This window comes from Neoarius graeffei, chromosome 9 (genome assembly GCF_027579695.1).
Source record: "Neoarius graeffei isolate fNeoGra1 chromosome 9, fNeoGra1.pri, whole genome shotgun sequence".
NCBI classification, from domain to species: Eukaryota; Metazoa; Chordata; class Actinopteri; order Siluriformes; family Ariidae; genus Neoarius; species Neoarius graeffei.
Window position 1 is genome coordinate 20,667,126 of NC_083577.1, and position 144,179 is coordinate 20,811,304.

The 144,179-nt window shown below is 44.1% G+C and overlaps 2 protein-coding genes across 2 annotated transcripts; both read right to left on the bottom strand.

The window, feature by feature from the left end:
- Positions 1–13,145: 13,145 nt before the first annotated feature.
- LOC132892113 (high-affinity choline transporter 1-like) lies at positions 13,146–72,850 on the bottom strand. Its single transcript, XM_060930511.1, has 9 exons — positions 72,833–72,850; positions 63,110–63,293; positions 58,534–58,647; positions 57,873–58,028; positions 43,474–43,622; positions 20,575–20,718; positions 19,844–19,997; positions 14,184–14,401; positions 13,146–13,793 (listed from the first exon to the last, which is right to left on the bottom strand). The coding sequence occupies exons 2-9, from the start codon at positions 63,291–63,293 to the stop codon at positions 13,146–13,148; spliced, it is 1,767 nt and encodes a 588-aa protein (XP_060786494.1). The 5' UTR covers positions 72,833–72,850.
- Positions 72,851–94,853: 22,003 nt separating this feature from the next.
- LOC132892114 (claudin-14-like) lies at positions 94,854–95,597 on the bottom strand. Its single transcript, XM_060930512.1, has one exon. It carries the CDS (start codon positions 95,595–95,597, stop codon positions 94,854–94,856), a length of 744 nt encoding a protein of 247 aa, XP_060786495.1.
- Positions 95,598–144,179: the final 48,582 nt, after the last annotated feature.

Consider the following 144,179-nt stretch of genomic DNA (forward strand, 5'->3'; position numbering starts at 1 on the left):
TAAGGCTAAAAGCATCTTTAACTGCTTCTTAAGATCCATCGTTAAGCTAATGTGGTTTTCTCGAACAATGTTGTAACCAAAGTGGTACTTTAGGCCCTGTCCACACGGCAATGGATTCAGGTGAATCTGATAAAATTGTTTATCGTTTCGGCCTGGCGTCCACACGGCACCGGCGTTTTGGGTGCCCCAAAACGAAATCTTTTGAGAACGGGTTCCAGAGTAGAAAGATCTGGCAACGGCGCTGTTGCGAAGTCGTCTGGATGAGTAGAACGGATTTGTTTACGATGACGTCACAACCACATGACTGTGAGTGCTTCACGCCGGGCATAGACATATAAACATAGACGCCGCCTTCCGTGTAGAATCATACGTCATCCTCACCGCCATATTGGATGGGGCAAAGCGGAGACTAAAGATGCCTCATTCATGTGCTGCGTTTAACTGTACCAACAGGTTTACCATCCAAACGAGATCACATGGGATTACCTTTCACAGGTGAGACTGGAAAAATACTTTTCATTGTATTTGGTCATTATAACGTAATTTTACGAACAGATTTTTCTGACTTTGTGGCTAATATGAAGTCTCGCGCATAATAGCTGCTCGGTGAAACCTGTCTCCAAACAATTTATAATTTATAAATAAATTTATAATTTATTTCATAGCCCACCCAACCAATTTCACCACCAGCTGTCAGATGGTGATGGCACACTCAAAAATAGAAGAGATTGGAAGCATGTCAGACTGTGAAGCAATCACATGGAGCAATCCCATTGTAATATGGTTTAATTTTTTTCCATATAGCACTGTATATTGCAAAAATTGTTTTTGGAGACGTTATAGCCTATCTGCACGGCATTTAATGAAAGTGATGAGGAGACGGCACGGCTTCAGCAGCGTAAGCACAGCACATTATTCTACACGATCCCCGCTGAACTCCAAAACATGCCTTGATGTGTAGATATCGTTAGTAGCCTACGATAGTAGCAGCGGAATATAAAAAAAAAAAAAAACAAGTTTCCGATAGCTTGATTCCGGTATAGGCCTGCATGTTGAGGAAATTTAGTTATATGTGTTGTTTTGATGCCTGTTTGTTTCCCAAATATATACGTGTGTGTCTTAATGGGTGAATAAAAGGCATCGAGTTAAATATTATTGTAGAAAGGGGCTTTATGAAGTTCAGTCCATTTACTTGCATTGGTTTATGGGGAAGATTTGCCACATCCAATATGGCGGACACTCTGACGTATCCCAGCAACGGGCCACCAGGCGTCGTACTTCTTCTATTGTTCTGGTGTCTCCGATGGGACCGTCTTACAGTGCACGTAGAGGTGTGGCATGTGTATTGCATCGTTTTCAGCAAGCGTTGCGTTGCCATATGTACCTGATATTTTACTGATCCGTTGCCCATGTGGACGCGATATTTAAAAAAAAAATCTCGTTGCCGTTGTCGTGTGGATGTCGCCTTAGTTCACTCTGAACTGACGATGGATCTGGATCACTCTTTCACAGCAAAGAGCGTCTCCTCATAGTCGAATACACAGAATGCACATGTGCCACTGAAGGACTCTCACAATCAATGGGGGAAACTGGTGCTGAATCTGCTGCTGGTGTTCAATTACTTTTCTTGTACAACCCCGATTCCAAAAAAGTTGGGACAAAGAACAAATTGTAAATAAAAATGGAATGCAATGATGTGGAAGTTTCAAAATTCCATATTTTATTCAGAATAGAACATAGATGACATATCAAATGTTTAAACTGAGAAAATGTATCATTTAAAGAGAAAAATTAGGTGATTTTAAATTTCATGACAACAACACATCTCAAAAAAGTTGGGACAAGGCCATGTTTACCACTGTGAGACATCCCCTTTTCTCTTTACAACAGTCTGTAAACGTCTGGGGACTGAGGAGACAAGTTGCTCAAGTTTAGAGATAGGAATGTTAACCCATTCTTGTCTAATGTAGGATTCTAGTTGCTCAACTGTCTTAGGTCTTTTTTGTCGTATCTTCCATTTTATGATGTGCCAAATGTTTTCTATGGGTGAAAGATCTGGACTGCAGGCTGGCCAGTTCAGTACCCGGACCCTTCTTCTACGCAGCCATGATGCTGTAATTGATGCAGTATGTGGTTTGGCATTGTCATGCTGGAAAATGTAAGGTCTTCCCTGAAAGAGACATCGTCTGGATGGGAGCATATGTTGCTCGAGAATCTGGATATACCTTTCAGCATTGATGGTGTCTTTCCAAATGTGTAAGCTGCCCATGCCACACGCACTAATGCAACCCCATACCATCAGAGATGCAGGCTTCTGAACTGAGCGCTGATAACAACTTGGGTTGTCCTTCTCCTCTTTAATCCGAATGACACGGCGTCCCTGATTTCCATAAAGAACTTCAAATTTTGATTCGTCTGACCACAGAACAGTTTTCCACTTTGCCACAGTCCATTTTAAATGAGCCTTGGCCCAGAGAAGACGTCTGAGCTTCTGGATCATGTTTAGATACGGCTTCTTCTTTGAACTAGAGTTTTAGCTGGCAACGGCGGATGGCACGGTGAATTGTGTTCACAGATAATGTTCTCTGGAAATATTCCTGAGCCCATTTTGTGATTTCCAATACAGAAGCATGCCTGTATGTGATGCAGTGCCGTCTAAGGGCCCGAAGATCACGGGCACCCAGTATGGTTTTCCGGCCTTGATCCGTACGCACAGAGATTCTTCCAGATTCTCTGAATCTTTTGATGATATTATGCACTGTAGATGATGATATGTTCAAACTCTTTGCAATTTTACACTGTCAAACTCCTTTCTGATATTGCTCCACTATTTGTCGGCGCAGAATTAGGGGGATTGGTGATCCTCTTCCCATCTTTACTTCTGAGAGCCGCTGCCACTCCAAGATGCTCTTTTTATACCCAGTCATGTTAATGACCTATTGCCAATTGACCTAATGAGTTGCAATTTGGTCCTCCAGCTGTTCCTTTTTTGTACCTTTAACTTTTCCAGCCTCTTATTGCCCCTGTCCCAACTTTTTTGAGATGTGTTGCTGTCATGAAATTTCAAATGAGCCAATATTTGGCATGAAATATCAAAATGTCTCACTTAAGACATTTGATATGTTGTCTATGTTCTACTGTGAATACAGTATCAGTTTTTGAGATTTGTAAATTATTGCATTCCATTTTTATTTACAATTTGTACTTTGTCCCAACTTTTTTGGAATTGGGGCTGTACATTGCAAGTACATCAAGTTAATTATTGAATAAATGTACGTATGGATATCGTAATGTCACATTGATATTGCCACATTTTAATAAAATTTAACTCCATTAGGCAAGTTATTATCTCAGTGTCATAAATTAGACAAATTTCTACACATCTAACATTGTGTAATATATGTATATTATATATCAATCACACAATGTAAAGCCTCACTCACAACCCGCCGTAAGTGTTTTGGACACGCACAGGTCACAGGGTTTAGTAGCTTGCAGCCATGCCGCAGGGTCGCAGTGAACCCAGGGGAAAGTTTGGGGGAGGAGTACGGGCAAAGTACTTGTCAAGTACAGGTTGCACGCCTGACTTCCTCGAGGCATGGCAAAAATTGCACCCTTAGACCATGGAAAGCGTATGTCTGACGCACGTGATCAGTGCATGTTCAGTGAGTGTGGGGTGCGTGTGACTTGTATTTTACCAGTTTCATGCGCTACGAGTACAGGCCGCTCTTGTGAAGCATGTGTGACGCATGTGATTAGCACGTTACAATCACTCATAACTTGTGTGTGACGCAAGCCAGGAGTGGGTATAAAACCAGCGTGTCTGCAGCATTCTGCATCTGTCTTTCGACTGAAGAACATTGGATATTTTGTGGGAAAAAATTAAACATTTTCAGTTTATAGTTTAGAAAATGGGACCCAAGAAGAAGCAAGCAAAAGTGAAGTAACCCAGCCTGAAACAGCAGAGGGGGAGGAGGAGGAAGAATTTGATGATGATGGTAGCAGCACCGGCGAGCCCTGCACGGACAGGGAGAAGTATGCCTTCAAGCCGGCAGAAGACACAGCACCCCGCCAGGGGTATTTTCACAGGTAAATACACATGCTTTAAACATTCATTTTGGTATCTATATGCTTATGTAATTAATATTATATATGCTGATTTTCTTGCATGTTTCAGCTAACCACACCCAGAAGTGAGAACACTGCAATCCCATCATCGCTGTCAGGCCAGTGTGCCATGCTCAGTGATGAGGACAAAGACATCCCGACACCTCGTCCCACCACTCAGCAGGAGTAGGAGCAGGACAGTCGCTCGGAGTCAAAGTGTGTTTTAGTGCTCAAACTGTTGAGCTATTTAGTTGGGAATTTTTACAATGTAATAAAATGCGTTATTCCCTTATACTCATGTTTTATTATTTGACGTTTGCATGGTAAATTAACATATACTCAAATAAAAACAGCAAATGAGGTGGTCTTCTTCCTTTCTAAAATGCTACACGCTAAATGATCGGTTCCTTGGTTCCTCCCCAATATATATATACCTAGAGTCTTGCCCCTCGTGTCGCATGTGGGTCGCGTGCAGGTCATGTGCGGGTCGCGTGCAGGTCACGTGCGCTGCGTGCAGGTCACGTGCACTGCGTACACACCACACATGGGGCAGAAAGTCAGATGTACTTCTGTCTTGGGGGCTGCACAAATAGCAAGTGTGGAATACTTGTGTAGTACTTCTGAGGCACGTCACTCATACAATGACCATGCGTCACTCATGCGTCTTACTGTCATCGCAAAAAGCCCCACTAGCTGTACTGCTGACTTGGTTTAGGCATACAAAAGGAGTACGGGTCTCGTACATAGTGTATGCGTTCTTGATTTGTTGCAAGACCCATAGAATTTGCATGTGCAGGACCAAAAGTCTCCACGGCCAGTCTGCGACCTTCTACGGCACTGAACACACGCAAGTCTCAAGCACGGTTTTGCCAAATTTTTTTACCATGGACCGCCCGTAGCAGCACATACGGCGGGTTGTGAGGCTTAATATAATAACTAATATCAATCACACAATGTAATATAATAACTGTAATATACACTTAGGTTCATATATATTTGGACACTGACACAAATGTTGTTTTTTTACCTGTTTACTGAAACATAATAGTTATATAATAGACATGGACATAAAGTCCAGACTTTCAGCTTTCATTTAAGGGTATCCACATTAAAATTGGATCAAGGGTTTAGGAGTTTCAGCTCCTTAGCATGTGCCACCCTGTTTTTAAAGGGACCAAAAGTAATTGGACAGTTGACTCAAAGGCTATTTCATGGGCAGGTGTGGGCAATTCCTTCGTTATGTCATTCTCAATTAAGCAGATAAAAGGCCTGGAGTTGATTTGAGGTGTGGTGCTTGCATTTGGAAGATTTTGCTGTGAAGAAAACATGTGGTCAAAGGAGCTCTCCATGCAGGTGAAACAAGCCATCCTTAAGCTGCGAAAACAGAAAAAAAACATCCAAGAAATTGCTACAATATTAAGAGTGGCAAAATCTACAGTTTGGTACATCCTGAGAAAGAAAGAAAGAAAGAAAGAAAGAAAGAAAGAAAGAAAGAAAGAAAGCACTGGTGAACTCATCAATGCAAAAAGACTTGGATGCCCACAGAAGACAACAGTGGTGGATGATCGCAGAATAATTTCCATGGTGAAGAGAAACTCCTTCACAACAGCCAACCAAGTGAACAACACTCTCCAGGAGGTAGGCGTATCAATATCCAAATCTACCATAAAGAGAAGACTGTATGAAAGTAAATACAGAGGGTTCACTGCATGGTGCAAGCCACTCATAAGCCTCAAGAATAAAAAGGCTAGATTGGACTTTGCTAAAAAACATCTAAAAAAGCCAGCACAGTTCTGGAAGAACATTCTTTGGACAGATGAAACCAAGATCAACCTCGACCAGGATGATGTAAAGAAAAAAGTATGGCAAAGGTGTGGTACAGCTCATGATCCAAAGCATACCACATCATCTGTAAAACACAGCGGAGGCAGTGTGATGGCTTGGGCATGCATGGCTGCCAGTGGCACTGGGTCACTAGTGTTTATTGATAATGTGACACAGGACAGAAGCAGCCGGATGAATTCTGAGGTATTCAGAGACATACTGTGTGCTCAAATCCAGGCAAATGCAGCCAAACTGATTGGTCGGCGTTTCATAATACAGATGGACAATGACCCAAAACATAAAGCCAAAGCAACCCAGGAGTTTATTAAAGCAAAGAAGTGGAATATTCTTGAATGGCCAAGTCAGTCACCTGATCTCAACCCAATTGAGCATGCATTTCACTTGTTAAAGACTAAACTTCAGACAGAAAGGCCCACAAACAAACAGCAACTGAAAACCGCTGCAGTAAAGGCCTGGCAGAGCATTAAGAAGGAGGAAACACAGCGTCTGGTGATGTCCATGAGTTCAAGACTTCAGGCAGTCATTGCCAACAAAGGGTTTTCAACCAAGTATTAGAAATGAACATTTTATTTACAATTATTTAATTTGTCCAATTACTTTTGAGCCCCTGAAATGAAGGGATTGTGTTTTAAAAATGCTTTAGTTCCTCATATTTTTTTATGCAATTATTTTGTTCAACCCACTGAATTAAAGCTGAAAGTCTGAACTTCAACTGCATCTGAATTGTTTTGTTCAAAATTCATTGTGGTAATGTACAGAACCAAAATTAGAAAAATGTTGTCTCTGTCCAAATATTTATGGACCTAACTGTATATTAGTGTGTGTATAAATAATAGTTGTGGTCAGAAGTTTACATACAGTAACATGTTATCTTGGATATGAATGTCATGCCAATATTTGGGCTTTCAGTAATTTCTTTGAACTGTTCTTTTTCTGTGGCAGAATGATTGTACAGCATACATCTTTAATAAAAAAAAACACTAGAATCTGGTGCACAAGTTTTAATTTTCTTTGGGTTTTCTGAAATCAACATAGGGTCAAAATTATACACACAGGGTCAGAAATTTACATACACTCACTTAGATTATTAATTCAGAGGTGCTGAAACTTCAAAATGTCTCTTATCTTGCCAAGGCCGAGGTCTCTTAACTTCTTGTTAATGATCATGATTAGTCAATCATGATTACTAACAAGAAGTTAAGAGACAGCTAGTAGCTTCTCTGTTTGTTTACAGCACTCATTGGATTGACCAACACACAGTAAAATGGGAAAGTCCAAGGAGCTCAATGCAGATCTGAGGAGGATCACAGATATACACAACTCCGGAATGTCTTTTGGAGCTATTTCTAAATAACTGCAAATTCCAAGATCAGTTCAAACAATTGCATCCAAATTATTGTGAAGTGTAGTCACTTTGCCAAGCCACTTTGCTTCAAGAAAACCCAAACTGTCACCCTCAGCTGAAAGGAAATTAGTTTAGATGGTCAGGAACAACCAGGGAACCACCATGGCACAGCCCTGCCATGAACTGGAAGCCGATGGATCACTGTCTACAGTTCAGATCACCATGGACTAAGAGGCTGCTATCCAAGAAATAACCCCCTGCTCCAAAATTGACACCTTAAAGCTTAACTAAAGTTTGAAGCTGACTACATGGACAAAGAAAAAAGCCCTCTAGAGGAAAGCTATATGGTCAGATGAGACAAAGATTGAGTTGCTTGGCCACAATGACCACCATGTACAGAGGGACATTGTACCCGCTGGTGGTGGTGGTAGGATCATCATGCTCTGGGGCTGTTTTGCTGCTAGTGGAACTGGTTCACTGCACAAAGTGGATGGAATAATGAAGAAGGAGGGCTCCCTCAGAATTCTTCAGCATAAACCATCAGAAACTTGGACATGACTTGGGACTTACAACAGGACAATGAACCCAAACACGCATCAGAGCTGGTTATGGAGGATAAAACAGACTAACATTAAGCTTAAAACAAGCCCTGACTTCAACTCTATTGAAAATATATGGACCATGCTTATAAATCGAGTTCATGCCAAGAAAAAAAAAATTAATTGAACTCTACCAATTCTACCATGAAGAGTCATGAAATATCCAACCAGAATTCTGCCAGAAACTTGTTCATGGTAAACAAAAAATGTTTGGTCAAGGTGAATCTTGCGAAGAGATATTTTAGCAAAATATTAGGTGTGCTGTATGTATATTTTTGACCCTGTATGTATAATTTTGACCCTGTGTTGATTTCAGAAAACACAAAGAAAATTAAAACTTGTGCACCAAATTCTAGTGTTTTTTTTTTTTTTAAAGATGTATGCTGTACATTCTGCCACAGAAAAAGAACAGTTCAAAGAAATTACTGAAAGCCCAAATATTGGCATGACATTCATATCCAAGATGACATTCACGTCACTGTATGTAAACTTCTTACCACAATTTTATATTACATATAAAATATAAAAACAGTTATTCCATGAAACTGAGTCGTACATGAGCTGATAGCCGATGAGGCGGTTAGCACTGAGTTGGCTATAAGCCATGTACGACAAAATTGAGTGGAATAACTGTTTTATTCTGTCCACATTCACTGGATTTTGAGAAACAGAGCATTTTTATTTTTTGCAAATTCAATAAATAAAACCTTTATACATAATGTCTGACAAAATAATTTTGGCTTAGAATGTAAACAAACCGGTGAAATGACAGGAGCAATTTGTCGTGTAGCAAAAATGCTATAGCCAAAATGCTATACTACTACTACTGCTACTACTACTACTACTACTACTACTACTAATAATAATAATAATAATAATAATAATAATAATTCTTGAAAAATAAAAAGATACAGTTTTACCATGAAATACTTTCATTCCATATTTTATTGCTTTGTTTTTTTTGGAGTTTTGTTTTTGAGTAGAGTTTTTATTTCATCTTCAGTTGGTTCAGCAACACTGTCTGCCATTTTCTTCTTCTACTTTAGTTTTTTTTTTTTGTCAGCTGGCAAACCAACTTAAGACTGTATTACTGCCACTGACTGGGCTGGAGTGTGGAACAGGAGATCTCACCTCATCTCATTATCTCTAGCCGCTTTATCCGGTTCTACAGGGTCACAGGCAAGCTGGAGCCTATCCCAGCTGACTACGGCCGAAGGCGGGGTACACCCTGGACAAGTCGCCAGGTCATCACAGGGCTGACACATAGACACAGACACCATTCACACTCCCATTCACACCTACGGTCAATTTAGAGTCACCAGTTAACCTAACCTGCATGTCTTTGGACTGTGGGGGAAACTGGAGCACCCGGAGGAAGCCCACGCGGACATGGGGAGAACATGCAAACTCCACACAGAAAGGCCCTTGCCGGCCATGGGGCTCGAACCCGGACCTTCTTGCTGTGAGGCAACAGCGCCAACCATTACACCACTGTGCCACCTGGGGGAAAATATATATATATTATTTTACCTATTTCTATTTCTTTTAAATACTTGATAAAGTGATATATCTGACTTGATGCACTCCACCATTTTGTTTTTCTCTACTCATGGTATATGAGCTGATAGCCTAGTTGTCAGGATGCAGCCACTTACAGATGTAATTGCAGAGGACAGCGGGGAACAAACAGTAACAAAGCCAAATCATGAAACAAGAATCATGGTCATGGACAGCGGTCATACTGGACACTAGTAGTAGAGTAGCCAATCAGGGCACACAATTGCTCATGATAACAGTTGAAATAATCATGACTGCATGATTGGGTAACAATGAAGTGAGCAGGCACAGGGAAAACATTTACTTCATTATTTAGCTTATTATTTGCTCATTCTTTTGTGTGAATGTTTGTTCGTTTAATTAAAAAACCCACTTGGAATAAAAAAAAAGTTATTGTCCAAAAATGTAAAAATAGTTTCAATTATTAATTACCACATTATGCAATGCTTAACAACAATATATGTAATGCTTAACAATGACACAATATATTAATATATTTTAACACTTTATATTTCATTGTTTTTTGGTTAAAAACAAATGCCATGTGTCCTTATCAACTGGATTTAGTGACTGCTAATGTCTTTAGCAATTACTAATGCCTATATTGAGGATGCACGCTTCAAAGACGCTTTTAGAAAAGTTGCTTTTAAGACTCTTTCTTATGAGTGAGGTCAGGAAAACCACATACAGAGACAACATTCACTGCTTAAGAACGTCTTTAAACTCGCTCTTTAGCCCTAAAGTGCAACGTGATCAGGAAACCTACCCCTGATATTTATAATAGTCCGAGTCTAGTCATCCATATTTGCTTATGTGAAACAAATACTAAATAATATGCAATCATTAACATTTGTGGGGACTTATTGATATAATGTATTCCCTAGCCCCTTACCCTAAACTTACTCACAACTAAATGCTTAATCTTTACCATAAACCTAACTCTAACCTGAACCCTAAACCTAAGTCTTAACCCTCAAACAGCCCTTTGAAGAAGTGAGGACCAGCCAAAATATCTTGACATCCCAAAAAAATGTCCTCATTCTGTTGGTAAATAATGTATATACTTATTTACCAACAGAGTGAGGACATTTTTTTGGGATGTGAAGACCATGGTCTTCAGTATGTAGCAAGTACACACACACACACACATACACACACACACTAGTGCCAAACAATACAATTTATTCCTCATACTTCATATATTTATTACTATTTTGTAAGACTATATTAGTAAACAAAAGATATTTTCTCACAGAGATGACCTTCGAGCTGAATAAAGCATTTCTACCTTATATTTTGAAGTATTTAACTTGCTATGTGCTGGATATATAAACATCTCACATAAAAATAGACCGTTACTTGTACAATAAAATAATAAAACATACATTCACAAACCATAGGTGCTAAAGAAGGCAACTGGACTTCCTTGAAATTCTTGAAGACATTTCACCTCTCATCCGAAAGGCTTCTTCAGTTCTGTCTGACTAGTGGGGAGTTCCAGGTATTTATCCTCTAGTGGACCAAAAGCAACCCTAAGGAGAGTCGTTGAGGTCACATGGGTCATTGAGTCATCCTGCAGGTGTTAGGGTCACTGGAGGCCAGGTGTGAATGGTATTAGCAGCCTCAAGGGTCGTTAGGGTGATCTGTGGGTCATTGGCTTTCTCTGCCATCATGCAAGTCATTGAAGTCAGCTGAATCTTGGTGTGGATGTGTATTCAGTTTTCTTGGAAGTTTGCCAAGGACTGCATGGTAGATGGCTGATAAATGGTGTCTGAGAGGACTAGACTAGACTAGAGGATAAATACCTGGAACTCACTGAGAAGTGAAACGTCTTCAAGAATTTCCAGCAAGTCCAGTTACCTTCTTTAGCACCTACGGTTTACAATGACCTGGATGACTGATAACCTCCACAGACATATATTCACAAATACCTGCCTGTCAAACAAGCAAAATATATAATTTCTAACTACAGCTTTGTTCAGAAAACAGTACATACTGAATCCCATTTTAGATGAAAAACCAGAAGGAAAATGTCCTTTCTCATTAAAGTGTGGACATTTGGCCTGATGCCATGACAAACACATTGCATGATTTTAAGGCAGGTATACAAGCAAAGAAAATTCAAGGCAAATTCTATAATCAACAGCAACACTGCAGGATACCATAAAACATACAATTTTTTTTAAACTTATCCCATCACCAAAACAATGAGTTTTTATTAGATATTAATTGATCACAGTGAATATTAGAAGAAAACTTGCTCTCATCACAGAAATACTGTACTGTCTTGACAATATTGCGCACAAGTACTAGATTGCAGAGAAAACCTACAGTATACACCACTAAATCAGCTTCTCTGGTAAAATCAATTTAATTCATCACCAGTTCTTTTTTTAGTGTTGAACCCTTAAAGACACAAAACTTACTGAAAAAAGCCTTATGGAATGATGCAGAACCCTATGGATGTAAATTGTAACAAGCCATTGGCTGGGGTTTGATTGATCTAGGAGAGAGGAGGAAGATCTACTGCTTTCACGGACACCAACAATGTAAATACTGTATATTAAGATTACATTTTTGCATTTGTAATCATGGACCAGTAATAAAAATGAGTTTCACTAAATCTGTTTCTTCTTTAAAGTCCATAAGAAGTGGCTTGTGAACCATGATTTGCCACACTCTTTCCAAATCTAAACAAACTTGACAGAAATTTAGAAAACTAGCGAAATATGGCAAACACTGAACACTGACCTTTTCAGCCTTTGTGGAGGATTGATGTCTGTATACATTAATAAGAAGGGTATCCTAAACTATGATGCACTTCATAAAATAAAAACTATGCTCAGTTTATAATGGTATCAAAAATATTATAGTGCTGATTGGTATGAGAAAAAAAAAGAATATGAATTCATCCTTAATTACTCTCACTGCACAGAGACTCATCGGTTCTATCAAGTGTTGCAAGGCTGCTCTATTAGACATGTACAATACCAGTCAAAAGTTCAGACACAGCTTCTAATTCAATGTTTTTTTCTTTATTTTTATTAATTAAAAGTCACTTCATGTCTTAAAGTAATGATGAATGTTGTTTCTCTTTACTTAGTTGAGCAGTTCTTGACATAATATGCATAGATTACTACAGTTGGACTACAATAGGGCTACTTACTGTATTTATTATTTAATATTTATTGTTTGATCTCAAATGCATTAAGAAGGCAAGAAATTAATCCACTAATTAACTTCTGATGAGTTACACCTATTAATTGAAAAGCATTCCAGGTGACTACTTCATGAAGCTGGTTAAGATAATAGTAATCATGTGCAAAGCGTCATCAACGCAAACACTGGCTACTTTGAAGAAACTAAAATATGAAACATTTTCTTTTTTTTTAAACACTTTGTTTACCACATAATTCCATACATGTTCCACATGTAATTTCATACTTTTGATGTCTTCAGTATTGTTCTACAATGTAGAAAATACAGAATCAAAATACAAAAAAAAGCATATGAATGAGTAGGGGTGTGCAAAATTTTGACCGGTACTGTATATTCAACGGGTCAGATTTTCATTTTAACAATTACTTTCTGGAGTAACAATTTAACATAAACAATTCATTTAAACAGCATGAAGTTTTAGTAATCTTAAGATATGTTCCACTGAATCACACATCAGTGACACAAAATCCTGATTAACCTTCATTATTCAGTTCTGTACTGATTTCACTTTCGTCGAAAAGCACCACCGTGTTCATGAATGTTCCTGCCAAGGAGGATGCAGTCCTTGGTTTATATGGAGCCATTTCTGACAGGATGATATTGTCATTGTTTACAAGAATGGTCTTGTCCATGATTTCCTTGCTATGTTTGGCAACCACAGCATTCAAAAAGTCATACTTAGGAGAGAGTGTGCCACTTTCAAAGAGATACTTGGCTGTGTATGAGAAGACGGCATTGCCCAAAAGTGAAGCTAGCATGGCTACAGTTTTGAAAGGGAACTTCTGCACCACAACATACTCCACGTCTTTGGTCAGATGGTGCACTGTCTGTTCTTCATACCAACCTGGGTAATAAATGAAAGGTGGAAGCTTGAGGTAGGGTTCTCCGCCACCAATTCTCAGAAGCAAGCCAAAGATGTAGCCAGCTACTGAACCATAAGTATTAGTTCCCTTAATGAAGAGCACACTAATTAGCTGAGGAAAGATAATAACATAGACAAGATCTGAGCTCAGGTACCACAGGCCATAAACTGTTCCAGTCAGGAGAGCCATGGCCGTGGCCAAAGCACCAAACACAAAGATCGTGACTCGCATCACCCAGACAATTTCTCGATCAGATGCCTACACAGAAATAAAAGATAGCTGTGTTAGTAAATTCTGTACTTTATTAACTCTCATGATCTGCTGAGTACTTGGCAACTTTTCTTTATATCTTTTGACAAAATCTGCTTCTCAAAATATTATTGATACTAGACACATATCCCATGTACATGTTTAAGCCAAATCATTTAAGATGAAAAATGTCTAATGAGTAAAAAAAGCAAACAATTTTATTTCTGACTCAAATCAGTGACAAAGGGTTGGATAAGTTGTATAGACAATTGATGGAAAATAAAATAAATGTTTTGCTGAAAATTATTAAAGATGGCCTTGGTCAAAGAGACAACAAATACTAGGCACTGAACACAAGACATTGAGAGCACATGCCCTTGTCTCTAAACAGTTTCTTACCGACTGACGGAAAGCAAGCTGGTAGATGTTGTGTGCAAACATTGAACTTGCTGAAAGAATGGATGAATCTGCTGATGACATCACAGCAGCTGAAACGGCCCCCAAGCCAAAGAATGAGACAAAAGATGGGCAAAGATGTTGAAGCACAATAGGCAGAATCATGTCCGATTCATCTTTCTCCATGGGTGGCACAGAACCATATGATGTTTGGTTCCAGTCTGAAAAATGTCCATTATTGATCATGCTGATTAAAATGTGTATTCACTAATGTTTTAATAATAAAATAAAAACAGTACAGATTTCCATGATTATATAAGGCTGTTGAAATAAAGCAATAAGTAGTTATGGTTAGTCTTTGGAACAAAAGCTTATGGTCAGCAAATTTAATGAAATTAATGGCCACTTCTTATGTAATACTTAATTTGTTTTTATTTATTCACTCATTTTGCAATTACTGTTCTTCACTCAGGAGCAATCTAGAGACATGCATGTCTGTTTTGCTCTACTGAATCCCCCAAACCTCTAAAGTGAGCTTAAATTAAAACACTTTCACAAATCTACAGCTAAAAAACCTCAACACAAAATGTTTCATTTCAAAAACTGTTTTATTAAATTTCAAAGAGAACTCAGATTCCCAAAGTGCAATGATTTTTTTTAATTCACCCTCCTACTCTGTTTACTGCCTAATGTGCATGTCATACTGATTCAGGTAATTTATGTACAATTTTTATTATAAATTTATAATTGTTTTTATATATTTTATAGAAGTATATTATGTAACTTTCCACACACACACACACACACACACACACACACACACACACACACACACACGTGTGTATGTATTATATATATATATATATATATATATATATATATATATATATATATATATATATATATGCACACACACCACACACATTATATATATATATATATATATATATATATATATATATATATATATATATATATATATGTGTGTGTGTGTGTGTGTATACTGTATATATAAGAGAGAGAGAGAGAGAGAGATGGGTTTCAGTCACATGACTTTTCTTAGTGGTTTTACAGGAACTGAAATAGCTGGTGGTCTAAACGGCTGCCGTAGTGCAAACATCTAGAGATAACTTATCAGAGTATGCTCGTAATCTAGAAGCCACTGCTTGCTTTAGATATATTCAGAAGATTACTATGTGCAATGGAATCGACCCCGACAGTCTGGGAAAGAAGGATTTGTCATACGATCTCAAAAATTACACTTCAGTTGAGTTCCCCAACATCTCGAACTATCTGGTGTTCCCCATTAGTCAGACAGAACTGAAGAAGCCTTTCGGATGAGAGGTGAAATGTCTTCAAGAATCTTCAAGCAAGTCCAGTTGCTCTCTTTTACCACCCACAGTTCACTATGACCTGGATGACTGAGAATCTTCACAGACATGTTCACCACTATACTTCCAGGTTTTAATAATGTATTGGACAGCTCTTAACCCAATTCCAGTCATTTCAGCAATCTGCTTAGTTGTTTTCTTTGCTTGATCCAGGCCAATAATTTGACCTTCTGAAACACAGTAACATCTTTTCGATGAGCACAGGATACGTCTTCTGACATGTTTGTTTAAGAAATGAGAAGCTACTCACTGTGTCAGTTAGGGTTAAAAGAATTGTTGCAGCTAAAACACAATCACTGCAGTAATTATCCAGTCAAAGGTTCTCATGTATTTGCTTATTCAACATACTTGCCAACTTTTCAAAATTCTCATGGGGGAGAAAATTGCGTGAACGACATTTTCAATTGGACGAGGGTATGATGCGCGGTTGAAATGATAAAAACAGTGGATCCCAATTAACTGCAAACCATTTGAAATTTATACAATTAAAGAGTTTTTGAATTGTTGATATTGTTCTATCAATTACTATAGGTTATAGGATTCATGTATCAGGCATGAGATAGCGCAGAGTGAAAAATCTGAAATACCGTATTTTTCGGACTATAAGTCGCACTTTTTTTCATGGTTCGGCTGGCAATGCGACTTATACTCCGGTGCGACGTATATATGTTTTTTTTTTTTTCCACCGCGGAATAACTGGAGCTGATGCTGAGTCTGACGACAGCCACGCAGAAGAAGAGGAAACGGCGCTTCATCTGCCGCTGGAGGCAGAGTTGTTCAGAAGCGACACCGAGGATGAGGAATTCAATGGATTTGCTGATTTGGAGTGAAATCATCAGCTTGATAAACTTGATTGACCTGTGTTTTATTATTAATGATAGGCCTATAGTTATTTAAATAAGTTATGTAGTGATTTTAGGCAGTGCTTAATTTGTGAAGTGGGAGGTCCCGGAACGCAGGAGGTGGGTGGGTCCGGCGACTCAAAAAAAAAAAAAGGCGGGGGATGGTTTACTATAACTTTACGCACATGCGCTTATTGTGTGTGTAAAATAATAATAATAATAATAATAATAATAATAATAATAATAATATCAGACATTATGATCTTAGAAAACGCTTTAGTGACAAACAGTTACAGACAGTAATATGTCGTGATATTATATTATAAAATATTAATTTTTATTAGTCTATATATTAAATTATATATTACATTTATCTTCTAAAATAACAGACTGTACTCATCACAACCGGTTTATTTCACCATTGGAGATCAGATCACACAAGACATGAGTTAAATGACTCATTTTAAGGATTTAAGTAGGGGATTTAAAAGCGGTTGTTGTTGTTTTTTTCACTAGACGGTTGTTTTTACTACCGTACCTGTCTTTGGAGATGATATACCTATAGCCTACTTGACCTCTGATTTGATGAAATAAAATTCGACAAAAATGAAGAATGACACTCCTCGATGATGACTACAGCTTTAATAACACAGATGAAAGAGCCATGGGGCGATAATAAGCCCTACCGGTAAAAATATTCTAAAAGCAAACTGATTAATGCATCAGTAATAGGCTACTAATATTAGTTATAATAATAATATAGGCTATTAGTAATAACGATAGTGATAGTATTAAAGATAGTAGTAGATATTTAAAATAATCAGACTAGGCTACTTACAGGGCAAAGGGCGCGTTATCACTGCTCAGCTGTTCGTTTATTAAATAAGCAATGCAGTCGCGCAGTAACCACGCGCCGCTTATCAGATACAATCACAGATTCTATGGATAGAATAACCCTTCAAAAAAGTGCGACTTATAGTCCGGTGCGACGTATATATGTTTTTTTCGTCTTCATAATGCATTTTTTGGCTGATGCGACTTAAACTCCGGAGCGACGTATAGTCCGGAAAATACGGTAATACTCGAATTTTAATATAATAACAATGAAAGGGAAGTCTGCTTAAATCAGATTTTTAGCTGAAAAATCTCATGCCTGAATATTGTATACATACAGAGACCCACAGAAAAAAACACAAGTGACGCTTTAGAAGAATGTTTATAATTTCTTAAAATAAAAGAAAAAAGAAAGAAAGAAAGCACAACTTTATTCATCACACACTTGTGAAATTTCCTCTCTGCATTTAACCCATCTGAAGCAGTGAACACACACATGCGCACACACACGTGAGCAATGAGCACACACACATACCCAGAGCAGTGGGCAGCCATGCTAACAGCGCCTGGGGAGCAGTTGGGAGTTAGGTGCCTCGCTCAAGGGCACCTCAGCCCAAGGCCGTCCCATATTAACCTAACCTCATGTCTTTAAACTGTGGGGGAAACCGGAGCACCTGGAGGAAACCCACACAAACACGGGGAGAACATGGAAACTCCACATAGAAAGGCCCTCGCCAGCTGCTGGGTTCGAACCCAGAACCTTCTTGCTGTGAGGTGACTGTGCTAACCACTACACCACCGTGCCGCCCAAAATAGTCACAGTGAATGAAAGTATTATTGGATTGCATCAAATGTGTTTTCCTTCTGTAAGCTCATGTAAAAATAGAGAGAACTATAATATCATATATAAATAAAATGTTAAGATTCAACCAAAATAGTAACAACTCAATTAAATAAATACTGCACTGTCTTAGTACTACTAAAATGCATCTCTCTCACGAAACACTTTCCAACAGAATTTTTAAAAAGCACTAGAAATACTATCAAAATCCTATCGGAATGCATCAAAGGAATTTGCTCATTTGCAAACTTTGAAAGTTCTCATCTCATCTCATTATCTCTAGCCGCTTTATCCTTCTACAGGGTCGCAGGCAAGCTGGAGCCTATCCCAGCTGACTTTGAAAGTTTTCAAACAAAATTTAAAAATGGCACTATAAATACTACCATACTATCAAAATATACTCCACAAAGAAATTCACTCGAATGCAAAATTTTAGTACTACCAAAATACACTCACTAGTAATAATTTTTCACTTAAAACCTCAAAACTCTATCAAAATCAATCACTTTCCAGATAATTCACTTGTAAACTTTCACTTAAAACTTTCAAACATAAATTCAAAATAGCACCAAGACACTACCACACTATTCAAATACGCTCATCAAACAAATTCTCTGTCATGCAAAATTTCACTAAACACTTTAGAAGTTGTACAGTTTGTTTCTGAAATGGTATAGAAGACTAGTTTAATTTCACACTCAAATGTCCATTATATTCTGATTTAAGGTATCTTTACCTTAAAATGTGCAACTGGCTGGTCAAACATTTGCTTATCCATGGAAATTCATTCTCCCATGCAACCTGGTATTTGCATTCACATTTTTGCCGTTTGGTATTGGGTTTAGTGGCCATGATGAATGACTGCCTGTAAAAAATGTCGGACAGCCTGGGTGAATCCTGCATTACGGAAGTGACTGTCGTTCTGTTCGTTGATTGGTTAAAAATCAGTTGACGTCAGCAGTGTTTCTCATATGATTCTGATTGGACATAATCGGGAGTATTTTTAACTTGGCAGTAGGGATTTCCCAAAACCGGGAGATTATCCAGTTTTTAACAAATACGATTGGGAGGCGGGAGACGGAGGCTAAAATTGGGAGCCTCCCGCCGAAATCGGGAGGGTTGGCAAGTATGATTTAAATCCAAGCAGCATCTTATTTTTTTTGGACAGGCAGTGTATACACACACACACACACACACACACACACACACACACACACACGTCCAAATATCTGAGACCATTGCTTTTATTTTGCATTTATTTTTAGTTTGAGTTTCATTACAAATTATATTATTGACAACAACTTGGGTGAAAAGTAGAATCTTTGAAAGTTTTATATGTCTAATAAATTGTTTAAAAAATAAATTCATAATTTTTTTGCATAATAAATGTAATGAAGAAGTTTGTGTAGGAGGTTGACATTTTAGTGTCCATATGAACGCCTCTGACTCAGAAGTAAAACATGGAATTGAAACTGAATATGGCCAAAAGTATCTGGACACCTGACTCTCACAGCCATATGCAGGCCTTCTCCAAGCTGTTGCCACAAAGTTGGAAGCATATAATTGTCTAGAATAACTCTGTATGTTGTAGCATTAAGACTTGCTTACTACTACTGTAATTAGAAGGCTCAAAAGTGTTCCAGCATGACAATGATCACAGGATATTTGCACAAAGCAAGCTACATAAAGACATTGTTGGCCAAGGTATGGCCATATAGTGTATAAATATTTATATCATCAGGTTAAATGCCATACCTGTAGATGCCCCTATGGCTCCGATTAAAATGGAAGGGAGCGCCATAATGAGGCAGCCGAAGGCAGCCAGGAACGAGAGGACTTGGGCATAAGTAGCTGAAGAAGCAGAAAGAACGCGTTGAAAATAGACCTGCCAGGGAATCCCCCCTAACATCTATAAAACACAAAACCACCACAGTAAATACCTAAATTGAGACAGACTTATAAAGAACAGGACAGAAATATTCAGACTGTAGAGATACCACACAGAAGCATCTTCTTTATGAGTATTTCAACTATTTTTCACATGTTAGATGAAGCTATGAAGAAAAATATTTATGAATCAACATTTGAAATTATGCAGGTCACCAAACAATATTAAAACCCAATTTAAATTTAATTCAAAATATTACAACTTGACTGAAAAAGAGCTTCTAGCAGAATAAATACCCTGCTGATCTCATGCTGTTTTGTCTGGTAAAGCTATGGCCTCTTTAAAAAAAAAAAAGTACTAAAATTTTGTCTTAATTTAAAAGAGAGAAAGCATGAACTAACTTGTTTTGTGAAAGTTAACTTTAACTGCAGAATAATTCTATGGTATAAGAGGAACAAAAAAACCCACATTGGGATATGTTATTATTAGAAAACAATCAACTTTAGGGTGGTAACAGTAACTTCACTTCATCACACCTCCCTGCCATTGAATATTTTCCTATAATACCATACCCTGTTTTATTTTATTCCACACTTACCAGAAGGCAAAAGTTATCTGCCCACATCCAACCATCTGAAGAATGAATTTTGCCCAGCCATGGGGTCTGAAATACTTTTTTCACTGCTGTCACACTTATGTCTGACACTGCAGGATTGGCTAAAGCAAAAGGTACACTGATCCACTGCAAAACAAGAAATAAACCCTGAAATGTGATACTTAATCAATTCAATTCAGTGCTGGTGATGCCACTGTAAATCACAGAATAAAATCCAATAATATAGTTTAAATGTACATAAAGATTTATTCTTGATTCAGTGTACACAAAAACGACATCTTAAAACCTGGAAACAATGTTCAATCACACACTTAAATAGTTGAGCATTAATTTAATTTATAATTAATCTTCAACAAACAAACAGGTCAATAGTTCTTAATTTTTAAGATGTTGGTTGCTTTCGGTATAGTTTTTATAGTTTTGGTATGGTTGCTGATGCCAGACAGGCTGGTTTGAGTATTTCAGAAACTGCTGATCTCCTAGAATGCAGTCACTTTGGGATGGAGTAGAAACTAAAAACAAAACAATAAAAACCAAATAAAAGTATAATAAATAAAAAGCAAGAACCTGTCAACTTGTGAATGTGGGAAACTGTCTTTTTTATATAAATATAGTTTTATTAGTTCATTAAATGAATAACCTTGCTTTTGTTTCTGATTACAAACATTTTTAAAAAAGAAAATTGCTCCTTGTGTATGAATATCTTAAGTAACCTTAGGTGGCAACTCTCATTCGCTTAGTTAAACAAGTTCTTTTCATTCAGTTTGTTCAAAAGATTAATTTGCTTGTTCAGTAAGCTAGCACATACAGAAAAAACAATTTGTTGTCGTTCCTTTGACTGTACTGCCTTCCTCCAAATCTTTCAGTGTCAGTAACAGCACTGAAAACCTGAGTTTGGAGTAGCCTCCAAACATGGCTACTTCTGACTACAGCTCCCAAGCACCACAGCGCCCCTTATCTCCGGAATACTAATAAGTGCACCTGTCTCCTATTTGCCAGTAATCACTTCCCTATATAAGCTCAGCAGTCACAAACACCCATTGGAAAGTATTGTTCTGTGTCTCTGTACCTGATCATACCAAGCCTTCTGACTTTCTTCCTGACTACTTGAGTTTTGACTCGCTTTACATTTATTTTCCGACTCCGTTTCCTCGCCTGCCCTTTGACATCCTGTTAGTTGATCAACTGACCTGTGCCCATCCCTAACTACATCTTCAGCCTACTGATTTGGATTTGTTGACAGTTTGTGATGCACCCGCTCTCCCCTGCACTTGCATCTGTAGGTGCCTGCTCCCTGACATTCAGCTCTTATGGGCATTCATTTCCTTGTTGTTAAACTTAAAATTACAAAATAGTAGCCACATTGCATTACTGTAACATTTGTCCTATCCTAAAATAAATTATTGGCCAATGTTATCAAGATAACACTATCTGAAAACAGTCTACAAGTAGCCTGGATGTTCAATAACTACAAAAGACATTGTGTATGCTGTTCTGTGAAACCATCTGAAATCACTTATTACATGGCTGTTTCAAATAATACAGAAAATTATTATAGACAAGATTTATGGAAATCACATACCATGTTTCCACTGTGATTGGTGTTCCATTTAGTAGGCTATATCTTTAAAAAGCTGGTTTATTCACTGAAATACCCAACAGCTGAAAATAAGAGAAGGCAAGTCACCGGTTTGTTCGTTGTCTAATAGCACTTCTGGATAAGACTGATCAGATATATTGCTGTAGCCAATGCCATGTAGAGAGAGAGTGTCACATCAACTTCATTCACTCCAATGGACCATATTTTTAACATCAAAGGCGGACCGTGAAGTCTCTCAACAGTTCCCAGAATTTAGCAGCAAATAGTAGCAGCACAGTAGAGCTGCAGCAGAATAGACCATTTGTGATGCATTTTTAAATGAACATTTAAGGAATTGTATTATGTATATAATCAGTATATTATCAAAAATCGATGTAAAAATATTTAATCTTTCAATCATGTGTCTACAATGAGTGCACTTAAACGCTTTTCTCCTTTTTTTGTTAAACCAAATGTTCTTTTAATCCTAAAGAAAGAGGAATGTCATATCTAAAGGTGACTTTAATATCATTCAACTTTACATCCACATAAATATTAATACATCCATGATCTATACCAGCCTCTCAACCTGGGTGCCGTCTGGCTTTGTTAGGGGTGCTGTCAAAAAATTTTATATTCTAACATTGTAATAAATAAAATGAATTAAAATTCCAAAAAAACGATAGTTACACTAATGCAAATCATGGCCGCCTCATGCATCATCAAAATTTGTCTCACGGCCCCCTTTCCCATGTCACAACGTCACTGCTGGGGTCAGCGCATGGTCAGCATGTGTAGGAGCCATATTTAGGTTGCTATATGACTTAGTATTTGCTGTTTCTATATGATTTAGTTTGGTAACCTGTAAAAGGAATTATGTTAGAATTACGTTAGATACTTACCTGATTGCCTTACCTGTCATGTGGTATGTAGCCACTCCCCTTGACGTGCCGGTGTGGCACGTCACTGCAAGCTTTAATTAGTCCTTTGAATCAGGGGTAAGAGAGATGACGAGGCGGAATAGTTTTCTGACCGCAATAAGCCGAATGCATTGGAATAACCTACTAAACTAACAGAGCTTTAGTTTCCCTTTTTGGATCCTTTGTTCACAACAATAAAGTAAACCGGAATTGTCTTAATGGAATAAACCACCATCTCATTTCATTGGACTTTCTGCGAGTGCTTAACTGGATTGTGTGTCGGGAACCTCATCAATCTTACATGGCAATGTTTGTTGCAAGGAATTGCTACTTCAGCGTGACTGCGTATATTTTATATGGGGGTGCCTTGAGAATTTGTATACTTCTGAAGGGTGCTGTGACTGAAAAAAGGTTGAGAAATGCTGATCTATACTGTTTGTCCATCAGCATCGCAGGGGAAGGGAAGCCAGATCCAATCCCAGCTGACTTCAGGTGAGAGGCAGGATTCACCCTGGGTTACCAGAGAGATGGACACCCATTCACACCTATGGGCAATTCACATCATCATCATCATCATCCTTGTCGCTAGCGACAATAGGAGGCCATATTCAGGACTGTTTATTCCTGCGGCGGGCGCGTCGTGCTGACGCTCGTTCTTTAAGTCTCACATCGATCACAGTTTTGCCATGATGCACCCACTGCCGCCAGATGTCACTGTCAGCAGAGAGATTGTACCAATCCTCTGGGAAGCTACAAATGTCGAGGTCTTCATTCACACAATCTTTCCATCGCTTTTTGGGTCTGCCCCGAGAATGCTTTCCATGGGCTAGCTCCCCAAACAAGAGCTGCTTTGGAATTCTGATACTGTCCATCCTGCAGACATGGCCCAGCCATCGCAGATGGTTTGATCTTATGGTTGCCTCGATGGAGTTGCAACAGGCTTTCTTTAGCACTTCTGCATTTGTGATACGTTGCCACCATCGGATCCTGAGGATTCGGCGCAGTGAGCGTTGGTGGAAGCACTCCAACAAGTGTATATGCCGGGCTAGTGTAGTCCAGGTCTCGCTGCCATAAAGAAGTGTTGTTAAGATTATGGCCTTATAGACTACTAGTTTGGTGGTAATTGATAGTCCTTTCCTATCGCAGCAACGTGCTGAGAGGGAGCGAAAGGAGCCGGCTGCTCTGTTGATTCTCTTTTTAATCTCTGGCTCCAGATTACCAGTGTCTGTTAGATCGCTGCCAAGGTAGGTAAATTTCTGTGCTATCTTCAGAGTGGAATCATCGATCGTAGTTGTAGGTGGGTCTTCACAGTTCACATGCATGACTTCGGTTTTTGGCTTGCTAATTGTGAGCCCGAAGTCTTTGCAAGTCTCGTTGAGTACATTTACACCCTCTTGCAGAGATCTGTGGTTGCTGGTAACGAGTGCAGCATCGTCGGCATATAGGAAATCACTTAGATGCGATACTGTGGCAGACTTGGTCTTTAGTCTACGCAGGTTGAACAGCTTGCCATCTTGTTTATGGTGGATGTTGATGCCAAAGTCGAACATTGACTGGTGGGCCTTCCTCAGCATGTACAAGAAGAAAAGGATGAATAGGGCAGGTGCCAAAACACAACCTTGACGGAGACCGAATGAGACTCCAAATTCCCTGGTAAGCTCTCCTGACACAGACACCTTAGCTTGCATACTGTGGCAGCGGGGGCATGGTCAAGCACCGGTCTGTGACAGGAGGGCGGAGTCAGGGAAGGTAAGTGGCAGAATCACTACACCTGAGAGCAATTAACCTGTTTGTGTGTCTTCCCAGTGACCGCGCCCTACTTACAGAGGGAGAGTGAGAGCAGAGGAAGCTCTCCCGAACCAGACGGCTGATGTGTGTGCATGTGTGTGAGAGTGTTTGCAACTGAAAAGTGCAAATAAAGAGTTTTGTGAACTCAGTTCTGGCCTGATGTCTTTTGTGCTCCGCCCATACATAGGAACTGTCACAGTGGTGCCAAAACCCGGGATCTGGAGCACAGAACACTGAACCGCCCCATGGAGTCTTCCCCGTTCGCCGACCTGGTCCACGCCCTCGCCACGGCCCAGCAAAGCCATCACCAGGTGCTCGTCACGCTCCGTAAAGAGCAGGAGCAGCGCTTCGAGGCCCTGGTGTTGGCCCAGCAAGAGGACCGACAGGCGTTCCGGCACCTCCTCGCGTCGGTGGGGACAATCGACGCTTCCACCGCAGGCCCGTCCCCCCTCACCCTGACAAAGATGGGCCCACAGGATGACCCCGAGGCTTTCATCACGCTCTTTGAGCAAGTCGCGGAGACCTCGGGGTGGCCGATGGATCAGCGTGCGGCGCGCCTCCTTCCCCTGCTAACGGGGGAGACACAGCTGGTTGCGCTACAGCTCCCCGCCGACCGCCGGCTGGCCTACGCGGACCTTCGCCGGGCCATCCTCCAGCATGAGGGGCGCACCGCCGAACAGCAGCGCCAGCGCTTCTGCGCTCTGCGCTTGGAGGAAGTCGGCCGCCCATTTGCGTTTGGCCAGCAACTCCGGGACGCCTGCTGGCGGTGGCTGAGGGCCAACAACCGCGACGCCGAGGAGACCGTCGATCAGGTGGTGCTGGAGTAGTTCATCGCGCGCTTGCCCACAGGAACCGCAGAGTGGGTCCAGTGCCACCACCCGGCGTCGCTGGATCAGGCCATCGAGCTGTCAGAGGAGCATTTGGCGGCTGTTCCGGCGGCAGGACAGCAGACAGTCTCTTCTTTTCTCTCCTCTCCTCTCTCTCTCTCTCTCGCCCCCTCCTTCTGTGTCCCGTCCTCACCCCATTCCCCCACCGTGGAGGCGGGGGCCGGCACCACCCCAACCGGCCCGCCACACCTGCAGTGCCCTCCCGTTTCGCCCTTCTGTGTCTGTCTCTCCCCCCCCTCAGGTGAGTGAGCCCCAGAACACCGGTTCAGAGAGGAAGCCCGGGTCGGTTTGCTGGTGCTGCGGGGAACCGGGCCACCTCCAAAAGCAGTGCACGGCAAGGGAGGTGGGCGCGGTGGTTCGGATCCCCGACATTCCAGAAGCCGCCCTCGATTGGGCCGGAGCGTATCGCATACCGGTGAGTATCCAAGGGGACACATATCAGGCGGTGGTGGATTCTGGTTGTAATCAGACCTCAATTCACCAAAGCCTGGTGCAACACGAGGCATTGGGGGGTGCACAGGGGGTGAAGGTGTTGTGTGTGCACGGGGACGTTCACAGCTACCCATTGGTGTCAGTCCACATTTTTTTCCGAGGGTAAAAATTTATAGTGAAGGCGGCGGTTAATCCTCGCCTTACCCACTCTTTAATTTTGGGGACTGATTGGCCGGGATTTCGGGGTTTAATGACACGCTTAGTAGAGAGTGGGTCCTGCCATTTAACAGGGGGAGGTCCCGGTGTCACTTTGGCGGGAGCAGCTGTCACAGAGCCGTCTACGTCATCTCCGCATCAGAGTGAGGAGCCGCCGGCCCCTCCTCTCTCTATTGGGGAATCCCTCGCAGATTTCCCATTAGAGCAGTCGCGAGATGAGACTCTGCGACATGCATTTGACCAAGTGAGAGTAATCGATGGTCAAACGCTCCAGCCGAATGCCACCCCATCCTTCCCCTACTTCGCGATTATGAAGGATAGGTTATACCGAGTGACGCAGGACACTCAAACTAAAGAGCGAGTCACACAGCTTTTAATTCCAAAGAGCCGCCGGGAATTGGTATTCCAGGTGGCTCACTTTAATCCCATGGCTGGACACCTAGGGCAGGATAAGACACTAGCCCAAATAATGGCCCGATTCTATTGGCCGGGGATTCGCGGGGATGTCCGTAGGTGGTGTACAGCATGCCGCGAATGCCAGTTAGTGAATCCAGCGGCCATTCCAAAAGCGCCTTTGCGCCCTCTTCCATTAATCGAGACCCCATTTGAAAGAGTTGGGATGGATCTCGTCGGGCCATTAGATCGGTCAGCATGAGGGTACCGCTTTATATTAGTTCTGGTGGACTATGCAACGCGATACCCGGAAGCAGTGCCTCTGCGCAATATCTCAGCACATAGTATTGCGGAGGCGCTCTTCCGCGTTATCTCCCGAGTTGGAATCCCGAAAGAGATTCTAACTGATCAAGGCACCACGTTTATGTCACGGACACTGCGCGAACTGTATGGGTTATTGGGGATTAAGTCGATCCGCACCAGCGTGTATCACCCACAAACGGACGGTTTAGTGGAATGGTTCAATCGCACCCTTAAGAATATAATTAAAAAATTTGTAAGTGAGGACGCACGTAATTGGGATAAGTGGCTCAAGCCCTTGCTGTTTTCAGTGCGAGAGGTCCCCCAAGCCTTCACGGGGTTCTCCCCATTCGAATTATTATATGGGCGTAAGCTGCGCGGCATTCTAGATGTGCTGCGGGAAAATTGAGAGGAGGGACCTTCACAAAGCAAAAATGAAATTCAATACGTTATGGACCTGCGCACAAAACTTCACACCCTCACCCACCTAACCCAGGAGAATTTGTGGCAGGCCCAAGAACGGCAAGCCCACCTGTACAACAAGGGTATGCGCCTTAGGGAGTTCACACCGGGAGATAAGGTACTCGTACTGTTGCCCACATCGAGCTCCAAATTGATCACCAAGTGGCAAGGACCCTTTGAGGTCACACGGTGAGTCGGGGACGCCGACTATGAGGTGAGGCGAACGGACAGGGGTGGGGCGCTACAGATTTACCACCTCAATCTGCTTAAACTCTGGAATGAGGAGGTCCCCGTGGCGTTGGTGTTGGTGGTTCTGGAGAAGGCGGAGCTGGGGCCGGAGGTTCAAAAAGGGGCATTGGCATCACGTACCTCTCCGGTCCCCTGTGGAGACCACCTCTCCCCGACCCAACTCATGGAGGTCGCCCAGTTGCAGACCGAGTTTTCGGATACGTTCTTGCCCCTGCCCGGTCACACTAACCTCATAGAACACCACATAGAGACGCCCCCGGGGGTGGTAGTGCGTAGCCGCCCTTACAGGCTACCCGAACACACACAAAAAAAAAAGGTGGTTCGGGAAGAACTTGAGACCATGCTCGAAATGGGCATCGTCGAGGAGTCCCACAGCGACTGGAGCAGCCCAGTGGTCTTGGTACCCAAGGCCAACAGGTCGGTCCGGTTCTGTGTGGACTATAGGAAAGTCAATGCGGTGTCTAAATTCGACGCGTACCCAATGCCTCGTATTGATGAGTTGCTCGATCGACTCGGCACGGCTCGCTTTTATTAGACACTGGATTTGATGAAGGGATATTGGCAGATCCCCTTGACTCCACTATCCCGAGAAAAAAACGGCCTTTTCCACACCATTTGGTTTACACCAATTCGTCACACTTCCGTTTGGGCTGTTTGGGGCACCCGCTACGTTTCAGCGGCTGATGGACAGGGTCCTCCGCCCCCACGCCACCTATGTGGCCACCTACCTCGATGACATCATCGTATATAGTAATGACTGGCCGAGGCACCTTGAACACCTAAGGGCTGTCCTTAGGTCGCTGAGGCGAGCGGGTCTCACAGCCAACCCGAAGAAGTGTGCGATTGGGCGGGTGGAAGTACGGTATCTGGGCTTCCATTTGGGCAACGGGCAGGTGCGTCCCCAAATTAACAAGACCGCAGCAATTGCAGCCTGCCCAAGGCCCAAGACCAAAAAGGGGGTGAGACAGTTCCTGGGGCTGGCTGGCTATTATCGTAGGTTTATACCTAATTATTCGGACATCACCAGCCCGCTAACTGATCTCACTAAAAAGGGGGCACCAGATCCGGTCCAGTGGACGGAGCAATGCCAGCGGGCTTTTTCTGAGGTAAAGGCTGCACTGTGTGGGGGGCCACTTTTACACTCCCCTGACTTTTCTCTCCCCTTTATGTTGCAGACCGATGCGTCGGACAGAGGGCTGGGGGTGGTTTTGTCCCAGGAGGTGGAGGGGGAGGGCTGCCCTGTCCTGTACATCAGCAGGAAGCTGTCGGTGCGTGAGGGGTGCTACAACACCATAGAGAAAGAGCGTCTGGCCATCAAGTGGGTGGTCCTTGCCCTCCGGTACTACCTGCTGGGGCGCCCTTTCACCCTCTGTTCAGACCACGCGCCCCTCCAGTGGCTCCACTGCATGAAGGATGCCAACGCGCGGATCACCTGTTGGTATCTGGCACTCCAACCCTTTAATTTCAAGGTGGTCCACAGGCCGGGGGCACAGATGGTCGTGGCGGATTTCCTCTCCCGTCAAGGGGGGGGGGGGAGTCGGCTGCAGGCCGGACGGCTGCCCAGCCTGAGTCGGGCGGTGGGGGTATGTGGCAGCGGGGGCGTGGTCAAGCGCCGGTCTGTGACAGGAGGGCGGAGTCAGGGAAGGTAAGTGGCAGAATCACTACACCTGAGAACAATTAACCTGTTTGTGTGTCTTCCCAGTGACCGCGCCCTACTTAAGGAGGGAGAGCGAGAGCAGAGGGAGCTCTCCCGAACCAGATGGCTGATGTGTGTGCGTGTGTGTGAGAGTGTTTGCGACTGAAAAGTGCAAATAAAGAGTTTTGTGAACTCAGTTCTGGCCTGCCGTCTTCTGTGCTCCACCCATACATAGGACCTGTCACATATACCCTCGTGGAAGCTCGCGATGATGTTAACGATTTTTGATGGAATCCCAATCTTGAGCAGGAGTTTCCACATGAGCGATCTATTGACAGAATCAAAGGCCTTAACAAGGTCTAAAAATAGGACATGAAGTTCCTGATGTTGCTTGCGGCATTTTTCGATGAATTGTCTCATAGCGAACATCATGTCATTGGTGGATCTTCCAGCTCTGAAACTGCATTGTGCCTCTGGGTAGTACTGTTTGGCATGGGGCCATATCCGGTTAAGGATGAGTTTGGCGTAGAGTTTTCCTACGATGGAAAGTAGCATGATCCCTCTGTAATTACCACAAATGAAGCAACAGTTCTTCTTAAACAGAGTGATGATGGTACCGTCTTTGAACTCCTGTGGCACCCTTTCTTCTTGCCAATTACGCAGAAGTAGCTCGTGCAGTTGAGATAGTAGAGGACGCCCAACGGTCTTGAGGACTTCACAGGGAATGCCGTCTGGACCAGGGGCTTTGTCATTTGATAGTTGTTTTAAAGCCTTCTCCATTTCTGCCATAGTAGGTGGCTCAGCAAGCTCGGTTTGCACCTCCTCCTGCGGAATGTCATCTAGGACTGACAGATTTGCTGTGTCCTGATGGTTAAGGAGAGTGGAGAAATATTCTTGCCAGCGTACCAGTATGGCATCCTTTTCAGTAAGTCTATTGCCCTCAGAGTCGTTGATAGGGGTAAGACCAGATGAGCGTCTTTGGGAGATCAGTTTCACTGCCTTAAAGAAACCTTTAGAATCTCTGGGTTACCAGAGAGATGGACACCCATTCACACCTATGGGCGATTCACATAAGCTGTTAATTGCATGTACATCTGTAACATACAGCTTCACTTCCTGGTTCAAGAGCTGCAAGGCCTACGACAAGAAAAAGCTGAACAGGATAGTGAAGACAGCCAACAGGATCATTGGTGCTCCTCTCCCTTCCCTGATTGAGATCTCCCAGAAGTGCTGCACCTGCAGGGTTATCTTCATCATTAAGGACTCTTACCACCCCTCCCACCACATCATCTCCCTCCTACCATCAGGGAAGAGGTACAAAAGCATCGGCTGCAGAATGAGCAGGATGCTAAACAGCTTCTTCCCACAAGCTGTAAGAATAATAAATGGATTGTCGTCCCCCCACAAAACAGCTTGACAGCTAGTTTTGCTATACAACAGCTATACAACCTCATTAAGACTGAAACACATTGTTGTGAGCTTGGCTACTAAGGGATATCTGAATATCTGATTGTTTTTAGTTCTATTTTAGAGATTGATTGATTGATTGATTGAACAAATAGTGATTTTAGATCTATTAAGAGATTGATAATTTGTAACTGATAATTTAACTTTTTAATTGCACTGCGTTATGCCGACGAGAAACATTTTCATTTCTTTCTGTGTATGCAAATACTCAGGGAAATGACAACGTGAATCTGTATTAAGCATAGCCCGTCCTCGTGCCTTTGGAGTGTAGGAGGAAACCCATACAGTCATGAGGAGAACATGCAAACTCCACACAGAAAGGCCCCAGTCGACCACGAGGTTCGAACCCAAAACCTTCTTGCTGTGAGGTGACAGTGCTAACCACTGCACCACCATACCATGAAGGGATGCTGGGACTATTTTTAGGAGGAAGTGCTGTAACTTGCTGGGGAGTTTCGGGGGATGTATGGGGCATGGTCTGCTTTCCATTGTTATCACTTTTTTTAGTGTTGCCCCCACACTGGACAACGTGGTCCAACACAGTAGTGTTGATTAGACTGAGTGATTAATGAGTCCAACTCAAGGTTTTGAGAAACATACAGCTACAAAGAAAACTAGAAAATAAGATTTAGATGCTTACAAAGCATCTCTAGTATTATAACAATATAAATAGGTTCATATCAAAGAGACCTAAAGATTTTTATACCATACAAAACATACCTTTTTATACCTTTTTTAATGAAAAAAAACCTCACAAACTACACAAGCATCTCAGGAAATAATATAAAATACTTAAAAAGTCCATGGCATGGGAGCTGTCAGGGTGCAAACACTTACGGATGCAAATGCAGGGGAGAGCAGGTGCATAGCAAACTGGAAACCAAATCCAAAACAGCAATCTCAAGTGATAGTCAGGGATGGGCAAGGGTCGGTCGATTTGCAAACAGAATGTCAAAGGGCAGGTGCGTAAATGAAGTCGGAAATTAACATGAACAAAGTCAAAAACACTGGTAGTCAAGCAGAACGTCAGAAGGCTCGGTATGATCAGGCATGGGGACACAGAACAATACTTCACAGTGAGTGTTTGTGAATGCTGGGCTTATATAGGGAAGTAATTGTGGGGAATTGGGAAACAGGTGCACTTCCCAGTTTTCTGGAGATGAGGGGCATTGTGGTGCTTGGGAGTTGTAGTCTGGAGTGGCCATGTTTGGAGGCTACTCCAAACTCAGGTTTTCAGTGCTATTACTGACCGGAGCTTTAAAAGTTAAGCTGGGGCAGCTCTGGCCTAAATTCACATCCGATGTGCAGAATGTATCTGTGCAGGTTTTGTTTGCAAGATTTGTTACAGATCTTAGTTTGAACCAAATCAGGGCTGGACGTGTTTTGCTATTAGGGTAGTGACAGTTCTGCTGGTAGAAATGCCTTCCTGAGAGAGATCAGAGGAAAATGGCCATGATGATCTCAACCGCATTACAAAGGCAAGAAATTTCACCAGTTAACTTTTATTGAGGCACACCTGTTAATTGAAAAGCATTCCAGGTAACTACCTCATGAAACTCTCTCTCTCATTATCTGTAGCCACTTTATCCTGTTCTACAGGGTCGCAGGCAAGCTGGAGCCTATCCCAGCTGACTACGGGAGAAAGGCGGGGTACACCCTGGACAAGTCGCCAGGTCATCACAGGGCTGACACATAGACACAGATAACCATTCACACTCACATTCACACCTACGGTCAATTTATGGCCCTTTTCCACTACCCTTTTTCAGCTCACTTCAGCTCGCTTCAGCTCACTTCAGCCCGACACGGCTCGCGTTTCGACTACCAAAAACCAGCACGACTCAGCTCGTTTCAGCCCTGCTTAGCCCCTAAAACTCGCACCGTTTTGGGGTAGGGCTGAAGCGAGCCAAACCGTGCTGACTGAGGCTGGGGGCGTGAGCAGACACTCCCCTGTGCACTGATTGGTGAGGAGGAGTGTCCTCACATGCCCACACACGCCCCGCGAGCGCGCTGGGATCTGTAAACACCGCAAACCCGGAAGAAGAAGAATTACGAATTACGAGAATTTCTGAAGCCTTATGCGCCTCGCCTCATCTATACGCTCTTGCCAGTATCTGTTGGCGTTGTCAAGCCACAGCACCAAGACCAGCAACACTAACGACTCCATGTCCTCCATGTTTATTGTTTACTATTCGGGTCGTGAGACTACCGCTTAAAAGCTCACTGAATCAGTGACATACAGAGCATCGTGGACGAGTTCGCGGAGCGCAAGGCTCGTTGTATGCCCTTCAAATAATGCGCGCAGTAGGCTATTGATGTTTTATTATGAGCCATGTACAGTATGTCGCCGAATTGTTTTTTTGTTTCTGAGTTACATGTTCGTTTGAAGGACTTAATGTACAAAATAACATAGTTGCACCCCGTAGTGTTGAAATTGGTAAACACAGTGCATTCAGTGAGGTTTGCACCGCCCTCCTTTTATTTCTGACTCTTCCTGTCACCACTCTGAGCGCTCATTCGTATGCCCTTCAAATAATGTGCGCAGTATAGGCTATTGATGTTTTATTATGAGCCATGTACAGTATCCTAATGTTTTTTGTTTCTGAGTTACATGTTCGTTTGAAGGACTTGATGTACTAAATAACATAGTTGCACCCGGTAGTGTTGAAATTGGTAAACACCGCAGTTGCGGACATTTTGTAGCCTAAAATGATGTTATGATAAGCTTTAATAAAGGGCCCGGTCATTTGCCCCGCCCCCGGCCCGGCTCTGACTTGTTCCGCCACTGTCACTGATGTCACTGTTTGCGCTGCTTAACGACATCACATGACGTCCACCCACTTTCGCTAACTCCACCCAATGTGTCCACCCACTTCCAACCAGCACGGTTCAGCGCGGTTGTAGTCGAAATGCAACTCCAACAGCCCCGCTCAGCCCGACTCAGCTCGACTCGGCACGGCACGGCTCAGCCGCGTTTGTAGTGGAAAAGCGGCATTAGAGTCACCAGTTAACCTAACCTGCGTGTCTTTGGACTGTGGGGTAAACCGGAGCACCCGGAGGAAACCCACGCAGACACGGGGAGAACATGCAAACTCCCCTCATGAAACTGGTAAAGATAATACCAATAGTGTGCAAAGCATCATCAAGGTAAAGGGTGGCTACTTTGAAGAATCTGCAATACTTCAAAAAATTGTATTATAAGAATAATATATGTGTAAAGCGTCAATTTATGCACTGCCCCTCCTACCACAACTCCTGAGAAGTCAGTCCATCTCCTTGTGGCAGCCACTAGACTCTCTTTAGCTAAACAAAACAACAAAGGAGAAAGGGACGAGCCCTGCCTCAAACGCCTCCCAAGTGTAAAGTATGCAGTAATGAATCCAGTGGCTTGCACTGCAGCCTCCAGGTGCTTATATAGTAATTGAATCAATTTTATAAAGGCATTGCCAAACTCATAAACTCTCAGGATTTTGAATAAATATCCCCATTCAACCATCTGAAATGCCTTTTCAACAGCCAAAGAAATAGCAGCTACTGGGGACTGTATCTCCATTACTGACCATGTAATATTAATAAAACATCTTATATCATCTGAATAAACCCCACTTGGTCAGGATGGGTTATTGAGGTATTTCACCTGATGTCACAGGGTCATGTGACACCCCGGTGTCCGCCATTTTGAACGTCAAGCTACATACTAACGCTGCAGACAGAGAGGGAGAACCAGCTTGAAAAAAAACGTGTTACAGACACCTAGAATAGATTAATTTGTCAGTAAGCACTCTATAAATAACCATGGTGTTTGCTTGTTGTGCTGTGGGCTGCCACAACAGACAGGGACAGCATGCAGGACGCTCCTTTTACCGGTTTCTAGTGATGGGAATTTCGGCTCTTTTTCGGGAGCCAGCTCTTTTGGCTCTTCTTACTATAAGGAGCCGGCTCTTTCGGCTCCCAAACGGCTCCTGAGATTTTATTTTTGATTTAATTGCTGCAATTAACTAGTTAATTAATTACATTATTATTTATATTTTATCAATAGGATGTTTTCCATTTTATTTTTTAGTTTTTGTAGCCATTGTAAAGCTTTGTAAAGTATAGCAGTGTAACAATGTTCTAGCTATAGAAATAAAACTTACTTACCAATTTATAAATTATTTTCTCACAAACATAATGCAAAACTGTGTTATATTACCAATATAAAATACACAGCTGATTTTCCCCTCCTCAGGTGCCTCACAGACTCCTCTCCCCTGCGCTCCACAGCTTTAAGCATTACACCAATTTTCGTATTTTCTCAGCTGTGAATGACATCAACCCCCCCAACCAAAAAAAGTAGGCATACACCATGCTACTTTTTTTCCTTTGAATGGTAATAGACAACACAAAGACGCAATCGGACAGCAACTTTTTTTGTGAAAGTCTCTCTCTCTCTGAGGCACCTAAGGACAAAAAACTAATTCGGCTCCCCAACTCGGCTCCCACCGAAGAGCCGGCTCTTTGAACCGGATCGTTCGCGGCCGACACATCACTACCGGTTTCCTACTGACCCAGACAAGAGGGCCAAATGGATTGCAGCTGTGAAGAGACAGGATTGGGAGCCAACAGAGTACTCCAGACTTTGCAGTGATCATTTCATTTCAGGTTAGTTTATCAGTTAACGCAATTTTAATAAAATATATAGCAAAAAGTAAATGGGTCAGTGTTTGTTAACCCATCTGAGCAGTGAAACAAGGCAGTGTTAATTTGTCTAGGGTTGCATGTAGCAGACATTAGACATAAAACGCAATAACAGAGGCTAGAAAGAAACGGGACAGAGAAATAAATAAACAGGGCTCCATACCAAGGCTGGGTACAGTGTTTGTGATAAAAGACAGATCCAATTTAACACGAATCACAGCTTACTTTCTTGTTAAAATGTGCAAAGGTCTCCACCATCTCATACCGCCTTGCACTGAAGGACTTAAGTGTGCCGTCCAAAATGGCTGCGTCACGTGACTTGGTCACGTGGGTGAAATACCTCAATAGATGTAATTACCTTGTTCACCTGGTTTGCTAAAATTTTAGAAATTATTTGAACATCTAACTGGATCAAAGGAATTGGGCGGTAATACTTATACTCATAAAGGTCTTTACCTTTTTTAGGAACAAGACTAACTGTTGGTGGCAGTGCACCCCTCTCTAATGACAATGTCACCCCTACAGTAAGTGTGACAGTTGAAAGTCACACTTGGAGGACACTCTGGACACTTGCAGTAATGCTTTTATGGCTGAGGACGACAGTTGACTTGCTAACTTTAGGACTGCAGTTGTCATGAACAGTTTTGCACTCAAGTTTCCATCAATGACGAGTTTATAACATCAACTAAACTGACTTCATGTTAAAACTGTTAATGTTATAGTCATGTTGTCTGTTGTTGCCGAAATGAGGATGGGTTCCCTTTGAGTTTGGTTCCTCTTGAGGTTTCTTCCTCATGTCATATGAGGGGGTTTTTCCTTGCCACCGTCGCCACAGGCTTGCTCATTGGAGACAGATTAGGGATAAAATTAGCTCATGTTTTAAGTCGTTCAAATTCTGTAAAGCTGCTTTGCGACGATGTTTACTGTTAAAAGTGCTATACAAATAAACTTGAAACTTGAAACCCATCACTAATGCCTCTGAAAATACCTCTAACAGAGATGGAGCCAACTCTGATGCATAGTTCTTAAAAAAAAAAGCAAAAAAAAAAAAACAACAACTCTGCACTGAGCCTTAATTATCTCAAAAAGTTCCTCCCTCGTTCTGTCTCAAGGAAATCTTTTTGCTCCTCTGTCAATTTCGGTAGCCCTAATGGCTCTAAAAAAGTATCCATTTCCTCATCAGTAGAGGTAGACTTTGAGCTATATAAATCAATGTAGAATTCTATAAAAGTCTTTATTGATAACTACGGTTGCAGTGAGTACCACCCCAGTCAGGGATCTAACCACAGGAATGGTGAAGGCCAACTCTCTCCGTTTCATGTCTCTGGCAAGCAGCTTCCCTGCTTTGTCCCCTGACTCAAAATACATTTGTCTTTCCCTAAGTAGATTAAATTCAACCCTATTATCATACATTGTTGTATTTATATTTTAATTGTGTCAGTTTTCTCAGACCATTACATGACATTTGTCACTTCAGCTCTGTTTCGGCATCTTTAATTTTACTCTCCAGCTCTAGCAATTCTTGTGCTTTAAGCCTTTTACAAAATGAAGTATGTTGAATAATGTGTCCCCTGATAACAGCCTTAAGGTCTCCCATGCCACACCTGAAGACAATTAGTCTTCAGGTGTGGCATGGGAGGCCCTTAAGGCTGTTATCAGGGGACACAAAGACAAGACCAATTAGTCTCTAAATAATGTTTTAGCTCAGTTCTCAACCACTCTACACATGCTGGTTCCTGTAAAAGAGATTAATTAAGACACCATCTACCAGCACGCTGTCTATCACTTGAAGGCAACAGGTCTAAGCACACCCAGGCCTGGTCATAAATTATGATATTCCCCATTATACCAGATCTACAAAGTATGCCTGATCATCCCCCTTGGGTGCATAGACCTGGCAAGCAGCCAGAATAAGTTTTTGCCCCTGTATTTTGGCAAATACAATGATAACTCTTCCTAAGCTATCTTTAATTGGTTTAAGACATTTAATTGTAGATGTTTACTAATTAAATTAATAATGTCCTTGCTCTTACTAGAACTATACTAGATCATTACTTTTGAAGCAAGATGGCGGTGTGCATAGACACAGCAGCTCAGCGCTCTCCTTTTCGGTGCTTTGTTTGGTTTGTTTGTGTGTTAATTGTTACTCATCCAGACAACATTCTGTAGGGCAAATACAATTTATAGCTGGCATGGTCTTATTGAAATGGGATTACACAGCGAGCAGACTGTTACAGCTGAGTTTCTCTGCTCCCACGACATCCTGCTGGATATCGCTAGCCCCCCCCCCGGTGCTCCGTGGATTACCATCCCCGCGGAAGGGCAACGAAGGCAGTGCAGGGAGAGGAGGCAAAAGCAAGGCTGCAGAGCTGGTGTGCTGGTGAGGCTATGGAGGCGGCCACATAAACCACCACTTCCTATTGTTTTTCTCACCAACGCCAGATCTCTTGCTAACAAGATGGATGAACTGGAACTACTGGTTGCAATGAACAAACATTGTGAAGAACAGCTGTATCCTGCTCATCACAGAGACCTGGCTTCACTCATCCATTCCAGACACAGCTGTCGAGCTAGCAGGCCGTACATCACATTGGCACGACAGGACCAGGGACTCCGGTAAGAACAGAGAAGGGGAGTTATGTATTTATGTGAACAACAGCTGGTGTACCAATACTAAGACTATTAGTAGTCACTGCTCTCCAGATCTGGAGTATGTGACTGTTAAATGCAGGCCCATATAGCTTCCTTGGGAGTTTACTGTTGTCATGGTAACTGCTGTGTATATTCCACTGGATGCTAATGCTAGCTTGGCCCTTGGATGTTTACATGAGATCATTAGCAGTCAACAGAGTATGTATCCTGAGGCTGTTCACATCACGGCAGGGGACTTTAATCATGCTGATTTAAATATAGTGCTCCCTAAATTCCATCAGCACGTCTAGTGTGCTATGAGGGGAGCAAATACACTGGACAAGGTCTATTCTAATATCAAGATGGGCTTCAGGGCAAAGCCACTACCACACCTGGGTCAGTCAGACCACATGTCCCTGTTCTTGATCCCGGTATATATCCCCCTCATGGATAGTGCTTGGACCATACCCAGAACTGTTAAAATGTGGCCCGAATGTGCCTCAACAGTGGCAGGACTGCTTTGAGTCAACAAACTGGGATGTTTTTGAGCATCAGAACTTAGAGCAGTACACAACAGCTGTTCTGGGATACATCAAGTTCTGCACAGGCACCGTCACTGTGGATAAGTGTATCTGGGATTATCCCAACAAAATGCTCTGGATGACAAAAAAAGTGCAGAGCCTGCTCAGGGAGGGAAACTTCGCCTTCAGGTCTGGTGATGGACCATTATATGGTGCTACCAGAGCCAATCTGAAGAGCGGCATCAGAGAGGCCAAAGCTGCTTACAGGAGGAGGATAGAGGACTGCTTTCAGAGCAACAACTCCAGGCAGGCATGTCAGGGGGTCCAGCATATCATCAACTACAGACCCAGCAACCTCATAGAAGGATGGTGATTTCTCATTGGCAGAGGAGCTGAACCACTTCTTCACCCAATTTAAGGTGGAGTCACAAGAGGCAGCCATACTACACTCACAAGCCCACAACACCCACACTCTCATGGTGGAGGAGCATGAGGTGAGGTGCATGCTGAGCGCAGTAAACCTGGGGAAAGCTACAGGGCCTGATGGTGTCTCAGGACGGGTGCTGCGGGTCTGCGCGGATCAGTTGGCTGGGGTCTTTACCAAGATCTTCAATCGGTCCCTGTCTCAGGCTGCCGCCCCATCCTGCTTAAAGTCCTCCATAATCATCCCACTCCCAAAGAAGAACACCATTAGCAGCTTTAACGATTGCTGGCCAGTAATACTTACACCTATCATTATGAAGTGTTTCGAGAAACTGGTCTGAACTCAAATTATTTCACATCTCTCACCCAGGTTTGACCCTCACCAGTTTGCCTACAGAGCTAATAGGGACACAGAGGATGCAGTAGCCACAGCTCTCCACCTTGCTTTGTCCCATTTGGAGCAGCAGGGGAGCTATGTACAGCTGCTCTTTGTGGACTTCAGCTCCGCCTTTAACACCATCCTCCCGAACAGACTGGTGACCAAACTTACAAACCTGGGAATATCCCACGCCATCTGTCATTGGATTAAGGACTTCCTCACTGATCGCTCCCAGAGTGTGAGAGTAGGCTCCTATATTTCCTCTGCCCTCAGCATCAGCACTGGCACCCCTCAGGGCTGTGTGCTGAGACCCCTACTCTACACCCTCTACTGCATCCCTGCCCACTCCAGTAACAGCATCATCAAGTTTGCTGATGCTGGGGGCGTTGTGACTCAGTTGGATAAGGCTCCATACCATAAATCCGGGGACCCGGGTTCGATTCCAACCAGAGGTCATTTCCCGATGCCGCCCCGTCTCTCTCTCCCGCTCATTTCCTGTCTCTACACTGTCCTATCCAATAAAGGTGAAAAAAGCCCAAAAAAATCTAAAAAAAAAAAAAAAAGAAGAAGTTTGCTGATGCTGATGGCACTGTGGTGGGGCTCATCTCTGGGGGAGAGGACACCGCATACCGAGATGAGGTGGAGCAGCTGTCAGATTGGTGTACAAATAACAACCTGGATGACCTGACCTGGACCATCAACACTACAACTGTTATCAAGAAGGCACAGCAAAGACTATTTCCTGAGAGTGCTCAGGAACTACCATCTTTCACAAAAACTACAGGTGTCCTTCTACTATTGCTCTATTGAGAGCATATTGACTTACTGTTTCTACAGTATGTGTGGTTTTCTAGTTGCACAGTAGGAGACAGGAAAGCACTCTAGAGGGTTGTCACTACAGCCCAAAAGATCGTCGGCTACCCTTTCCCCTCTCCGGAGGATCTGTACAGTTCCCGCAGTATAAAGAAAGCACAAAACATTCTCAGGGACCCATCTCACCCCGGACACACTGTGTTTGAACTGCTGCCTTCAGGCAAACATTACAGGTCATTAACAGCTAGGACAAACAGGATTATGAACAGTTTCTATGTTTCTAAATAAAGCAAACCTGTACATTCAAATCATACAATATGGGATCGTACAATGCCCTCCACACCATAGGATGTGAATGTTTGCAAGTGATGACTGCTGTTTTAAATAACTTTATTTATATATTTAATAGTTTATTTTGTTGTATTATTTTCATAGGTTTTTAGATACACTTTTTTGCACCAAGGATTGCATTTTAATTTTGTTGTATTTATTTACAATGACAAAGATATTCTATTCTAACACTGTCAAACACATATCCAACCCATCCACATCATAGCTTTTCAAACTCCTCGAAAGAAAATACATTTCCTGCAGAAACACCACATCATATTTGCTACTCTTAAGACTAGTCACATCCTTTTTCCTCCTTAATGAGATTTCCCAAACCATTGACATTCTAAGTCAAGATGCATGGAGCTTAATTTAGACAACATAGCTCCCTACATAGTAATAAAACACAACCATTCACTATATCCATATCAATTACACAGTAGTGATGACTAAACATAATAGCCCCCCCCCCCCCCCCAAAAAAAAATAAGAATGGGCATTAGAACCTGAACTTTGCACATTTCAACCCCCAATATACCATCCTGACCATGAGTTGGCCTAGTGGTTAGGGAGCCCCCCTCTTGAGTGGGAGATCATGAATTCTACTCGCGGTTGGGTCATACCAAAGACCATCAAAAAATGGTTCCTACTGCCATGTGGTGAGGCATGTTGCAATACAGATGCAAGTAGGGAGTCAAACTCTTGGAGTTACCAGATGACTGGTTCGTCATTGTAACCCTAGTGGCCTACGTAATAGGCCATGGGCTATAGAAACAGAGATTAGTACTGCAATGTCCTTTAAGGGCCTGGTTAGTACTAGGATGGGAGACTGCCTAGGAAGACCTGGCATGGGAGGGACTTTGATATACCATCCCATGGAAAACTGACAGTCCATGACTCACCCACGAGAGTGCGCTCATCCTCGCCAGCTCCGCTACTACTCTATATTAAGTACTCCAAACCTGGGATATTATATTGAGACTCATAGCATAGCAGGGAAAACATCTCATCTCATCTCATTATCTCTAGCCGCTTTATCCTGTTCTACAGGGTCGCAGGCAAGCTGGAGCCTATCCCAGCTGACTACGGGCGAAAGGCGGGGTACACCCTGGACAAGTCGCCAGGTCATCACAGGGCTTACACATAGACACAGACAACCATTCACACTCACATTCACACCTACGGTCAATTTAGAGTCACCAGTTAACCTAACCTGCATGTCTTTGGACTGTGGGGGAAACCGGAGCACCCGGAGGAAACCCACGCGGACACGGGGAGAACATGCAAACTCCACACAGAAAGGCCCTCGCCGGCCCCAGGGCTCGAACCCGGACCTTCTTGCTGTGAGGCGACAGCGCTAACCACTACACCACCGTGCCGCCCAGGGAAAACATAAAGGGGAAAAAGGAAGTATTCATAAAGTGAAGTGAGGGCTAAGCCCCACAAATCACATATCGCCACCCAGCTCACACCATAGTGTCTAAGAAGGCCATAGCTTTCTGAGGGCATTTGAAAGTCTTTTCTTTCAATGTTGAATTTAACAGGAGTATAAAGCTCATCTTCAGTTCATGTTTTTTTTTTCTTGGACTCCTTGAATTTGTCGTGCTTCATCTGCATGGCCTTGGAGTAGTCTGGAAAGAGTATGTTATTATTTCCCCAGCTCAGTTTGCCTTTGCTCCTCGCCACATGTAGCACCAAATCCCTGTCTGATGAGCTCAAGAACTTTGTCAAAATAGGTCTAGGCCTGTCTGTCTTGACTGCCCACTCTGTGTGCATGCTCTATCTTGCACTTTACCTCTATATCCAGCAATTCCAGAATCAGTTCATCCAATAACTTTAACATATCTTCTACTTCTTTGCCTTTGGGAATTCCAATAAAATGAACATTGTTGTGTGTCACGCAATTCTCCATGTCCTCTAACTTTTTACCCACAGCAGATCGATGTCTGTCTTGCTAGCCGGTGGATTAGGCTGCCAGTCCTACACTCAAATGTTTCATGGTACTCGACTCATTGTTCAACCTTGTCTATTCTTGTGATTAAGGTGGAGAGTTTCATCTCTTCCAACGTGGTGGTGCGACATATTTCTGCCAGGACCTCCATATTGCTGGAAAGCTTCATTAAAGCTGCATAAATATCAGCAAAGTCCTATCTTATATTGTGAATCTGCCTCTTGTCAGTGGCTTTGGGCAAGCCACCTTGGTGTTGCATAGCTTCAGGTCCATATGAGCATAGGTGAATTTTTATATTTCCACAAGCTCATGCCTTCAAAATTTGACATATTTTAGTCTCCGTACTATTTAGCAACCAAACTGAACCCTAGTTTCCCTGCTTATATATATATTTAAAGGGTTAAAAATAAAGGGATGCTGACCTAACTACTCAGCAGCCTTCTCTCGCATTTTGTCATGTGACTGTCCACCTCCACCTTTTTAACCTTTAGAGATCTAATCGTCACATTATGACCGATGCACCTTCAAAATTAATTTATTTTTATAAAGATCTTGTTGGTGCTGTTCTGTAAGGAAGCTACATTTCCATAATAGTAATGCACAACAGATTACATTACATTGTCAAAACGATGTATTCATTTGCATAATGTTAACTGTGAACAAATAGCATCTTCTAAAATACTATAAATATTTATACATTATTAAACTTACACTATCAGGACCAGACTCCACATTTTCATAACTACATAAAAGTCAAATTATTTTCACTTTAGTTACTGAATAATTATCTGAGACCTTATGTGCATGCAGCTGGGATTCTGACTTACCAAGCCTCCAAAAATGCAGAAAAGTTGAACCACATCTGTGTAAGCCACTGAGTATAAGCCACCCACCAGTGTGTAGAAGATGGCAATCAGTGCTGATATTATAACAGATATGTTGATGTTGATGTCCACTATGACACTTAAGGTGGCACCTGTTGAGGAATAATAACTTTTGAATTATGATGCTTACAAATAAGTGTTAAATTCATATAATATTCATATCATCCTGTTATTCTCAGTGCTTCTGGATATGTTTTTTTGTTTACTTGAATAATCTGTTCCAGTTTTCAGGAAGCCCAGTCTATGTGGATGTCACTCCCGTCCATTTGGCCCTTGTTTTCTGTTCTGTTCATCATTTGGAGATCTGATTTTAGATGATGGTAAAGTGAATGAAATGGCTTTTTCCTGCTCACATGGTTTTGTGCCTCCATTTTGCTTATGTGACTTTTTGAACTGAGATTGTCTGGGGTTGCCACATTTGAATATTGTTAGCCTAATTTTCTTGTTTATATACACTCACTGGCCACTTTATTAGGAACACCCCTACACCTGCTGTTTTATGCAGTTATCTAATCAGCCAATCACTTGACAGCAGCACAATGCATCAAATCATGCAGGTTGTATAAGCCAACATCAGATGTGGCAAACATCAGAATGGGAAAAATTGTGATCGTTGTGACCTTCACTGTGGTGTAGGTGTTGGTGCCAGATGGATTGGATTGAGTATTTCAGAAACTGCTGATCTCCTGGGGTTTTCACACACAACAATCTCTAGAGTTTACACAGAATGGTGCAAAAAACAAACAAAAAGACATTGAGTGAGCGACAGTTCTGTGGGTGGAAATGCCTTGTTGATAAGAGAGATCAGAGGAAAATGGCCAGATTGGTTCAAGCTGCCAGGAAGGATGTAATAACTCATATAATCACTCTTAACAACCATGGTGAGCAGAAAAGCATCTCAGCATTAAACAGCAAAAGACTACATTGGGTTCCACTCCTGCAGCCAAGAACATGAATCTTAGAATCAAGAACAAGTTCCTATTAAAGTGGCCAGTGAGTGTATTTCGTATATAGTACTTGTAGGTTTTCCTTCTGTTTAGTAGGAATTAGGATTACCCCATTAGTAGGTTATTACAGTCATTTGTGTTCATGTCACTTCACCATCAGAGTCCTTTCTGGACACCGGTTCCCAGAGTGCAACACAGCCTACAAGCATCACTGATTTGGACTATGACTCCCAACCACAACATTCCACCTTATCTGATTACACACATCTGGACTCAATCACCACATAGACTATAGAAGCACTCACTCATACACAGAGACTTTGCAAAGTAATGCTTAGTGTGCATTACCTGAACTTACCAAGCTTTTACATGCATTATTACTATTCTGCTTTATTTTTGTCTCTTGGATTTTGCTATTTTGGATACTGCCCTCTGTAACAGCGGGGACATGATCGAGTGTCAGCTGTGGGTGGCGAGGAGTCAGGTACTACTGGCGGGTAATGTGTGATGAGTTTCACATGTGTCTGATTACTGGCATTTTATTTACAGTGTCTTGCAAAAGTATTCATCCCCCTTGGTGTTTGTCCTGTTTTGTTGCATCACAAGCTGGAATTAAAATGGATTTTTGGGGGGTTATCGCCATTTGATTTACACAACATGCCGACAACTTTAAAGGTGAAAATGTTTTTTTTTTTATCGTGACATAAGCAATAATTAAGATGAAAAAACATAAATCTGGAGTGTGCATAGGTATTCACCCCCCCCAAGTCAATACTTTGTAGAGCCACCTTTTGCTGCAATTACAGCTGCAAGTCTTTTGGGATATGTCTCTATTAGCTTAGCACATCTAGCCACTGGGATTTTTGCCCATTCCTCATGGTGAAACTGCTCCAACTCCTTCAAGTTAGATGGGTTGTGTTGGTGTATAGCAATCTTCAAGTTATGCCACAGATTCCCAGTTGGATTGAGGTCTGGGCTTTGATTAGGCCCTTCCAAGACATTTAAATGTTTCCCCTTTAAACCACTCCAGTGTAGCTTTAGCAGTATGTTTAGGGTCATTATCCTGCTGGAATGTGAACCTTCGTCCCAGTTTCAAACCTCTGGCCGATTCAAACAGGTTCTCCTCCAGAATTGCCCTGTATTTAGTACCATCCATCTTTCCTTCAGCCCTGACCAGCTTTCCTGTCCCTGCAGATCAAAAACATCCCCACAGCATGATGCTGCCACCACCATGCTTCACTGTAGGAATGGTGTTCTGAGGGTGATGGGTTTGCGCCACACATGGCATTTACCATGATGGCCCAAAACTTCAATTTTAGTCTCATCTGATCAGAAAATCTTCTTCCATGTGTTTGGGGAGTCTGCCATATGCCGTTGGGCAAACTCCAAACGGGTTTGCTTATTTTTTTTCTTGAAGCAATGGCTTTTTTCTGGCCACTCTTCCATAAAGCCCCACTTTATGGAGTGTACGGCTTAAAGCGGTCCAATGGACAGATACTCCCATCTCTGCTGTGGATCTTTGGTGTCTTTGTTGCATCTCTGATTAATTCCCTCCTTGCCCGGCCTGTGAGTTTTGGTGGGCGCCCTTCTCTTGTCAGGTTTGTAGTGGTGCCATATTCTTTCCATTTTGCTATAATGGATTTAATGGTGCTCTGTGGGATATTCAAAGTTTGGGATTTTTTTTTTTTTTATAACTCAACCCTGATCTATATGTCTCCATAACTTTGTCTCTGACCTGTTTGGAGGCTCCTTGGTTTTCATGTTGTTTGCTTTGTAGTGATGCAGAGTCAGGGTCCTTCCAAAATAGGTTGATTTATACAGACATCATGTGGCAGATCATGTGACACTTTGCACACAGGTGGATCTTAATCAACTAATTATGTGACTTATGAAGTGAATTGGTTGGACCAGCTCTTATTTAGGGGTTTCACAGAAAAGGGGGTGAATACCTATGCACACTCCAGATTTCTGTTTTTGCATCTTAATTATTGCTTCTGTCACAATAAAACAACAATTTGCACCTTTAAAGTGGTAGGCATGCTGTGTTAATCAAATGGTGCTAACCCCCCAAAATCCATTTTAATTCTAGCTTGTAATGTGACAAAACAGGGCAAACACCCATTTGCAAGACACTGGATGTCTGTCTCTTGTGTTCTTGTGGAGAGAAGCCAGTAACTAGAAAGAGAGGGCTGAGCAATCCAGCACCGTGTGTGTGTGTGTGTGTGTGTGTGTGTGTGTGAGAGAGAGAGAGACAGAGAGAGAGAGAGAGAGAGAGAGAGAGAAGCAAAATAGTCACTGAAAAGTTAAATTTAATGGAAAAATAAAATGCACCTTAAAGTGCCATTCCACCATTGGATGTATTCTTTGGCATAAAATACAATATATTTTGACAACATATATAAATGGTATCACTAGATAGAGAAATCTTTTAGCTTCAAAATGATATATCAAACATAATTTTTTGACAACGACAAGTATATTAATTTTGCGACCAAAGTCACCTACCCTTTTAATTTCCGCGCGTGATGTCATCGGCAGGTTCCTCTTCTTGTGTACCACATGACGTGTGACGTGGCACATATTATCAGCAATGGCGGCTAGAACGCGATAAAAATAATACTAATAAATCTAGCTAATACCAATAAATCTAGCTAACTGAAAGATTAACTCAAAATTTTTCGCAATTTTTTTGGCCCCCATATACGAGGAGAAATGACTCTCACTTTGGGGGTTTCCTGGTCTAAAAATAGACCGACACGTGGTACACAAGAAGGGGAACCTGCCGATGACATCACGTTTCACTACCGCGCGGAAATTAAAAGGGTAGGTGACTTTGGTCGCAAAATTAATATACTTGTCGTTGTCAAAAAATTATGTTTGATATATCATTTTGAAGCTAAAAGATTTCTCTGTCTAGTCATGTTGTCATAAAATATATTGTATTTTATGCCAAAGAATACATCCAATGGTGGAATGGCACTTTAAGTTGCTAAGCCTGCCTCCCATTTCTGCATTTCCAAAGAGCCTTATGAGTGTTAAACTGGAGCCAAAACCTGGAAGTGAGGAAAAAGTGCCGTCATGGAGCCCACACCAGTCGCCAAGATCCTCTGGACCCTTGTCAGCAACCACCAAACAAAACCTCAGGCCCTTGTCATGTGTGCAGACCAAGAGCAGCGCTTCTGGATTCTTTTCCAGGCCCAGGCTGAAATGCCTGCTGATGGTAGCTGCTGACAGAAGAGTGTGAAGCAGATAACATCATTGACCGAGTGGTACTGGAGCAGTTTGTCATTCGGCTGCTCGAAGGAACATCATCTTAGGTTCAATGAAACCATGCAGTGTCACTGGAGGAGGCGGTCCAGCTGGTGGATGACCATCTAGCAGCATTTCAGGGAGCAGGCACCCCACCTGTTCTCGCTTTCTCTCTCTTCCTTCTCCTGTGACTTCTTGATCCTCCCCATGCCTGCACCGCAGAAACGGGGGCCAATTCCCCTGAAGCCCGTTCCTCAAACTCGTGTCCCTCCCCATTTTCCCTCATTCCTTTGTGCCTCCATGCTAATGCTGCCATTAAATTCCTTTCTCTCTCTCCACAGGTGGAAGTTCTGGGATCAGAGTCCCCTTATAGCCAAACAAAACCCCAAAATAAACACTGTTTGCCAATCACAGCAAGTGGCCTGATGTGCTCCCCCCCATCACACACATTTAAATTAAAAATAAAACTAACAACAATTTATCCATTTAACACAAAGCCATCAAATAAAGGCTCTAATTCTAAACATTTTTTTTAAAAAGTCCCTAGGCACCACTGCTGTCTGTCCACATTGCTCTCCACATTGAGACTACTCCAGGGGTGGTGGTACACAGTCACCTGTATACGGTAGGTTCCCCCAAGCACACACACACACAAAAAAAGGTTCGGGATGAACTCAAGACAATGCTCAACATGGAGGTGACTGAGGAGTTACACAGTGATCGGAGCAACCTGGTGATGACCAATCAGTCCGGTTCTGTGTAGACTTTAAAAAAGTCAATGCAGTGTCTAAATTTGATGTACATCCAATGCCTTGCATTGATGAACTGCTCAGTTATGTGCAGCTTACTTTTATTCGATACTGGATTTGACTAAGGGATATTGGCAGATACCCTTGACTCCAATATCCCTAGAAAAAATGGCCTTTTCCACTCTGTTTGGGTTACACCAGATTGTCACAGTTCCCTTTGGGTTGTTTGGAGTCCCAGCAATATTTCAACGACTCATGGACAGAATCCTCCACCCACACAGTGCATATGCTGCTGCTTATTTGGAATATTTACAAATAATCATTATTTACAATAATGATTGGCAGCGGCATTTATTATTGTGGAGATAAGCTGGTAGCTAGAGAGAAAGAGCTGAGCAATCCAGGGCTCTGTGTGTGTGTGTGTGTGTGTGTGTGTGTGTGTGTGTGTGTGTGTGTGTGTGTGCGTGCGCGCTCATGCATGCATGAAACAAAAAAGTCACTGAAAAGTGAAGTTAAATTAAAAAAAACAAAAACAACAACAAAAAAAACGCACCTTGAGTTATCAAGCCTGTCTCCCATTACGCATTTCCAAGGAGCTTTGAGTGTTATACCTTCATTGTGTTGTTTGCTGATTGCCTGACATTTTGAATTTCCATATTTTTCTTTCTTAGGGAAACATTTTGCTCATGTGTGCAATTAATGCTAAATGTTGAACAAATATGTTCATTAGCATTATTTATATTTCTCAGACTCCTGTCTTTGTGTTTTAGGTGGTCTGTTATTTGCCAAGCCACCTCGAGTTGGAACTGTTTGCCAGTGTACTTTAAATAAACTGCTCAAATGTCCCCAACTTCATCTGTGACAGTTAGGGTTTTGGGGTTTGTCTGTTGTATCTGGGTTTGCAGTGACAGTTAGGGTTTTGTCTGTTGTACCTGGGTTTGCAAAATCTTTTTTCTTTTTGTTCATTAATTATTTTGGGGTTTTTTTTGCCATTCATCTTCAGTAACTACTTTATCCTGGTCAAAAATGGGATGCAGTCAATCTGTCTGTCTGTCTGTCTGTCTGTCTGTCTGTCTGTCTATCTATCACAGAGCACCATGCACACACACAATCACACACTCATTTATACCTAGGGGCAATTATACAGAAGCTAATCCACTGACTGGTATGTGTTTAGGAAGTGCAAAGAAACCTGGGGAAACGCACACAGCCATAGGGAGATCATGTGAAACTTCACACAGTAGCCTGAGCTTAGCCAAAGGGTGTGTGAGGCAGCAATACTACATGCTGTGAAATTATGCTGCCCTTTTTTGTGGTTTTGTTTATTACTTTGGCCTTGGTCACACCTGATGTTTTACCTGGTTCTTTTAGCACAGATCTTGTTTATAAGATACACATCAGTTTATCAGAATCAAGTATGTTCTCACATACAAGGAATCTGCTTTTGTGATTGGTGCTTGAACAGTTAAGATAAAATATATTTTTTTAAAAAAGATAAAAAGTAGTTACAGAAATATAAGAAATAAGAAGACTCTAAAAAAATACAAGTTTGAAAGGTGGATGTATTTAAGGAGTATGTGCATGGGTTGTTTTGAAGTCCAAGGTGTACAGTATGTCCCGGAATGTGCAAAAATAGGTCACAAGATGAAGATGAGTCATGACATGAATCTGTGAGAAGAGGAGAATAATGTGTAGTGGGTTAAATAAATAGCCAAGTTGTACAGTGTATGCCAGAATGTGCAATAAACGTTCACAGAATGAAGATGCATTACAGGACTATGAGATGTGCAAAATCACAGTTCAGAGACAAAGTGCATTTATGTCACAGATTGAAAGTGTGATTTTCGAGTCAGTGGGGTCTCTGATCTTATTGGTGAGGCCAGCTGCAGTGGGGAAAAAAGCTGGACTTATGGCTTAAGGTTTTGGTTCTAATGGACTGCAACCTCCTATCAGAGGGGAGTGATTCAAAAAGTTTGTGTCCAGGGTGAGAGCAGTCGGCCACAATCCTTTCTGCTCTCCTCAGGGTTCTGGACTTGTACAAGTCTTGAAGAGATGGAAGGTTGCAGCCAATCATCCTCTCAGCAGAGTGAATGATATGCTGCAGTCTGCCCTTGTCCCTGGCAGTGGCAGCAGCGTACCAGACAGTGATGGAGGAGGTGACGATGGACTCGATAATGGCAGTCTAAAAGTGCACCAATATTGTTTTTGGCAGACCAAACTTCAACTGCCACAGGAAGTACATTCTCTGCTGTGCTTTTTTGGTGAGAGAGCAGATATTCATCTCCCACTTAAAGTCTTGAGTGATTATAGTGCACAGGAAGTGGAAATAGTCCCCAGAGGTTACTGGGGAGTCAAACAGGGTGATGGGGGAGGGTGTGGCAGAGCTGAAGAGATGAGTCCAATGAGGGTGGTGTCATCTGCAAACTTTAGGAGCTTGACAGACTGATGACTGGCAGTGCAGCTGTTGATGTACAGTGTTGTGGTCGAGTCACTAAACCTCAAGTCCAAATCCAGTTTTGAGTCCCCAGTGTTCAAGTCTAAGTCAAGTCCAAGTCATGAAACAAAACGTTGAGTTTGAGTACAAGACTCCAACTGCACCTTTTGACAGTGGCTGTTGCTGCCTTTATGTGAAACCGTCTCTGCTACTGTGTTGGACTAACATTACTACTTGACTGCCCCATTTTAGTTAATAGGCTACAGATAAAAATCTTGTTCATCGCTCAGCAAGCCCCACTGTCAACAGGGCAAATAACATGAGAGATGGTTAACACTAGTGAGTTCATCGGTCAGCAAGCAAGCCCTGCTATCAACAGAGCAATCAACATAGCGTGTCACTCACTTCTCTAGGTGTAGTCTTGCGAAATGATGATTGAAGTTGGAGGTTGTCCCTGTTGTCTCCTTGATAGTTCTTCCACATATGGAACACAGAGCAGTGCATTTTTTTCCCACTGCACAAGAAGTCTGTATTGAGGTATTTCACCTGACGTCACAGGGTCATGTGACGCCCCGGTGTCCACCATTTTGAACGTCAAGCTAGCTAATGTCAACAACAGTAGCTAGTATGTTACTGTAGCAATGTTTACGTTCAGTCATTTGGATGACTGTTAAAACCTTTCAGTCTCAAGTTTTTCCTTTACTGGATTTACTAGTTTACTGAGCTAGCGCGCGCCGGCCGCCGGGGAGCTAGCGCGTGCCGGCTGCCGGGGAGCTAGCGCGCGCCGGCCGCCGGGGAGCTAGCGTGCGCCGGCCGCCGGGGAGCTAGTGCGTGCCGGCCGCCGGCAGGCTAGCGCGCGCTAGCTCCCAGCTTGCCCGAGCGCGCTAGCTCAGTAAACTAGTAAATCCAGTAAAGGATAAACTTGAGACTGAAAGGTTTTAACAGTCATCCAAATGACTGAACGTAAACATTGCTACAGTAACATACCAGCTACTGTTGTTGACATTAGCTAGTGCTAACAGCTAGCTGCTAGTGCACTGCTACAACTACACCGACCCTAATAATACAGTTCTTGGTCATTGCCTGGTAACAGCAAATTTATAACGGGCCATGTCTCAACAGACTAAGAAGTTATTTCAATGACATTTAATAACATTTTGTTTATCCTGAGGACCGAAAGTAAATGAAAATGTGAACAAACCTTAGCTGTAATAAGATGGCGACCACCGGCTCCAGGGACGACCCGCTGATGTAGGCATGTTACCCAGCCTGACACAAAATATTTTTAGGCATCCAAACTCTTATACGCTTTCAGATCAATACCTGTGTATGGCGATGGGTTTTTAATGACATAGGTATACAGATCATGTGGGCCGAAGTCAGGTAAAGACGAGGGCTTCGTGTACTTCCGTACGTCAGTGAACAATCTTGGTGGAAGCAGGTAAACGTCGTTCTCTAAGCCTGCTAACCTCAATTTTTGCAAATACCTCTCCCTCTGCTCGCCCTGTAAATGCCCTACGTCGCTGGATAGTGAAGGTGTTTTCTGCATCTCGCTCCTTTTTCTTTTATGTTTTTCATTTGTCGCCTTCCTCGCATTCAAACTGATTCGAGCCGTGCCGTCCAAAATGGCAGCATCACATGACTTGGTCACGTGAGTGAAATACCTCAATACAGATCATGTGGGCCGAAGTCAGGTAAAGACGAGGGCTTCGTGTACTTCCGTACGTCAGTGAGCAATCCTGGTGGAAGCAGGTAAACGTCATTCTCTAAGCCTGCTAACCTCAATTTTTGCAAATACCTCTCCCTCTGCTCGCCCTGTAAATGCTCTACGTCGCTGGATAGTGAAGGTGTTTTCTGCATCTCGCTCCTTTTTCTTTTATGTTTTTCATTTGTCGCCTTCCTCGCATTCAAACTGATTCGAGCCGTGCCGTCCAAAATGGCAGCATCACATGACTTGGTCACGTGAGTGAAATACCTCAATAAGCAAAGTGGATAATCCTAGGGGCATTCTCTCCAGGCATTTTAGTGCCATTAACATTAGTTTGTTCCTGAACATGACATATGAACAGGTGAATGTGCATCCTCTTGCACGAAATTAGTATAAAAATTAATGTACATAATTATAAATCTCTTATGCCAAATTATTATGGCATGTTGCAAAAAAAAAAAAATCTGAGTCCTCATCTCCAATTTACAAGTCCAAATACAGTTCATGCATGAGTCTGAGTCCAAGTCATCAGTGCTCAAGTCCAAGTCAAGTCACAAGTCCTTAAAATTAGGGTACGAGTCGGACTCAAGTCTAGGTCCTACACTCGAGTACTACAAGCCTGGGAAGAAGAGTAGAGGAGAAAGGACGCAGCCCTGGGGGGGGGGGGGGGGGGGGGGGATCTGGTGCTAATGGTTCGGGAGTCAGAGACATGTTTCCCCAAGTTCATATGCTGCTTCCTGTCAGACAGGAAGTCAGTAATCCAACTGCAGGTGGAGTCAGGCATGCTCAACTGGGAGAGCTTGTCCTGCAGAAGAGCCGTGACGACAGTGTTGAAGGCAAAACAAACAGGATCCTAGCATAGGTTCCTGGGGAGTCCAGATGTTGCAGGATGAAATGAAGAACCATGTTGACCGCATCGTCTGCAGACCTGCTGGGTCTGTAGGTGAACTGCATAGGGTCCAGGAGTGGGTCAGTGATGGCTTTAAGGTGGTAAAGCACAATGCGCTTAAAATATTTTATAACCACAGGAGTCAGAATGATGGGTCTGTAGTCATTTAATCCTGTGATCTTTGGCTTTTTGGGGATGGGGATAATGGTGGAGGCCTTGAAGCAGGCTGGCACATGGCATGTCTCCAGTGAGGTGTTGAAGATGTCAGTGAACACCAGAGACAACTGATTAGCACAATGCTTCAGGGTAAATGGTGAGACAGAGTCAAGACCTGCTGCTTTGTGGGGGTTCAGCTTCATAAAGAGCTTGTTCACATCCCTCTCCAGAATGGAGAGAGTTGAGGCTGTGGTGGTGGGTAGATGGGCCTCTAGGGTGAGAGGTTGTAGAGAGATCCTGGCAGCAGTTGAGGTGGGGGTGGTGGGCAGGAGCTGGAGTGTGGAGTCATGGGGGATGATATCAGGACAGTCCCATTGTCTTTCAAAGCGACAGTAGAACTCATTCAGTTGGTTGGACAGGCACAAGTTGTTACAGTGGGGGGCTGAAGGTTTTTAGTTAGTGATCTGTCTGAGCCCTTTCCAGACAGACGTAGAGTTGTTGGCTGAGAACTGTTGTTGGAGTTTCTCAGGAGTACAGTCATTTAGGCTACGTTTACATTACGTCGAATCAGCGGATCATCATATTAACGTTCTTAAAACGATTCGCGTTTACACTAAAACCGTTAGCCGTGCACACAGCAACACCAATACGCGGATACGCTCGGCTCCGCAGGCATCCTGTGCTCCAAATCACTCCGCCCTGAACAGCGAGTGCCCTCTGGAGGGTGTGCACTCCGGCCCTGCGCAGCTCACAGAGCGCGCGAGTGAAGTGAACAAGCCACGATTCGGGACTGAGCCGCTGTGTGTGAGATCCCAGCGCATATCACTTATTACTTGCAAGTGGAAGGATGGCAAGCCTAAAGACAATCATAACTACACAATGGGCAGTATTTGCATCAGTATTTGCAGTATTTTCATACTTTTATACTCTTTAATGAAAGGTGATACAAGGCGGAAGTCTGCGCCGTTTTTCAGCAGTCGCGTCACATGACCAACGCCAGCGAATCAGGAAGGTGGATGTCACAGTGACGTTGTCCAATGAGACGCCAGCTAGAGCTCAGCACAGCGTATTCGCGTATTCTCAATGTTTACACTGCACCGGAGCTGATACGATCTAGATTGAATACGTGGACGCTGGCGGATTCCCGTTTCCCCGCTTTTTCAGGGGGGTTAATGTAAACGGACAGTGCATCCGCGAAGAAAACGAGACAGATACGGTCTAGTGTAAACGTAGCCTTAGTTTCTCTCACCACCTTGCTAAACCTGTTCCTTGACTCTTTGAACCTGTTCCTGTCCCCACTTTTTAATGCTTCTTCCTTTTGCAACCTCTGCTTTCTGAGTTTATCTGTGAACCAGGGTTTGTCATTGTTGTAACTCACCCTGGTGCATGATGCAGCAGTCCTCACAGAAGCTGATGTAGGACATCACAGCCTCTGTGTACTCATCCAGACTATTGGTAGTAGTCCTGAACACATCCCTGTTTGTACAGTCCAAGCACACCTGAAGGTTCTCTGCAGCCTCATTGCTCCACATCTTTGATGTCCTCACTACAGGTTTCCTCAGCTTTAATTTCTGCCTGTATTCAGGAATCAGGTGGACCATGATGTGGTCAGAGTGGCCCAATGCAGTGCGGGGGATGGCATGATAGGCATTGTTGACTGTAGTGTAGCGGTGATCTAAAATATTCTCCTTTCTGGTTGGGTATTTAATAAACTGTTTGTATTTGGGTAGTTCGTGGCTGAAGTTACTTTTGTTAAAGTCGCCGACGACAATAACTACAGAGTCTGGGTTAGTCTGCTCCATGCACAGTATCTGATGGGCCAGCATGCACTGTGCATTCTGCATGTTGACCAGAATGAATGAAGCAAACTCACGGGGGAGTAGAAGGATTTACAACTGATGAAAAATGATTCCAGGTTAGGAGAACAGTATCGCAGGATCACTGACATATCACTGCACCAGCCACTGTTTACATAAAAACAGATTCCACCACCCTTTTTGTTTTGCCGGAGAGCTCTGTGTTATGGTCCACTCTGAAAAGTTGGAAGACGGCCAGCTACAGCACAGAGTCCGATACGAGTCCGCATAGCCATGTCTCTGTGAAGCATAAAACAGCAGATGTAGGAAAGGCCTTGTTTCTACCTATCAGCAACTGGAGTTCATTCAGTTTGTTGCACAATGAGTACATGTTGGAGAGAAATATCGCAGGTAGCGGAGTGCAAAGTCCATGCCGATGGAGGTGCACAAGCGCACCAGCATGTTTCCTTCTCCTCCGGCATCTCAATGAGTAAGCAAGGGTGAGAGAACCTTTGACCAGAATGTCCAATACTTCTATGGATGACACCAGAAAAGTTGGTAATAAGTCCGCTGGAGTTGTTCCCCTGATGTTCAAGAGCTCTTCTCTGGTGAAAGAGGTTCGAGTATCGCAGCAGTGAACTGAGTTTACAAACAGAATAAGACAAAACAATGCTCACCAACACACTGAGGCAGCCATCCGCAGTGTTGGGCAAATTACTTCAAAACTGTTTTGCGTTATTTATTGTTACTGTCATTTTAAAGTAATTCGTAACATTACAATATTACTGTATTTAAAATGTAAGGCATTACACTACTATTGCATTACTTTTAAGTTACTCTCACCAAAATAACTGGAAGTACGGATTTGGCAATCTAAATGTAGCTCAAGACGCTCAATTAGCTCATCACACAACCAGTGGAAGGTGATGTGGTATCTGACTGAGCTAGGCTTATGGTTAAAAACAGTAGAATATAATAGCCACAGTGATGGCTCATGGCACAATACAAGGAACAATCATCGCAAGAACAGACAAAAGGTCAAAGTCTGGCAAATTGTGATAGAAATACTGTAACTTTAGGCCTATTCATATTAACATTAATTGAACTGTATTGTGTCTAAAGATATGACAGGATACAAAATTAGCATTTCTATGCCTTTACTGTTTTCAAGTATACAGCATTAAGCATAGTTTATGCTTCATAAAAAAAAAAAAAGATTAGCCCTAAGGGATATGACTCCATCATTTCAGAAATTTGACAAAAATGAACATATTATGGCAAATCGTAGCCTACAATAAAACTGGCCTGAAAACCCCCCACAAGTCTTTTAAATCACGGCTAGACAATGACTATTAGCTATATGAGGCTACCCAGTCACATTTCGAAAAACAGAATTAGAAATAACAAAATCAAAGTGCTTTTAATGATATTGAAGTGCTTAGCCCTCGAAGGAAAGGCAGCTCAATCACTTTAGTCTGACTTCCGACCAGAAAAAAAAAAACTCAGTTATACAGGACAAAAATGTAAACCAACTGTCAGCATATCTTCAACAACATACTCCACCACAAGTCTCCTAACCTCTTGAGGCTGAAGTAGCATCTCAGAGCGGGAGAACGTTAATTTTGGCTGCTTTGTGATTTTATCGCCACTCTCATCCTCCGCTTGCTTCCTTGCTAACTTCATGCTACTATGGCACCTCTGGAAATGTTTAGTTAAATTACTGGTGCTATTTCGGGAAGTGGACAATTCTTTAGGTTTAGCACACAAAGTGCATTTGACTACGATGTTCTTCACATCCTTATTTTTCACAAACTTAAAGTAATGGGCGTATGCCCATCTGGAGAATGTGCTATCCGACGTTAGATCAGCTGCAGGTTCACTCATCTCTCTCTTCTGTCTGACTAGCTTAAAGGAAAAGGAAGTGAAACATTTTGCGCGGATGTTTTACCTCTGCTGATCTCGCGTGATTTTGGCGAATTTGTATGAAGGAAAAAAAGCCCATCACTTCATTCCAGGTTAAAAATGCATTGTAACGCGCATTACTGACATTTGTACTGAGTAAAATATTACCAATTTTTTTCTGTAATGCCTTTCATTACCGCGTTACCGCAAAAAGCAATGCATTACAGTAATTCGTTACTTTTGTAACGCGTTACTCCCAACACTGGCCATCCATGGTGCCATCTTCCATGAGGAATTTGGATTTGTTTGTCTGTGTAAAGTTGACATAACCCGAGTATGAACTGCCAAATCTACAGTGCCAGGTTATGCATAAAATGTATTTTTGCTACTCTTTTCAGGCAAATTAGAATGTTTGTTTTTGTCTCCTGCTTGACTTAATCTTGTGTGAGGTCAAACGTATTAAGCATTCACAGCTATAATGTGGTGCAATTAACAGTGGAACATGTACATACCTAATGCTGACAAAATAGCTGCTGACCAGAAGATTTCCCCCATCAAGGCTGGTATAAAGAGAAGGCCACCCATTCTCTTCCCGTAAAGCTGCTGAAAGGGATCCAGCATGGTCACATATCCCCTGGACCGCATCGGCTTGGCAAAGAACAGACCACCTATAAAGCACAAACATAGGAGTGTGAGAAACATGAACAATGTTAATGAGCATGTGTGTTCAACATTTAGCATGAATTGTTAACACGTTTAAAAAAAAAAGTTTCCCTAAGAATGGAAAATATGGAAATTTAATATTAAAACAAAACATATGCTGATTGGTGCTGCCTAAAGTTCTTCTGGGATTCATCCCTTTACTTTTTTGCAGTAATAGGGCTATTAACAGAATGTTTGGCTTAGCAATGAAAACATGGCTCTGTGACAGTGTATTGGCTATATGTCCTGAGAAAATCAATATTAGACAGGTGAGTTATTTCTAGGAAGTATCAAATGAAGTGAGGAACCCAGGCAGCAGCAATCTCACTTGAATTAGAGTAGTTCCAGAGGAGAAGCTGACAACCCTGAGAAAACAAGGTTTATAAGTGGCAAACTTTGACAACAAATGGAGGAGTTGTGCATTTATTTAAAAAAATAAAAATCAGGGATGTATGTTTGTGTGAGTCCTACCTACTACCAAGCTAAGTGCATAACCAAAGGGTGCCTGTGCCCATGCCAGTCCATAGCCAGGCAAATACACATATTCTGCTGTTCCATTGATATATCCACCACCAACCCATGTGGCTAGAAGTTTTCAGAAAAATAAAACATACATCAAATCAGTACACTTGCTTACATTGCAATTACAAAGAGTGCATACGTGCATGCATGCATGCATGCGTGCGCGCACGAGAGAGACTCTTCACTATATTCTGGCAAATAAATGTATTTAAGATACACAGACAATAAATATGTTATAAAATGTTCCTATTAAAAAATCCGTTTTCACTGAAACATTTAGTGGTGCCTGAATGATGTTTTAGTTGAATGTATTTTTTTCTGGAAATCAATAATTCAAGGATTTCTCAAAGATGCAGGTAGGGGAAAGTGAGGAGACTTGGGCCAAGTTTTCAGCTTTTGTAGATTGTGTAAAATTCTTTGCAGGTAGTGTCACATTCATATTGCATTAGAGTGTATTTACTATACCCTCTTGCCACAACATTAGTTTCTCAGTTTGTCACATATACTGGCCTTCAGGCTTCACTTTTTCTGTCATTATTTTTTGCAGTGAGACACGACACACTAAGGGGAGATATGGGACATTATGTTGGGAGACTTGGGACACCGTGGGGAGACATGGAACAAAAATAAAATACCTAACTTTATCCTATATGTTTAATTTTTATTTATGATGAAAACGTGTAACCAGGGGCACCGCTAGAAATTTTGGGTCCTATGAAAGAATATTGTTCTCAAATCCCCCCCCCCCCCCCCAATAAATAAATAAATAAATAATTAATATTTTCTAACAAAAAACACACATGAATTCAAACGTCTGAATTTGTCAAACACCAGTAATGACCCACTGGATCTGAACACCTCTCATGAATTTATCACAGAAGACACAGACCTTGTTTATACCCTGATATTACTTTTAACCACTAGGTGTCAGTATTTAGCTAGCAACCTACCCAGGCTGTAGCTAGTAGATAAGTACAAACTTAGTGTAGACTGGCTTTACTGTCGCAAACAGACTTCCAAATTCATCCTTATGTTTCCTTCATGTACTGACTCATTATATGCAGTTAAATTTCTAAGTTGATGAATAACTATTTAATTGATTGAAGCAGATTACATGGTGCACTGCAAGAAATCCACTGATTTTTTTTTTTTCCTTTTTTTGGCTGTGCCAGTTTAATAGAAAACACAGTCAGTACAGTAATCAGCAATGCAGTGTGAAAAACTCAACATTCATCAACTTATTAAATAAAGACCTGAACAATAACAATAAATATAAATGTGAACAATGGCAAAATATCTAAACATACAAAGAGGTCAAATGGCAGAGAATAAATCTCTCAACCTCAAATATTTAGTATCTCAATGTTCAACAGCCCCAAATGAGCTAGTTAACCACTGTACATACACTACATACAGTTTTAAAGTGACTTATGGGCTTTGTTGTGCAACAGAGAGGAATATTTTTTAACACAATAATGAATTTTACATCAACAAATTGGTCATGCCATGCTTCCTGCAAATGGCTGCATCAAAAACAGAAAAGGGTATTCTCCCTGGCTGCATCATGGCTTGAAGAGGGCCCTGGCTCTAAAGTACCCAGAACCTTAAGGTACATATTTCAGAGTCTATCATATAATTGTACTAACACAGTGTGTTGTGAGAACTATGTGTATGTATTACTAACATTTGAATGGAATGAGCTGCATGCTTGGTTAGTAACATTAGTTGATCATAAAGGGAAACAAATATCTTAAAAGGATGATCTTAAAAGTGGCAATGGCATTATCTCCTTTACATTCTAAGCCAAGCTATCTAGCAATCTTTTTAGCCAGTTTTTGTCCATTTCATTATTGGAATATCTATATGAACATTATCAGCTAAAATTGTACTTGCTTGCTCTAGCTAGCTGCTCACGTGGTTAATGCAGCATAAAAACTAAAACTCTGTCTGTATGTGGCTTAACCCCAAGCCTTTTATTCACAGATTGCTCTGTAAATACATTATCAACAAAATACTGCTCACCTCCTGCTTCAACTGGGAGGGGGGCTTGAGGTAGGGTTTCCTAATCCTGAGGCTGCATATGTGCATGTTGAGGGCAGACCTCATTAGTGAGCAAGCTAGTTATTAGTGTGCATCTTAACCTAGCTGGTGCACTAGCTGTATAGTGGACCTACAAATTCACTGAGCTCTTTGCAGACCAAAGTTACATTCATTACTTATCTCATTTTCAGTGGCAATAAAGGTAACCTATGAAATATTTAAGTAAAACGACACTGCATTGTAAATTAAGTTGTTAGCTTGATCATCCAAGCAGTGGTTAAGGCACAATAATAATCTTCTGTAGCATGTTACAGTAGGTTAATAGCCACCGAAGGAAGGTCAGTGAATAAATGTATAGACTACCTTTCTTCGGGGAAAAAAACCCCCCAAAACTGGTGACTAACTGTCGGCCCTTTTTCCCTCTCTCAGCTTTCTGCTGCATGTCTTTATGTTTCTGGTAACCCAACTTCTTCATGATGGTGTCAATCTACTGATGGGTTCACTATCAATTCTGTTTCTACCGTGCACAGCTAATGTTACTGCTGGATTGAAAAGCAATGAACCTAATGCGGTGTCACACTCTGGCTCTGCCTACGCAAGACTGTACCATGTGATGAATAGGGAGAGGGGTGAAATATAAAGACTATCTAATAAGTTTGCAGAAAATGGAAAACCAAACCAAAAGGTCATTGTATTTGTTCAATATAAGAGACAATTATTAAAAATATTGTTATTAAATTAACTTACACATGGTCCCTGAGGGACCCCTGTCAATGCTGGGCCCTTATAAATGTCCTAACTCCCCCCCCCCCCCCCATGGCACCCCTGTGTGTAACATATGAACTGTATGAACACATTGCTGGTACAGACATAATGTCAGTTTACCCAAAACCTGACTCGTCAAAACAGTTCCATTCTCAAGAAGAAATTAAATACATTTAATCCTCATGCAGGTACATACCCACATTTTTAACAAAACATTTTAAAACAATTTTATATTTGTCAACCACAAAAAAAAATTACCGGTAACATGATGAACTGTCCCAACTCTCCCTTATGGACATTTAAAAAAAAATCCTTAAATGTTTTTCCCACAATTTAAGTTATATATGGTAAGGCTCTGCTACATACTTTAATTCCTAACAAATCCCCAATTCTCCAGCATAGATTACACCAGGGCTTTTCAAAGTGTGGGGCACGCATCCCCTAGGGGGTGCCAGAGTTCTTCGGGGGGGGCGCAACGTGAGGAAAAATAAACCAGAATAAGTTACTATTGCGGACATTTAGCGAACTTCAGCTAGCCTTTGCCAGAGACAAAATGGATCGATTTTTAGTACCTAAAGCTACAGTGAGTGTGGAGACAGAGTCTGGGCCAAGCAAAAAAAGAAGGAAGTATGACCACGATTATTTAAAGTTTGGATTTTCATGGACTGGATCTGAAGATGCTCCACTGCCACAGTGTCTGCCAAGAGGTGCTAGCTAACGATGCTATGAAAGGTTTAAAATGTGTAAAACAAGATGTTTGAAAAAAAGCACAGATGTTTAAAATGTGTAAAAAAGAAAATGTTTTTAAAAAGCACAGATGTTTAAAATGTGTAAAGATGTTTTAAAAAAGCACAGATGTTTAAAATGTGTAAAATAAAAAAGTAAAAATGTGTATAACAACCATTTTTTAAAAATACGAATGGAACATTAAGTATAGCAACAACAAAAATTGTAAGGGGGGGACTGACTCTCCCACGCTTTGAAAACCCCTGCATTACACCATAGAGTGGAGGTGAAGGCGAAATACAAGTTTTGGTACTGAGCTGCACAAACCTTACTGCAGTGTCCAGCTTTGTGGCTCCAAAGAAAGTCAGTTACTTTAAGCCTAGTTCACAACCGGACGTATGATTTTTTTGGCTGTGCGATTTTTGGCGTTTCCCAAATCGCTGCGTGTTTTTCGTTCATGAAGAAAGATGCACGTTGGCCGTAAGTTTGTCTTGCAACCTGAAAAAAAACGTAAGCACCCGTAGAGTTTGTTTGACATGACAAAGAACCTCTGCGGCCAGTCTACGGCTCGAAAATCAGCACGTCACACGTGCGCCCTCCGTGTGTTTCTTGCGTTTTTTGCACGTAGACTGGCCGTAGGAGCACGTACGGCCGGTTGTGACAGAGGCTTTAAGGGGCAACATCGAACTTCTGATGTCATCTAAACTCTGATTGGTTGAAATTAATTGATGGGAATACAAACTGTCCCAAGTCTCCCCTACGCCAAGTCTCCCCGCTCTCCCCATTAAGTACTACCTCATGATTAATCACTTTCATTTTGAGGAAGTCATCAATAACAATCTGTTTAAAACTGTATAGGCTACAAATACATCAGCATCAAACCTGATTTAAACAAAGGAATGAGACAGATTTTAAAGTCAGAGGAAACTTCAGTTGCATATCTAAATTAGATTTTTTTTTTTCAGCCTCATTTCCAAAGTCATATTAAACTTACCGGTCATAGTAAAAACCCCGACAAAGAGCCCAATGTCCCGTCCTCCCACTATTATAGATTCACTCTGATCTGTACTGTCTCCAAGCCCGGAGTTTTTGTTTTTCCAAGCCGCCCATATTCCAACAAATAAAATGAGCAGATAAAAGAGTGCAATCGCCACCAGTCCTTCCACATGGATGGCCATCTTCAGCTTTTCAGACGCACTTCATGCAGGAAAAATGCGCACAATCAAGTGCAGGGAGGAAAAAAAGGGAAAAGAACAGAGAGCATTCACATCCGACAATCCGGCTAGAAGAGCTGACAGTGGCTTTCAATAGCTCATCTTCTCCAATTCTCAGAATCAGGAAATGAAATGCTTTCGATAAAAGGCTTCTAATTATCACACCGTTTCCACAATATATATATTTTAATAATATTAAAAAATCATAAGTAAAATCAATATACCCTATAAGTAGGAATGTTAGAAATCTTGATAAGCAACTAATAAAAAAATGTAAAAGGAATTTTAGCCATATATAAATTATAAATACAAGTCAAGCAATAATTCTTACAATTTCAATCGTCTATGTGCCAATAATTCCTGAATGTATCCTGAAATTAAAGATGACAGCAGAGATACGATTACACACATCTGGCAGCAAACTCCTGGATATCTCAGCCAAGTGTTTCCTCCAGGAACTGGGTTTGGTCACAAGCCTGTGGACGTCACTGAGTCTGGATGAGAGAATATTACATTTTAAGTACACATGTAATCATATAATAACACAAGGGATCCTGGACAGTGCTGCTTAACGTATTCTTAACTCAGGTGAAATATATGTACATAGAAATCACTTCATTTTGCTTTTACTTAAAGTTATTTAAATTTATTTTATTTTAATTCTTTTTTCAGACAATTTTATCTTCTATTTTTAGACGTTTACTTCTTCTCTGATTCAGGAGCTTTGTAGCAAATTTGAATTTCCCTCCGGGATTAATAAAGTAATTCTGATTTTCAAAGTTAATTTCTGTCCTCATGAATGAACACATCTTATAGTGCAGTCACACTAGAGCCGGAATGAAAATTCTTCGTATATTCCGGAATATTCGAAGTATTCAAGCTGCATTCTATTTGAATTCTTAGACGTTCGAAACATAATTCGGTGGCTATAAGGAGGGAAAGTGAAACACAGCGATCCTAGTGGTAGCGTTCCTAAACCGAGAGCCATCTCATTATCTCTAGCCGCTTTATCCTGCTCTACAGGGTCGCAGGCAAGCTCCTGGAGCCTATCCCAGCTGATTACGGGCGAAAGGCGGGGTACACCCTGGACAAGTCGCCAGGTCATCACAGGGCTGACACATAGACACAGACAACCATTCACACTCACGTTCACACCTACGGCCAATTTAGAGTCACCAGTTAGCCTAACCTGCATGTCTTTGGACTGTGGGGGAAACCGGAGCACCCGGAGGAAACCCACGCGGACACGGGGAGAACATGCAAACTCCGCACAGAAGGGCCCTTGCCGGCCACGGGGCTCGAACCCGGACCTTCTTGCTGTGAGGCGACAGCACTAACCACTACACCACCGTGCCGCCCACCGAGAGCCATACTACTGAAAATCCCATAGACCCGATTTTAAAAAAAAAATCCCACAAAGTTATGACGTGGAACTTGTACACCCCCAAAAAACATGTTGTATATGTTGGGATTATCTACTAACTGTGAAAGTAGGGGAGACCGGGTATGGTTGTAACACATTTTTTTCAGCACTGAAAACTATCATTTTTTTCAAAGCTACAGTTCTGGAACTGGGCGGCACGGTGGTGTAGTGGTTAGCGCTGTCGCCTCACAGCAAGAAGGTCCGGGTTCGAGCCCTGTGGCCGGCAAGGGCCTTTCTGTGCGGAGTTTGCATGTTCTCCCCGTGTCCGCGTGGGTTTCCTCCGGGTGCTCCGGTTTCCCCCACAGTCCAAAGACATGCAGGTTAGGTTAACTGGTGACTCTAAATTGACCGTAGGTGTGAATGTGAGTGTGAATGGTTGTCTGTGTCTATGCACGTTGCGTAGGGCCCCGCAAACTCATAGAGGCCCCGTGGGGAAAAAAAAAACAAAAAACGTGATGACGTGACCGTCCGTCGTGCTGCTTGCGCACGTCAGATTCCCAGTGCATGTGTATCAACCTAGCAAGATGAAGCGGCGTTATCCCTCGGGGAGTGAAAAAAGGAAAAAGAAACTGCATGAAAATGAACAGCCGGAACAGAAGTCAAGTAACTCTCCTCTCCGGGTGGGAGAGTGGGAGGGACGGGGCTAGTCGGTGTTTGACCTATATAACAGGACGGTGAGCCCCGGGTGAACCCCCGACAGTCTCCGTGTGTGTCTTGCTGGCTTCTGCAATTTAAGTGTTATATCAATCGTTCTGGGGTGGCACGGTGGTGTAGTGGTTAGCGCTGTTGCCTCACAGCAAGAAGGTCCGGGTTCGAGCCCCGTGGCCAGCGAGGGCCTTTCTGTGTGGAGTTTGCATGTTCTCCCCGTGTCCGCGTGGGTTTCCTCCGGGTGCTCCGGTTTCCCCCACAGTCCAAAGACATGCAGGTTAGGTTAACTGGTGACTCTAAATTGACCGTAGGTGTGAATGTGAGTGTGAATGGTTGTCTGTGTCTATGTGTCAGCCCTGTGATGACCTGGTGACTTGTCCAGGGTGTACCCCGCCTTTCGCCCGTAGTCAGCTGGGATAGGCTCCAGCTTGCCTGCGACCCTGTAGAACACGATAAAGTGGCTAGAGATAATGAGATAAGATCAATCGTTCTGAATGTAGTTACAACTGCACTTATACAAAATGGAAAGTAATAGATAAATATTTTTACTAAGGTTGGATTTTGTTTGCTTGGATAGCCCACAGGCAAACATAGATGCAGATATATTTGTGAATAAATAAAACTCGTGAAATATTATGACAATGGTGCTAAATAGGCTAAATAATAATCTAAATCACCTACATTTTAAGTACAGTATCTGAAGGTAAAACAAGTGCAGCCAATTTGATGGAGCTGAATTAATAGTAGCCTTATCTATATTTTACAGGTGCTATGCTTAAGTTTCTAACATGCAGCACAGAGTCCAGCCAGTCAGCCAGTTAGACCAACAGGTGGCGACACTAGTGCAATATGTTTAAAGGGGGGATGAATGGAAGCACTGGGTGTCAGGTGCGACTGTTGAACATTTTGGGGTTCAGTTAAGAGGGCCCCTTAGCAGAATTTTGCCTAGGGCCCCATGGAGGTCTGAACCGGCTCTGAGTGGCAACCATTTAAATCTCCTCAACTATATCACAAAATTTGTGAGATTATGACAAATACAGTATGTACCTTTGTTACAACCTACCCCACTACTGGGGTTGGTTGTAACAGATAGACAAAATGCAGAAAAACAATGGAACTTCATTCGATATGCCGATTTATTGCATAAACAGGGTTTGAAAATAGATTCAACAACATATATTGTAGGCCTATAACATACAATCTATTCACATAAAGACTTAAGATCATATTGTTTTAAACAAAATATAAAAAGCATAACATTTATACTTTGTGTGTGTGTGTGTATTTGTGTCTTGTGAGGAGAGAGAGAGAGAGAGCTGAACAGTCACATACACAAAGATAAAATGAATGAACATGGACATGCCCACTAGCCCCATTCCACAGAACATTTTTTTTTAGAGAACATGACTAATTTTGGCAACACCGAACAAATTAAATGCATCCTTGAGAGGTCTAATACAAATTGCGAGGTCTTGACTTTTGCCTATTCTACCCTGTTGTCAGCTATCATGCTTACCTCACGTGGAGTTAGCCCAAAGTATATATCAGCTGCCTGGCTAATGTAATCTGCCAATATCTCCTCCTGCTCCCTGTTGAAGACTCTGTTTGGACTGACGTTTCCTACCCGAGGAAGGTTCAGCGATCCCTGGTCTTTCAGTAGTTTGAACTTCTGCCAATACCTATGAAGGGTAACATGGCAGATGCCATGCTTTCTTGCCACTGCCCTGACAAATGTTCCTTTTTTAACCTCCTCTGCTGCTCTTTTTAATACCTTGGCATCCACTCCACGATTAGTTTTCCTCACCCATGTTCTAGGCATTCTGTAGAATCATTAAAATCACAAAAAATATCTTCTTTGCATGTAAGGGGATGGTTGTAACACTTTCAAAAAACGTGTTACAACCTACCCCACCACTGTCATCCATTGTTTAGCAAGCTGTATTAGCATGGTGCTTTGACATTAGCAAGGGAGAGCTACACCATTCTTTTCTAGAGAAACTATAGTTTGACCTGATATAACTCTTACAACTTTGTCTACAATGGTAAAAGCACTAGAAAAAAAAAAGTTACTTTCTTACCTCAGACTTTGAATTTTCCTCCTTGCTCCGCGAGAAATTGCGCCAACAACTTGAAAATGTCCATGTGTGATCGTAAAGGAAGTCTGAGGAAACTGAAACTGTCACATGGCTCATATCTTATCCCTGATTGGTGGAATTGGTGGTGTTACAACTCACCCCGTGTTACGACCATACCCGGTCTCCCCTATCAGGTGAAATTTCGCTGTCTTTTAAAAGATCGAAATTGCGCCTAACCGGTCAGAAACGGACTACAACCAAACTGTCTAGTCAGAGTCGCTCATATGACGTCAGCAGTAGGACTGATAAGTTTTGTTCTTCATACTAGCCCTTACGAGTGCTGACAGCTCTCCCTGTGAATAGCGGCAGTTGACTACATGCCCTGATCTGTAATGGTTATCCGCACGAGGGATGCATTTCTTATTGGTACAGAAATACTCCACCAACCACGTTATAGGGAGGGAAAGTAATCTCATCGCCCCCTACTGGATGTGTTCCAACCTCTATGGCAAAATGAATGGGAATATCTTTTCAAAAAATTACATTTCGGGTTACACTTCAAAGTTAAGACAATGGCTTCCATATGTTGTGCATGCCAGACAGCTCTATTGATCCTGGTGATCATACTTTATTTTTTCCACCAATTTGAATTGTTTTGAATGTTTTTTAATAAGCTGATCAAAGACTACACGGACCCGACGTCGCGTATGTGACGTCACCGCAAGTCTAGCGCCTTTCCAAATCTGTAGCAGGTGGGGGTGTCATGGCTCAGATGGCTAAGGCACCATACCATAAATCCAGGGACCCGGGTTCGATTCTGACCCGAGGTCATTTCCCGATCCCTCCCTGTCTCTCTCTCTCTCTCCCGCTCATTTCCTGTCTCCCTACACTGTCCTATCTATAAAAAATAAAAAAAAAAATCTGTAGCAGGTAGTGGCCGGCGAGTAGCCTACATCAACATGCCGATTTGTATAGCGTGGTTGGCTGAGTATTTCTGTACCAATAAGAAATGCATCCCTCGTGGGGATAACCATTACAGATCAGGGCATGTAGTCAACTGCTGCTATTCACAGGGAGAGCTGTCAGCACTTGTAAGGGCTAGTATGAAGAACAAAACTTATCAAACCTACTGCTGACGTCATATGAGCGACTCTGACTAGACAGTTTGGTTGTAGTCCGTTTCTGACCGGTTAGGCGCAATTTCGATCTTTTAAAAGACAGCGAAATTTCACCTGATACTTTCACAGTTAGTAGATAATCCCAACATATTTTTGGGGGGTGTACAAGTTCCACGTTATAACTTTGTGGGATTTTTTAAAAAATCGGGTCTATGGGATTTTCAATAGTATGGCTCTCGGCTTAGGAACGCTACCACTAGGATCGCTGTGTTTCACTTTCCCTCCCTATACAAATCAGCATGTTGATGTAGGCTACTCGCCGGCCACTACCTGCTACAGATTTGGAAAGGCGCCAGACTTGCGGTGACGTCACATACGCGATGTCGGGTCCATGTAGTCTTTGATCAGCTTATTAAAAAACATTCAAAACAATTCAAATCGGTGGAAAAAATAAAGTATGATCACCAGGATCGATAGAGCTGCCCGACATGCACAACATATGGAAGCCATTGTCTTAACTTTGAAGTGTAACCCGAAATGTAATTTTTTGAAAAGATATTCCCATTCATTTTGCCATAGAGGTTGGAATGCATCCAGTAGGGGGCGATGAGAGTACTTTCCCTTCCTATTCCAGGAGCGTTCTGACTACATTTGAGGTGAATTCGTACAGCATTCTCCTGGCTCAGGTCTTATTTAACAGTATGTTGATGTAAATAGTGATATTTCAACAAACTTTATGTTAGGACTGTTAATGTTATAGTCATGTTGTCTGTTGTTGCCCAAATGAGGATGGGTTCCCTTTTGAGTCTAGTTCCTCTCGAGGTTTCTTCCTCATGTCGTCTGAGGGAGTTTTTCCTTGCCACTGTCGCCACAGGCTTGCTCATTGGGGATAGATTAGGGATAAAATTAGCTCATATTTTAAGTCGTTCAAATTCTGTAAAGCTGCTTTGCGACAATGTTTATTGTTAAAAGTGCTATACAAATAAACTTAGCTTGACTTGACTTGACATTCGAGGCACCTTTCGACCAGACTTCGGGTGGTATTTGGGCAGCAAGTGAACCGCACTCGTACGGCATTCGAAGTGCATTCTTAATATTCTTACTGCATTCTAACAGCATTCTAGGTATTCCTACTGTGTTCCAACTACATTTGAACTGCATTCGAAAGCTAATACACCCGGAATGTGCAAGAACCATTTGAGGCAGGTTCGAAGCACATCCTAAGTATTCAAACGGCATTCTTACAAAGCTGTAAGAATGGTGGTCAGTTTGAAATTCTGGCATGAATTTTGAAAAAAATTTAATTCCGGGTGGTTCTGCTTGATTCCTGCTAATTCCAAATAAGTGTGATGGGGGCCTTACATGAATATAAGACTTATTGTTCCAACATGTAAGTTATATTATAGACTTAAAAACAAAATAATAGCACAATCTCATCTCATCTCATTATCTCAAGCCGCTTTATCCTTCTACAGGGTCGCAGGCAAGCTGGAGCCTATCCCAGCTGACTACAGGCGAAAGGCGGGGTACACCCTGGACAAGTCGCCAGGTCATCACAGGGCTGACACATAGACACAGACAACCATTCACACCTACGGTCAATTTAGAGTCACCAGTTAACCTAACCTGCATGTCTTTGGACTGTGGGGGAAACCGGAGCACCCGGAGGAAACCCACGCGGACACGGGGAGAACATGCAAACTCCACACAGAAAGGCCCTCGCTGGCCCTGGGGCTCGAACCCAGGACCTTCTTGCTGTGAGGCGACAGTGCTAACCACTACACCACCGTGCCGCCCATAGCACAATCTATTTATTTAAAATGTAACAAGATGTCAGGTAAAATCTGGACCTCCTTTTCCTCCTTAGGAGAAAAACAACTGCAAAGTATTGTATGCAAAAATAAAAATCTTGACACTAAATCAATCAGGAAAGAGGCACAAAAATAACTTCCAGGGATGAACAAACAACAAAGGTCTTGGTGAAGGAGTTTAAGGCATGAGGTACCAAAGTAAGCACATCTACCATTAAGAGGGTCCTATATCGCCTTGACCTGAAAGGCTGTCACGCAAGCAAGGAAGAAGCCCTGACTCCAAAAGTAGTGTAAATGAAAAAAAAATAGTCAGACTGAAGTTTGCAGGTTGAACTTTTGACCATAACAATCAGCTCTGTGCATGAAGAAAAAAGGCTTTTAATCTGAAAAACATCATTCTAACTGTGAAGCATGGAGGTGGCAGCATCATGTTGTGTAGTGTTTTGCTGGAAAAGGGATTGGTGAACTTCAAAAAATAGCTGGTGTCATGAGGAATAACAAAACTTTAAGACATCAGCCAGAAAGACAAAATTTGGAACTACAGAATTTGTGGACTGAGCTGACAAAGCATGTCTGAATGAGGAGGCCCACCAACCTGACTGAGTTACACCAGTTCTTTCAGGAAGAGTTTGATTCAACTTCAAGCAAATTAAAAGGAAATGATATAATAGATGGGAGGCTTGGTGGTGCAGTGGTTAGCACTGTTGCCTTACAGCAAAAACATTCTGGGTTCAAACCTTGCAGCTGACTCAGTCCTTTCTGTGGGGAGTTTGCATTTTCTGAGTATGAACAGTTAAGATTGTAAGCCCTGTGATTGAGTGGTGACCTGCCAAGGTGAACCCCACCTCTTGCTGAGAGGTCAGCTGAGATTGGCTCCAGCTTCCCCATGACCCTGGTGGATAAGTGGTACAGAAAATTGATCCATCCATCCATCCATTATCTGTAGCCACTTATCCTGTACAGGGTCACAGGCAATCTGGAGCCCATTCCAGCTGACTATGGGTGAGAGGCAGGGTACACCCTGAACAAGTTGCCGGGTCATTGCAGGGCTACACTGAAATTACCTTTTATTGAAATGCAGTAGATGCCAAAGTTGTTTTAACAACCCCGCCTCTCGCCTAGTGTCAGTTGGGTTTGACTCCAGCTCTCCCATGACATGCAATGGATAAGGGGTAGTCAATGAATGAATGAATGAATGAAGGAAGGAAGGAAGGAAGGAAGGAGTTCATGATGAAAAAAGACTATGGTAAAATATCTGATGCTCATGGATTCTGAGTCTATTACATTGTGTATTGATTGATTGCTTTATTCCGAACAGTAAAGAAGAAAAATAAAAAAATAAAAAATACAATAATGAAAACATCATCATAAACAAACAGAATAGCATAGCCACAAGGCAGTAACATAATAATGTTCGGAAAGGATTAGGAAGAAGTAAATAACTTATCAAATCCTAACCCTCTATGCCACCGCTAATCAAACGTCACTTTCTGCCATAATAAACTATATATACAAAAGAAAACAAAAGCAACAAACAAAAAAGAAAACATACCAACATACGGTACCAAGACATACCAACATGGTATAATATCAACCAAATCAAATCATATATACATATATATATATACACATACAATACATATATACAGTACATACATATACACATACCTATAACTATACACATATCCATACATACACAGACACCCATAATATCATAATTATGCATATATATTATATAGAATTATGCATAGTGCTCAGTGTAAATGAGTACACCCCCTTTGAAAAGTAACATTTTAAACAATATCTCAATGAACACAAACAATTTCCAAAATGTTGACAAGACAAAGTTTAATATGACATCTGTTTAACTTATAACAGAAAAAAACAAGGTTAATAATATAACTTAGATTACGCATTTTTCAGTTTTACTCAAATTAGGGTGGTGCAAAAATGAGTACACCCCACAACAAAACTACTACATCTAGTACTTTGTATGGTCTCCATGATTTTTAATGACAGCACCAAGTCTTCTAGGCATGGAATGAACACGTTGGCAACATTTTGCAACATCAATCTTTTTCCATTCTTCAACAATGACCTCTTTTAGTGACTGGATGCTGGATGGAAAGTGATTCATTCCATGCCTAGAAGACTTGGTGCTGTCATTAAAATCATGGAGGCCATACAAAGTACTAGATGTAGAAGTTTTTGTTGTGGTGTGTACTCATTTTTGCACCACCTTAATTTGAGTAAAACTGAAAAATGTGTAATCCAAGTTATATTATTAACCTTACTTTTTCCCGTTATAAGTTAAACAGATGTTATATTAAACTTTGTCTTGTCAACATTTTGGAAATTGTTTGTGTTCATCGAGATATTGTTTAAAATGTTACTTTTCAAAGGGGGTGTACTCATTTACGCTGAGCACTGTACATACACACACACACACACACACACACACACACACATATATATATATATATATATATACACACACACACACACACACACACATATATATATATATATATATATATATATACACTGCTCATTATGATATATATATATATATATATATATATATATATATATATATATACCGGTATATATCCGTATGTACCCATACGCACATATCTACACTTATATTATCAATAGAATGTTATTGTAATTCCTCCTCCCTATACCTCATAAAGATCTGTTCCTTATACCTTTTTTTGAACTGGTTTATAGTTGTACATTTCATGAGCTCCACATTCAAACTGTTCCATAGCTTTACTCCACAAATAGAGATACTGAACATTTTTAACATTGTCCTAGCATTGCGAATTTTAAATTTCAATTTCCCCCTAAAATTATAGCCCCCCTCTCTATCCGAGAACATTGTTTGGATATTCCTTGGTACTTTATAATTCCTTACTTTGTATCACAAATGAGTGCCAGACTCTTGAGATGACAACCCATAGAAAAATCTGGAGCAAATATGTACAATTTCTTTCATGCCATTATTAAAAAAACCCAGAGTAAAATATCTTCTTACTTATGGTATCAAGTCCACCTGTTCTGGAGAGATTGGAGTAAACTGGAGAGCATAGAAGAAACATGCACAGAAATTCTGCCCAAAACAGTAGTCTGAGTTCAGGACTGAATCTGAAGCTTGGAGATGTGAGGTGGACACGCTACCTATGCTGCCACCATGCTGCCCTCTATCTTATATGTAATTGTTGCATTCTTTTTTTTTTTGAAACTTTAAATGAGGAGATGGCATACAAAATAAGCAAATTTCCCACCTTTTATTCACTGTTTACATGTCTTCGGTCAGTTCAGAATGCTGCTGCAAGATTAGTCACTAGGTCAAACAGATGGTCTCACATCACAGGCCTAGAAATTCATATATTTTTTCACCAGCCAGCCAGACTAGTTACCTTCCAAAGTAACTAGCCAAACAGAAAATCAACTAGCCAAAATTTGTTCATGTATGAATTTTACTTCTGTCAAAAATAACACAAAAGAGAGTAGTTACCATTGTTCATGACTAATGTGCATTTATTTCAAGACCCGAGTATTTTGATACTGTTGTTAAATACATAAATGAGAACAACACAGAGCACCATAATATAATATCAACAAATAATAATATATTGGAAAACTTGGCAACTTGGTGTGTGAGTATTGAAAACAAATATACTTACTATCATGACTACAGCACCCAAAATATGTCCAACATGCTTTCTGTATTTAACCATTTATGAGAGAGAAAGCATTAGGAGCTTCATATTGACTAGGAACTTTTTTTTTTCAACTTGAAAAAAATTAATTATTCCATAAAAATCGTATCGCAGCCAAGGCCTACCCTGCTCCCACGTTTGCTTATAAGTCCTTTGTCATTTCTCCTTCACGTACGCTTTATTGGCGGCCTTTTTCTCCTCTTCAGACCGAGGTCGCTTTGTCCCCGTCTCTGGTGGTTACTGTACACCTTTCAGAAAATTCCACATCGCAAAGTAGCTTTTGCAGATGTAGATGTAAACAACAACAAAAACACGTGTTTAAATGGGCGATAATGTGGTCACATCTATTGAATTTGATAACATGATTACCGCAATATTCAACGAGATGTGTTATATGCATGCGCAGTAGTGAAAAAAATGACAGCCTGACTCGTACACGATATGATTCGGAATTCTTCTGTATTTTCTGTCCTGCCGATAAACACATTGATTAACACAGACACGGCACACACTTAATATGTGGCGGCTTTAGTTGATGGTGTGTCTGAATCTTCGCTTCATATATATTTTTTATTTTCAACTAGCCAGCCGGACTGGCTAGTGACAGGAATTACCTGCCAAATGACAAATTAAGTCACCTCGGGCGACCGGACCACCGCGAATTTCGAGCTGTGCATCACCCCTCTAATTAAATCTCTTCACTGACTTCCTGTTGCATTTAGGATTCAGTTTAACAATTTTGGTGCTAATTCATCTGTAAACTGTCAACTGGGTGAAGTATTCTGTCAGCAATGGTTGGAGATGGATGAAATTGCAGGATATATTTATTATAAAAACAGGAATTAGGCAAACAATAAAAAATGGTCAGCAAAATCATAAACGAAGAAACAAGCAAATGGTCGAGTGAGGCGCAGAGTCTCACAGGCAAAGGCAGAATCAAAGACAAGGAACAGGGATCAGGAAACCAGGAGAAACAATCAGGAAACAAGGCTCAGTAAAGTGTCTAACAATGCAATACTTCACAAAGTGAGTGTGCATTTAGAGTCCTTATATAGGTGCACTGATTGTACCTTAATCCTGTGCAGGTGTGAGTCATTAGTGGTGCGTGCACAAGAGTCCGTTAGGAGCACGCCTGAAAGTCTGTCTGTTGTGCATGCCAGTGTGCACAGGTGTGGCAGAACCCCCCCACCCCACCCAAAGAATTCCCTCCAGGAACTTAAATCTATCTTCCTTGGCCCCTGGGATGAGGGCCTGATGCTGGATGCCATGCCATTGGCACACTGCTCTGTGCCGACGTGGCACTGGATTCTTAGCTCAGGTGGGGGCTTGGGCTCAGGCGCTAGACAGGACCTGGACTCTGGACCGGATGAGGGCTTGGGCTCAGGACAGGACATGGACTCTGGACTGGACATGGGTTCGATATCTGGACAAGACTTGGAGTCAAGCTCTGGACAGGATGTGGGGTCTGGACTGGACATGGGCTCAAGCTCTGGACAGGATGTGGGCTCTGGACTGGACATGGGTTTGATCTCTGGAAAGGACTTGGACTTGAGCTCTTGACTGGACATGGGCTCGAGCTCTGGACAGGAAAAGGACTCTGGACTAGACGTGGGCTGGGGCTCAGGACAGGACATGGACTCCAGACTGGATGTGGGCTTGGGCTCAGGACAGGAAATGGACTCTGGACTAGACATGGGCTGGGGCTCAGGACAGGACATGGACTCCAGACTGGATGTGGGCTTGGGCTCAGGACAGGAAATGGACTCTGGACTAGACGTGGGCTGGGGCTCAGGACAGGACATGGACTCCAGACTGGATGTGGGCTTGGGCTCAGGACAGGAAATGGACTCTGGACTGGACATGGGTTCGATCTCTGGACAGGACTTGGACTTGAGCTCTTGACTGGACATGGGCTCAAGCTCTGGACAGGACTTGGGCTCCTGACTGGACATGGGCTTGAGCTCTGGATAGGACCTGGACTCTGGACTGGATGTGGGATCGGGCTCAAGACAGGACTTGGACTCTGGACTGGACATGGGCTCAGGCTCAGGACAGTGCATGGACTCTGGACTGGATGTGGGTTGGGGCTCAGGACAGGACATGCACTCCAGACTGGACATGGGCTTGGGGTCAGGACAGGACTTGGACTCTGGACTGGACATGGGTTCGATATCTGGACAAGACTTGGAGTCAAGCTCTGGACAGGATGTGGGGTCTGGACTGGACATGGGCTCAAGCTCTGGACAGGATGTGGGCTCTGGACTGGACATGGATTCGAGCTCTGGACAGGACTTGGGCTCAAGCTCTGGACTGGACATGGGCTCAAGCTCTGGACAGGACTTGGGCTCAAGCTCTGGACTGGACATGGGCTCAAGCTCTGGATAGGACTGGGACTCTGGACTGGATGTGGGCTCGGGCTCAAGACAGGACTTGGACTCTGGACTAGACATGGGCTCAGGACACAACATGGACTCTGGATTGGATGTGGGTTGGGGATCAGGAAAGGACATAGACTCCAGACTGGACATGGGCTTGGGCTAAGGACAGGACTTGGACTCTGGACAGGACTTGGGCTCGAGCTCTGGACAGAACTCGGATTTGAGACTGGACATGGGTTTGATCTCTGGACAGGACTTGGACTCAAGCTCATGACTGGACATAGGCTTGAGTCCTGGACAGGATCTGGGCTTCTGACTGGACATGGGCTCAAGCTCTGGGCAGGACTCTGGACAGGACATGGGCTTGAGCTCTGGACAGGACATGGGCTCAAGCTCTGGACAGGACATGTGCTCTGGACTGGACATGGGCATGGATTCAAGCTCTGGACAGGGCTCCGGACTGGACATGGGCTCCTTCTAAGCACCGCTCTTGTCCTTGTCAAGGCCTGGTGGTGGGTCAATGTCTTCATGGCCGGGTGGCAGTGGGACGATGATGTCTTCATGGCCGGGTGGTGGCAGGGCGATGACGTCTTCCAAGAAGCCTGGGCCAGAGGCACCAGTTCTGGAATTGGCTCTGGCACTGGGTCTGATTCTTGCTTGCGACTGGCTCTGGCATTTTCTCTGGTGCTGGTTCTGGCACTGGCTCTGACACTGGCTCTAACTCTGGTGCTGGTTCTGGCCCTGGCTTTGGCTCTGGCGCTTGTGCTGGTGCTGGCACTGGCTCTTGCACTGCCTCTGTTTCTTGCTCTGGCACTGGCAGTGGTGCTAGCTCTGTCGCTGGTTTGGGCGCTGGCTCGGGGGCTGGCTCTGGCTCTGAATCTGGTTCGGGCACTGGTTCTGGGACCAGAAAATGCCAGAGCCAGTGCCCAAACAAGAATCAGACCCAGTGCCAGAGCCAATTCCAGAACCAGCTGACTCTGGAGCTGGTTCTGGCTCTGGCTTGGGTGCTGGCTGTGGAACTGGCTGTGGAGTGATGGCCTCCTCCACTGCCACAGCCTCTGGGAGGAGCTCTGGACCGGGCTCCAATGTAGTAGCCCCCAAAAAAATTCCATGGGGGTTCTCCCTCTCCAAAGCCTCATACAGATACCACAGCATTACCTGAAAGGACTGCGAGCTATGGAGGCATGGATGTTCCACTCTCATCAGGTAATCGGCTCATCAGCATGCTCTTCCCATGAACCAGCTAATCATGCAGCTGACCCAGACAGATTCTGGAGGATTGGACTCCTCCAGGTCAGCATAGAAAAAGACACATTGCAGCCTGAATCCCTTTGGGTGATATTCCATGCCATCACAGGGTGCCGGGGTGTCCATCCCAAGTTGCTGTCAGAAAAACATGGCTAGGGGCAGTGTTGCCAGATAATACTGACATTTTCCAGCCCAAAATATGTTCAAAACCCGCCAAAATGCACTTAAAACCGCCCAATTGGGTGGGAAACTGCCCAATCTGGCAACACTGGCTAGGGGCTGAGGCACAGAAACCTGGGAATGGCGTAGAGGGGTGCGCTGGTAGACTTCTGTTACAGCCATGTTTTGCTGAAGTATTCTGTCAGCTGGGCAAAGTATTCTGTCAGTGATGGTTGGAGATGGATGAAAGTGCAGAACATATTATAAAACAAGAATTAGGCAAACAATCCAAAATGGTCAGCAAAATTGTAAACGGAGAAACAAGCAAATGGTTGGGTGAGGCACAAATAGAGTATCACAGGCAAAAGCAGAATCAAAGACAAGGAACAGGAAATCAGGTATCAGGAAACCAGGAGAAATAATTAGGAAACAAGGCTCAGTAAAGTGACCTATGGTCATGAGCTTTGGGTAATGACCGAAAGAACAAGATCGCGGATACAAGCGGCCGAAATGAGTTTCCTTCACAGGGTGGCTGGGCGCTCCCTTAGAGATAGGGTGAGAAGCACAGTCACTCGGGAGGAGCTCGGAGTAGAGCCGCTGCTCCTCCACATCGAGAGGAATCAGCTGAGGTGGCTTGGGCATCTTTTTCGGATGCCTCCTGGACGCCTCCCTGGGGAGGTGTTCCAGGCATGTCCCCCCGGGAGGAGGCCCCAGGGAAGACCCAGGACACGCTGGAGGGACTATGTCTCTCGGCTGGCCTGGGAATGCCTCGGTGTTCTTCCCGAGGAGCTGGCCGAGGTGTCTGGGGAAAGGGAAGTTTGGGCTTCCCTGCTTAGACTGCTGCCTCTGCGACCCGGTCCCAGATAAAGCGGAAGAAGACGAGACGAGATGAGACAAGGCTCAGTAAAGTGTCTAACAACACAATACTTTGCGAAGTGAGTGTGTATGTAGAGTCCTTATATAGGTGCACTGATTGTGCCTTAAACCCGTCCAGGTGTGAGTCATTAGTGGTGCATGTGCAAGAGTCCGTTAGGAGCGTGTGCTGTCCGGAGTGCACTTGAGAGTCTGTCTGTTGTGCGCACCAACGCGTGCAGGTGTGACCTAAACAATTGGCGCTAACATTGATAACAGGACTGAAATTCCCTCTTCCTTTAAAAAGCTGGAAAAACTATGCAAGGTAAATGAAAATACAGTATGGCAAGCATGTGCAGACCACATATCTGCAGACCACAGTGTGCTATATTTGGTGATAAAGACAAGCCTCTTGAGCTTTTTTCAAAAGAAAATAAGAGGATCCGGTCATATCTAAAAAATGAGCACAAACACTTGTGCTGTTCAGGAGCAAGCACTTCATGTATCATACAAATTCAGTCATCACATTTCAAAATGCCACATGGCTCACACAGTTACAGAGGATCTCATTTTACCCGCTGCTATCAACATGGCCAGAGAGATCATCCTCAGATTTCCCATTAATTTGCACAGGCTATGATTTCAGCTCTGGTCTTGTTAAATCTCATCATGTTTGTGGTTAATACTGCAGTTGTGCATTTTTCATATGCGTGTACAATTTGTAATTCAATATTTGTGTCAGTGTTTGTTTTATTTGTTAGACAAGATAAAGTGCACTTAGGATTATGTGTATACATTCATATAGTGGCCCATTTTTATATTAATGTAATGTAAATAATTCATTTTCCATTCATATTTTCCACTGTAAATAATTAAGAGGTATAACTTTAACAAATCAGTATGGAAGTTTGCTTTATTTCCTGTTATCTGAGATAGTACATAAATGATTATTTTTATTCCTTTATTAGGCCTATGCAATAGATAATTATTAGTATTATTAATAATATTCTTATGTAAACTGTATATGCATTTCTGTATTTATTTCCACATAATAAACAACAATAGTACTGTATAGTGTTGGGTTGCAACTTGATGCCCAACATAAAATGTGGGTCCTGAAGCAAAACCCATTGAGAACCAGAGGTCTAAAGGATGCAATAATTTAGTGGTCACTCTATCCACCCTAACCATGAGCTGACCTAGTGGTTAGCATGTCCGCCTCTCAATCAGGAGATTGCAAGTTCTACTCAAGGTCGGGTCATACCAAAGACCATCATGGCACCTACTGCCATCTGACAAGGCATGCTGCAATACAGATGTGAGTGGAGAGTCAAACTCTCCCAGTTATCAGAGATTTCTGAGGACCTCAGAAAAAGCATTGTTGATGCTCATCAGGCTGGAAAAGGTTACAAAACCATCTCTAAAGAGTTTGGATTCCACCAATCTACAGTCAGACAGATTGTGTACAAATGGAGGAAATTCAAGACCATTGTTACCCTCCCCAGGAGTGGTCGACCAACAAAGATCACTCCAAGAGCAAGGTGTGTAATAGTCAGCGAGATCACAAAGGACCCCAGGATAACTTCTAAGCAACTGAAGGCCTCTCTCACATTGGCTAATATTAATGAGTCCACCATCAGGAGAACACTGAACAACAATGGTGTGCATGGCAGGGTTGCAAGGAGAAAGCCACTGCTCTCCAAAAAGAACATTGCTGCTCGTCTGCAGTTTGCTAAAGATCACATGGACAAGCCAGAAGGCTACCAAAGAATGGTTAAAGAAGAATAAAGTTAATGTTTTGGAATGGCCAAGTCAAAGTCCTGACCTTAATCCAATGGAAATGTTGTGGAAGGACCTGAAGCAAGCAGTTCATGTGAGGAAACCCACCAACACCCCAGAGTTGAAACTGTTCTGTATAGAGGAATGGGCTAAAATTCCTCCAAGCTGGTGTGCAGGACTGATCAACAGTTACCAGAAATGTTTAGTTGCAGTTATTGCTGCACAAGAGGGTCACACCAGATATTGAAAGCAAAGGTTCACATACTTTGGCCACTCACAGATATGTAATATTGGATCATTTTCCTCAATAAATAAATGACCAAGTATAATATTTTTGTCTCATTTGTTTAACTGGTGTTAGGGTTTTGCTGGGATTCAAACCTGGTTCGTTGGTGTGATAATCCAGCAAACCCCCACTAGGCCACCAGGGGGATGACTCAAATGCAGAGGCGTGAGGCAGAAGTAGAAAAAAGTATCAAAAGGTTTATTTACAATATATACACAAAAAAAATCCAAAAAGTAATAATCCAAAAATGCTCAGAAGATATAAGGGAAAAAATAAAAAATCCAAAAGTACAAAACAAAAGCCAAAAAACCAGAAAAGAAAAGGCAAAAATACCAAAGCTCAGAAGATCCAAAAACACAGTAACTACTAGGTCCAAAAGAAAAGCAAAGTGCAAAACAAAGAACACAGTACAGAGGAAACTGGAGATAAACATAACAGCACAAAGACTCCGTGACAAGAGGACTGAACTAAGGGGGTATAAATACACAAACTAAATTGAACACAGGTGAAAATAATCAGGACTAAACAGGCAATTAACACGAACACAAAACACAGGAACAGTGGCGGCCTCTAGAGGCCAAAACAAACATGACACGAAAAGGAAATAACAGCGGCCTCTAGAGGCCAAAACAGTCTTAGTCCTAACAGAACCCCCCCCAGGAGCGTCTCCTGACGTTCCCAGGGCAATCTGGATGGGCTGAATGGAAGTCCCGACACAGTTCTTTATCTAGGACATCCCGAGCAGGAACCCAGCAGCGATCCTCAGGACCATAGCCCTCCCAGTCCACCAGATATTGCAACCCGCCGCGGACCCGGCGGGAGTCAAGCAGGCGATGCACAGTGAACACAGTCTGACCCTGGAAGATGTGGGGGGGTGGGGGGTTCCTAGGGGCATACGTAGACGTCAGTACGGGCCGCAACAGGGAAACATGGAAAGTGGGGTTGATCCTCAGTGTCTGGGGCAACTGGAGCCGGTAGGAGACAGGGTTCACCCTGCGCACCACCTTGAAGGGGCCAATGTAGCGAGGAGCAAGCATGCGGTTCTCCACCTGCAGCGGAAGGTCCTTAGTGGACAGCAAAACCTGCTGCCCAGGGCGGAAAGCGTGTGCAGGTCTTCTATGGCGGTTGGCCTGAGTCTGGTTGGTTCTGGAGGTCTGTATGAGGGTCTTCCTGACCTTGCTCCAGGTCTTGCGACACCGTCTCACATATTGGTTGACCGAGGGCACCCCCGCGTCCTCCTCCTGGTCCAGGAACAGAGGTGGCTGGAACCCGAATTGGCACTGGAATGGCAACAGCTTGGTGGCCGATGACTGCAGGGTGTTGTGGGCGTACTCTGCCCATGGCAGCCAGGTGCTCCACGATGTCGGGTTATCCATAGCCAGGCCTCGCAGGGTGGTTTCCAGGTCCTGGTTGAGCCTCTCCGTCTGACCATTGGACTATGGGTGAAACCCAGAGGAAAGGCTGGCAGTGGCTCCGATGACCTTGCAGAACCTGTGCCACACTCGGGAGGAGAACTGGGGCCCTCGGTCTGAGACGATGTCCTGTGGGAGACCAAAGACTCGGAAGACATGATTAAACATAAGTTTAGCTGTTTCAAGAGCAGAGGGGAGTTTGCACAGTGGTATGAAGCGGCAGGCCTTGCAGAATCTGTCAACTATGACCAAAATGACCGTGTTACCTTGTGACTCAGGGAGACCCGTGATGAAGTCAACTGCCACGTGGGACCAGGGATGCCGGGGAATGGTCAGAGGATGCAGGAGACCCTGGGGACGCTGTCGCAGGTTCTTGGTTCTGGTGCAAACCTCACAGGACAGGACAAATTACCTTACTTCCTTCTCGATGTTAGGCCACCAGAAGCGTCTTTTCAGAAAGTCCAGGGTCCTCCGAGCTCCCGGGTGGGCAGTGAGAGGGGAAGAGTGACCCCACTGGAGAACCTTGGCCCGGGCTTGATGTGGGACGTACAAGAGGCCCGGTGGCCCCATCCCAGGACCGGGGTCCTGGCGTTGGGCTCGTCAGACAGCCTCCTCAATACCCCAGCGGACAGGGGCCACAATCCGGGACACAGGGATAATAGGCCCGACTTCACTCTCCCTGTTAGTGGCAGAGAACAGCCTGGACAGTGCATCAGGTTTGGTGTTCTTGGAGCCAGGGCGGTACAAGAGGGTGAAGTCAAACCGACTGAAAAACAGGGCCCACCTAGCCTGTCGAGGGTTCAGTCTCTTGGCTTGCTGGAGGTACTCCAGGTTCTTGTGGTCAGTCCAAACCAGGAATGGATGTTGCGCTCCCTCCAGCCAGTGCCTCCACTCCTCAAGGGCCAGTTTGACCGCTAGCAGTTCTCGATCCTCCACATCGTACCGGGACTCCGCAGGACTCAGGCGGTGGGAGAAGTAAGCGCAGGGGTGCAGCTTTCCTTCCGAACATTGAGAGAGCACCGCGCCGACACCACTGTCCAAGGCGTCCACCTCCACGATGAATGGTTGGGAGGTGTCCGGGAGGACCAGAATGGGTGCCGTGCAGAAGCGGTCCTTGAGGTCTTTGAACGCCTTTTCCGCCTGAGGAGACCAGACATAAGATCCACCTGTCCCTTTGGTGAGGTCTGACATGGGTGCTGCTACAGAACTGAAGTTCCTGATGAACTTGCGGTAGAAGTTAGCGAATCCTAAGAACTGCTGAACCTCCTTAACGGACTTGGGAGTAGGCCAGTCCCGGATGGCCAGGGTCTTGGCAGGGTCCATTTGGAGTTGGCCTGTCCGTACAATAAATCCCAGAAAGGAGACCTCGGGAACATGAAATTCGCATTTCTGCCTTGGCGAACAGATTGTTCTGTAGCAGCCTCTGGAGAACCTGGCGGACATGGTGGCGGTGCTCCTGCATGGTCTTGGAAAAGATAAGGATGTCGTCGAGGTAGACAAAAACGTACAGGTTAATCATGTCCCTTAAGACGTCGTTGATTAGGGCCTGAAAAACAGCTGGTGCGTTGGTGAGTCCAAAGGGCATCACCTGGTATTCGTAGTGCCCAGACGGGGTGTTAAAGGCAGTCTTCCACTCGTCTCCCTGTCGGATACAGATGAGGTGGTATGCATTCCGTAGGTCCAACTTGGTGAAGACGGTGGCGCCTTGGAGCAGGTCGAAAGCTGTGGACATCAGCGGAAGGGGATATCGGTTGTGCACAGTGATCTTGTTCAGGCCCCTGTAGTCAATACATGGTCGGAGCCCCCCCATCCTTCTTGCCGACAAAGAAGAAGCCGGCACCAGCAGGTGAGGTGGAGGGTCGAATGAACCCAGAGACCAGGGCATCTTTGAGGTATTCCTCCATGGCCTTGCGTTCTGGCTGGGAGAGGGAAAACAGTCTGCCACGAGGAGGGGTAGTCCCAGGGAGCAAGTCGATGGCACAGTCGTAGGCCCGGTGCGGAGGAAGAACGGCGGCCCTGCTCTTGCTGAAGACCTCTTTGAGATCCCAGTACTCTGTGGGAACTTGAGATAACTCGGTGAGATCAGGGGGCTCGGCAGGAGACACAGGAGAGCTAGAGAGCAAACAAAAGGCATGGCATGCAGGGCCCCATTCCACAACCTGGCTTGTTACCCAGTCTATGCGAGGGTTGTGGCGAGTAAGCCAAGGAAGGCCTAGAATAACTGGGAACTCAGGTGAAGGAATCAGGTGCAGGGATATTTCTTCCTTGTGACCTTGAGACTGGAGGAAGACTGGAGAAGTAACTTGGGTGACTCTTCCATCACCTAACGCTTGACCATCGAGGGCAGACACAGACAGTGGGACTTCAAGAGGTGCAGTCGGAACATTGATACTTTGGGCGAAGTGAATATCCATAAAGTTCCCAGCTGCCCCTGAGTCTAACAAAGCTTGACAAGAATGGACAGACTCACCCCAGGAGATGGAGACCGGGATGTAGATTCCTTGGCCAGGGAGTCCGGGAGAGAGGGTAGGCCCCGTCACAACCCTCCCTCGGCTGGACGGGGCGGTCCTTTTCCCGAGAGTTCGGGACATGATGCTCGGAAGTGACCAGGCTTGCCACAGTAGATGCAGCACTTGTCCCTCCTTCTGCGCTCCCTCTCAGATGCAGAGAGGCGAGTACGACCCACTTGCATGGGTTCTGGACAGTCACTGAAGGAGGTAGACGGGCTCCAGGTAGAGGTAGGGAGGCTGGGGGGGCTCAAGACTTGGCGGCGTTCTCTAATCCTGTTGTCCAGACGAATAGCATGTGAGATGAGAGTTTCGAGGTCACTTGGGCATCCAATAGAGGCCAGACCGTCCTTGATGGGGTCAGACAGACCATGGTGGAAGGCTGACACCAGGGCAGTCTCGTTCCATCCACTTACTGCTGCGAGCGTCCGGAACGAGATGGCGTAATCTGCGACGCTTCCTCCTTGCCGGATGGACATGAGCTTTCGGGCTGTGTCGGTACTGATGTCTGCCTGATCGAAGACCCGAAGCATCTCTTCAGAAAACAGCTGGAAATCAAGGCACTCAGGTCCCTGTCTCTGCCAGATAGCAGTAGCCCAGGCTCGCGCCTTACCAGCTAATAAGGTTATCACAAAGGCAATCTTGCGGCGATCCGTAGTGTAGGTGGTAGGCTGAAGCTCAAAGGTGAGTTGACACTGGGTAAGGAACTCTCGGCACTCACTGTGCTTGCCGTCATACCTCTGTGGTGCAGGAAGGCTGGGTTTGCGAGGTGAAGAAGGCAGCATGGCAGGAGGCACTGGAGCTGGAGCTGGATCAGGAGATGCAGGCAGAGATGTCAGCTGTGCCAGGGTTTTCCCAATTTGCTGGAGCAGTTCCTCATGGCGAGCAATGGCCTCACGTTGGCTGGTGAGCGTACGTCCATGGTCGCTCCGAAGCGTGTCAAAGCTGCCATAATTCCCTGAAGGTTGGCCGGGTAGACAGTTGAAGCTGAGTCGGTCATGACGGAGTCTTTCTGTTAGGGTTTTGCTGGGATTCGAACCTGGTTTGTTGGTGTGATAATCCAGCAAACCCCCACTAGGCCACCAGGGGGATGACTCAAATGCAGAGGCGTGAGGCAGAAGTAGAAAAAAGTATCAAAAGGTTTATTTACAATATATACACAAAAAAAAATCCAAAAAGTAATAATCCAAAAACGCTCAGAAGATATAAGGGAAAAAATCCAAAAGTACAAAACAAAAGCCAAAAAGCCAGAAAAGAAAAGGCAAAATACCAAAGCTCAGAAGATCCAAAAACACAGTAACTACTAGGTCCAAAAGAAAAGCAAAGTGCAAAACAAAGAACACGGTACAGAGGAAACTGGAGATAAACATAACAGCACAAAGACTCCGTGACAAGAGGACTGAACTAAGGGGGTATAAATACACAAACTAAATTGAACATAGGTGAAAATAATCAGGACTAAACAGGCAATTAACACAAACACAAAACACAGGAACAGTGGCGGCCTCTAGAGGCCAAAACAAACATGACACGAAAAGGAAATAACAGCGGCCTCTAGAGGCCAAAACAGTCCTAGTCCTAACAACTGGGTTCTCTTTATCTACTTTTAGGACTTGTGTGAAAATCTGATGATGTTTTAGGTCATATTTATGCAGAAATATAGAAAATTCTAAAGGGTTCATAAACTTTCAAACACCACTGTATAAAAAAAGGGATACTGGTATATGTATGAACTCAAAAAGTCCAACAAGAAAGCAAGTTTAGTATATACACTGTTCAGCCATAAAATAATGGCAGAAGAGCTACACTGCAAAAAACTGAAAACTGAATTTGAAGAGAAAATTCCTTAATACTAGTGAAATTACCTTGCTGCATGGACAGATAATTTTACTTGAGAAGACATCTTGGAATAAGTTGGTTACAATTTAGAACTAGTCTTAATAATCTCAGGGTTGGTGTCTTGTACTGTAGCACAAACTGCTGAAAAAGTTAATGGTGGTTAAAACAGAAAGATGTCAGCATTAACTTTTTTAGCAGTTTGTACTGTAGTAGTTCTTCTGTAGGATTGGACCATATGGGCTAGGCTTCATGCCCTATGAGTATCAATGAGCCTTTGACACCCATGACCCTGTCGCCGATTCACCAGTTGTCCTTCCTTGGACCACTTTTGGTAGGTACTAACCACTGCATACTGAGAACACCCCAGAAGATGTGCCATTTTGGAGATCTGGATTTTGGACCCAATTATCTAGCCATCACAATTTGGCCCTTGTCAAAGTCGCTCAGATCCTTGCACTTGCCCATTTTTCCTGCTTCCAGCATATCAACTTTGAATTCTACGTATTGCTGCCTACTATATCCCACCCCTTGATAGGTGCCATTGTAATGAGATAATCAATGTAATTCACTTTACCTGTCAGTGGTTTTAATGTTATGGCTGATCAGTAGTAAGACCCTGGATGGTGGGAGTGGATGAGCTTGGTTAAACTTGGTTAAACAGTAACCCAAGTAAAGCAAACACACCCAAGGAAGCAGTGACGGTTTCATTGGTCAATATCGTACCTTGCATTCTGTTGGTTGGTGAATGTTGATTGAGTTGTTTCACCAAAATCCTAGACAGAGCACAGAAATCTGTAAGCAGAAGATTCATGAGTGCACAAAAGCAGTCTGAGCATGAGCAGGGGGTATTTGAGAGAGGGGGAGGGGGAACACTACAAAATCTGAACATAAAATGAATAAATACTGCTTTCAAATTGAAAGACTATGCTCTTGATTAAAGATAGGAATAAAACTCCATACTGATGAATAAAAGTGGCTAGGGCAAAACAGGAAGATCACCAAATGTTTGATTGATTCTAAGAATATAGCACTGCCTTACCACAACCAACCGACCTTCTGTGTCCACAGGGTAAACATAATTGGACAGAAAGCTCATAAAGCTCTTGCTGCCACCTTGTGTTGATCTAAGGGTTTTGTCCCAGAATTACATCTCATCTCATTTCATCTTATACACTATCATACATACTGAGGTTTTCAGTGTAATATGAATGAAAGTGTTTCCTGTGCTGAGTGTTTATGGCTCATTTTGTTCATAACAAAAAAGACTGGTCACTGGACTTGCACATATCTGTGTATACTGTGTATATTGTGCAGTTGTTTATTGCACAGTTGTTTACTTGATTTGCACAGTTGTTTATTTTATCTTATCTATCTTGTTTATTTTATTTCTTATCTCTTAATATCTTAGAATAGACTGTCTTTATGTAGCTCCTTTATTATAATAGACTGCCTTTATTTAGTAGTTATTTATTTAGCACCTTAACTCCAAGCCAAATTCCTTGTACAACCCCGATTCCAAAAAAGTTGGGACAAAGTACAAATTGTAAATAAAAATGGAATGCAATAATTTACAAATCTCAAAAACTGATATTGTATTCACAATAGAACATAGACAACATATCAAATGTTGAAAGTGAGACATTTTGAAATTTCATGCCAAATATTGGCTGATTTGAAATTTCATGACAGCAACACATCTCAAAAAAGTTGGGACAGGGGCAATAAGAGGCTGGAAAAAGTTAAAGGTGCAAAAAAGGAACAGCTGGAGGACCAAATTGCAACTCATTAGGTCAACTGGCAATAGGTCATTAACATGACTGGGTATAAAAAGAGCATCTTGGAGTGGCAGCGGCTCTCAGAAGTAAAGATGGGAAGAGGATCACCAGTCCCCCTAATTCTGCGCCGACACATAGTGGTGCAATATCAGAAAGGAGTATGACAGTGTAAAATTGCAAAGAGTTTGAACATATCATCATCTACATTGCATAATATCATCAAAAGATTCAGAGAATCTGGAAGAATCTCTGTGCATAAGGGTCAAGGCCGGAAAACCATACTGGGTGCCTGTGATCTTCGGGCCCTTAGACGGCACTGCATCACATACAGGCATGCTTCTGTATTGGAAATCACAAAATGGGCTCAGGAATATTTCCAGAGAACATTATCTGTGAACACAATTCACCGTGCCATCCGCTGTTGCCAGCTAAAACTCTATAGTTCAAAGAAGAAGCCGTATCTAAACATGATCCAGAAGCGCAGACGTCTTCTCTGGGCCAAGGCTCATTTAAAATGGACTGTGGCAAAGTGGAAAACTGTTCTGTGGTCAGACGAATCAAAATTTGAAGTTCTTTATGGAAATCAGGGACACCGTGTCATTCAGACTAAAAAGGAGAAGGATGACCCAAGTTGTTATCAGCGCTCAGTTCAGAAGCCTGCATCTCTGATGGTATGGGGTTGCATTAGTGCATGTGGCATGGGCAGCTTACACATCTGGAAAGACACCATCAATGCTGAAAGGTATATCCAGGTTCTAGAGCAACATATGCTCCCATCCAGACGATGTCTCTTTCAGGGAAGACCTTGCATTTTCCAACATGACACTGCCAAACCACATACTGCATCAATTACAGCATCATGGCTGCGTAGAAGAAGGGTCCGGGTACTGAACTGGCCAGCCTGCAGTCCAGATCTTTCACCCACAGAAAATATTTGGCGCATCATAAAACGGAAGATACGACAAAAAAGACCTAAGAGAGTTGAACAACTAGAATCCTACATTAGACAAGAATGAGTTAACATTCCTATCCCTAAACTTGAGCAACTTGTCTCCTCAGTCCCCAGACGTTTACAGACTGTTGTAAAGAGAAAAGGGGATGTCTCACAGTGGTAAACATGGCCTTGTCCCAACTTTTTTGAGATGTGTTGTTGTCATGAAATTTAAAATCACCTAATTTTTCTCTTTAAATGATACATTTTCTCAGTTTAAACATTTGATATGTAATCTATGTTCTATTCTGAATAAAATATGGAATTTTGAAACTTCCACATCATTGCATTCCGTTTTTATTTACAATTTGTACTTTGTCCCAACTTTTTTGGAATCAGGGTTGTAGTTGCAGCAATTACTTGCCAATAATGCTTTTTCTGATTCTGAATCTGAAGAGTCACCTTCACAGATCAACACTAAACCTCATTGTCATTGTGATGTTTCTGAGGTGGAAATTTTCTTTGTTATACAAACTAAGTGATGAAACATGCCAAAAGTTTGTCCTTGGAGTGTTAAAGCCACTTAATGCATTAAAAATCAAATCTGCATTTAATTTCATTTATGTACAACTTCACTAAACAGAATATCTGAACTCAGAAACAATGTTTGTTCATGATTCTGTTATTTGTTGTGGGACAGTAAACTTTTATTTATTTCAGTTTCATAGAAACATTATTGAAAATAGTTATACCTGAATAATTAAGTTGTTATTTGACTGGAGTTTATTTAGTGAAGGTCCAGTACTGATCTGTAGCCTTCTACTAAAAATGCACCACATGCTCCTTTAATTAGAATTTAAGTGTAAACTGGCCAAATACTGTATAAAATGTGGATGTAGTTCAAAACAAACAACCAAACAAAACAAAGTGTCACGGTGGGACAAACATATACGGTATACCATAGCTGTTAGAATATTGATTAACTTACAGGGTCCTAAGATAGAAGTAATATACACTGCTATACTGTGTGTGTGCGCGTTATTTTGTATTATACTGTATTTTGTTTATGTCATTCTTGTGTTTTACATATTTTGTTCATTTGTTTGGATTTGTTCAGTCAATTTGAGTCACTTGGGTGCTCTCTGTATGATTAATTCAAGTTATACACACAAGTGTGTTCAGGTAACAAGCCATATGGGGTCAGAATGACAATTTTGCTCAATTTATTAACATTACTACAAAGGAAATCATTGTAATTAATTAATTTGTAATATTTCCTTTGCTCATTCAGCAACAATATTGAAACTGGAATAAACGTAAGTTCATTTCATGAACTGACATCCCATAATATTGAAATGTACAAGCATCTAGTATAGACAGAGTCCTGTTGTTGAACAGACAGTAATTCCTTTAATATGAATAAATTAAATGTCATGGATTTATTTCTGCATGATTGTAGTAATTATTGCAGGAGGTTTTGTGGGTGTGGCATGTTGGTGCAGTGGTTAGCACTGTTGCTTCACAGAAAGAAGGTTCTGGGTTCGAACTTGGCGGTTGACTGGGGCCTTTATGTGTGGAGTTTGCGTGTTCTCCTCATGCTTGTGTGGGTTTCCTCCGGATGCTCCAGTTTCCTCCCACAGTCTAAAGATGTGGATTAGATCAACTGGCTACTCTAAATAGCCCATAGGTGGTAATGTGAGTGTAAATGATTGTTCATCTCTGTGTTAGCCCTGTGACAGATTGGTGACCTGCCCAGGGTGAACCCTGCCTCTTACTCAAAGGCAGCTTGGATGCTGATGGATAAGCAGTATAGATAAAGCAAGCAAAGTCCTTCCCATGCCACAAGGCACTATCAGGCGGCAAGGATCTTCATTTCCAGAGTCCTTGGCCTCTCGCCTATTACATAGCTAGGGTTACAGTAGGGGGCTGGTACTCTGGTAACTGTGAGAGTTTGACTCCCTACCCACATCTGTATTGCGGCACCTCGCCAGATGGCAGTAGGTACCATTTTTATGATGGTCTTTGGTATGGCCCAATTGCAAGTAGAACTCACAATCTCCCGGTTGAGAGGTGGACACGCTCACCACTAGGCAAACTTGCGGTGGTATAGATAAGGGATGGGTCTATTTATTAACACTAATTAATAATTCTGACACTGTTTAAGAGCTTCCCATACCTTTCTATGTATTGTATTAATATTTATGTAAATTATGTACTTTTTATGTAAAAAGTTCAATATTAACCCAATATCTTTTCTCATCCTACATGGGATATTTCAGTTAACTTTAGTTAGCATAAATATGCAGGTGATTATACAAAATTGTGTGTGCTGATTGGTCGAGAAATTCTGACTAATCACCTTGAGTGACTCGGCAAAATGGCAGCCAATCGCTTTGTCACTGTAAGTGAGGAAGAATTAGAAATTATGAAAGAAAATGCTGTTCCTAAAAGCACTAAAGGTGCTACAAAGTTTGGTCTAAAATTATTCAAAGGTAAGGTGGAATTGTGATTTATTTTATCAATTTCAAAACAAAATATTTTATATGAGTCAGGGTAGATAAGTGACACAAGTTTGCATGTACCTTTATTACATTTGCATGCCGCTTTTGGAGTTTGAAAGAAATAAATTTTTTCAACACAATTTATTTATTTGTTTGTTTGTTTGTTTGTTTGTTTTTTTAATTAATCACCTGTGTGTTTTTACTGAAACAATTATCCACCTCAGGCTGAGTGAATATCGGTGAATAATAACCTCAACTTCATCTCAGTTATTATTCAATGATATTCACTTCACCTTTGGTAAATAATTGTTAAATATGACATATTCCTCTCTGGGGCAGCACGGTGGTGTAGTGGTTAGCGCTGTCGCCTCACAGCAAGAAGGTCCAGGTTCAAGCCCCGTGGCCGGTGAGGGCCTTTCTGTGCGGAGTTTGCATGTTTTCCCCGTGTCCGCGTGGGTTTCCTCCGGGTGCTCCGGTTTCCCCCACAGTCCAAAGACATGCAGGTTAGGTTAACTGGTGACTCTAAATTGACCGTAGGTGTGAATGTGAGTGTGAATGGTTGTCTGTGTCTATGTGTCAGCCCTGTGATGACCTGGCGACTTGTCCAGGGTGTACCCCGCCTTTCGCCCGTAGTCAGCTGGGATAGGCTCCAGCTTGCCTGCGACCCTGGAGAACAGGATAAAGCGGCTAGAGATAATGAGATGAGATATTCCTTTCCCTTTAGGAGTACAGGTGATATAGATGTTACAGGTCACCTAGGTAAATCCAGAATCACCTGATTTCAAAAATCACCTTTAACATAGATAAGGGATAGATGGATGGTACTGTGGGTTATATTTCCATTTTTAGTTGATGAAAAATTCAAAATTATTAAAGTAAAATAATTGAAACTTAATGATGACACAGTGTTGCATGATCCATAGAGACAGCATATAGTTGTGCCTTATAATTTAACAAAATTACACATGACTAATTAAACATTAGCACACTGGACAACAGGTTTGTATGCTCGTATATTGGATCATGAAATCAACATGCTTATGGATTAAGATTAACTGGATGCTACAGTGCCCTCCATGATTATTGACACCCCTTGTAAAGATTAGTAAAAAGGGTTAGACAAAAATCCACCTTTTGGTGAAGTCACTTTGTCTCACACTGAAAAAATGATTTTTAAAAAATCCAACCTTTAATTGAAATGAATTTATTCAGAGAAAAACATCCCTCATCAAGAAATAATTATTTTCAACATAAACACATGTGCCACTATTATTGGCACCCCTGCATTTAATACTTTGTACAACCTCCCTTTGTGAGTAAAACAGTGCTGAGTAACTCCTAACATTTTCAGGTGGCCCTGTTCAGGCAAGTGGATTTTTTCTAACCCCCCCCCCCCCCCCCTTTTTTTTAAAACTGATATTCACAAAGGGTACCAAAAATTGTGGAGGGCACTGTACTTTTTCAGAGGAGGGTGTGAGTGCTTGATTAAGTGTAAAGGTTCATTACACCACAAGCAAAAGTGCTGTAAGTGCTGTTTTATGACAAATGGCCTACTGTATTATGCAGTCTGTTGAATGTATTGTTCATTATGCAGACTGGATTGGACATTGGACACTAAGGCAGTCTACAAAAAGAGACAGAGCAGATTTATGAGCAGAAGTTCAGGTCCATCAATATAAGCAGGAAATGGCAGCAGACTAAGCAAACTCTTTAAGGAACACTGGACAGGTCACTGGGACCAATCTGGACTCCTTCAAATCGATTTTGCAGGACAGGATGCTAGCTAAACTGTTGCTCATCATAAACAATGACTCTCACCCCTTTCATCATGTAGCAGTGCTCTTTCAGCTTCAGACTGATTCAGCCACAGTTCACCAAAGAGCAATACAGGAGGTCCTTCATACCCACTGTTATCACACTGTACAACTTATACACCCTGTGTTAAGTGTGCAAGAACAACATTTCCCCCCTCACATTCCAGCTCACTGTATTTATTTTTATTCATTCTTTTATTCATAGACACATTCTACTTAAGCTCATCACATACACCACACCCACTTTACTTACTTTGTTGCTACTTAGCATTTCATTCTTACTTAATTTAGTTTAATAAATTAAGTCGGAATAACTGGCTGTTTGACCACAAAAGATTTAGAAGTGAGTCATTTTTTGAGAATAATGATTATATTGGAAGTCACTTTCATGGAGCAGCCCCCAAATGTAGTCTGCCATTTGAGGAAATGTAATCATTTTCTCATTATATTGTCCTTAATAGCAGCATTTAAAGTCCTGTATATATCCTGGTGGAAGCTCACCTTGTTCTTCGCTCCATGTTCTCCTTGAATTTATCAAGATGAACATCAAGGATGGACTTTGAGAGACATCATTCAGCCCAAATTTCATCACCAGAGTCTCAACCAGCTCCATATAGTTTTTGGCATTGTGATTGCTCAGGAAGTCACAAACCACTGCAACAAACTGTTCCAAGCTGTTTCTCTTTCCGAGTAAGCTTCTTGGGGAATTCAGAGCCTGAATAAATAAATTAAATTTGCTAATTCACCCATTTTCTCAAAGAATATAGGGACATTTCAAAATACAATGTCCTCATCACAAAAGCAAAGTTTGAGGGGAATAATAGCCATCTTCTATACTTTTGAGGAATATGCAGTTAGAAAATAATACTTACTAGGACTTTCTATCACAAATATCCTATAGACTCAGGAGTTTTATCCATTAGCACAAAATCATTATTAGAGAGATTATTATCTGAGGATTTTTGCTATTCTTTAAAAATATGGTTTCTTTCTTTAGTATATAGTATATTTTAGTTCATATAAAGTTATTGTAGTAAAATAACAAGAAAAAAGGGTTATGTTTTCTCTTGCTGTTAGTGTTAAAATTTCATTAAAACCTATTCTGCAATTTCAGAATAAAGTTCAGATTAAAGAATAAAACTTGTGACTTTGTCAAGATGTCCATGTTTACTGTCATTTCACTCAAATTAAAAAAAAGTGTTGCTGAGTACCGTTTAATTTTGCCAGTACTTTTCACTTTGTCTTATTTTTTAATACTACTTTCGCTAATACTATCACTTAACCTATATCCACTGATGGAGGAAAAAGTTGGTGATGAGTGATCACTTTCAAAGGCAGTGTTTGCTTGACAGACTGGGATATGCTGTAGTTTATTTGGGTCTGGTACCTGTGGGTCTGCCACCTTGTGGCTTACATAGTTTCTTACATCCCATGATGCTACACAAAGCATCCCACCTCCACAAATACTGAAAATAGCTGATGAGAAGGAGATGTACACAGCCAGGCCAAGCTCATATTTCATCCCAGCAGTAGAAAAGGGATCGTATGCATCTCTGATGATATCACAGGTTGTCCAGGATGTAGTGATAAGGCAGAAAAGGCCAGCCAGGATAAAGCATGAACCTCCACTCACAGCTATGGATCCCTTGGCATGGGATTGGTTGGCACATCGGGTACATTTCATGCCCACAGCTGAAACTATGGCAGCCAAAATTGAGGTGGTGCAGGAGAGCACCATTAAAATCCGGGCAGCTAGTAGATCTTTGGGCAGAGAAAGCATTGATCGGTGGAACTCACATTGATAAATGCCAGCTGTGTGGCTAGCACATTCCATCCATAGACCTTTCATATAGTATGAAGCAGTCATAAAATTGGTGCTAAAATAAGCTGTTTGGCGCCAGTGAGGAAGCACTGTTGATGTCAGAGTGCCGAAAAGGCCCAGGAGACCCAGGAAGAAACCTAGGAGCTGTTGTGCCATCATTCCCATCACTGCTGTGTAACGTTTAAATACATTAATTGAGAAAACCTCCTTAATAATGTCAAAAATGTCCTTCAAAGTTCAATTTGCAAATGAATCTGTGGTCAGTCAGTCTTGGGCATTACTGACTGCATGTCTGTGCGACTCAAGCCTCAGGTGTTTATGTCCTCTTGTGAGTAGGAACAGTTACTGTAAGCACAAATCCTGTAAGGCAGAGAAAACAATTATTAAATATACAGAAGGGTGTTAATTTAATTCTTCAATGCTCATCTCATTATCTCTAGCCGCTTTATCCTTCCACAGGGTCGCAGGCAAGCTGGAGCCTATCCCAGCTGACTACGGGCAAAAGGCGGGGTACACCCTGGACAAGTCGCCAGGTCATCACAGGGTTGACACATAGACACAGACAACCATTCACACCTACGGTCAATTTAGAGTCACCAGTTAGCCTAACCTGCATGTCTTTGGACTTTGGGGGAAACCGGAGCACCCGGAGGAAACCCACGCAGACAACATGCAAACTCCACACAGAAAGGCCCTCATCGGCCACAGGGCTCGAACCCGGACCTTCTTGCTGTGAGGCGACAGCACTAACCACTACACCACCATACCACCCTTCTTCGATGCTCTCAAATGAAATTTACATCAAAATAATATACGAAAATGAGATTTGCAGTTCCTGAAGGAAATACTAATGCTTGCAAAAAAAAAAAAAAACCTTCATTCAAAATACAACCCCGATTCCAAAAAAGTTGGGACAAAGTACAAATTGTAAATAAAAATGGAATGCAATAATTTACAAATCTCAAAAACTGATATGGTATTCACAATAGAACATAGACAACATATCAAATGTAGAAAGTGAGACATTTTGAAATTTCATGCCAAATATTGGCTCATTTAAATTTCATGACAGCAACACATCTCAAAAAAGTTGGGACAAGGGCAATAAGAGGCTGGAAAAGTTAAAGGTACAAAAAAAGGAACAGCTGGAGGACCAAATTGCAACTCATTAGGTCAATTGGCAATAGGTCATTAACATGACTGGGTATAAAAAGAGCATCTTGGAGTGGCAGCGGCTCTCAGAAGTAAAGATGGGAAGAGGATCACCAATCCCCCTAATTCTGCGCCGACAAAAATAGTGGAGCAATATCAGAAAGGAGTTCGACAGTGTAAAATTGCAAAGAGTTTGAACATATCATCATCTACAGTGCATAATATCATCAAAAGATTCAGAGAATCTGGAAGAATCTCTGTGCATAAGGGTCAAGGCCGGAAAACCATACTGGGTGCCCATGATCTTCGGGCCCTTAGACGGCACTGCATCACATACAGGCATGCTTCTGTATTGGAAATCACAAAATGGGCTCAGGAATATTTCCAGAGAACATTATCTGTGAACACAATTCACCGTGCCATCCGCCGTTGCCAGCTAAAACTCTATAGTTCAAAGAAGAAGCCGTATCTAAACATGATCCAGAAGTGCAGACGTCTTCTCTGGGCCAAGGCTCATTTAAAATGGACTGTGGCAAAGTGGAAAACTGTTCTGTGGTCAGACGAATCAAAATTTGAAGTTCTTTATGGAAATCAGGGACGCCATGTCATTCGGACTAAAGAGGAGAAGGACGACCCAAGTTGTTATCAGCGCTCAGTTCAGAAGCCTGCATCTCTGATGGTATGGGGTTGCATTAGTGCGTGTGGTATGGGCAGCTTACACATCTGGAAAGACACCATCAATGCTGAAAGGTATATCCAGGTTCTAGAGCAACATATGCTCCCATCCAGACAACATCTCTTTCAGGGAAGACCTTGCATTTTCCAACATGACACTGCCAAACCACATACTGCATCAATTATAGCATCATGGCTGCATAGAAGAAGGGTCCGGGTACTGAACTGGCCAGCCTGCAGTCCAGATCTTTCACCCATAGAAAACATTTGGTGCATCATAAAACGGAAGATACGACAAAAAAGACCTAAGACAGTTGAGCAACTAGAATCCTACATTAGACAAGAATGGATTAACATTCCTATCCCTAAACTTGAGCAACTTGTCTCCTCAGTCCCCAGACGTTTACAGATTGTTGTAAAGAGAAAAGGGGATGTCTCACAGTGGTAAACATGGCCTTGTCCCAACTTTTTTGAGATGTGTTGTTGTCATGAAATTTAAAATCACCTAATTTTTCTCTTTAAATGATACATTTTCTCAGTTTAAACATTTGATATGTAATCTATGTTCTATTCTGAATAAAATATGGAATTTTGAAACTTCCACATCATTGCATTCCGTTTTTATTTACAATTTGTACTTTGTCCCAACTTTTTTGGAATCGGGGTTGTAAATACAAAGTAAAACATTAGAAAGTTTAAAATAATTAATGCAGGCACATGCAGAGAGAGAGAGAGAGAGAGAGAGAGAGAGATTTTACTTACACAAAGTACTTTGCTTGATGTAGTATAAAATGAGAAGTTTAGATAGATAGATGGATTATTTGTTTGTTTGTTTGTTTGTTTGTTTGTTTGTTTGTTTGTTTGATAGCCTAGGCCTATAAAAACAACCAAGTAACTTAACATAAGTAACATAAGATTTAAAAAGGTATGCAAATAGGCTAATGCATTAATATATTAAACAAAACACAGTAGGAAAGGAAAGGAAGGAAGGAGGGAAGGAAGCAACTGAGAAATGAATGAATAACAAAAGGGGGTGCTTTGTTTCAGCAGTTGAATCTATATACAGTATGTAGTTTGGCAGTTCTAAAAGTTGAAGGAGTAGTAAAATCAGTGGATTGCTATGGATGGATGGAGGTATGAATGAAAGAATAGAATGGTGAGATACACAAGTGTCATTAGTATGAAAAGTAGGTGCTGTATGTGGCAACGGGGGCGTGGTCAAGCGCCGGTTTGTGACAGGAGGGCGGAGCCAGGGAAGGTAAGTGGCAGAATCACTACACCTGACGGTAACCTGTGTTTGTGTGTCTTCCCAGTAACCGTGCCCTATTTAAGGAGGCAGAGGGAGAGCAGAGGAGAGCTCTTCCCGGGACAAGAACACAGCATTTGTGTGTGTTTATGAGAATAAAGCCTTTGCTATACTGAAAAGTCTGGCAATAAAAGCCTATTTCGTACCTGAAGCTTTGTCCTGCCGTCCTCTGTGCTCCACCCACACCTCAGAGAGGCCCAAGACCAAAAAGGGGGTGAGACAGTTCCTGGGGCTGGCTGGCTACTATCGTAGGTTTATACCTAATTATTCGGACGTCACCAGCCCGCTGACTGACCTCACTAAAAAGGGGGTGCCAGATCCGGTCCAGTGGACGGAGCAGTGCCAGCGGGCTTTCTCTGAGGTAAAGGCTGCACTGTGTGGGGGGCCACTATTACACTCCCCTGACTTCTCTCTCCCTTTTGTGTTGCAGACCGACGCGTCAGACAGAGGGCTGGGGGCGGTGTTGTCCCAGGAGGTGGAGGGGGAGGACCGCCCCATCCTGTACATTAGCAGGAAGCTGTCAGTGCGTGAGGGGCGCTACAGCACTATTGAGAAAGAATGCCTGGCGATCAAGTGGGCGGTCCTCGCCCTCCGTTACTACCTGCTGGGGTACTACCTGCTGGGGACCCGTTGGTATCTGGCACTCCAACCCTTCAATTTCAAGGTGGTCCACAGGCCGGGGGCGCAGATGGTCATGGCGGACTTCCTCTCCTGTCAAGGGGGGGGAGTCGGCTGCGGGCCGGACGGGCGCCCGGCCTGAGTCGGGCGGTGGGGGTATGTGGCAGCGGGGGCGTGGTCAAGCGCTGGTTTGTGACAGGAGGGCGGAGCCAGGGAAGGTAAGTGGCAGAATCACTACACCTGACGGTAATTAACCTGTGTTTGTGTGTCTTCCCAGTAACCGTGCCCTATTTAAGGAGGCAGAGGGAGAGCAGAGGAGAGCTCTTCCCGGGACAAGAACACAGCATTTGTGTGTGTTTATGAGAATAAAGCCTTTGCTATACTGAAAAGTCTGGCAATAAAAGCCTATTTCGTACCTGAAGCTTTGTCCTGCCGTCCTCTGTGCTCCACCCACACCTCAGAGAGCTTACACTGTACTTTTGCAGTTGAATACATATACTGTGCCAAATTTTGTGACTGCCATGAAAAACTCACTTATTTAGTGCTTGTTCACATAAATTTGGATATCTGTAGTGCCTACCAACCCACAAACTCTGAAATAAGACAATCCAATTGGTTTCTTTTGGCCTGCCTATTTCAGAAAAGACTTTTTATACAACCCCCAAATCAGAAAAAGTTGGGGCGGTATGGAAAATGCAAATTTAAAAAAAAAAGAAGAAGAAAGCAATGATTTCTACATTTACTTTGACTTGTATTTCATTGCAGACAGAATGAACACAAGATATTTCATGTTTTGTCTGGTCAACTTCATTTCATTTGTTAATATACATCCATTTTTGCATTTCAGTCCTGCAACACATTCCAAAAAAGGTGGGATGGGCAAATTAGGGATAGTAATGTGGTAAAACAATTAAATAATGATGTGATTCGAAACAGGTGATGTCAACAGGTGATTGTAATCATGATTTGGTACAAAATCAATGTCTAGGAAAGGGCTCGTCTTTGAGGAGCAAAGATGGGCCAAGGATCTCCAGTGTATCAACAAATGTGAGGAAATTATTGAAATGTTTTAAAAACAATATTCCTCAAAGAAAGATAGGAAGGGAATTGGATATTTTACCCTCCATGGTTCATAATATCATTAAATGAGTCAAGGAATCTGGAGGAATTTTGGTCTGTAAAGGGCAAGGGCTCAAGCCTAAGCTGAGCACCCATGATCTCTGATCCCTCAGATGGCACTGCATAAAAGAACCATCATTCATCTATAGCTGATAGAACTACATGGGCTTGGGATTACTTTGGCAAACCTTTTTCAAGCTACAATATGGAGTTACAGTTACAAATGCCAGTTAAAACTTTACTGTGCAAAAAGGAAGCCTTATGTTAACTGTGTCCAGAAGCGCTGTCGACTTCTCTGGGCTCAGAGGCATCTGGGATGGACCACCACACAGTGGAAATGTGTATTATGGTCAGATGAATCAGTATTCCAGGTCTTTTTTGTAAGAAATGGACACTGTGTGCACCAGACCAAAGACGAAAAGGACCAACCAGATGTGCGTTTCTCAAAAGCATAATTGCTAACTACAGTGCAGTTGTAATACATGGGTTTCCCCAAAACCATAGTTTGAACTATCAAAGTAACTGCGTTGGGAACTTACATAGTACAAACCATCATTAAGCAATACATGTGCTTCCCAAAACCATAGTTTGAACCAATGTTCACAAACACTATTGTTAAAGTGTGTTGTTCAGATGACAGCTCTTGGGCTGTGGTTAGAAACTCAGGGTGTGTCCCCTTAAAAGATGTACTGTAGGAGTAGTAAAATCAATAGGAGGATGGAATGATGGAGTGATAAAAAAGAAAGAAAGAGGAGCAGAGAAAAAGTTATGCTGCATTTATGTAAGGTATGACAACTTTGTGACATTCATCTGAACACAGGACAGTTTTCGACTTTGCCTCAGTCCATCGTAAATGAGCTTGGGCACAAAAGGTGGCAGTTCTTTGCATGGTAGAATTTTAACTTGCATTTGTGGATGCAGTGACAAACTATGCTCATAAATGATGGGTTTTGGAAGTGTTACTGAGCTCATGCAGTGATTTCCATGACAGAATCGTGTCTGTTTTTAATGCAGTGTCTGAGGGCCTGAAGAGCACAGGCATCCAATATTGGTTTTTGGCTTTGCCCCTTGTGGGACCTGAATACAGTGGATATAAAAAGTGTACACACCCCGTTAAAATGATAGATTTTTCTGATATTAAAAAAAAAGAGACCACGATAAATAATTTCAAAACTTTTCCCATCTTTAATGTGACCTATAACCTGTACAATTCAATTGAAAAACAAACAAATCTGTTAGGGGGGAAAACATAAAAAACAAAAACCGCACAATAAGCTGGTTGCATAAGTGTGCACACCCTTAAACTAATACTTTGTTGAAGCACCTTTTGATTTAATTACAGCATTCAGTCTTTTTGGGTAAACACCTGGCCATCAATTAAAATGACTCTGATTAACCCCAAATAAAGTTCAGCTGTCCTAGTAGGATTTTCTTGACATTTACTCAGTTGCATCCTCCAGCAGAAGCCATGGTTCGCAAAGAGCTTACAAAGCATCAAAGGGATCTTGTTGAAAGGTATCAGTCAGGAGAAGGGTACAAAAAAAATTCCATGGCATTAGATATACCATGGAGCACAGTGAAGACAGTCATCAAGAAGTGGAGAAAATATGGGACAACAGTGACATTACTGAGAACTGGACGTCCCTCCAAAATTGATGAAAAGACAAGACGAAAACTGGTCAGGGAGGCTGCCAAGAGGCCTACAGCAACACTGAAGGAGCTGCAGGAATTTCTGGCAAGTACTAGTTGTGTACTACATGTGACAACAATCTCCCGTATTCTCCATATGTCTGGACTATGGGGTAGGGTCACAAGATGGAAGCCTTTTCTTACAAAGAAAAATATCCAGGCCCAGCTAAATTTTGCAAAAAAAAAAATTATAATGATAATAAAAAATACATCAACTCTCCCACAAGCATGTGGGAAAATGTGTTATGGTCTGATGAAACCAAGGTTGAACTTTTTGGCCACAATTCCAAAAAGTATGTTTGGCCATACATCACCAAAAGAACACCATACCCACGGTGAAGCATGGTCGTGGCAGCATCATGTTTTGGAGTTGTTTTTCTTCAGCTGGAACAGGGGCTTTAGTCAAAGTGGAGGGAATTATGAACAATTCTAAATACCAGTCAATTTTGGCCCAAAACTTTCAGGTGTCTGCTAGAAAGCTGAAGAGGAATGTCATTTTTCAGTGCAACAATGACCACAAGCATGCATCAAAATCAACAAAAGAATGGCTTCACCAGGAGAAAATTAAAGTTTTGGAATGGCCCAGCCAGAGCCCAGACCTAAATCCAATTGAAAATCTGTGGGGTGACCTGAAGAGGGCTGTGCACAAGAGATGCCCTCACAATCTGACAGATCTGGAGTGCTTTTGCAAGGAAGAGTGGGCAAATATTGCCAAGTCTAGATGTGGCAGGCTGATAGACTCCTACTCAAAAAGATTGAATGCTGAAATTAAATCAAAAGGTGCTTCAACAAAGTATTAGTTAAGGGTGTGCACACTTATGCAACCAGCTTATTGTACCTTTTTTATTTTTTATGTTTTTCCCACTAACAGATTTGTTTGTTTTTCAATTGAATTGTGCAGGTTATAGGTCACATTTAAGGTGGGAAAAGTTTTGAAATTATTTATTGTGGTCTCATTTTTTTTACATCAGAAAAACCTATCATTTTAATGGGGTGTGTACACTTTTTATATCCACTGTAGGTCAAAACTGACTGATGCTCCTGCTCCAAGCTTGGAGATTGCAAGGAGACCTAAGACCAAAGCTAGACCATGGCTCCAGCTGATCCTGTCCCACAACCAATTATCTTCTTGTTTTCTTGTTTCACAAAAACTACAATAGGCTTTTAGATGGAGATACAGAAGAGCCGAAGCATGCCATTGTTTCTCTATGTGAAACATGATTATGCTACATTTTTTTAGATTCACTTTCAGTGCAGCTTACTTTCTCAAATTGGTGTCATGTGAGAGGAAGTGAGATAATTAATGGGATAGAAAATGGTAGGATTGTAAATGTGATACAAATTCAATTCATAAGGCAATGATATGATAGTTGACGATACAACTGAATCTGCTCCAATACGATTATACGATTCACTTAAGTAGCATCTGATAGATTATTTTAATATCAGTGTTATGGGCAAATCATCTTCCAAGCCTATTTACAAACTTGTTCATGAGTTTAATCATATGATTTCTTTTACATACCAGTTGTGTATTCTTTTTAAAAATAATCGAATTACTGTAAAATCAATTATAAATGATAATAATAAATGAATGATTGTTGCGTCAATTCATTTCAGTTTTTGACTTTAAACTGATGTGTTGGTCCACATCATCCAATCGTTATACTCCAAGAAAATGGCAATGACTATACTAGGCTAAAACATATGTTAAAATCAATAGGATCAATAAATCATATTTGAGGCATGTGAACTTCCTAATTCAGTACACAGGAAAAACACCAGCCTACTTAATAACCTGCTTAAATAACAGTACTATAAACCTCATTTTAGCTCACAAAACAATCTACACCTGAATGAATCTCTGAACATGTACAGCCTCTTTATCATTCATGTCAACACACCAACACAATACACAATAGTCCAAAAGTCTACCATAAATAAACTCATGAGTGGGCTATTCATGCGCCATCGTGGGCAATTTCCTAGTTTGCCCCTATGGGCTAAGACTGGATAATAGGAAGCTAATTGGATAAACCAAAGGGCTTAATACCAAGATAAACAAGACATTAGAGAGCCAGAGTCATTTTTCTGTATGTCAAGACTCTCTGAAACCCCAATGTAAATGTGAAAAGCTCTGTACAATCCTCACAGTGAAAAACAGAATACAAACAACCCATTGTGTCCAACTGGGACATACCAAAGCAAAACTGGAGGCTTTTTGCAGGACATAGAGAATATGCAGATTATAAATAGCTTGATTTTCTTTAACGCACTGCATACTGAAGCTATTCTCTAGAAGATTTCACATTAACTAATTCACCTAAACCAAAAAATATGTCAAATTATGATAAAATATAGGTGGATACATCATCAATGTCATGATGTGAAATGTGCTCTTTGTTATAACAGCCCAGTCCAACAGTGCAGTAAAAAGCAAACCACATAATAAGATATAATGTACACAATAAATACTATTAAAAAACATTTCCCTGCAATGATGAACATAATAATATAGGTAATACACCTACAAAAATATGTACAACATATAATAAGATTATATAACTCTGAAATAGCTCTGATAATAACTAACACTAAACAGTGAAGTATCTTACCAGTAACGGCGCAGCCTCTGGGAACAGATATACAGTGTGTCCACCTCTCACTGAATGCACTCTGTAACATTATCAGCTACTTTCTGTACCATTGTGCTTTTCTCTTTAGATAAATAAATTATTGTGCTTTTGTTCGTTTCCTTCATTCCACAGCTAGGCGGAAGAGCCACGCCAACGTTGCCATCTGAAAGAAAGGCTCTGCCTGGACTATCAATGCCCATTTATTTTCATTGCTGCCCACTGAACAATGCTGTACAGGGCTATACCTTTCACTGTTGTGACTGATATGCTTTGGATTTTAATAAAACCTCAGTCCTTTATAAGAAGACACCTACTCAATGCTCCCAGCATGAATAGCATATTCTGTTTAGATTACAATATCCCATTTAAAAAAAATAAACTATGTGTATGACATGGCCCAGTTCTGGTGGACATATGGTAATTTTTAATTTATCAATGAACCAATGTAAAAATTTCAGGATTATAGACCTCAGGAGCATAATTTTTTTTTCAAGGTTTATCTGGGTTCAGGAAAATCAGTCTATCAACCATTCAGTCTTTGACATGTCTTATAAAGTGTATTAAGTGTATACAGTATATAAAGCTATATACTTTATACTTTATAAGTATATATACTATATACTTATATACAGTATATATATAAAGTATATATACCAGGGAAGTTGAGATGCTATGGTCTGTTTTTGTAAAATCTGTACAGAGATGTGAGTTTTACTCTGGGAGTGCTGTAATTTTAAGCAGCATACATGTGACGTGTGCAGTGACATCACACCTGAATGACAGATCATTTTTCTTTCAACAGAGACTGTGTGTTGATTACAATACTTCTACCACAGCACAGCTTAATTCTCAAATCTGAGGGTGTTAATTAATTTTCTCTGGCAGCATGGATCTGAATATTTACTAGTTTAGCATAAATTATAGGTTTATGTAAATGCACCCATTCTAATATGTTCTTGTTTATTTAATGGCTCGTTCACAGGGACTTCTATGGCTGATGCTCCACATAATTGAAGCCTAATAATAAACAGACTAAAAATATACTGCCCAGACAAAAAAAAAAAAAAACAAGACTCTAATATTTTGTTGGATCGCCTTTAGCTTTGATTTTAGCGTGCATTTTCCACAGCCTTATCCAGTACATTGCAAAGACTTTCAATGGGGTTAAAGATGCTGACTGCAAAGTCATCTGAAATTTAAAAAAAAAAAATTGTGCATGGCATTTTCCTATGTATCACAAGAACAATATCATGCTGACGAGATGTGATCATTTTGACATGCTGAGGGTCGCATTTCTCCGTTTTGGGACCAAATATCCTACCTCTTGAGGTAAACAGTATGGCCCTACGGAAACAGCTGAACACGAGGAGCTTGAACAAATTAGCATAAACTATGGAACTGTGTCACACCAAGATGGCAACGCATGGAAAACATTGTGACTCTGCATCGACCTCGGAAAGTTTTGAGGTGCAGGTACATAATATATGGTTGACATTTGCGAATTGAACCGTGAAACAAAAGATGAATATATCTTTTTCTGTTAATGCTTTTGTGTTATTGTTTCTTTCTCTGTAAGATCAAAATATTAGGTGTATAACTCCATACTCGCTACCATGGAGTCAAGCCCATGCATTCTAAAGCTAAGATAGCTAAGCACTAGCTAGAATGATTCAGTTATCTGTCCAGAAAAATGACATGTCATCTACCGTTACCTTGCTCTGTCTTGCAGTTGCACTCACTAGGCAGGCTTTCCTTTTCTTTTCTGCTGGCTTTTAACTGGCGGGAGAGCAGAGTCTGCCATGTTTGCCCACGCCAACTTGCTTTGGTTAAAAGTAGGTCAAACACACCCCACAGTGGTCACATGATATTGTTGCTCACTTTCTTTGGTGGGGCGGCAAGGTGGTGTAGTGGTTAGCGCTGTCGCCTCACAGCAAGAAGGTCTGGGTTCGAGCCCCGTTCGAGCTTATGCAGTGATCACTAGGCATGATGTACCCATCACTTCATGCACTTCCCTTCTTACCCTGACATGTCTAACACTCAGGAATAGGGTAAATCTGGACTCATCAGACCACATGTGTCATGCTCCACTCTGGACATCCACTCCGGAGATTACAGATCTCTCACGCCAGCGCCGATCTGGATCTGGGACAGGAATTCCTTCTCACCTGCATTCACTTCCTGGTTTTCACCACTGCTTATACATACGCCGTTCTCAGACTCATACTTTGCCAGAATATCTCGTTTTGCTACTCTAGCCTTGTGGCAGCTGGGGCGTGGCCAAGCGTTGGTCTGTGAATGGAGGGTGGAGTTAGGGAAGGTAAGTGGTGGAATCATTGCACCTGATGGGGATTAACCTGTGTTTGTGTGTCTTCCCCAGTGACCGCGCCCTTTAAAAGGAGAGGAGAGCAGAGAAAGGGAGCTCTCCCCAACCAGAACACTTGTGTGTGTGTGTACGTGGCTGGGAAGTGATAAAAGGCTGAAAAACTAACAATAAATAGTTCATTGAGAACTCAGTTCTGGCCTGCTGTGCTTCTGTGCTCCACCCACCTGGTCCAATACTACAGTGGTGCTGAAACCTGGGAAAGTGCAGAAGGGAACGGCTACATGGAGTCCTCCCTCTTCCAGGACCTGGTCCATGCCCTCGCCACGGCCCAACAGAGCCAGGACTAGGCGCTGATCGCCCTCCAGAAGGAGCAAAAACAATGCTTCGAAGCCCTGATGCTGGTGCAACAGGAAGCTCACTAGGCATTCCGGCACCTGCTTGCGTCTGCGGGGGCCCCGATCACCATCGCCGCGGACCCTCCCCACCTCACCCTAATGAAGATGGGTCCGCGGGATGACCCTGAAGCCTTCCTCACTCTTTTCGAGCAGGCAGCTGAGGTGTGGGGTTGGCCGGTGGAACAGCACGTGGCGCGCCTCCTCCCCCTGCTAATGGGCGAGGCGCAGCTGGCCGCGCTACAGATCCCCACCGACAGCCGGCTGGTCTACGCGGACCTCCACAGGGCCGTCCTCCAGTGCGTGGGTCGCACCCCGGAGCAGCAGCAGCAGCGCTTCTGTGCGCTGCGCCTGGAGGAGCTCGGCCGGCCATTCGTGTTTGGCCAGCAACTCCGGGACACCTGCCAGCGGTGGCTGAGTGCCGACAACCGCGATGCCGAGGGGATCATCGATCTGGTGGCACTGGAGCAATTCGTCACCCGACTTCCGGAAGGAACCGCAGAGTGGGTCCAGTGCCATCGCCTGGCATCGCTGGATCAGCCCATCGAGCTGGCGGAGGACCATATGGCGGCCGTTCCGACGGCTGGACAGCATGTCTCCCCTTCTCCCCTCTCTCTCTCCCCCCTTCTGTTCCTCGCCCTCGCCCCATTCCCCCACCGCGGAGGCGGGGGACGGCTCCACCCCAGCCGGCCCGCCGCACCCGCAGTGTCCTACCGTTTCTTACTTCCGTGCCTGTGTCTCCCCCCCCTCAGGTGAGTGATCTCTGGAACACCGGTGCAGAGAGAGAGCCTGGGCCTGTATGCTGGCGCTGCGGGGAACCGGGGCACCTCCAGCATCAGTGCTCGGTGATGGAGGTGGGCGCGGTGGTCTGGATCCCCGACGCGCCGGAGACCGCCCTTGATCGGGCCGGAGTGTATCGCATACCGGTGAGTATCCAAGGGGATATGTATCAGGCTTTGGTGGACTCCAGCTGTAATCAGACCTCAATCCACCAAAGCCTGGTGCAAGACGAGGCATTGGGAAGAGCACAGTTGGTGAAGGTGTTGTGTGTGCACGGGGATGTTCACAACTACCCTTTAGTGTCGGTCCGCATTCTGTTTTGAGCGGAGAAATTTAGAGTACAGGCGGTGGTTAATCCTCGCCTTACCCACTCGATAATTTTGGGGACTGATTGGCCAGGATTTCAGGAATTAATGACGCACTTAGTGAAGAGTGGGGCCTGCCATAGTTCAGCAGGGGGAGGTCCCGGAGTGGCATTGGCGGGAGCAGCTGTCACAGAGCCATCTATGTCATCACCACGTCAGAGTGAGGAGCAGCAGGCTCCTCCTCCCTCTCTCGGGGATTCCCTCGTGGATTTCCCATTAGAGCAGTCGCGAGACGAGACTCTGTGGCATGCGTTTGACCAAGTGAGAGTAATTGATGGTCAAATGCTCCAGCCAAATGCCACCCCATCCTTCCCCTATTTTTCCATTATTAAAGATAGATTATACCGAGTGACACAGGACACTCAGACTAAGGAACAAATAACCCAACTTTTAATCCCAAAGAGCCGCTGAGAATTTATATTCCAGGTGGCTCACTTTAATCCCATAGCTGGACACTTGGGGCAGGATAAGACACTAGCCCGAATAATGGCCCGGTTCTATTGGCCAGGGATTCGCGGCGATGTCCGTAGGTGGTGTACGGCGTGCCATGAATGCCAGTTAGTAAATCCTGTGGCCATCCCAAAAGCGCCTTTGCGCCCTCTGCCATTAATCGAGACCCCGTTCGAAAGAATTGGGATGGATCTCGTCGGGCCATTAGGTCAGTCAAAACAAGGATATTGTTTTATTTTAATTCTGGTGGACTATGCAACGCAATATCTGGAAACAGTGCCTCTTCGCAATATCTCAGCACATAGTATTGCTGAAGCACTCTTCCGCGTCATCTCCCGGGTCGGAATCCCCAAAGAGATTCTGACTGATCAAGGCACTACGTTTATGTCACGTACACTGTGCAAACTGTATGGGTTACTGGGAATTAAACCTATTTGCACCACCGTTTATCACCCACAAACAGATGGCTTAGTCGAACGGTTTAATCGCACCCTCAAAAACATAATTAGAAAATTCGTAAGCGAGGACGCACACAACTGGGATAAATGGCTCGAGCCCCTGTTATTCGCAGTGCGAGAGGTCCCACAAGCCTCCACGGGGTTCTCCCCGTTCGAATTACTATACAGGCATAAGCCACGTGGCATTCTGGATGTGCTATGGGAAAATTGGGAGGAGGGACCTTCAACCAGTAAAAATGAAATTTAATATGTTATTGACCTGCGCGCCAAACTCCACACCCTCACGCACCTAACCCAGGAGAATTTGCGGCAGGCCCAAGAATGTCAAGTCCGTCTGTACGACAGGGGCACGCGACTTAGGGAATTCACACCGGGAGATAAAGTACTCATGTTGTTGCCCACGTCGAGCTCTAAATTGATCGCCAGGTGGCAAGGACCCTTTGAGGTCACACGGCGAGTCGGGGACATCGACTATGAGGTGAGGCGAACAGACAGGGGTGGGGCATTACAGATATACCACCTCAACCTACTCAAACTTTGGAATGAGGAGGTCCCCGTGGCATTGGTGTCGGTGGTTCCGGAGAAGGCGGAGCTGGGGCCGGAGGTTCAAAAAGGGAAATTGACATCGCCCACCGCTCTGGTCCCCTGTGGAGACCAGCTCACGAAGGTCGCCCAGTTGCAAACAGAATTTTCTGATGTGTTCTCACCACTGCCCGGCCGCACCCACCTCATAGAACACCACATTGAGATGCCCCTGGGGGTAGTAGTGTGCAGCCACCCTTACAGACTGCCCAAACACAAAAAAAGGTGGTTCGGGAAGAGCTCGAGGCCATGCTCAAAATGGGCATCGTTGAGGAGTCCCACAGTGACTGGAGAAGCCCAGTGGTCTTGGTTCCCAAGGCTGACGGGTCGGTCCGGTTCTGTGTGGACTATAGGAAAGTCAACGCGGTGTCTAAGTTTGACGCGTACCCAAAGCCTCATATTGACAAGTTGCTCGATTGACTAGGCACGGCTCGTTTTTATTCTACACTGGATTTGACAAAGGGATATTGGCAGATCCCCTTGACTCCATTATCCTGAGAGAAAATGGCCTTTCCCACACTGTTTGGCTTACACCAGTTCGTCACACTTCCTTTTGGGCTGTTTGGGGCGCCCGCTACATTCCAGTGGCTTATGGATAAGGTCCTCTGCCCCCATGCCACCTACGCGGCTGCCGACTTGGACAACATTATTATTTATAGTAATGATTGGCCACAGCATGTGGAACACCTAAGGGCCATCCTTAGGTCACTGAGGCGAGCGGGTCTCACAGCCAACCCAAATAAGTGTGCGATTGGGCGGGTGGAAGTACGGTATCTGGGTTTCCACTTGGGCAATGGGCAGGTGCATCCCCAAATTAATAAGACAGCAGCGATTGCGGCCTTCCTGAGGCCCAAGACCAAAAAGGGGGTGAGACAGTTCCTGGGGCTGGCTGGCTACTCTCATAGGTTTATACCTAATTATTCGGACATCACCAGCCCGCTGACTGATCTCACTGAAAAGGGAGCGCCAGATCCGGTCCAGTGGACGGAGCAATACCAGCGGGCTTTCTCTGAGGTAAAGGCTGCACTGTGTGGGGGGCCACTGTTACACTCCCCTGACTTTTCTCTCCCCTTTGTTTTGCAGACGAACGCGTCGGACAGAGGGCTGGGGGCTGTTCTGTCCCAGGAGGTGGGGGGGAGGACCACCCAGTGCTGTACATCAGCCGGAAGTTGTCGGTCCGCGAGGGCAGGTACAGCACGATCGAAAAGGAGTGCCTTGCCATCAAATGGGCAGTCCTCGCCCTCCGCGACTACCTGCTGGGGCGCCCTTTCACCTTCTGTTCAGACCACTTGCCCCTGCAGTGGCTCCACCGCATGAAGGATGCCAACGCGCGGATCACCTGTTGGTATCTGGCACTCCAGCCGTTTAAGTCCAAGGTGGTCCACAGGCCGGGGGTGCAGATATGGTCGTGGCGGATTGCCTCTCCCGTCAAGGGGGGGGGGGTCGGCTACAGGCCGGACGGCTCCACGGCTTTAGTCGGGCGGTGGGGGTATGTGGCAGCAGGGGCATGGCCAAGCGTCGGTCTGTGAATGGAGGGCGGAGTCAGGGAAGGTAAGTGGTGGAATCATTGCACCTGATGGGGATTAACCTGTGTTTGTGTCTTCCCCAGTGATCTCGCCCTTTAAAAGGAGAGGAGAGCAGAGAAAGGGAGCTCTCCCTAACCAGAACACTTGTGTGTGTGTGCGTGCGTGCGTGCGTGCATGCATGGCTGGGAAGTGATAAAAGGCTGAAAAGCTAACAATAAATAGTTCATTGAGAACTCAGTTCTGGCCTGCCGTGCTTCTGTGCTCCACCCACCTGGTCCAATACTACAAGCCATTTCTGTGCCTCTCTTCCTTCTCATGGTTTATCTCTCTAGCGATTTTCTCTTGTTCATGGTTTTTGCACTAGCATTTTTCTGGTTCATGTTTTTTTGCACTAAGGGTTATTTCTGGTTCATGTTTTTTTGCACTAAGGGTCTTTTCTTGTTCAGGGTTTTTTGCACTAGCATTTTTGTCTTTGCCTGTCTCATGTTTTTGTCAAGTTGTTTGTTCTCATTTTGCCCGGATTATTTTTGCCATTTGTTTTTTGTCCTGTTTGTTTACCTTTTGCCATGCCCTTTCTTCCCTGCATTAAATCATCTTATTTATTGGATTACAGTCTGTGTTCTGCTTCTGGATCCTACTCACCACATCTCACCCCCCATAACAGTACGTTCTGGCCAACATGGATCCAGCGGAACTCGCCCATCTGAGAACGGCCATCCAGCAGCAAGGGACTCTCCTGGGGACCCACCGACAAGACCTACAACAAATTACCCAGAACCTCGCCACCCTGTCCAATGCACTCAACCTTCTCACCATGCAGATGCAGCGCTGTCAAGCCATGCCTACCCCTGCTCAGCCATCTCCTACTTCAGCTCCTGCCACCACTTTTCTCCACGAACCGAGACTTCCAGCACCTCAGCCCTACAAGGGAGAACCAGGTACTTGCAGATCGTTTCTGTCTCAATGTTCGTTGATCCTAGAGCTGCAACCTCTGGCCTTCCCCACAGAATGCTCCCGGGTAGCATATACAATAACGCTCCTCACCGGTAAGGCCAGAGAGTGGGGAACAGCAGCCTGGGATGCCAATGCACCCTTTTGTTCCAGTTTCAAGGATTTCTCCAAGGAGATGAGGTGAACTTTCAACCACTCTCTGTCTGACCAGGAGGTGGCCAGAGAGCTTATGGAGTTGTGGCTGGGGTCCCAGTCTACCTCGGATTACGCCATTGAGTTCCAGACGTTGGCGGCTTCATGCGGTTGGAATGAGAATGCCCAGATCGACGCGTTCCTGCATGGCTTGTCCGATGCTATCAAGGACGAATTGGTATCACGGAAACTGCCGTCAGACCTCTCCAGCCTCATGGACCTCGCCAACCGCATCAATGCTTGGATCCAGCAATGGAGGAGAGAGAAGAACTGCCCCAGCTTCACCTCCTCTCCACCTCCCGCTGTGTCCGTCGAACCCATGTAGGTAGACTGGGTTCAGGTGTCAGCAGAGGAACGACATCGCTGGTGGAGCACGGGGGCCTGCTTCTACTGTGGTCAGCTGGGACACATCTGCCAAGCCTGCCCGCTAAAAGGATGAGCCCACCAGTGAATCAAGGGGCCCTGGTGGGCAACGCTCGGAACCAGTCCCCCGCTAATCATCCATTACTTCCCATCATCATTATCTGTGACAACCAGCATCACCACCTCCAGGCCCTCGTCAACTCAGGGGTGGACAGGAACCTGATCTGCTCTGCCACTGCCAAGCGTCTGGGAATCCTGCTACTTGCTCTCGACGTCCATCTCATGGTCCTGACACTCAATGGCACTGGCTTGATCAGCATCACTCACCTTACCACCCCGCTCACCCTAAGGATTTCCGGTAACCACTCAGAAGCCATCCAGCTTCAGAACTGCCCCAGCTTCACCTCCTCTCCACCTCCCGCTGCGTCCGTCGAACCCATGTAGGTAGACTGGGTTCAGGTGTCAGCAGAGGAACGACATCGCTGGTGGAGCACGGGGGCCTGCTTCTACTGTGGTCAGCTGGGACACATCTGCCAAGCCTGCCCGCTAAAAGGATGAGCCCACCAGTGAATCAAGGGGCCCTGGTGGGCAACGCTCGGAACCAGTCCCCCGCTAATCATCCATTACTTCCCATCATCATTATCTGTGACAACCAGCATCACCACCTCCAGGCCCTCGTCAACTCAGGGGTGGACAGGAACCTGATCTGCTCTGCCACTGCCAAGCGTCTGGGAATCCTGCTACTTGCTCTCGACGTCCATCTCATGGTCCTGACACTCAATGGCACTGGCTTGATCAGCATCACTCACCTTACCACCCCGCTCACCCTAAGGATTTCCGGTAACCACTCAGAAGCCATCCAGCTTCAGAACTGCCCCAGCTTCACCTCCTCTCCACCTCCCGCTGCGTCCGTCGAACCCATGTAGGTAGACTGGGTTCAGGTGTCAGCAGAGGAACGACATCGCTGGTGGAGCACGGGGGCCTGCTTCTACTGTGGTCAGCTGGGACACATCTGCCAAGCCTGCCCGCTAAAAGGATGAGCCCACCAGTGAATCAAGGGGCCCTGGTGGGCAACGCTCGGAACCAGTCCCCCGCTAATCGTCCATTACTTCCCATCATCATTATCTGTGACAACCAGCATCACCACCTCCAGGCCCTCGTCAACTCAGGGGTGGACAGGAACCTGATCTGCTCTGCCATTGCCAAGCGTCTGGGAATCCCGCTACTTGCTCTCGACGTCCATCTCATGGTCCTGACACTCAATGGCACTGGCTTGATCAGCATCACTCACCTTACCACCCCGCTCACCCTAAGGATTTCCGGTAACCACTCAGAAGCCATCCAGCTTCACGTCATGAACAACCCCCACGTACCCATCGTCCTAGGATTACCATGGTTAATGCAGCACAACCCCCACCTTAACTGGGCTGACAACACCATCCTAGACTGGAGCCAGTCCTGCCTAGCTTCCTGTCTGAACTCCCCTCTGCCTCCCGCCAAACCACTGCAGCCCTTCAGCCAGCGAGTTCCCTGACCTCTCTCACGTGCCTTTGGAATATCTGGATCTCAAACTCGTTTTCAGTAAGACCCAAGTAGTATCCCTCCCTCCTCACAGACCCTATGACTGTGGAATCGACCTCCTACCCAGGACAGCACCACCCAAAGGATGACTCTACTCTCTCTCTTCCGTCAAAAGGCAAGCCATGGAGAAGTACATCTCCGAATCTTTGGCAGCTGGGATCATCCGCCCTTCCTCCTCCCCAGCAGGGGTGGGATTCTTCTTCATGGAAAAGAAGGACAAGTCGCTCCACTCCTGTATTGACTATTGGGGTCTCAGTGCCATCACGGTCAAGAACCGCTACCCACTACCACTCATGATCACAGCCTTTGAGCAACTCCAGGGAGCCAAGGTATTCACCAAGCTAGATCTATGCAATGCATACCATCTCGTCAGGATCAGGGAGGGGGACGAGTGGAAGACAGCCTTTAACACCACCACTGGTCACTACGAGTACCTCGTGGTCCCTTTCGGCCTGACCAACGCGCCCGCAGTCTTCCAGGCACTCGTTAATGACATCTTAAGGAACTTCCTAAGCATCTTTGTTTTCATGTACCTGGATGACATCCTGATCTTCTCCTGCTCCCTGGAGGAACATCGGGGTCACGTCTGGCAGGTCCTCCAGCGCCTGCTTGAGAACAAGTTGTTCGTCAAGGTGGAAAAGAGTGAGTTCCACCAAGGCTCTGTCTCATTCCTGGGGTTCATCATCTCTCCATCAAAGATTCAGATGGACCACCTCAAGCTGGAGGCAGTTGCTGACTGGCCCACCCCATCTTTGAGATGAGAGCTCCAGCACTTCCTGGGGTTCGCCAACTTCTACAGGCGCTTCGTCCATGACTTCAGCATGGTGGCCAGACCTCTCTCAGCCCTGACCTCGACCAAGACCAAGTTCAAGTGGGAGGAGGAAGCAGATAAAGCCTTTTCCAGTCTCAAGTGCAGATTTACCACAGCACCCATTCTCACCATACCTGATTCAACCAAGCAGTTTATCATCAAGGTCGATGCCTCCGAGTCAGGGGTCGGAGCCATCCTATCCCAGAGGGCCAATGACAACAAAGTCCACCCATGCTCCTTCTTCTCCTGCCAGCTATCCCCAGCCAAACAGAACTACGACATTGGTGACCGAGAACTACTGGCCATGAAACTAGCCTTGGAGGAGTGGAGGCACTGGCTTGAGGGGTCTGATCTCTTTTTCCTAGTCTGGACCGACCATAAAAACCTGGAGTACCTCAAGTCCGCCAAACGTCTCAATTCCCGTCAAGCCCATTGGTCTCTCTTTTTCTCCCGGTTCAACTTCATGCTCTCTTACCACCCAGGCTCCAAGAACGGCAAACCTGACATCCTATCCAGGGATGTTCTCTTCCCACCAAGAGGAGTCCAAGCCACCTGAGACCATCCTTCCTCCACGTTGCCTGGTGGGAGCCGCTATTCTAGAGGTTGAGACGCTTGTGCAGAAGGCCCTGGAGCAGGACCCCAGTGAAGATAACTCCAACAACATTCCAAACCATCTGTTTGTTCCCTGTCCTGTGCGAACTCAGGTGCTGCGGTGGAGTCATGGCTCCAAGCTGGCCTGTCATCCGGGAGCCGCCCAAACCCTGGCTCTCATCCAGCAGAGCTTTTGGTGGCCATCCATCAAGGAGGATGTCCAGGAGTTCGTGGCAGCCTGCAACACATGCTCCCAGAACAAGACAGCCAATCGACCCCCTGCCGGCTTACTAAGACCCCTTCCAACTCCGCATCGACCTTGATTTCACATCGCCCTGGACTTCATCACAGGACTCCCCAACTCAGGTGGCAACACATGCATCCTCACTGTTATTGACCGTTTTTCTAAGGCCGTCCATTTCATTTCTCTGCCCAAGCTCCCCTCAGCCAAAGAGACCACAGAACTACTCGTCCACCACGTTTTCCACCTACATGATCTGCCTACCGACATAGTTTCTGACCGGGTCCTCAGTTCACTGCACAGTTCTGGAGAGCCTTCTGCAAACTCATTGGAGCCATCTGTAGTCTCTCCTCAGGCTTCCACCCACAGACCAACGGCCAGGCAGAATGGGTGAACCAGGCTTTGGAGGTTGCACTCAGGTGCATGGAGTCCAGGGATGCCAGTTCTTGGAGCAAGTACCTACCCTGGATCGAATATGCACATAACACTCTCCCTTCCTCTGCAACAGGTCTCTCTCCATTCCAGTGCTCACTAGGTTACCAACCACCACTGTTCCCCAGCCAAGAGGAGGAGGTCACCATACCCTCAGCCCAGCTCTTTATACGCCACTACAGGAGGACGTGAGCATTGGCCTGGAAAAGACTCATTTGCTCCGCACTTGCATCCAAGAGGCAGGCCGACAAACGTCGCTCCAAGGCACCCACCTACTGAGTAGGCCAACGAGTTATGCTCTCCACGCGCCACCTGCCGCTTAGGACCGTCTCTCGCAAGCTAGCACCCAGGTTCCTTGGACCCTTCCTCATCAAGAAGGTAATCAACCCATGTTCTGTTAGACTGGCATTACCACTCACCATGCGATGTGTTCACCCTACCTTTCATGTATCTCAGCTTAAACCTCTGGTCTCTAGTTCTTTGGCAGGAGATTGCTGCTGTTCTTCAGCTGCCTGGTAAGTTAGCTGCCAAGTTTTTTTACCCCTTGTTTTAGGCAACTAGCCTACTAGCCACGAGCATTAGCATAACATTGGTTGCATAGAACCCCAATTCCCAAAAAGTTGGGACACTATGTAAAAGATAAATAAAAGCAGAATGCAATGATTTGGAAATCATGGAAATCCTATATTTCAATGAAAATAGTACAAATATAACATATCAAGTCTTGAAACTGAGAATTTATTGTTTAAAAAAAATGCTCATTTTGAATTTGGTGCCAGCAATATGTTTCAGAAAGTTGGGACAGGGGCATGTTTACCACTGTGTTGGATCACCTCTACTTTTAACAACACTCTGTAAACGTTTGGGAACTGAGGCAAACAATTGCTGTAGTTTTGAAAGTGAAATGTTGTCCTATTCTTGCCTGTTATACAGTTTCAGTTGTTTAAATAGGACACAGGTCTGGATTGCAGGCAGGCCAGTTTAGCACCCAGACTCTTTTACGACTAAGCTATGCAGTTTTAATATGTACAGAATGTGGTTTGACATTGTCTTGCTGAAATAAGGAAGGCCTTCCCTGAAAAAAATGTGGTCTGTATGTCTGCATGTTGCTCCAAAACCTGTATCGTTCAGCATTAATGATGCCTTCCCAGATGTACAAGCTACCTATGTCATGTGCACTAATGCACCCTCATACCATCATAGGTGCTGGCTTTGGAACTGTGCACTGACAACAAGCTGGATGGTCTCTCTCCTCTTTAGCCTGGAGGATGTGGTGTCCATGATTTCGATAAAGGATTTCTACTTTTGATTCGTCAGAACTCGGGACAGTTTTCCACTTCACCTCAGTTCATCGTAAAAGAGCTCGGGCACAGAGAAGGTGGCGGTGTTTCTGGATATTGTTTGTATATGGTTTTAATTTGCATTATGGATGCAGTAATGAACTGTTTTCACAGACAATGGTTTTCTGAAGTATTCCTGAGCCCATACAGTGATTTCCACTACAGACACATGTCTGCTTTTAATGTAGTGTCACCTGAGGGCCTGAAGATCACAGGTATCCAATGTCAGTTTTCAGCTTTGTCTCTTGCATATAGAGATTTCTCCAGATTCTCTGAATCTTTTAATGATATTATGTACCACAGATGATGTAATCCCCACATTCTTTGCAATTTTACAGTACATCAAGGAACATTATTCTTAAGTTGTTGCATTGTTTGCCCACACAGTCTTTCACAGAGTGGTGAACCTCTCCCTATCTTTACTTCTGAGAGACTCAGCCTCTCTGGGAAGCTCTTTTTGTACAACCCCGATTCCAAAAAAGTTGGGACAAAGTATACATTGTCAATAAAAACGGAATGCAATAATTTACAAATCTCAAAAACTGATATTGTATTCACAATAGAACATAGACAACATATCAAATGTTGAAAGTGAGACATTTTGAAATTTCATGCCAAATATTGGCTCATTTGAAATTTCATGACAGCAACACATCTCAAAAAAGTTGGGACAGGGGCAATAAGAGGCTGGAAAAGTTAAAGGTACAAAAAAGGAACAGCTGGAGGACCAAATTGCAACTCATTAGGTCAATTGGCAATAGGTCATTAACATGACTGGGTATAAAAAGAGCATCTTGGAGTGGCAGTGGCTCTCAGAAGTAAAGATGGGAAGAGGATCACCAATCCCCCTAATTCTGTGCCGACAAATAGTGGAGCAATATCAGAAAGGAGTTCGACAGTGTAAAATTGCAAAGAGTTTGAACATATCATCATCTACAGTGCATAATATCATCAAAAGATTCAGAGAATCTGGAAGAATCTCTGTGCATAAGGGTCAAGGCCAGAAAACCATACTGGGTGCCCATGATCTTCCGGTCCGTAGAAGGCACTGCATCACATACAGGCATGCTTCTGTATTGGAAATCACAAAATAGGCTCAGGAATATTTCCAGAGAACATTATCTGTGAACACAATTCACCGTGCCATCCGCCGTTGCCAACTAAAACTCTATAGTTCAAAGAAGAAGCCGTATCTAAACATGATCCAGAAGCGCAGACATCTTCTCTGGGCCAAGGCTCATTTAAAATGGACTGTGGCAAAGTGGAAAACTGTTCTGTGGTCAGACAAATCAAAATTTGAAGTTCTTTATGGAAATCAGGAACGCCGTGTCATTCAGACTAAAGAGGAGAAGGATGACCCAAGTTATCAGCGCTCAGTTCAGAAGCCTGCATCTTTGATGGTATGGGGTTGCATAAGTGTGTGTGGCATGGGCAGCTTACACATCTGGAAAGACACCATCAATGCTGAAAGGTATATCCAGGTTCTAGAGCAACATATGCTCCCATCCAGACAATGTCTCTTCAGGGAAGACCTTGCATTTTCCAACATGACAATGCCAAACCACATACTGCATCAAGTACAGCATCATGGCTGTGTAGAAGAAGGGTCCGGGTACTGAACTGGCCAGCCTGCAGTCCAGATCTTTCACCCATAGAAAACATTTGGCGCATCATAAAACGGAAGATACGACAAAAAAGACCTAAGACAGTTGAACAACTAGAATCCTACATTAGACAAGAATGAATTAACATTCCTATCCCTAAACTTGAGCAACTTGTCTCCTCAGTCCCCAGACGTTTACAGACTGTTGTAAAGAGAAAAGGGGATGTCTCACAGTGGTAAACATGGCCTTGTCCAAACTTTTTTGAGATGTGTTGTTGTCATGAAATTTAAAATCACCTAATTTTTCTCTTTAAATGATATATTTTCTCAGTTTAAACATTTGATATGTCATCTATGTTCTATTCTGAATAAAATATGGAATTTTGAAACTTCCATATCATTGCATTCTGTTTTTATTTACAGTTTGTGCTTTGTCCCAACTTTTTTGGAATCGGGGTTGTACCCAATCATGTTCTTGACCTGTTGCTAATGTGGGTGCAATCAGTTAATTATTGATATTAAGTGATCACTCATTAAATCAGTCTCATTAAATTTTGAAGGTCAATAATTAAAATGAATCAATCCCATTGAATCGTTTATTTTGACTCGTTTGAATTGAATCATACCATAGAATCAGTCTCATTCAGTGAATCATTTAGTGAATCGTTCCATGAACCGTTTAGTGAATCGTTCAATGAATCGTTCAGTGAATCATTTAGTGAATCGTTCAATGAATCGTTTAGTGAATCATACCATTAATCCTGGTGCTTAATAATAAATTACCAAACAGCTAAATTATGGTACATTTCCAAATTATTAAGATCACTTACCATATTATATAACATTTGCACCCTTTTGAATTCTTTGAGAAGATTGGGGACTTCAGATATTGTTCACAAATAAACAGTTTGTTTAATAAATGAATTTATTATACAAAGAAAAATAATAAATCAATATATACAAGCAGTGAGGTGTGTGTGGGTGTGTGTGTGTAGGACTTGACCATGTGTTTAGCCTCGTGTAGCTAACTACACGTGGTGGAGGCCTAGCTTGTTGGTAGCTAAACAAAAGAATGTTATCTAAACAGAACAAAGGATTAGCTCTGTGTTTAGCCTTGTGTTGCTAGTGTGAGTTTGCTAAAGGCCCTATGGCCTAGCTAAAGTGTGTTTGTTAGGCCTTATGAGGCCTACTGAGCACGTGTTGCTAAAGACAAAGGGAAACTGTAGCTAACCCACTAGCTCATAACCATACTGAATCCACTGAAATCTTAATGAGATCAAGATGTATAATAATGAAATTATAATGTTAGTAAGAATAAAAGAGAGAAGCATGCGCAGCCTATCTATTAAACAATTGAGAGAACATAGAACCAAATTAAATCAACACGCTGCGTGTCTAACAGTGTAACAGATAAACCTGGGTTTAAATTCACACCATTTCAAATAAAAGCAAATTCCTAAGACTATCCTAATTATGCCCAAATGCAAAAATCTTACTTAATCCTGCCTTTAGCAAGATATGAAGAACTATTCGCCGGTGTAGTTTCAGGCCTCGCCATGGGAGCACGTGAGCCGCTCGTGATGGAGGCGCAGAAAACTTTCGGGTCCAGCAGAGCACTTGAGTGGTTCCCGTGGAAAGCAGAGGATTCTTGGTCCGAACCTCAGCGTTCGTGAGGAAAAGTCTCTGATCAGAATAAGATGCACAGCGCTTTTGAGTTAAAAAGGATTCAATCGCTTCTTAACTTTTAACTGCCTGGGCTGCAGTCGTGACGTCACTTCTAATGCAAGTAAACCAGTTGTAACTCAGGTTGAGTTTAAAGATCGCGCGACTCTAGAGTTTACCTTTGCCAAGGGTAAGAAAATCGCGCTGAGTGATGGATCTTGCAAGAAAGAAGACGTCTTTTTGAGTGGAGAGCGCCTCTTTATATGTCCAGATTCATCGGGAGCCAGACGTGAGAGACAAAGGTGGTGGAGCTTCCGCTTGGATTTATGCGTGCATGGCAGACTGACGTAGGTGATCCCGCCCACGCGTGACGTAGGTCACACGGAAGTTGCCTGGGAATTGTAGTTCTGACACAAGATGGCGGCATGATACCTACAGTCGCCCTTTTGGTCTCAGGGGTATGACGGAGTCGTAGCACTGAGAGCACCGTATCGTATCATCGCCGTGTCCATAGTCCTTGAGGTAGAGTTGTCCTGTGCAGTTCATGGTGTCCTGCGAAGACTGTGTAAACTTGTGAGTTCCAGTAAGACAGTTGGAGACAGAGGCATTTTGGGCATATCACTATGGGCATTTTGGGCATATAATCATTATCTAACTAACTAGATCAAAACCACATCAAAAAAAATTTAAACATGGAACATGAAACATGTAGTGTTCAATTTCTTATGCATAAAAAAAACAAGAAAAGAGAAGAAATGAAGGAAGGAAAGAAGTATTAGTGTTTGGGTTGGCAAACCTAATCTTCTGGGAAGGTGATAGCAGTGGGGGGTCTGGCTAGAAAGCGTGCGCTACTGCGGCTAGCTGTTGGGGACACAGACCATCTTATCTAGCTAGGTGTGTAGTGTTATGTATGGGTTGCCTGGGCAGACCCAGTGGACGTCTTTAGTGGGATGCACATCTCTAAGTTTTGTGGATTCACAAAAATGAGGATAGCACTGCCAAGACTATATGCCAGGTGTATTTGCGATGAATACACGCTAGTAATAATAGCGGATTTTAGTATTTTATCTACCATGTTATACTGAAGGGTTATTACTTCATTGGGTTGGTGAAGTCTGACCGGGAATGTTAGTGTACGCTTATAGTTGAGTGATGCGTACAAGCTAGGTGGACAGGATGGGCCTAGCTGTCGTCCACCCCCTTTTGGAGTGAGGACTGTTCAAAAGGTTTGATTCGATTATCGTGGAAATCAATATGAAAGTGTTTGATTAGGCCTAGATGTCCTAATGTGATACGCGACGGGGAACGGTTTTCCCACGATCGAAAGGTCTCGACCAGGGTGGTAGGAATTTCTCTGAGATTCGGGCGTAGTAGGCTTTGTGTCCTTCTACTCTCGAATCGAGATTCTTTTGGGCACCTGTAAAGGTTGACTGTAGGTGGCGTCGTAGGTCGGCGACATGTTGATGTGCGGTGTATGCAATCACGACGCTCATGGCCTCTGGTTTGTATAGGAGATGTGGGGGAAGAACCGACTCTCGCCCAGTCATCATCCCATAGGGTGTGACTTCAGTGGCGCCATGAGGGGTGGACCGAATGGCCCTTAGCACCAAGGGAAGTTTCACGTCCCAAATTTTACCATGGTTTGTGATATACTTTCGCAGCATGCTCACAATGGTTTGAATGGCTCGTTCAGCCTGACCAGAGATTTGAGGGTGGTATGCGATATGGAATTTCGCCTCGACGCCTAACATGTTCCACAGCGCAGCCATTACACCAGCGATGAAATGGGTGTCTGTGTCTGAGTCGATGGATAGAGGAAGGTTTTTCAAAGAATTCCCCCACTAGGGGGAATCGCGATGTCGGGTATTTCGACATCGGACTCGGTGTACAACGACGTGAACTGAAGTTCATCGGAAATTTGATCTCGCGTGGCACTCAGTTGATCGGTGTTCGCACTAATCTCGTCGCAATGGGTTTGTGCATATTTTGTGGGATCCAACGACTGTGGGGTTTTGTTTTGTGTGAAGTTGACTAAGTTTATGTTGCAGGGCTTGGTTGGGATTGGGTCGCCTTGTGAGAGCCGTGTGTCTGAGAGATGGTGGTGAAGATTTTAGCGCACATGAGAGGTGTGTCTGTGTTTGCCTTCGCCACCAGGGGGGGCCCTACATCCTGACCCTTGCCTGCTGTTTCAGAGGGACCTCCTCCCCCTTTCACGAGATATACCCGTGGTTCCTGGCCTAGTCATGCCAGCGAATGGTCTTTTGTCATTTTTCTTGGGCTCTTTTGCTTTATCTGTTGAGGGGTCTGACGTCTCCTGTAACAGTTCTTTAATCTCAGCCAACTGGGCTTTTAAAGAGTCCAGCTCTGAGTGGAACTCACCAGGTTGGTCTGAGTCACTGTGTTGGTCGTCTCTACCCTTGCGTTTAGAGCTACGGTCGGAACGCTTCTGCCGTTTCTGGTCAGAGCGGGGATGACAGTTTTGCTGCCAACCGTTTTGTTCCCTACGACCCTTTTCATGCAATGGGCGATTGCCATAGTCACTGTGGACTCGCCCTCGGTCCCTCCTGGCCTTACCTTGGCGATTTTTCCACTCACCCTTGTGATGGTTCGGCAAGGATCGGGCTGGACCGGAATTTTTCCAGGTGGGTCCCCCTTTCGGTGCTTCACCTCCTTCTAAGGTTAGCGGGGGCTTGTCCTCACCCTGGAGGCTAAGGACTCTGGGTTCATCATCATTTCCGTTTGCGGTTTTGACAATGGTCTCCCAGGTCATTTGGGCTAGTCGCCTAATTTCCCTCATCGAATAGCGACCTTGTCGACACGTCAGTGTGACATGGGTCCGCACGCTTGGGTGGAGGTTATGTAAGAAGAGAGATATGAAACCTCTATCTTCTTCCAACCCTGGTGCGCTACTACCTTGGAAATAGGCAGTACGTAGCCATCTGTAATATTCACGAGGCGCCTCAGACCGTTTTTGTTTGATTTGTAATGCACACAATGTCGTGGAGGTTTCGTCCGTGTATGGCGCATATTCTTCCCTCATGTAATTGCGAAGTTTCGAATAACTATCGCGAATGTTTGGGGGTAGTGTCTCTAAAAAGGCACGAACGCTACTACTGGAGGTCTTCCAGATTAGTCTAAGTTTTTCACGTGTTGTGGCGTTCGGCAGGTCCATCAGGCATCGGTCAATTCCTTGTAAATAATCATTTACGTTTGTTCTTTGATTGTCGGGATCGAATTGTTCGACATCTTTGGCAAGTAGGTCAATTTGCCGTAAGCGAAGGGTTTGGTGCACGTCCTTGTGCGACCTTCTTGGCTCTTCTGAGCACTCACTATCTAAGCTACTCTGGTGTTGTTCCCGTTTCGCACTAGATTCGTGGTCTGATTCATCTGAAGATGGATCAGGGAGACTGAAGCGCACTGACCTAGGTGTGCTACGGGCCTGGGCTCCGGATGAGCGCAGGATGGCTCCATCTTGGCTAAACGACGGAGTCGAGTAGCGAGTTGATGGAGTTTGGCGGGATGTCTGGTTCTCGACCAGATCATTTACGGTGTCCAGTTCAGACGCCTCTTCCCGCTCTGAGCTTTGGCGCATTGTTGGGGGTCTTTCATGCCCCTCGCGCTGCTCTTGGGGGGTCTGCTCCTGGGCAGCCCTCTTAGCAACCATTTCAGCTTTCTCTAGCCGTTCGGTGCAATCATCAAGGGAGGTCTTCAAGAGCTCACACTCCCTATGTAAATCATTATTATCGGCTGTCAGCTTGGCGTTGCTGGTGGTCAGCCTTTCAACCTCTCCGCGAAGGCGTCTGATTTCTGAATCAGCATCTTGGAAGTATGATAGGAATAGCTTACCTAGTGCCGCTTGGACACTAATAGTTGTTCTTTTTGGATCTCTCATATGTTTGTTTGAGTTATCTAAGTTGTTTTGGCATTCACTCTCACTCGTGTACTTAATGTTTGCCTTTTCGGAGGCAGAGCAGTGAATGAGGTGTGCCATGACCTCAAGGAGAGACACGTCTTGAGCATTGTCTTCCATTTTTGAGACACGAGGGGATGCTATTTTACTTAGGCTGGATACTAGATAATTAATCAATGAGTTAATTATTAATTTAATCATTATTAATTAACTATGTAATTAATTAAGGTTTATTTGGAAAGGCTCTTATTCTAAGTTAAATAGGTTATGAGTAGTTGTGATATGGTTATCACACTACTGTTAACCATTTTAGCACACCTGGGGATATACCTTAGCAGTTGCTGAATTAAACTGATAGTTTATTTGGTGTTGAACAATATTCCAGAAGTCAACAAACCAATCTCCTCACACGGGGCACCAATTTAACTGTGGGTGCAATCAGTTAATTATTGATATTAAGTGATCACTCATTAAATCAGTCTCATTAAATTTTGAAGGTCAATAATTAAAATGAATCAATCCCATTGAATCGTTTAATTTGACTCATTTGAATTGAATCATACCATAGAATCAGTCTCATTCAGTGAATCATTTAGTGAATCGTTCCATGAACCGTTTAGTGAATCGTTCAATGAATCGTTCAGTGAATCATTTAGTGAATCGTTCAATGAATCGTTTAGTGAATCATACCATTAATCCTGGTGCTTAATAATAAATTACCAAACAGCTAAATTATGGTACATTTCCAAATTATTAAGATCACTTACCATATTATATAACATTTGCACCCTTTTGAATTCTTTGAGAAGATTGGGGACTTCAGATATTGTTCACAAATAAACAGTTTGTTTAATAAATGAATTTATTATACAAAGAAAAATAATAAATCAATATATACAAGCAGTGAGGTGTGTGTGGGTGTGTGTGTGTAGGACTTGACCATGTGTTTAGCCTCGTGTAGCTAACTACACGTGGTGGAGGCCTAGCTTGTTGGTAGCTAAACAAAAGAATGTTATCTAAACAGAACAAAGGATTAGCTCTGTGTTTAGCCTTGTGTTGCTAGTGTGAGTTTGCTAAAGGCCCTATGGCCTAGCTAAAGTGTGTTTGTTAGGCCTTATGAGGCCTACTGAGCACGTGTTGCTAAAGACAAAGGGAAACTGTAGCTAACCCACTAGCTCATAACCATACTGAATCCACTGAAATCTTAATGAGATCAAGATGTATAATAATGAAATTATAATGTTAGTAAGAATAAAAGAGAGAAGCATGCGCAGCCTATCTATTAAACAATTGAGAGAACATAGAACCAAATTAAATCAACACGCTGCGTGTCTAACAGTGTAACAGATAAACCTGGGTTTAAATTCACACCATTTCAAATAAAAGCAAATTCCTAAGACTATCCTAATTATGCCCAAATGCAAAAATCTTACTTAATCCTGCCTTTAGCAAGATATGAAGAACTATTCGCCGGTGTAGTTTCAGGCCTCGCCGTGGGAGCACGTGAGCTGCTCGTGATGGACGCGCAGAAAACTTTCGGGTCCAGCGGAGCACTTGGGTGGTTCCCGTGGAAAGCAGAGGATTCTTGGTCCGAACCTCAGCGTTCGTGAGGAAAAGTCTCTGATCAGAATAAGATGCACAGCGCTTTTGAGTTAAAAAGGATTCAATCGCTTCTTAACTTTTAACTGCCTGGGCTGCAGTCGTGACGTCACTTCTAATGCAAGTAAACCGGTTGTAACTCAGGTTGAGTTTAAAGATCGCGCGACTCTAGAGTTTACCTTTGCCAAGGGTAAGAAAATCGCGCTGAGTGATGGATCTTGCAAGAAAGAAGACATCTTTTTGAGTGGAGAGCGCCTCTTTATATGTCCAGATTCATCGGGAGCCAGACGTGAGAGACAAAGGTGGTGGAGCTTCCGCTTGGATTTATGCGTGCATGGCAGACTGACGTAGGTGATCCCGCCCACGCGTGACGTAGGTCACACGGAAGTTGCCTGGGAATTGTAGTTCTGACACAAGATGGCGGCATGGTACCTACACTAATTAACCAAATCAGGTTTTTTTTTTTTAACATTACATGAAATGTGTTGCTGGCATCAAATTCAAAATGAGCATCCATCCATTATCTGTCACCACTTATCCTGTTCTACAGGGTCGCAGGCAAGCTGGAGCCTATCCCAGCTGACTACGGGCGAAAGGCGGGGTACACCCTGGACAAGTCGCCAGGTCATCACAGGGCTGACAAATAGACACAGATAACCATTCACACTCACATTCACACCTACGGTCAATTTAGAGTCAGCAGTTAACCTAACCTGCATGTCTTTGGACTGTGGGGGAAACCGGAGCACCCAGAGGAAACCCACGCGGACACGGGGAGAACATGCAAACTCCACACAGAAAGGCCCTCGCTGGCCCCGGGGCTCGAACCCAGGACCTTCTTGCAGTGAGGCGACAGCGCTAACCACTACACCACTGTGCCGCCCTTCCACGGGGTTCTCCCCGTTCGAATTGTTATATGGGCGTAAGCCGCGCGGCATTTTAGACGTGCTGCAAGAAAATTGGGAGGAGGGACCTTCACCAAGTAAAAATGAGATTCAATACATTATTGACCTGCGTGCAAAACTCCACACACTCACCCACCTAACCCAGGAGAATTTCCGGCAGGCTCAAGAACGGCAAACCCGCCTATATGACAAGGGTACGCGCCTTAGGGAGTTCACACCGGGAGATAAAGTACTCATACTGTTGTCCACATCAAGCTCCAAATTAATTGCCAAGTGGCAAGGACCCTTTGAGGTCACACGGTGAGTCGGGGACATCAACTATGAGGTGAGGCGAATGGACAGGGTTGGGGCACTACAGATTTACCACCTCAATCTACTCAAACTCTGGAATGAGGAGGTCCCCGTGGTGTTGGTGTCAGTGGTTCTGGAGAAGGCAGAGCTGGGGCCGGAGGTTCAAAAGGGAACATTGGCATCGCGTACCTCTCCGGTCCCCTGTGGAGACCACCTCTCCCCGACCCAACTCGCGGAGGTTGCCCAGTTGCAGACCGAATTTTCGGACGTGTTCTCGCCCCTGCCCGGCTGCACCAACCTCATAGAACACCACATTGAGATGCCCCCGGGAGTGGTAGTGCGCAGCCACCCTTACCGGCTACCCGAACACGAGTGGTTCGGGAAGAACTCGAGACCATGCTCGAAATGGGCATTGTCAAGGAGTCCCACAGTGACTGGAGCAGCCCGGTGGTCTTGGTACCCAAGGCCGACGGGTCAGTCCGGTTCTGTGTAGACTATAGAAATGTCAACGCGGTGTCTAAATTCGACGCGTACCCAATGCCTCATATTGATGAGTTGCTCAATCGACTAGGCACGGCTCGCTTTTACTCAACACTGGATTTGACAAAGGGTTATTGGCAGATCCCCTTGACTCCATTATCCTGAGAAAAAACGGCCTTTTCCACACCGTTTGGCTTACACCAATTTGTCACACTTCCTTTTGGACTGTTTGGGGCACCCGCTACGTTCCAGTGGCTGATGGATAGGGTCCTCTTCCCCCACGCCACCTATGCAGCCGCATACTTAGATGACATCATTATCTATAGTAATGACTGGCCGCGGCACCTACAACATCTGAGGGCCATCCTTAGGTCGCTGAGGCGAGCGGGTCTCACAGCCAACCCGAAGAAGTGTGCAATTGGGTGGGTGGAAGTATGGTATCTGGGCTTCCACTTGGGCAATGGGCAGGTGCGTCCCCAAATTAACAAGACAGCAGCATTTGCGGCCTGCCCGAGGCCCAAGACCAAAAAGGGGGTGAGACAGTTCCTGGGGCTGGCTGGTTACTATCGTAGGTTTATACCTAATTATTCGGATGTCACCAGCCCGCTGACTGATCTCACTAAAAAGGGGGCACCAGATCTGGTCCAGTGGATGGAGCAATGCCAGCAGGCTTTCTCTGAGGTGAAGGCTGCACTGTGTGGGGGGCCACTGTTACACTCCCCTGACTTTTCTCTCCCTTTTATGTTACAGACAGATGCGTTGGACAGAGGGCTGGGGGCTGTTTTGTCCCAGGAGGTGGAGGGGGAGGACTGCCCAGTGCTGTACATCAGTTGGAAGCTGTCGGTGCGTGAGGGGCACTACAGCACCATTGAAAAAGAGTGCCTGGCGATCAAGTGGGTGGTCCTCGCCCTCTGTTACTACCTGCTGGGACGCTCTTTCACCCTCTGTTCAGACCACGCACCCCTCCAGTGGCTCCACCGCATGAAAGATGCCAACGTGCAGATCACCCATTGGTATCTGGCACTCCAACCCTTTAATTTCAAGGCGATCCACAGGCCAGGGGCACAGATGGTCGTGGCGGACTTCCTCTCCCGTCAAGGGGGGGGGAGTCGGCTGCAGGCCAGACAGCCGCCCGGCCTGAGTCGGGCAGTGGGGGTATGTGGCAGCGGGGGCGTGGTCAAGCGTCGGTCTATGACCGGAGGGCGGAGTCAGGGAAGGTAAGTGGCAGAATCACTGCAAGTGATGTTGATTAACGTGTGTTTGTGTGTCTTCCCCAATGACCGCGCCCTGGAGAGAGAGCGAGAGCAGAGGAGATCTCTCCCCAACCAGACACCTGATGTGTGTGCACGTCTGTGTGTGTGTACGAACGAGAGTGTGCAGAGACAACTGAAAAGTGTCAAAATAAAAGAGTTACGAAACTCAGTTCTGGCCTGCTGTCTTCTGTGCTCCTCCCACTCCTACAAACTGCTACACTGAGTTACATGTCAATCCTGAGATCGACATGCTGACCTCTTCTGCTCCTCAGACCTGCCTGATCCATCCTGATGCCCTACGTCTGGCTGGAGTCTCATCACATTGCTCCTGTAGACGACGGCCCCATATGGACAGTTGAAAGTCACACTTGGAAGATGCTCTGGACACTTACAGTAGGGTGCCTCAGTTGACCTCACTTTCATAAAATCTAATGCATTTTTGTTTGGGTGTTCCTTTTCACCAATAAAGACATCCTGTAAAATTTTTGACCATATTCAAAAGTCTAATGGTGGCACCATGAGGTTCATTTTTTGCCAAAAACCACTTAGGCTATTTTATGTTTTCGCGTAAGGTTTGAATCACAATGTTGGACTCCATTTATTGATTTCTTGTGACCCAGAGATCATGTTAAGAACCTTTGCAAGGGATTGAGAAGCATTAATGTGATTCATAATACATTTGTATTGTTTAAACGTAGTTGAACAATGATTCAATGAACAGCTAAAACTCAAACTGTGCTTGATAATATATTTAGAATATGTACTAAAAATGTGTATCTAAGATATTGGTATACTCTATAAGGTGCCATAATGTTTCATGAAAAGTGATCGAAATTTTGTCATAAAAGTCATAAAATAGCAGCTTTTTCCATAACTTTGAGCTCCTGGTGCCACCATTAAACTTTTGAATTTTGTCAAAATATTTCACCCAGTGTGTTTTCTTACCAAAAGGAACATAAAAACAAAAATGCATCATGATTGGAGGAACTTTTCATTTTTAGGGGGCAACTGATGCACCCTAACTTACAGTAATGCTTTTATGGCTGAGGACTACAGTTGGCTTGCCAACTTTAGGACTGCGGTTGTCATGAACAGTTTTTCATTCAAGTTTCCATTAATGAAGAGTTATAACATCAACAAAACTGACTTCATGTTAAAACTGTTATAGTCATGTTGTCTGTTGTTGTCCAGGTGAGGATGGGTTCCCTTTTGGATCTGGTTCCCCTCGAGGTTTCTTCCTCATGTCGTCTGAGGGAGTTTTTCCTTGCCACCGTCGCCATGGGCTTGCTCATTGGGGATAGATTAGGGATAAAATTGTCTCATGTCTTGGGTCATTCAGATTCTGTAAAGCTGCTTTGAGACAATGTCTATTGTTAAAAGCACTATACAAACAAACTTGACTTGACTTCCCAAAAAATCAAAACTCCACAAATATGCTGAAAGTTATTTACAATCCAATTTTTCTGTTACTGGCACACTGGAACCATGTCCACAATGTGTCATTTGTGCGGCGGTGCTTGCCAATGACAGCATGAAACCATGCACATTAAAGAGGCATTTGGACACTAAGCACCCTGACATGAAAAACAAATCGGTGGATTATTTCAAAAGAAAGCATGATGCCCTTCATCTACAAAAGTTCACCATAACCAAACATAACACTGTGTCTAGTCACTGTCTTAAAGCTTCGTACGTGGTCTCCCAAAGAATAGCTAAACTTGGGAAGCCACATACTATAGCCGAGACACTGATTTTGCCTGCAGCACAGGATATTTGCAGAATAATCCTGGGGGAAAGCGCCGCTGCTAAACTTAGTGACATTCCACTATCCAATGACAATGTAGCTCACAGGATCTCTGATTTGGCCAGTGATGTTAAGGAGCAATTGCTACAACTAGTTAGACAGAGTCCTTACTATGCATTGCAGTTAGATTAGTTGACTGATATTGCCGGGCAGGCTCAGGTGCTTACCTACGTAAGGTTTGTGAAAGACCAGGGGATTGAAGAAGATGTTCTGTTTTGTCTTCCTTTTCAAACCCATACAACTGGGGAAGCAATCTTTCATCTTATTGACTTGTTTGTCAAAAATACAGACTTGGTCTGGGAAAAGTGTGTTGGTATTTGTACCGATGGGGTGGGATCAATGACAGGACATGAGAGTGGCATAGCGATATGCCTTCAACAGGTAGCTCCATTAGAAAGATGGACTCATTGCATGATCCATCGCGAAGCACTTGCAGCTAAAATAATGCAGACGATCTTCCAGTCTGTGATTCAACAGGCAGTTCAGATGATAAATTACATTAAGTCACGTCCATTGAACTCATGATTATTCGGGGTACCCTGTCAGGAAATGGGTTCTGGGCATGAACAGCTGCTCTTGCACACAGAGGTTCACTGGCTTTCCAGAGGGAGAGTGTTGCGCTTGTATGAGCTGCGAGAAGAGGTGAAGTTGTTTTTGACCGAAAGCTGGCCAAGCACCTCCATGATTCCCTGTGGCTAGCTTCCTTGTTGTATTTGGTCGACATTTTGAGAGACTGAATAGTTTGAATCTGTCTTTGTAAGGCCATGATTCCAATGTGTTGGTCCTTGCTGACAGAGTGGATGCTTTCATCCAAAAACTTGTCCTCTGGCATGACCACATAATTGTTGGAAATTGTGACGTTCCCCAGCCTCGCATACTTCATCGCTGAGGCATGCGGCAGTGATTTCTCCTCTATTTTTCAATCAGCTGCAGAGCACCTGTTTGGGCTTAAGCAGCAGTTAGTTTCTTATTTCAAGGAGGACTACCGGTCATTTTCATGGGTTCGGGACCGATTTGTTTGCACCGCAAACAATTTATTACTGCAAATGCAAGAGCAGCTTATTGAGCTGAAGAGTGACAGCAGGCTGAAGCACCTTTTTAGCACCTGTTCTCTTACATCCTTCTGGGTAACACTGATGCAGGAGTACCCCCAGCTCTGTGACATTACCTTAAAAATTCTCCTACCTTTAGCGTCAACATACTTGTGTGAGGCAGGCTTTTCAAAACTGACTGCACTCAAAACTAAGTACCGCAATCACGCACAGATTGAGGATGACCTGAGGATGCGTTTAATTAAAATTGAGCTGAGAATTCGAGAATTTTGCCAAACAAAGCAGGCTCATGTGTCACACTGAGACATTCATTAACACTACCTCTGGTTCTCCGGTAGGGTTTGTTTGTTCGTTCATGTGTTTGTTTGTTAGCAACTTTGCAGAAAAAAATGTACAGATAGATTTTCATGAAAATTTTACTCGATATGTGTATTGGCGGGCGGCACGGTGGTGTAGTGGTTAGCGCTGTCGCCTCACAGCAAGAAGGTCCAGGTTCGAGCCCCGTGGCCGGCGAGGGCCTTTCTGTGTGGAGTTTGCATGTTCTCCCCGTGTCCACGTGGGTTTCCTCCGGGTGCTCCGGTTTCCCCCACAGTCCAAAGACATGCAGATTAGGTTAACTGGTGACTCTAAATTGACCGTAGGTGTGAATGTGAGTGTGAATGGTTGTCTGTGTCTATGTGTCAGACCTGTGATGACCTGGCGACTTGTCCAGGGTGTACCCCGCCTTTCGCCCGTAGTCAGCTGGGATAGGCTCCAGCTTGCCTGCGACCCTGGAGAACAGGATAAAGCGGCTAGAGATAATGAGATGAGATGTGTATTGGCCCCATGAAGAACTTAAATTTTGGAGGTGATCCAGAACTGCATCTGGATCCAGAAATTTTAAAAAGGATATAGGGCAAAATTGAACACTTTCAGTCTCTGACTGTGTTGTCTAACATTGTAATAATACAATAATACACAACAATTAAAACCAGCCCAATAATAATAATAATAATAATAATAATAATAATAATAATAATAGCTATTATTATTATTATTATTGGGCTGGTTTTAATTGTTGTGTATTATTGTATTATTACAATGTTAGACAACACAGTCAGAGACTGAAAGTGTTCAATTTTGCCCTATATCCTTTTTAAAATATAATAATAAAATATAAAAATAATAATAATAGCCCCTCCTAGAACTGCCACCTTATTGTGGTGGAGGGGTTTGTGTGCTTGAATGATCCTAGGAGCTATGTTGTCGGGGGCATTATGCCCCTGGTAGGGTTTCCCAAGGCAGACAGGTCCTAGGTGACAGGCCAGACCAAGAGCAGTTCACCAAAAACCCCCAATGGAGAAAAAAATCCAGGACCGTGACGTCGCCCGGTAGGACGCAGCCGGGGCCCCACCCTGGAGCCAGGCCCGGGGTTGGGGCTCGTATGCGAGCGCTTGGTGGCCGGGCCTTTGCCCATGGGGCCCGGCCGGGCTCAGCCCGAAGAGGTGACGTGGGCCCGACCTCCTGTGGGTTCACCACCCACAGAGGTAGCAGTAGGGGTTTGGTGCAGTGTGGATTGGGTGGCAGTCGAAGGCAGGGGCCTCGACGACCTGATCCCTGGACACAGCGGCTGGCTGTTGGGACATGGAATGTCACTTCGCTGGGGGGCAAGGAGCCTGAGCTTGTGCGGGAGGTTGAGAGGTACCGGCTAGAGATAGTCGGGCTCACCTCCATGCATAGCTTGGGCTCTGGAACCCAGCTCCTCGAGAGGGGCTGGACTTTCCACTTCTCTGGAGTCGCCCGTGGTGAGCGGCGGCGGGCTGGTGTGGGCTTGCTTATAGCTCCCCAGCTCAGCTGCCATGTGTTGGAGTTTACCCCAGTGAATGAGAGGGTCGCCTCTCTGCGCCTTCGGATTTGGGAGAGGGCTCTTGCTGTTGTTTGTGCCTATGGGCCAAATAGCAGTATAGAGTATCCGGCCTTCTTGGAGTCCCTGGGAGAGGTACTGAGGGGTGCTCAGACTGGGGACTCCATTGTGCTACTGGGGGACTTCAATGCTCACGTGGGCGATGACAGTGACACCTGGAGGGGCGTGGTTGGGAGGAACGGCCTCCCCGATCTGAACCCGAGTGGTGTTTTGTTATTGGACTTCTGTGCTAGTCACGGTTTGTCCATAACGAACACCATGTTCGAGCATAGGGGTGTCCATAAGTGCACGTGGCACCAGGACACCTTAGGTCGGAGGTCGATGATCGACTTTGTAGTCGTTTCATCTGATCTCCGGCCCTATGTCTTGGACACTCGGGTGAAGAGAGGGGCTGAGCTGTCAACTGATCACCACCTGGTGGTGAGTTGGATCCGCTGGCGGATGAGGAAGCTGGACAGACCTGGCAGGCCTAAACGTATGGTGAGGGTCTGCTGGGAAAGTCTGGCCGAGCACTCTGTTGGGGAGGTCTTTAACTCCCACCTCCGGGAGAGCTTTTCCCAGCTTCCGAGGGAGGCGGGGGACATTGAGTCTGAGTGGACCATGTTCTCTACCTCCATTGTGGACGCAGCTGTTCGGAGCTGTGGCCGCAAGGTCTCCGGTGCCTGTCGTGGCGGCAATCCCCGAACCCGGTGGTGGACACCGGAAGTAAGGGATGCCGTCAAGCTGAAGAAGGAGTCCTATCGGGCCATGTTGACCTCCGGGACTCCTGAGGCAGCTGACGGGTATCGGCAGGCCAGGCGTGCTGCAGCTCGGGCAGTTGCGGAGGCAAAAACTCGGAACTGGGAGGAGTTCGGGGAGGCCATGGAGAAGGACTATCGGTCGGCCTCGAAGAAATTCTGGCAAACTGTCCGGCGCCTCAGGAGGGGGAAGCAGTACTCTGCCAACACTGTTTACAGTGCGGGTGGGGAGCTGTTGACCTCGACTGGGGACATTGTCGGGCGGTGGAAGGAATACTTTGAGGATCTCCTCAATCCCACCATCATGTCTTCCACTGAGGAGACTGAGGCTGATGACTCAGAGGTGGACTCGTCCATTACCCAAGCCGAAGTCACTGAGGTGGTTTGCAAGCTCCTCGGTGGCAAGGCACCGGGGGTGGATGAGATCCGCCCTGAGTATCTCAAGTCTCTGGATGTTGTGGGGCTGTCTTGGTTGACACGCCTCTGCAACATCGCGTGGCGGTCGGGGACAGTGTCTCTGGAGTGGCAGACTGGGGTGGTGGTCCCTCTTTTTAAGAAAGGGGACCGGAGAGTGTGCTCCAATTATAGGGGAATCACACTTCTCAGCCTCCCAGGGAAAGTTTACTCCAGGGTACTGGAGAGGAGAATTCAACCAATAGTCGAACCTCGGATCCAGGAGGAACAATGCGGTTTTCGTCCTGGTCGCGGAACACTGGACCAGCTCTATACCCTTCATAGGGTGCTCGAGGGTTCATGGGAGTTTGCCCAACCAGTCCACATGTGCTTTGTGGATCTGGAGAAGGCATTCGACCGTGTCCCCCGTGGTATTCTGTGGGGGGTGCTTCGGGAGTATGGGGTTCGGGGCTCTTTGCTAAGGGCTGTCCGGTCCCTGTACGAACGGAGCAGGAGTCTGGTTCGCATTGCCGGCAGTAAGTCAGACCTGTTCCCAGTGCATGTTGGACTCCGGCAGGGCTGCCCTTTGTCACCGGTTCTGTTCATAATTTTTATGGACAGAATTTCTAGGCGCAGCCAGGGGCCGGAAGGAATCCTGTTTGGGAACCACAGGATTTCATCTCTGCTTTTTGCGGATGATGTTGTCCTGTTGGCTTCTTCAAACCAGGACCTTCAGCATGCACTGGGGCGGTTTGCAGTCGAGTGTGAAGCGGCTGGGATGAGAATCAGCACCTCCAAGTCTGAGGCCATGGTTCTCGACCGGAAAAGGGTGGCTTGCCCTCTCCAGGTTGGTGGAGAAGTCCTGCCTCAAGTGGAGGAGTTTAAGTATCTCGGGATCTTGTTCACGAGTGAGGGAAGGATGGAGCGTGAGATCGACAGGCGGATCGGTGCAGCCTCCGCAGTGATGCGGTCGCTTTACCGGTCCGTCGTGGTGAAGAAGGAGCTGAACCAAAAGGCAAAGCTCTCAATTTACCGGTTGATCTACGTTCCGACTCTCACCTATGGTCATGAGCTTTGGGTAATGACAGAAAGAACAAGATTGCGGATGCAAGCGGCTGAAATGAGTTTCCTTCGCAGGGTGGCTGGGCACTCCCTTAGAGATAGGGTGAGAAGCACAGTCACTCGGGAGGAGCTCGGAGTAGAGCCGCTGCTCCTCCACATCGAGAGGAACCAGCTGAGGTGGCTCGGGCATCTTTTTCGGATGCCTCCTGGACGCCTCCCTGGGGAGGTGTTCCAGGCATGTCCCCCCGGGAGGAGGCCCCGGGGAAGACCCAGGACACGCTGGAGGGACTATGTCTCTCGGCTGGCCTGGGAACGCCTCGGTGTTCTTCCCGAGGAGCTGGCCGAGGTGTCTGGGGAAAGGGAAGTTTGGGCTTCCATGCTTAGACTGCTGCCTCCGCGACCCGGTCCCGGATAAGCGGAAGAAGACGATAATAATAGCTTATCTATCTTTTTTCGGGGGGGGGGCTCAAAGTACATTTGCTATAGTTGGGGGGGGGCAGATCACAAATGTTTGAGAACCCCTGCTCTAGAGTTGATGGAACCAATGCAAGTGGATAGGGATACTATACAGTGATCTGGTTCAGGCCTCGATAATCTATACATGGCCAGAGGCCCCCTCCTTTCTTTTCCACAAAGAAAACCCCTGCTAAGGCTGGAGTTGTAGAGTGTCAGATGTACCCCTGCTGCAGAGCTTCTTGCATATACTCCTACATTGCAACTTGTTCTGCTAACGACAAAGGGTAAATGCGGTTTCATGGAGGATTCGTACCTGAGAGGAGGTCGATGGCACAGTCATAGGAACAATACGGAGGTAGACCACAGGCTTTCCCTTTGCTGAATAATTCCTTATGATCCAGATAACAGGTTGGGATGTTGTCGAGGGAGTCAGGCTGAGGACTCTCTACCGAGGTGGAAGAGAGTGTGATCTATCGAAGTTTCAGGCAGTTTTGCAGACAGAAGGGTGACCACTGAAGAACGTCCCATTGTTGCCATGAGATTAGAGGGCCGTGTAGTTGTAGCCATGGGTAACTTAGGATGATGTCATGATTTGAAGTCAGATAACAAGGAGAGTTATCCGTTCTGTGTAGATGGCTCCTACTTGAATCTCGAGGGGAGTTGTTCGAGTTGAGACCAGTCCTTCCCCTATGGGGTCCCCGTCAATAGTTTTCAGTTTGATGGGTCTCAGAAGGGTGTGGATGGTGAGTTGATACCTCTGTATTATAGTGGTGTTTATGAAGTTTCCCTCAGCCCCTGAGTCAATGAAGGCAGAAAGTACATGGGTCGAGTTTGGTAGCTTTAATAACACTGGTACTTGGAAAGATTGTGAGCTGTGAGATGTTTCTGGACTCACCAGGTTAACAGGGCTGGAAGCCTTGCTTGGCTGACTATCCCATGGCAGCCGAGTAGGGCACTTAGAGATCTGATGACCAGTCTCTCTGCAGTTGAAGCAGAGACCCTACCTTCTTCTTCTCTCCCTTTCTGACCTCTGCAGTCACGTGTGGGAGATCTCCATGGGAGTTCCAAAGTTCATGCTGGGAGAGGAGGTTGGAGGTAGTTGCAGTAAGGGTTGTTTGTGGTGGAGGCGATCCAAGCAGATGGCCAGATCAGTGAGAGAATCCAGTGAGAGATGTTTGTTGTGGCATGCTAGCTTGATGAACACTTGTGGACAAAGATCTTGTCGAAATGAGTCTTTCAAGGCTGGCTCGTTCTAGCCACTGCCGGTGGTCAAGGTGCGGAACTCCAGTACATATTCAGTGATGCTCCTTTCTCCTTGTCAGACTGTCAGCAGGCTTTCTCTGACCTCTATACCCTCAGGCTGATGATCAAACACTCTCATGAACAACTCCAGAAATGTAGTGTGTTCACCCCAGTGCATCCAGACAGCGCTTGCCCACTGAAGAGCCTTACCAGTAAGAAGACTGATGAACTGGGAGATCTTGTGTGCATCTGTGACTCCAGTGAGAGCAGTGAAATATAGTAAACATTGGAGAAGGAATCCTTTGCAACTGGAAACCTCCCCAGAGAATGTATCAGGCAGAGGAATGCTATGAGGCATGCCGGCAGGCGATGAGGGGTGTGTGAGAACAGCCTGAGACACCACAGCAGCGAGTTGTGTTGTGACATCCTGGTGCTTAGATTGCTAATCATCTGCTGGTGCTCTCCTAACAGACACCCCTGTGCATGGATTGCAGTCTGCTTAAGTTCCTCTGCTGTATCCATGATGGCAAAGTATCCTGTCAGATCGCAGGCACTTACGGATGCAATTGCAGGGTAGAGTGGGTGTGATGCAAACTGCAGACAAAGACAAAACATGAGCAATCGTAGTCAGGAAACAGGCATGGGTCGATAAACAGAAGGCTTGTTAAAGTCAGGTACGGGACACAGAACAATATTTTGCGCAAAATGCTTGTGACTGCTGAGCTTATATGGGATTGATGATTGCGGGGTAATAGGCTGCAGGTGAAGTGATTAGAACTCTGGTGACAGGGTGCCTCTTGGGAAGTGTAGTCCAGAGCAGCCATGTTTGGAGGCTGCTCCGAACTCAGGTTTTCAGGGCTGTTATTGACAGTTATCGGCTTATGCAAATGATGTGGCCATACTCATTGGAAGCCAAAGGGATGTGGACATCATGTTGGAAGTGTTTAACGATTTTAATTTTTTATCCTCTGCCAAGGTTAACTGGTGGAAAAGTGTGCCTTTGTTAGCTGGAAACTGGTCTGATGGCACACCAATCCTCCCAGGTAGTTTAATTTGGTCCAGGGATGGTTTTAAATCTCATCTCATCTCATTATCTCTAGCCGCTTTATCCTTCTACAGGGTCGCAGGCAAGCTGGAGCCTATCCCAGCTGACTACGGGCGAAAGGCGGGGTACACCCTGGACAAGTCGCCAGGTCATCACAGGGCTGACACATAGACACAGACAACCATTCACACTCACATTCACACCTACGGTCAATTTAGAGTCACCAGTTAACCTAACCTTCATGTCTTTGGACTGTGGGGGAAACCGGAGCACCCGGAGGAAACCCACGCGGACACGGGGAGAACATGCAAACTCCACACAGAAAGGCCCTCGCCGGCCCCGGGGCTCGAACCCAGGACCTTCTTGCTGTGAGGCGACAGCGCTAACCACTACACCACCGTGCCACCTGGTTTTAAATATTTGGGGGGTTTTCTTGGGGATGAGAATTTTATACAGAAAAAAAAATTTGAGGGGATCACTGAGAAGGTTAAGGGCCATCTTGGCAAATGAAGTTTTTTAGTTAAAAAAAATGTCCTACAGGGGCCCTGTTCTTATAATCAGTAACCTGGTGGTGTCATCCCTTTGGCACAGACTTGCCCGTATAGATCCTCCAGTGCATGTCTCATCTCATCTCATTATCTCTAGCCGCTTTATCCTTCTACAGGGTCGCAGGCAAGCTGGAGCCTATCCCAGCTGACTACGGGCGAAAGGCGGGGTACACCCTGGACAAGTCGCCAGGTCATCACAGGTCTGACACATAGACACAGACAACCATTCACACTCACATTCACACCTATGGTCAATTTAGAGTCACCAGTTAACCTAATCTGCATGTCTTTGGACTGTGGGGGAAACCGGAGCACCCGGAGGAAACCCACGCAGACACGGGGAGAACATGCAAACTCCACACAGAAAGGCCCTCGCCGGCCCTGGGGCTCGAACCCAGGACCTTCTTGCTGTGAGGCGACAGCGCTAACCACTACACCACCGTGCTGCCCTCCAGTGCATATATTGTTCAAAATACAAGCAATATTACTTGATTTCTTTTGGAACAGTCTACACTGGGTCCTACAGAGTGTCCTTTTCCTGCCCAAAGATGAAGCTGTTCTACAGGTAGAACAGCATGTCAAACCACAGTGGGGAGCCCTCTACAAGTCACCATTAATTAAAAAGGTTGGGGATTTTCAATGGAAGATTTTACACAGTGCAGTTGCTGTTAATTCTTGTGTTTTAAATTCTGATGTGAGGCATGAATGCCCTTTTTGCTAGTCTGGCTAACGCGACAAAGCTCTACGAGCTATTGGTCTGGCCAAGATATTAAGCCCAACCATTTCCCAGAGCCAGTGGTTGACCCGCCTCCCTGAAATGCCTCAGTTTGCTACTGGTCGAAGCCAGAAAAGGCTGTGATGAAGCTTAAACCAATCACATCACTCTTTCCTCTGACGTATGCAACGCGACGGGGCTAACTGGTAGATTAAACTCTTACCGAAGCCAGTCGGGAGCAAGGCGAAAACGTCCTTCCTTTCAATAAATACCTCCAGGGCTGCTCTTTGCTCCATTTTCAATGAGAACTTCCCGTTGAATGCTTTCAATACAGCATCTATGCGTAATAGATGCGGAAGCGTGAATGAAGCGCTTCCGGCATAGATTCTGTAAACAATCTATGGCTTCCGGTCTCAGTTCTACTATGTCAGTGCCTTGAACACGCCTCTACCCAGGGCCGTTGGAGATGCTCAAAGTTGATTGGTTCCCGATTTTTCGGGAGCTTGGAAGAGCTGTAGATAGCTTGCCTGGCCAGACTAAGCTCGCAACAGGCCCTCGTGTTGCGTCACGCTTAGGATGGGCGGCCCCAGGCTACCTTTTTGCACACTAAGGGAAACTGTGTTTCATGCTTTTATGCAGTATGTACGACTGAAGCCCTTATTTTCTATTTAACAGAAACTGTTTGGTCATTTTCATGAAAATTTCTCAACTGAAACTTTTATCTTTGGTTTTAAATATTCACAGAAACAACATTATAAGTGTCAGCTGATGAATTTCATCATTAGGCAGGCTAAGATGTCTATATATGTTTGCAGGAGAAACAAAGTGGATACAATTCAGGGTACAGCATTATAATGGTTTTTGCAAACCTGGTAAAATCTCATCTCATCATCTCTAGCTGCTTTATCCTGTTCTACAGGGTTGCAGGCAAGCTGGAGCCTATCCCAGCTGACTACGGCTGAAAGGCGGGTGTACCCTGGACAAGTCGCCAGGTCATCACACGGCTGACACATAGACACAGACAACCATTCACACTCACATTCACACCTATGGTCAATTTAGAGTCACCAGTTAACCTAACCTGCATGTCTTTGGACTGTGGGGGAAACCGGAGCACCCAGAGGAAACCCACGCGGACACGGGGAGAACATGCAAACTCCACACAGAAAGGCCCTCGTCGGCCACGGGGCTCGAACCCGGACCTTCTTGCTGTGAGGCGACAGCGCTAACCACTACACCACCGTGCCGCTCCCTGGTAAAATCAAGGATTTTAATTCATTTTCATTGCTACAAAAAATTAAAGATCTTGAAATTTTCAAGAAAATATGGTGTCAGAAAAGAGCTTTGTGTATTGTCATAGAAGATAAGGTGCAAGTTAATAACTTATTAGAGTTTTCTATACCTTCTGATTAATATGTTTCCTCTGCATGTTATTTATTAGGGCCCGAGCCCTATGGGCGAAGGCCCTATTGTTCTTGTAAGAGTTCACTATTATTAGGGCCCGAGCCCTATAGGGCGAAGGCCCTATTGTTCTTGTAAGAGTTCACTATTATTATTCTTCCGTCTTCTTCTTCTTCTTCTTCTTCTTCCGTCTTCTTCTTCTTCTTTATTTTTCTCCGCTGTTGGGCCATTTTCGGGGCGCTTGCCATGGGCGGAAATGCACGAAATTTGGCACCAGTTCCGAGAATTGCCACCGCTACTCAGAACCAGAAGCCCAAACTTGGCCGGGGCTCAGGGCCTCTATAGCGCCCCCTAAGTCGTTGTGATTTTGGCCTCCCGCATTAAGGTGCCTGGGTGCCATGTAGTTTGTAGTACTGGCATGCCATTTGGTACGCATATGTATCTCACTAAGCCGGACAGAAATGTAATGCCAATGCATTAGCCACGCCCAACAGGAAGTGAGGTAATTTCACTTTTGTGCGAAATGCATGGCCACGAAGACGGCGCAACTCCTCCTAGACCGTTCATAGGAATGTCACCAAAATTGATACACATCATCTACACACATGGCTGACAAAAGTTACTAAATACGTTTCACGTAGGATAAACCGTTCAGAAGTTATACGTCAATCAATTTTCGATGCAAAATTTTACATGCTTAAAAATTCATAACAAATCTTCTGATTGCTCAAAACTGCTCATACTTCACACGCAAATCACTCATTGGGCTTGTGACATGTTACCCAATTTCTGTGATATTTCGCCACTGGGGGCGCTATTTTTGGGCAAAAATTCCAATCTTTCCTCAAATTTGGTCAAACTTCACGGCCACCCTCTTACTACCTCCCATGTCATGTATACCACATTTTGGGAATTTTCGTCCATGGCGGGCGCTGTTTTTGGCCGACGCAATTGCTCCAAAACGGGTTTTTGGTCAATAATTCCATAATGCTTTTCCTTCACACCACTACCTTGTGATAGTACGTTGCTGTTGTAGACACTTTTTTTTCCAACTCATAATCGCTCATGTACAGCATAGCACCACCTACTGACATGGGAAAAACCATAAAATTTATTCTTCAAAAATCTATATCTCATCTTCTATTTACTCAATTGTCATCAAACTTCATACGCAAACTCTTCATAGCTCACCTGACGTCTACGCCAAATTTTGTGCACTTTCGCCCCTGGGGGTGCTGGTTATGGAAAAAATGATATTGCAGCTTCTGATTTGTCAAACTTGCCAAGCAAACTCTTTACAAGTCCCTTATTGGGGCGCTTGCCATGGTCGACAACGCACGAAATTTGGCTCCTTTTTCTGAGACTGCCACCACTACTGAGAACCAGAAGCCCAGATCCAGGGGGGCCTCAGGGCCTCTATAGCGCCCCCTAACTCGTTGTGATTTTGGCCTCCCGCATTAAGGTGCCTGGTTGCCATGTAGTTTGTAGTAGTGGCATGCCATTTGGTACGCATATATGTCTCACTAAGCCGGACAAAAATGTAATGCCAATGCATTAGCCACGCCCAACAGGAAGTGAGGTGATTTCACTTTTGTGCGAAATGCATGGCCACGAAGACGGCGCAACTCCTCCTAGACCGTTCATAGGAATGTCACCAAAATTGATACACATCATCTACAGACATGGCTGACAAAAGTTACTAAATAGTTTTCACGTAGCATAAACCGTTCAGAAGTTGTACGTCAATCAATTTTCAATGCAACATTTTACATGCTTAAAAATTCATAACAAATCTTCTACTTGCTCAAAACTGCTCATACTTCACACGCAGATCACTCATTGGGCTTCTGACATGTTACCCTCTTTCTGTGATATTTCGCCACTGGGGGCGCTATTTTTGGGCAAAAATTCCAGTCTTTCCTCAAATTTGGTCAAACTTCACGGCCACCCTCTTACTACCTCCCATGTCATGTATACCACATTTTGGGAATTTTCGTCCATGGGGGGCGCTGTTTTTGGCCGACGCAATTGCTCCAAAACGGGTTTTTGGTAAATGATTCCATAATGCTTTTCCTTCACACCACTACCTTGTGATAGTGCGTTGCTGTTGTAG

What these genes read in the sequence shown, in the direction of transcription:
- LOC132892113 (XM_060930511.1), bottom strand. Translation starts at nt 63,293, where the DNA reads ATGGCCATCCATGTGGAAGGACTGGTGGCGATTGCACTCTTTTATCTG. An exon ending in CGGGGTTTTTACTATGACCG is followed by an intron (nt 58,648 to 63,109) that starts GTAAGTTTAATA and finishes GAAAACTTCTAG; the next exon opens with CCACATGGGTTGGTGGTGGA. An exon ending in CAGATAACTTTTGCCTTCTG is followed by an intron (nt 19,998 to 20,574) that starts GTAAGTGTGGAA and finishes TGTGTTTTATAG; the next exon opens with ATGTTAGGGGGGATTCCCTG.
- LOC132892114 (XM_060930512.1), bottom strand. Translation starts at nt 95,597, where the DNA reads ATGGGAATGATGGCACAACAGCTCCTAGGTTTCTTCCTGGGTCTCCTG.